The sequence below is a fragment of the Carassius carassius genome, chromosome 2, assembly GCF_963082965.1.
Source record: "Carassius carassius chromosome 2, fCarCar2.1, whole genome shotgun sequence".
Classification (NCBI taxonomy): Eukaryota; Metazoa; Chordata; class Actinopteri; order Cypriniformes; family Cyprinidae; genus Carassius; species Carassius carassius.
In genome coordinates this window covers 45,743,392-45,887,570 of record NC_081756.1, presented here as the reverse complement: position 1 = coordinate 45,887,570, position 144,179 = coordinate 45,743,392, and the positions used below count along the sequence as shown (strand labels likewise).

General features: G+C 37.9%; 4 protein-coding genes across 7 annotated transcripts in view; 3 read left to right on the top strand and 1 right to left on the bottom strand.

Moving 5' to 3' along the window:
• LOC132110745 (AP-1 complex subunit gamma-1-like) overlaps positions 1 to 22,115 on the top strand; it is a 22,482-nt gene extending 367 nt beyond the window's left edge. Inside the window, exons 1-23 of one of the 2 annotated variants that reach the window (XM_059517615.1) lie at positions 1 to 372; positions 7,985 to 8,188; positions 8,302 to 8,426; positions 9,098 to 9,239; positions 9,341 to 9,437; positions 9,969 to 10,045; positions 11,062 to 11,157; positions 12,128 to 12,208; positions 12,296 to 12,394; positions 12,502 to 12,557; positions 12,805 to 12,918; positions 13,005 to 13,145; positions 13,555 to 13,609; positions 14,209 to 14,331; positions 14,809 to 14,898; positions 14,980 to 15,104; positions 15,227 to 15,331; positions 15,445 to 15,586; positions 16,114 to 16,240; positions 16,860 to 16,961; positions 17,041 to 17,201; positions 18,519 to 18,617; positions 19,994 to 22,115. The exon at positions 1 to 372 is cut by the window's left edge and continues 10 nt beyond it. In XM_059517615.1, coding sequence (XP_059373598.1) covers positions 7,988 to 8,188; positions 8,302 to 8,426; positions 9,098 to 9,239; positions 9,341 to 9,437; positions 9,969 to 10,045; positions 11,062 to 11,157; positions 12,128 to 12,208; positions 12,296 to 12,394; positions 12,502 to 12,557; positions 12,805 to 12,918; positions 13,005 to 13,145; positions 13,555 to 13,609; positions 14,209 to 14,331; positions 14,809 to 14,898; positions 14,980 to 15,104; positions 15,227 to 15,331; positions 15,445 to 15,586; positions 16,114 to 16,240; positions 16,860 to 16,961; positions 17,041 to 17,201; positions 18,519 to 18,617; positions 19,994 to 20,095 — 2,460 coding nt within the window. In that variant the 5' untranslated portion in view covers positions 1 to 372; positions 7,985 to 7,987 and the 3' untranslated portion in view covers positions 20,096 to 22,115. The remainder of the gene's footprint in view (positions 373 to 7,984; positions 8,189 to 8,301; positions 8,427 to 9,097; positions 9,240 to 9,340; positions 9,438 to 9,968; positions 10,046 to 11,061; positions 11,158 to 12,127; positions 12,209 to 12,295; positions 12,395 to 12,501; positions 12,558 to 12,804; positions 12,919 to 13,004; positions 13,146 to 13,554; positions 13,610 to 14,208; positions 14,332 to 14,808; positions 14,899 to 14,979; positions 15,105 to 15,226; positions 15,332 to 15,444; positions 15,587 to 16,113; positions 16,241 to 16,859; positions 16,962 to 17,040; positions 17,202 to 18,518; positions 18,618 to 19,993) is intronic. The other variant, XM_059517607.1, reaches the window with a different exon arrangement.
• Positions 22,116 to 24,884: 2,769 nt separating this feature from the next.
• On the top strand, positions 24,885 to 79,993 carry LOC132110722 (PH domain leucine-rich repeat-containing protein phosphatase 2-like). The gene is made up of 19 exons (XM_059517566.1): positions 24,885 to 25,210; positions 28,183 to 28,460; positions 32,621 to 32,754; positions 49,358 to 49,548; positions 51,140 to 51,265; positions 55,332 to 55,486; positions 58,730 to 58,876; positions 60,495 to 60,725; positions 64,725 to 64,927; positions 65,004 to 65,064; positions 68,042 to 68,137; positions 70,068 to 70,223; positions 71,033 to 71,233; positions 71,352 to 71,514; positions 74,168 to 74,298; positions 74,443 to 74,556; positions 76,272 to 76,466; positions 76,834 to 77,065; positions 77,513 to 79,993. The coding sequence occupies exons 1-19, from the start codon at positions 25,025 to 25,027 to the stop codon at positions 78,785 to 78,787; spliced, it is 4,275 nt and encodes a 1,424-aa protein (XP_059373549.1). The 5' UTR covers positions 24,885 to 25,024; the 3' UTR covers positions 78,788 to 79,993.
• A 4,298-nt stretch (positions 79,994 to 84,291) lies between these two features.
• marveld3 (MARVEL domain containing 3) lies at positions 84,292 to 86,461 on the bottom strand. The gene is made up of 4 exons (XM_059504467.1): positions 86,292 to 86,461; positions 85,769 to 85,962; positions 85,556 to 85,656; positions 84,292 to 85,148 (listed from the first exon to the last, which is right to left on the bottom strand). Exons 2-4 carry the CDS (start codon positions 85,957 to 85,959, stop codon positions 84,541 to 84,543), a joined length of 900 nt encoding a protein of 299 aa, XP_059360450.1. The 5' UTR covers positions 85,960 to 85,962; positions 86,292 to 86,461; the 3' UTR covers positions 84,292 to 84,540.
• A 1,717-nt stretch (positions 86,462 to 88,178) lies between these two features.
• On the top strand, positions 88,179 to 136,037 carry LOC132110731 (ubiquitin carboxyl-terminal hydrolase 10-like). 3 transcript variants are annotated; one of them, XM_059517578.1, is made up of 15 exons: positions 88,180 to 88,458; positions 110,967 to 111,035; positions 111,829 to 111,874; positions 112,234 to 112,293; positions 113,151 to 114,338; positions 123,082 to 123,173; positions 123,290 to 123,399; positions 126,216 to 126,274; positions 126,366 to 126,466; positions 128,789 to 128,888; positions 128,990 to 129,164; positions 130,114 to 130,279; positions 130,662 to 130,806; positions 131,624 to 131,689; positions 134,350 to 136,037. In XM_059517578.1, exons 1-15 carry the CDS (start codon positions 88,438 to 88,440, stop codon positions 134,535 to 134,537), a joined length of 2,586 nt encoding a protein of 861 aa, XP_059373561.1. In that variant the 5' UTR covers positions 88,180 to 88,437; the 3' UTR covers positions 134,538 to 136,037. The 3 variants fall into 3 exon arrangements, with proteins under 3 accessions (XP_059373571.1, XP_059373561.1, XP_059373580.1); XM_059517588.1 differs by lacking the exon at positions 112,234 to 112,293 and having other exon boundaries at positions 88,179 to 88,458; XM_059517597.1 differs by lacking the exons at positions 88,180 to 88,458; positions 110,967 to 111,035; positions 111,829 to 111,874 and adding an exon at positions 112,585 to 112,679 and having other exon boundaries at positions 112,252 to 112,293.
• Positions 136,038 to 144,179: the final 8,142 nt, after the last annotated feature.

Sequence of the window (144,179 nt, the reverse complement as noted above, 5' to 3'; positions counted from 1 at the left end):
TAACCGACTGAACGACTATCCAGCTCGGAGCTGTCACGCCGCTCGGGTTTATTTTCTTCGTCTCTTGGGCTGCATGTGAAGTGCCGCGCGCAGGCTAGTGCTAACGGCAGCTCGCACTGGGGCGCTAACGGTCGCCGCTCGCTCAACTATCGCTCATGGTGCACGTCCACGGGCGGAGGACGCTACCGGGCGTGTAATCGCAGTCAGACTGTAGTTTATGTACGTTTCGGGGGGTTTAAAAGAGGAGGTTTGTGTTTAATCCTCCGTTAGATCGACGCTCGATTTGAGGCCTGATCACGTCAGACTCCGGTCTGTTAGCAGCGGACTCACGCGCAGCGCTACATCCACCGACATCACGGAGCAATAACAAAGGTATTTATCGCTATTTAAAGAGCCTAGAAACGAGTATTAATAGAGAAGCGCGAACTTTACCAGAGCGTGATGTTTCGTCATCTCACTGTTTATCAGTTAGCTTAGCATCAGGCGGGTCCACAAACATAGAAACCTTCATCAATTTCTCTTAGCTGTACAGAATAAGCCGTTAGGGTGTTTGTTTTAAGTTAATGTAACGTTAGTGTTGAAGGTGAAGAATGTGAGGTGTGTGATGCCACTCCTTGTGTGTTTTAGACTTGTTTAGTTCCCAGGTAACGTTAGGATCGAGGGAGATGTTCAATCATTCTTATTGTTGTAAGTTACTCCATGTATGAATGCTGTCTTCAATGTTGTCTGTTTTTCCATGTCTGAACGCCCGTTGGCTTGTGGTGGTGGAGTTGGCATCTCTTCCTTGTGATTGTGGAGTAAGGTTACAGTAATAAAGGAAGTGCATGTGTGTAAACGTGTCATCTCAGTCCCTGCTGAAGTTTGCATGATCCCTGTCTTACATTTGCATCCTCTGTCCACTCCAGGAGTGTTTTGTTTTTATTTTTTAATTTTTTTAAAGCTGCATTTTTTTCAATCAACTATTTTTTAAACTCATCTATCCTTAATCCAAATGTCCACGATGATTTTACAGTTCACAGTCACTATTTGGGACTGACAGTATTATTTGCCTACAGGTACCAGTCTTGATATGCTTCGTTCATTCAGTAAATTAAAGTAGCTGCTTGAATATCTGTCTCTGAATGAACGGCTATATAAATATAATGACCGGATCAAAGATGACAGGGTTCAGAAAACCAGGACGTTTTGTCACTATTATTGACAGCATGTTATTAAATAAATTGGGCCAATCAAGGCATAGGTTTATCAGGCAGATATTTTAAATCACAATGTCTTTAAACGCTTTTTAATGCAGAGATTAGTTATGTTAGCTCCAGTAGATCTTCAGACGAACAGTGTTTTTTCTTTCTAATTGTGGTTTATTACTTAATTACTAGTAATTAGTGATGCACTGAAATTTGGGCAAATGAAGATATACAATGCTTTTTTTTTTTTTTTTTGCTAAATGAAAGAAAAAAAATGGTGCATTACTACTAGTAAACATTCATCTTCAATAATACTTATTTTTGTCGGATTCTCCCCATGTTTGCAGTTATATGCGGTGGCAGGAGAAACAGTGCAACAATGCTCTTATTGTCTGGCAATGGGAGGTATGGTCACGTAAAGCTGACCTTGGAGAAACTATTCTTCTCTTGAAGTAAAAAGCTGCCGCACCTAGGGTCACCTTCTGTCACTCTTCTGTCTTGTAAGCAGTGAGCTGTAAGTGGAAGAGCATGTGTTTGGAAAGCAGCCTGAGTTTTGTTGTAGTTGAATGGCATGCTTCCTGCTTTCCTCATTCATTCATTCATTCATCTGTAAAGGTTATGGCAGGACTGATGTCACAATATTGGATGCTGAATCACAAGCCGTCATGAAGCTGATGATCTGCTTCTACATGGCCATGATTCTCAGTGTTTGGATGCCAGCTCGTTTGAGGTTGAAATCCCATCTCGTGTTTCTCTGTCTTACATTTTAAATCCAGGGAGAGTAGCTCAGTGGCAGGACCGTACCGGGAATACGAAGCACTTTCTTGTCTCGCACTTGTTCCCTTGATTGAGCCGTCTAAACAGTCTTATATCCTGAAGTAAGCCAAACTTTAATCTTCTCTGTGCTGTGCAAAGTATGTGCAGGGGAGAGGAGGGCTTGTGGGAGAAAATGCATCCAATTCAATGTAGATCCTCATAGTTCTGCAATGCCAGGCAGACACACATTTTGATAAGAGTCCCACTCTTTAACTTTTGGATGGTTTGTTCCAGTGGTTTTATCTTCGTAGCAGGACACTTTTTTTCTTTTTTACTATCCAAAGCAGCACTAGTTATTGGGGAAGTCCACCAGAAGTGATATGTCCTTATGTGCTGTTAAGCGTACAAAAGCTGTAGGCTTTTCTGAGTAACTATCTAGCTAACTATCGATATTTCTTGCTGCAGTATTAATCTACTACATTGCTTTAAAGTGTTAGTGCACCCAACATTGAAAAATGCAGTCATTTATTTACTCATATAATCCTGTTTGCATTTCGTATGTGAGAAATTGAAGATATTTTGAAGAAGGATTCAAACAGCATTGTGTTGACAGACAATAATTGGAAAAATAAATGTTACCCAAAATATCATCTTATGTGCTCCACGTCTGTACAGGTTTGGAACTACATGAGGGTGAGTACATGAAAGACTTTTTTGTGAGTTATAACTTGAGTAATCATCTTGATTGTGTCAAGTCACTACCTGTGTTATAAAATGGGAAGTCCTGGTTTCTAATTGGTAAATGCAGCTTTCCTTCAGCAGTATAGTATCATCTGCTGCATGTCATACCTAATGACTATTTTAACAGTATAGCTAACCTCTACAATGGACTTTGCACAATTTAATTTCTTATAAAAACATGCCAATTTTAATTATTTTTTAACTTTTCTATGCCTAAGATGTGCCAATAATTTCTCTGCTATTTTAGCTTTCCTTTTTGACTTGATTGTATTGGATTGGATATATAAGAACACTCTTGTTTTCAGCTTAAGTTAAGCCAGAGCTGCTAATTGCCCTAAGCCTTCATGTCACCTGCATGGAGAGGTTTGCTAATGCTAACAAAGTGCCAAGTAAGCTGAAGAGGCACTTAGAAATCAAGCATTCCTTCCTCAAAGAAAGAAGACTTGGCTTTCATCAAACTGGCAGAAGACTAAGAACTGTGTGAAGGCATGTGGCATAATACAAGAGGCTAGTTACTTATTGCTGGAGCTTACTCAAGTGGAAAAAATGTTATGGCAGAGACGCTGGTTTGATTGTGTCTTTTTGTCTGTCGGTCTAAAAAAATGACCTTGCACTATTTTACTAATTTCTGCCTCTTCTGACTGTAATATTTCATTCAAAATGTGGTAAAATTTGAATATCAAATTACATGGACATCTCTTAACTTTATAGTTAATATGTATGCAGCTTTTATGACACCATATTCAATACAATTCAACTTTTATTTGTATAGCGCTTTTTACGATACAAATTGGTGCAAAGCAACTTTACAGAAAAAAAAAGTTTCTACAGTATTTAGTAGTATCTTATCAGTGGCGATTGTCAGTTTATGTTCATATGGCAGAAGTGTATGGAAAAATCTTTTAAAGATGTAATCAAACAGATGATGAACACTACTAACAGCAATTATTAAATGTTGAAATCAAACCTATAGCAAAATTTGGTAGTTCTGTATGTTGATTCAGGGTTAGCATCATCTGAGGTCCTCTGAGGGTTTGGCATCATTTCTTCTCGGGTGTTCTGGATCCAGACTGGAGCTTGTGTAAATCTTAGTTACCACGGGATGGCGCTGCAATTAATGTCTAGAGTGTGTTGAATGGTGCGCTGTGATTAGTTGAGAGGAGATATCGCATTCTGCAAAAAAGGAAGAAAACGTGACCCAATAACTCTGCGAATATCGCATTGTGTAAAATTAAAAATGTACTTTTCGATACCGACCAGGTACAATACTGATTTAGTCAGAAACTCAGTTTGTTTAAAAATGCCGTTTATCGCATTTTGGAACCAAACTCTTCATTTGTACTTTTATAAAATGCATGTTTCACACATAAGGACCATTCAGAATTAACTAGTGAAGACAAAGGTGTTTAAAATGGGCAAAGAGTGTACATATCACAAGACCTAAAGATTCATATCCATTTTAAGCAACATAATTTATGTTAATTTAAAAGTCCTTGGATTATGCCAATTTTTTTTTTTTTTTTTTTTCAAAATGTAGAGGCTGTACAATATATTTTATACAATATCTTAAACCGGTTTTGCTGCTATAATAGCAATAAAGAGTGATATTAATGATGGCAAGAATATAACTTTATCTGACCTTTCTTTTGGTATTTCTCACTCTGCTCAGTATGGCACGGCTCGGTTTGCATTTCCACTGTAGTTTAGTACTACTTTATTCACATGTCATTATAGTTGCGCTGGCCCTACTGCCACAACTCCTGAAAAATGTTTCCATTCTGCGTCGCCCCTTCAAGCTCTCGCTGGATCCTCTCCTCTGCTGTTAACGAGAGGAATGTCTGTACTTCCAAAATACAACGAACCAGCCATTAAAAAAAAAAAAAAAAAGGTGCGTTTGTTGAAAACAGTTGCGTTTGATCCTTCGCTGGCTGTGCTGATTTATACCTAGCGGTTCTATTGTGTCTCTGTGTCATAAGTTCAGTAAGGCAGGTAGTGACTATTCTCTCTGGCCAATCAATCAGTGATCAGCAGAGTTTACACGTCACGTTTTGGTAACGGTGTGGTTCACTTGGAACCTCAGCCGAGGTGATATTAAAAAAAGTACCTGGTGCTGTAACCAGTGGAAAACCCCCCAAAAGTGAACCGTATCATGCAGTGGAAAAGCGCCATTTGAATTTCTCTTTTGAAAGCTGTAATGAAAATTTGTTTTTATCAAAACTGTGAACTTGAGATAAAGGCCACTACATGTTTAATTCCTTGGAATAACACTTTGCTTTTATCACATCATGCTTAGTTGGACAATGACACTGCATAATTGTCATTAAATTCTCTTCTTTGCACTATCCATCCATTTGCAATCCATCCGTGACCTTTGTTATTCTGCAGAGAGCTGTCTTTGTTTAGCAAGTAATTACTGTAGTTCCTTTCTGGTTCGAGCAGCTTAATTAGGTGCTGCATGCTAACAGATTTAAAGTGCGGGGCTCCTCTGTGAAGGAGAGCCAAAAGCAGCTCTCATCTCGGCATTGGAGGAAGGGAGGAATATTAGCTTTTTGTTGCGTCTTAGCTCTGTATGTGTGTGAGATGGATCTCCTGGTGTGATTAATGTGCTTTCTCAGAGCAGTAAACCACTTGTTGTGCTCCCATCTTTCCAGTGTTACCGATTACTTGGTTTTGCAACTTAAATTTAATTACAAGGTGACCTCACACTATCCATGCACTCCATTACTTTGTGTGGGGTGAAAGTACTGTAATGTTTGAACTTGAATGCCATGTCCATTCAACCTCAGTCTGGAGGATGAGTCATTTCCTGTTCAGTCTGTTTATGTACTCCACATTTATATATTTAACTGCCACAAAGCTGTCCCTGCACATCCTACGACACCTTCCTACAGTAATCCAAAGAGGTTGTTTTGATAGATGAGCCCTCTCTTTCTATTAGCAGCCCCGGTTCACTCCTTCCATGCTAATATCCCTCTAATTCTCACGGTTTATGAGCTGAAGATCGGATTTCTCCTCTGTGGAAGGTGTTAGCTTGACCTCTACTTCTGTCCTCTACTTTACCCTTGTATATATTTTCTGCATAGTTATAAGCCTTCATTTGGGATGCTAATATGTTTATTGGGTTTCTCTTTTGATTAGATGTCAGAGATCATTTTTGGAAAGTAAAAGATTAACCAAATTAACTTCAGTATCTTGAAACTTTACCTAATGTCCCTCCTACTGTCAAGTAAAAAAAAAATCTTTCAGGTGTCCTTTTCTGTTTGCTCCAGATGTTTTTGTTAGAGCTGGATTCTTGTTGAATGTTGTAGAAACCCAGTTGGGGATAAATAGGCAGTCATGTAATCTTACCACGTTTTATGTGTTCACTTTTAATTTTTAATCAGCCTCCAGTAGATTGAAACCTGATTCTGTTGAAGGAATGGAATTTCACATGTGATTCCACCTGCTTGTCACATTGGCTGATGGAGCTGATTGTGGACATATTCTGATGTCTGCCTTTTACCAGGCCGACTGTCCCCAGAGAAGAAGATTGCTATGTGTGTTAGTCAATTATGAGATGCTCAGGGTCTTTTGGGATTCATAGACTGATCAAGAGATCGCTCTGGGTTGTTTTGTTTAATTCATCTCGCAGAGCAAGAACGATTTCCCTATTTGCATCATTAACATGGCAATGCTTCATTTAGATTTGACAACCTGTTGCTGTTGTGGACTATCTGTTAATGCTAATTTATTAGTTAGTATAATGAGAAATGCATGCATTATATAAATGGAAATATCATTCAATAAGCCTGATGTCTAAACATGTCAACTTGATAGTGTTTAAAAACAAAGCAGTCGTGGCGATATGGCCCAAAAAAAAGTCTGAGATGCATCTCTACAAAAGTTGGTCTGAAAGAATATGCATGTACAGGATTTAAAGGTGCAACATTTCAGAATGGTGTTTAGTGTGAAACCAAGTAAAGCATTGCAGTAAAATTGACACTTAAAATGGTCTAACAACGATAAAATCTAACCGCCTATCACACAGCAGAAATAAATGCAACAACAGCCAGTCAGTGCATGTCACTATTAAGTCTACATGTTCTGCATATCTCTGTATGAATTGGGCTGAAAAATTAGTCGACAACACAGACAATAAAAATGGTCAAAATTTGTCTTGTTCAATAATCTATAAAACGCATCCACACCAGTAGTGATGGGAAGTTCGGATCATTTTACTGACTCGGATCTTTGAATATCATTCAGCAAACTGAACAAATACTTTTTTAAATAATTGAGTTCATTTCAGCAGAATATAATTAAAGCTATGCAGTGTTTACAGGAAACTGAAATTAGTTCACCTCCCGAGTCTTCGGTTTGGAGTCATTAGTGCACAATTACCGTAATTCCTCAAATAAAAACCGGTAGTCAAATAAACGCCGGGCCTCTTATAGTGGCTGGGGGCGTGGTCAACACGGACAAATAAAGGCTGGGGGAAAATTTGTGCAGCAGAGCCAGATATTAAACGTACACACCCTCTGCCGGAGAGTTTCTCGTTCTCGAGTCAAGAACCGGTTGCATCGGTTTTCGTATCTACAGGACACTGAACCGAGAAATGTTTCGAGAACCGAGGAGCTGATGATACTGCGCATGTGTGATTCAGCGTGAAGCAGACTGACACAGAGCGCGTCTGAACCGAACTGGTTCTTTTGGTGATTGATTCTGAACTGATTCTGTGCTAATGTTATGATCTCTGTCCACTAATTTAAAACGGGTTATTTAAAACAATTACTTATCAAACAGATGGAATTAGAAATAAAGGCCTGCCTCTAATAAAAGCCTGCTTTAAATAAAAGCCTGTTACCTTCTGCAGTTCAGGTAAATAAAGGCCCCGGCTTTTGAGGAATTATGGTAATCGAATGCGATTGTCATGCACATCTTGTCCGTAATGTCAGTTCTGTGACCATTAGTAAATGCCATCACATGCTTTCAGATAGAGCAGCATTTAATACACAGAGCCGTAGTTCAGCGACAAGCTATGCAAAATCACATTCATAATCGCAAACTATTTAATTGCGCAATTATGAAATCAAAGAAATCGTTCTGCGATTTATGAAGCTGTTTGTGTAGCTTGTCGGTGAACTACAGCTCTGTGTAGTAAATGCTGCTCCATCTGAAAGCATGTGAAAATACCACATTTAATAACATGTTTTTACTCCAAACTCACTTCATAATGTCAGTCGAGTGTTTGAAATAAATGATGTGGCTACATATATTAGTGCTGCTGTGACACTCCACTGGCTGACACTGTGCTTTCATTACAGAGGATGCCAGCTCCGATCAGACTGCGGGAGCTGATCCGGACAATCCGGACGGCTCGGACCCAGGCCGAGGAGCGAGAGATGATCCAGAAAGAGTGTGCTGCCATTAGGTCATCCTTTAGAGAGGAGGACAACACATACCGCTGTAGAAATGTGGCTAAGCTGCTTTATATGCACATGTTGGGCTACCCGGCACACTTTGGCCAGGTGAGAAAACAGTATTTCCGAAATAAGTCCGGAGTCTTTAAAAGGGCTACAAGAAGTGCCCACTTAAACATTCAGATTTTTGCAGCATTTCATGTGCAAAATCTCATTTTCAGTTGGAGTGCCTGAAGCTGATTGCATCACAGAAATTCACGGACAAACGGATAGGATACCTGGGAGCCATGCTGCTCCTGGACGAGAGGCAGGATGTCCATCTATTAATGACGAATTGCATCAAGAAGTGAGTGAGCCGGGGATTTCATCTCGTCTCAACACTCTCATGAATCAACATCTGGGGGTTGAATAATTTTGAACAGGAATGTTTAGAGCCAATTAGATTTTTATCATTATTCATCAATGTTACATTCTCGTAATCACTCAAATGTGTATTATGAAACTTTCTCTAATAGTTCACTGATGCCTTTGTTGAATTGTTTTGATAAAACTGTGTTCTCTGCAACAAAATGCCTTGCAGATCAAAGGGGTTGAATAATTGTGATTGCAACTGTATATCGCCAAACCAGTTCCCATGTTGTTGTAATTATCTCAACAGTTTTTCTTGGGCACTCTGATTTTACATCGAACGTCAAGTGGCAACCCAACAGAACTATGACTGAAGATGTAAAATTTTGGTATCTTTGGTTAAATTCAAATCTTTCATGCTCTCAGTGACCAGTACTTCACTGCATAAAACACATTGTGGTCAGAACGTACCATGTTTGGGCAGATGCATTTATCTAAAGCGACTTGCATTGCATTCAGTCTCTGTTTTTATCAGCTTGTGCATTCTCTGGGAATTAAACCCAAGGCTTTGGTGTTGCTACCACCATGTAGCATTCCTGTAGTTCAAAGAGTAGAGCATTTCATTTCCTACTTTTGTTGCATCCTCTACATCTGATGTTCTGTCTGCAGTGACTTGAACCACAGTACACAGTATGTGCAGGGACTGTCCTTGTGCACCCTGGGCTGCATGGGCTCATCTGAAATGTGCCGTGACTTAGCTGGAGAAGTGGAGAAACTCCTCAAAACATCAAACTCCTATCTGAGGAAAAAGGTATTTCACCCTTCTTCCACGGCTGAATGTAGCCTTCATGTCCAGTTGCATGTGGAGCTCTGAATGTGTGAACGGTATTGACATTAGCTCTTCACCTTCAGGCAGCTCTGTGTGCGGTTCACGTCATCCGCAAAGTCCCGGAGCTGATGGAGATGTTCCTGCCAGCAACAAAAAACCTGCTCAGCGAGAAAAATCATGGTGAGAGCTGCACTCTTTAACCTTTCCCATAGGTCTCATTTTATTGTCATTAAAAATGAATTAACAGATGCATCTTTCCTGTAAAGTAGTACATTTCCATCTTATATGTCTTAACAAATTGGGAAAATTAATGCATGTTAAATAATTTTTTTTTTTTTTAAGATTGAAATCGCTTACATTTTTCTTTAATTGCAATATCACAATTAAGTGAATTGGGAAGTTTGATTTAAGGTCTATGCTGCCAACTTCTAAAATGGAGAAAAATATTTTTTTTTTGTAATATAATGTCCTAAGCATTGCATGTTTTCTTGGTGATATTGTTGAAATGTTTAAATGCGAAGTTGACGCTCTCATGTAAAATGTGAGTTCCCGCGATAAGCTTTAGGAAACATTAGCTTTTTTCATGCACATTCAGCAGAAACAGGAGAATATTGCTTTGCTGTTAATTCTCCTAATGTAAACAAACTTGCCCATGAGTTATATAATGAAATCTGATAAGGAAATCAGTGTATTGTTCTGTGTTTTCTACAGGAGTTCTCCACACATCTGTTGTCCTGCTCACTGAAATGTGTGAGCGAAGTCCTGACATGCTTTCTCACTTCAGGAAGGTACGTAGCAAGCATTCAAGCCTTGACCTTCAGCAGTCACCTCTAAAACTGTTTGTGCACCACATCAGCCACTCTGAGACAAAAGCACTCTTATCTGTTGCTGATAGCATTGACATGACTACTGAAATGAGACTGTAGTCCTTACTGAAATCTGGATGCCTGTACTGGATTGAGCTGCTGTTGTGTTAATCTCACTGGGAGATGAATTACAGGTTCTTCCTCTCTGTATATCTGCTTCTACTCTTCCCACCCCCAGCCTGATCTACTGTGCCAGCACGCCCACCTCTCATGCTCATAACCGTAGCATTATGTTAAGCTCTTCTCTGAAAGTGACTCTTTTTTCCAATTCCCCCCTAACATCTACTTCATATTTTTTCTGTCATTTGTCTTTGTTACAATTCCTGCATTGTGTTAGAATGAGAAGGTAAGAGGACATTCTGGTTTCATAGCTGGTGCATGCTTAAAGAAAACAAAAGAAATCTCATCATGATGGTCACTGTAGATGTATTCCAGTTTTTGGTTTTGATGTACTGTTTATTTATTTATTTTTTCAAATTTTTTTTTTGCAGTTGTTGTCATTTAAGTGTTATTTGTTTTGTTTCTGTTTTTCAGGATTACGTAGACATCATATACATTTTCACTTGTCCTGCGTTTACCTTTTAGATTAATTTCTCTTTCATACGGTCACTATTGGGTTGTGGTTTTTCCAATATGTACATTATAATGGGGGCGCATATGAAATGGAGACTTTTGCCAAATTAATAAGGATCATGTTAATACACACAGAAAAAGTACCAAACAATTACAATAAACACTGACATGACCTCCATGTCTAAATGTGTAATGAAACCAATCTATTGGAAGATGATCAACTCAGGGTGCCTATGTGTATTGACACTTACTGACCCTTTTTTATGTGCTGTCCTGTTTTGAAATCTCTACGACCCTGCTGTTATCTTGCTGATAGTCTTTAATTTCTTCTCCCATTGTTTTTTTTTTTGTTTTTTTTTTTCAAGCTGGTTCCACAACTTGTACGAATCCTGAAGAACCTGATCATGTCAGGATACTCCCCTGAGCACGATGTGTCTGGCATCAGTGACCCTTTCCTGCAGGTAAAGACACATCATCTCCTGTCGGTGTTGCTCTAATTAAAAGTGCCCTAAGTGACGTTGCTGTTAAATTAGACGCCCCCTTTTTCTAAAACCAGGACTACAGAGATAAGGTTTAGTCCAGTAGTAGTTTTGCAGTGGTAGCAATATTGCACTCTTCCATGACAAACTCAAAATTTCTCTGCGCTTGACTTAAATGATTCATCTCACCATGCCTTCAACTTCCTGCTTCCCTTATATGGACTGATCTGTGAACATGCAAAATGAGTGACAGGTTTTTGATTGGCTAAACCCCATGTACCACACTGAGGGTTGTCACAGAGACATTATTTTAGGGCACCATTTTCAGTGATATTTCATGTAATAAAGATTCCATAAAATGGTGCCATTTCATAAAATAAACGGAGTGTCTAGTTACACTAAGTACAAATAGCCCACCTTGTTGCCAGAGGCTATTTACACTAAATCTGCCTACCAATGTGTAATTCGACTAGTAAACATTACAGAAGACAGTCGACAGTCCTCAGATGTACTCCTTTTGATGTGATCGACCCAGGTTCGAATCTGCCTTTTGGTGAACTTTATTTTGGTGAGGGCTTTATTGTCCCAATAAGGTGGCATCCATTTAATAATTTACATTTAAAATTTACACTCAGTAAGTTATTGCATACTGTTTTATAATGTAATTGCCACTATTTGCAATTAGTAGTATAAATAGCAGAAAATCCTGCTATTTTAACAGTGTAAATGGTCTCTCTCGCTCTTAGCATTTTTAATGCTGCAGTCGATGTGAATTAAATTCTGTAATGTACCTCATGTCATTTGTTTGGTCAGTTGCAAGTAATTGATTTTTAGAGTGGTCCTTAAGTTGGCCATCCATTGTGCTCATATGAGATGATATACCTGTTCTTTATACCCTAAAGCAATCTGATGAGCTCCTCTGGGGCACACTGTGTCTCTTGGCATTTTTAAGGTGCGGATATTGAGGCTGCTGAGAATTCTGGGAAAGGGTGATGATGATTCTAGTGAAGCTATGAATGACATTCTTGCACAGGTAAGCAGTCTGATTAGATCCACTTTATAACCAAATGACTCTTTCTTTCTACCTTCTAAAGATTTCCCATCAAATTATTTTTAATAGGTTGCAACAAACACAGAGACCAGTAAAAATGTAGGCAATGCTATCCTCTATGAAACAGTTCTTACGATTATGGACATCAAATCAGAGAGTGGACTTAGGGTGAGTGTTATTTAGATTGGCAATCCTGAGTGGTTCAAGTCAATTTTATAACATTTAAAAGTGTCTGCAGAAAGTGGTTGAAAATGCTGTTGTTTATATTATTACAGGTTTTAGCAATTAACATTTTGGGACGTTTTCTTCTCAACAATGACAAAAACATCAGGTATGTGACTTTTGGTCCGAGTGTGATATTCAGGCTTGGTTATAAAGTGACCAGAGAGAAAGAAGTTAAATGCTGTTCAGTGATGAAGACATTGAGTGATCCATCGACTGAGTGTTATAAATGATGATCTCATAGTCTCTGACATCAGCTTTACTGTGGGCTTGAAGGAGCTTAATTCATGTGCTGCCCACACTAGACTTGATTGTCATAATGATAGGGCTTTGACATTATGACTCTCCCTGATCAGATATGTGGCATTGACCTCTCTACTGAAGACCGTGCAGACAGACCACAATGCTGTGCAGAGACATCGAAGCACTATCGTGGACTGCTTGAAAGACCTTGATGTGTCCATTAAAAGGTCATTTATGTGCAGGCTGTATGGCTTTTTTATATCCGTTATGGCATAAGAGGATGAGTGCCACTGATTCCGGTTTCCTTCCACAGGCGTGCGATGGAGCTGAGCTTTGCCCTGGTTAACGGCAACAACATCCGGGGCATGATGAAAGAGCTTCTGTATTTCCTGGACTCCTGTGACCCTGACTTCAAAGCGGACTGCGCATCAGGGATCTTCCTGGCTGCTGAGAAGTAAGGCTGTTTATTTTAAAATTATGCAACTCATGTTGTTAAGAACTCATGTTAGGGGAAGCACCAACGATTTCCATATTGAATAGTCTGTTATTAGAGTTTTAAAATGGTGTAATAGGCTAGTTAAGTGAATTTGATCTAATTTAATAAGCAAGCACTTGAAAAATAAAGAGCTGTTCAAGTGAGTTGTAGAGCAGCTTGTGGCTGTGTGATGATAAAATGAGTGATCCATCGGCAGAAGCTCATTCTGTTGACACTTTTATATCTGACAGCACTGAAAGGGATTTGGTTAGGAGTGTTCGAAGAGATTTACTTGGTTTGATACTTTTTGCCTCGGTGACTTGGTTTTATATTTTGCAAGCTTTAAACTGCTGGTTTGCACACATATCTAACACTTGTTTTGTTGCAGGTATGCGCCCTCCAAAAGATGGCACATAGACACCATTATGAGGGTTTTGACAACGGTAAATGTCTTGCTCTCATTGTTTCTTACTAATAATCTGCTTTACTCCTACCATTAAACTAGGTCATATTCATGATCATTTGAGTTTATCTTTTGATGTCAAAGTACTCTTTGGAATTGACAAATTTTTTTAACTTTTGCTGATGAACTCTTGATATTGAGTGTAGACTGTAGAGAATGATCCTGTTATCTCCGACAGCATTTCTTAATCTTGGTCTTGATGTTTGTTTTGAGTTCTGTATGTCATTTAATGCCCTTGTTCCACCAAAATGGTGTTTTGTTTTTTGGGCCAGGGATCTGCAGAAAACTTGAGCCAAATGATGCCATAACCTGACCACAATTAAGCAAGTCCTTAGGACATTTTAACATACACCATAATTTAATTCCATATAGTTTTGCAGTAGTCTTTCCAGATTGAGTCCCAGTTATTTGTTGCAGACATTATTTTGTCCTCTGGCCTGAGAAGCATTTTAAGAGTTTTTTTAGGCCCAGAGCCATGTTTTTTTTGTTGGAAATGGACAAAATGGCTCATTTTTGGTGGCATGGTGGTTTAAAAAAAAACCTTCTGATGTACCGGTTTTGTTTTATCTGCTCTTGTAGGCAGGGAGTTATGTCCGGGATGACTCTGTGCCCAACCTGATCCAGCTCATCACAAATAGTGTAGAGATGCATGCCTACACTGTACAGAGACTCTACAAAGCCCTCCTGGATGACATCTCTCAGGTTAGAATCATCTTAACACTGTTTTTATTTTATTTTATTTTTTTTTCACTGGGCTTTAATCTTGCAAACCCAAAGTGCAAAACTTGTCATCTGTTAGTTTCATTAAAAAAAAATCAATCAGCAAAAACGTTAATTTCTCATGTTTTTCCAAAACCATGTGACAGATTTGGCTTCCTTCAAATGCAGTGTTCATGCTGCTCTTTTCCATTCAGTGTATGAAAGTAGATAGTGACACATGCTGAGCTCCAATATATAATGACAAAGACTGTTGAAAAACATTCATGCATCTGGTGTGTCTACATTCCTAGTTTTAATGAACTTATAAAATTGCTTTGTGTGAGCTACAGAATGAAATGTATACCATACCCTGACCCTGAATGCATCATACTCCATTCAAGGATTGTTTGGAATGACATTTGGATGACTAAATGTCAACAGAATTATGTCTGTGTGAACTTAGTCTAACTTTTCTTATAGCAACCTCTAGTACAGGTGGCATCCTGGTGCATAGGAGAGTACGGAGACCTTTTGGTATCAGGCCAGTGTGAGGAGGAGGAACCCATTCAGGTAGATGCCCTGTATGCTCTTCAACCACACATATGCTCTTAGTTTGAAGGCAGAACAGTTGTATCTGATTTCATGTCACAGGTTTCTGAAGATGAGGTCCTGGATGTTTTAGAAGGTCTCCTCGTTTCTAACTTGTCCACCCCTGTAACGAGAGCTTATTCCCTGACCGCTATCATGAAGCTGTCCACCCGCTTCAGCAGCGTGAAGTAAGCAATCCTGTTCTGAAGCACTTTTGATACAAGCATGAGGATGTATTTTCTTGAAATGAGCTTGTGTACCCAAGCGGATGAGGTCATGATCTTCCATTTTATTTTCATTTGCTCTGCAGTCGAATCAAAAAAGTGGTGTCGATATACGGCAGCAGCATAGATGTGGAGCTGCAGCAGAGAGCTGTGGAATATAACGCACTTTTCAAAAAATATGATCACATGAGGTAAGAGCTCACCTACTGTTCCAGACTCATGTTTGTCACACTTCATTTTAATTTATAATTTAAATTAAGATTCAGTTTGTTATCCTCACTCTTTCTTCCTCTTTCCCATGAAGACCTGCATTACTAGAACGAATGCCTATTATGGAGAAAACTGCTAGTAACGGCCCAGCAGATATTGTCCAGACCAATGGAGAAACCGATTCAACCATACTGGACACAAAACATCTGCCCAACATCACTCAACCAGCCAATCAGGTGGGTTTCTAGAGCATGGTTTCTCAATCCAAACCTGTGCACATGTTAGGCATCTCAATAATCTGACTGTGCATTCAGCCTCTAAATGTGTGTATTTTCCTCATAAACATTATGCAAAAAAACAGGATGTCAAAAACGCCAGTATACATAACACACCATTACTTTGCTAGAAGTATATTGCATTTATAATGTATGCCTAAAGAGCACACCTCTACTACAGTCGAATTATGGAAAAAAATAAAAATATATATATTATTCTGCAGTATGAAGTGACAGTGTAGTTCATTGAGCGCTCTACTAATGATCTGATGAGTTGAATCAGGTGTACTAGATAAGGGAGACGTCCAAAATGCATGATCTAGCCAAAGTGGAGCATGTAAAAAAAAAAAAAAAAAAAATTGGATTGAGAACCTCTTTGCTAGCGTAATGAAAAAATATCTCCGGTATGGTTGAGCGGATAAAGAGGGATATTTAACTATGGTGAAATATTTACTGTATGCTAATGTTCTGTGTTTCATGTTTTACAGGCGAATGATTTATTAGACCTACTTGGAGGTAATGATGTGGTACCTGTTATCCAAACAACTGTTCCCACAAAGCCTGCGTCAGCTGGAGGAGAACTGCTGGATCTGCTGGGAGACCTTTCTCTGACGGGTCAGCCTGCTGCACACTTCTGCCGCTCCGTAGCAAATTCACATCTGTAGCAAAAACACAATTTTACAGTAGCTAAGTTCACTTGCATTTAACCCATTTATTATAAGATTGATTGCTCAATCAGATTGTAAAGGTGTCGTGTAAACACCTCAATTATTCTGACTGAGCTCGATCTGAATGAAAGCTTGATCGGATGAGAATCTGATCAACAGGAATAAATGAAGCATGTTAATGCTTGAATCAGACTATTTTCTCAGTCAGATTCAAAAATACCTTGTGTATTTACACTGTGTCTTGATGCATTTGTGTATATGTTTTGTCATATGCTTAAGTTTTGTTTGAGATACATGTAATGCACATGCAAACAAACATGTGAATCAGATCGCAATGTTTAGGGTTCAGATTAACAGAATTTTCAGAATCTTAAATCAGATTGGATTCATTCAAATCAGTGCAAGTAAACATATCTACTGTTGTGGAAGAAGTTCTCCCAACAATGAAAATACTGTTATTTACTCGTTCTCATTTCAATCCAGACACCTGAATGACATCCTTTCGTGAGTAATTTTCATTTTTGGGTGAAGCCCTGCTTATACCATTGTACCGTCTCCCTCTTTAGGTGGTCCGACCCCGACCCCTGCTCCCTCTGTGCCCATGTCCCAGCCCTCTTTCCTTTTAGACGGTCTCACTTCACAACCCCTCTTCAATGACATTGCAGCGGGTGAGCTTGCATTAAATTTCATCATTGTGCTTAATTCAAAATAGGACAGTGCAGTTATTATATTTTTTTCTTCTTGCAGTCATTCCGCCAATGACGGCGTACAACAAAAATGGTCTAAAAATTGAGTTCACATTTGAGAGGTCCAACCCCAATCCCAATATTGCAGTTATCACCATCCACGCCACCAACTCCACCGAGGCTGACATGACCGAGTTTGTGTTCCAGGCTGCAGTACCAAAGGTTTGTTCCTTTCCCTCTAGTAGTTCTTGTTACTGAGAACCTTAGTTAGTTAACTTGGCTAATCATTTCAAATGCAAGTTATTTTTTATTTAATTTTTTCCCCTCCTTTTTCTCATCACTTAAATGCACTTTTTTGATGAAGGACTGAATTAGGACTGGTTAACACTTGTTTGCATAATCCACATAGTATTTCTGCATATGTTTAATCAACATACTATAAATAAATTCTCTTCCCACTATTCTCTTTTGGATACACTTGAAATGAACACTGTGGCTTTTTTACACATTTATAGACATGCAGAGAGAAATTCATATTCAGTTACTGTGCATACTGAGAATATTTGCTTAATCTGGTTATGACAATCACAGTTCCCCAAGCATCCTTAAAGCCTTAAGTTCACATTGAAGTCAAAAAGTCTAAATATCTAAAATGGTATAACAAAAGTCTAAATTGTAAAGAGGTCTTAAATTCAAGATAGAAAAAGTCTAAATTCATTATTAAACTTGAAAAGGCTATGATTTCATTAAATAAATGTGAGTACTTAAAGTCAAAATGCGAGTTGAAGAAGGTTATTAGAAAGCATAGTTTTATCTTATCTTTTTGAATGAGCAACTGGAGGCAATAAAGCATAGACGTTTTGAAACAAGTCTCAGAGTCCCAGTGTATTTCAGGCGTGTTTATAATAAAAAATTCCACAGCATGCATAAAATCTTTTCTTTCTGAGTATTACTGGCATTTTGGTTACCAAAAAATTGTATCTGGCATTTAATTCAATGTAAGCTTTTATGGCTTCTTCTCTCTTCTGCCCCGTCACAGGAGGAGAAGGCTTATGACCTTAAAACATTTAGTATATAGATTTTACCAGTCTTTTTAATTGCTTTATTAGAACACATGATTGTATAAGAGAAATCCAATATTGAACAATCTATAATTCATATGTATTGGTATAAAAGTACATTAACTGGTTTTATAATGTAAGCGTATATTGAATAATTCTAGAGTATTTTAAACTTGCAGTTGGATGTGTGCCACAGCCTGTTTAATCAAGACAAGGAATCTGATATATAATTAATTTTAAGATTAATTGTTTGTTCTGTATGGACATACAGTATTGTATTTGTGCAGGTCTTAAAGTCTTTTGATTTTTAAAAACTCTGCAGATACTCTGCAATCAGGTTATTGAAATTATGTAAAGCATACACAATCAGAATATGAACAAATCCCTATTAATTTTGGAATTTTCACATGCATGCAAACATGATTATTGTATAATATCTGCTCCAGTCAAATGCTTAACGGTTTGTTTGTGTTGTTAGACATTCCAGCTGCAGCTTCTGTCCCCCAGCAGTAATGTAGTTCCAGCCCTCAACCAGGGAAGTGTCACGCAGGTCATCAGGGTTCTCAACCCACAGAAGGTAAGCTGTTACTGTGAGCCCGGGCCAAACTCTGCTTCCTATCGCTTTAGATCTTTAGAGATCAGTCCATTCATCCTGAAATGCCTTCAGTAGTCTGGATGAAATCAGAGCAAGGACAGTGGTTTTAGTGCCACGTAAAAAAAAAAAAATCTAAGATTTCTTTATTCTCAAAACATTTTGACTTTATTCTCGTAGTATTATGAATTTATTCTTGTAGTATTTTACGACTTTATTCTCGAAACATTACGACTTTATTCTAATAGTATTACGACTTTATTCTCGAAAAATTTCGACTTTTAGTCTCGAAACATTTCGACTTTATTCTCGAAGCAATACGACTTTTTTCTCGTAGTATTACGACTTTATTCTCGAAACATTTCGACTTTATTCTCGTAGTATTACGACTTTATTCTCGAAACATTTCGACTTTATTCTCGAAACATTTCGACTTTATTCTCGAAACATTACGACTTTATTCTCGAAACATTACGACTTTATTCTCGAAACATTACGACTTTATTCTCGAAACATTACGACTTTATTCTCGTAGTATTACGACTTTATTCTTGTAGTATTTTACAACTTTATTCTCGAAACATTTCGACTTTATTCTAATAGTATTACGACTTTATTCTCGAAAAATTTCGACTTTATTCTCGAAACATTTCGACTTTATTCTCGAAGCAATACGACTTTTTTCTCGTAGTATTACGACTTTATTCTCGAAACATTTCGACTTTATTCTCGTAGTATTACGACTTTATTCTCGTAGTATTACGACTTTATTCTCGAAACATTGCGACTTTATTCTCGAAACATTACGACTTTATTCTCGAAACATTACGACTTTATTCTCGAAACATTACGACTTTATTCTCGAAACATTACGACTTTATTCTCGTAGTATTACGACTTTATTCTCGAAACATTTAGACTTTATTCTCGTAGTATTACGACTTTATTCTCGAAACATTTCGACTTTATTCTCGAAACATTTAGACTTTATTCTCGTAGTATTACGACTTTATTCACGAAACATTTAGACTTTATTCTCGTAGTATTATGACTTTATTCACATAACATTTCGACTTTTTTCATGAAACATTTAGATTTTATTCTCTAAATATTATGACTTTTTTTTTTAACGTGGCACTAAAACACCAAATTTTGCCAAATTGTGCAGCCCTACAACACGCACAGAAAACATTCACGTTTTAAAGCGTGATTTTTATCAGAAAAATCTCAAATTAGGTTTTCCACCCCAAGTTGCGCCGCTCTAGTTTGTCACCAGTAATGATTACATTTAAAGCAATTATGGATAAACCATAATGTCATGTAGTTTTTCAGCATGCGCCTGACTTCCTCTTTTATAACAGCAACAGTTACGAATGCGGATCAAGCTGACATACACTCACAAAGGCTCTCCTGTACAAGACCTGGCCGAGGTCAACAATTTCCCCCCTCAGTCCTGGCAGTGATCTGCTGCTACCCTTCTGAATCTTAAAGACCCCCAGCAAGGGAACTATGGGAAAGATGTCCCCTCCCCATTCCCAAACGATCCCCCGTGACATCACCACAGACGCTGCCCTGGGGTTGAATGGGAAGCAGTGGAATCTTTCTGACACAGTCAAGAGTTGATGGTTTGAAAACTGATGATGATGAAGACAATTACAGCGGCAGAGAAAATCACAAATATCTCAGTACATATCTTTTCATTTGTTTCTTCGCCGGTCTGTCTTTCTCTCTGCTTCGGGGTTGGTGCAAAATGTCCATACTCGCACTTAACGTTGTGCACTTCACTTAATCTGTCTCTGTAGTGCACACTCTCTGACTCACCCTGCCGCCCAGGGCCCTTACATGGGGAAACATCACTTGTGGCCACTATACGAAAGAGCTGTTTGTTTGATTTGTCTGTCTTGTTTGATTTTTTTTCATGTTTTTAATGGGTTTGGTGTATTTTAAGAAAAATAAAAAAAACATACTGAGTTAATTGCAAAAGTCTGAACATTTGCACCTTAACCATTTCAGAATCAAGAGGAAAATGGGTTGTTATGGCGCCTTAAATCATCGTTGTACATGGCATTTCTTAATTTTCGTGTAAGGTTGATCTAATGTCCTGTAATAAAGTATATCAGATGAATTCTCAGATACAAGCGATGTTGTGGCTGCACTGTATTTCACATGAAAGCGTTGCAGCTCATTGTCTGTCAGCAGTAATATACACACTGTCAGATCTGTCAAGAAGTGCTTGACTTGCATCACATGAATTGGCAAGTTCATACAGCTCATACCTTGATTTCTTATTTCTAAGCAGGGCATTGACAATGAAACTGGAGGATACTGAGAGAGAGGCTGTTGCTTGTTACTGTATGCACAGTTTACATCAACCAGTGGTTTTGCATCATCAAAGCTGTACACTTTTCCCCAAAAACCCTTAATTTGGCATATAGTTATTTTGTTTGCCTCTACTTATCACAGATGGTGTGTTCTTGTATTGTATCTTCAAATACATTTATATAGATTGAAAATAGCCTACACTAAAGAAGTGAGATTTTTAGATTGAGATCTATTAAAAATGTAAAGTAGTCGAAGAACTTGATCTTAAAATTCAAATTGATTTCTCACTAAATTAACAAAACTAGATACATACGTTATGCTCAGCGTAGATGCTGTAAATATAGACTATGAATATAAGGCCTTCATGAATGTAGTTATATGCACTGAATGGACTGTTTTTCTTTTGTTTGACTCTCTGCAGTGATTTGAAGTACAGAAATATTGCCCGATTTAAAGCAATGTGCCTTTGTCATAACCGGTTGAAAGGAAAACCCAGGAAGAGCAAGAACATGACGTCTGGAGAGTAGAGGACCTTTTTGTTTTGCTGTCGTTTCACTCGAGTTCTTGTTCAGAGGGCGTCTTAAGTCGAGTGTCGGCGTGTTTTCGTGTCTCTTCCAAAGGCAGTTAGCAACATTAACCTGAATATACCTCACATTGTCTTCGTGTTTTGTCATTGTCGAGTCGGAAGAGCACTATGACGGTTTCATCAAGTCACGTCATCTCTCGCTGCTCTACGTTTTCTTTGCGTAATTACATTCGCTATGCCACACTAAAGTCTGGTGACCAAATCAAGAGATGTTCTTTGGGCTTGGGAAATATTTTTAGTGATGGTATGTATCTTATCTTACGTATCGTATGTAAGACTTTTCATTTTATTAGCCTCTTTGTGTTTTGTTGCGATTCTTTCGATTTCTTGGCTCTTTGTGTACATACTGAGGGCTTTTAAGATGCATCAGTGGTTTCTTTTCATCCCTTGTTAAGATCCCGTTTTCTAAGACCTTCTTCAAGTGTGTATAATGTTTGAAGCTGTCCCTCAGAAGGTAGTCTAATTTATCAACTTATGTTTATTGGAAAGAAAATGTACTATGTGCTGCCTGTTTATTGTATATAATTGTAAAACGCATCAAAAAGATCAAATCAAATAAAAACTCCATTTGAAGACCTGTGACGTTCAGTTAGGGGTGTAATGTGCACATGATCTCGAGTTTGCTTTGTTTTATCTAGATGTGCGGTGGATCGCAGTCATGTACTACTGAAAGAATTAAATGCTGCGTATGGATGTAATTTCTCTTTTCAATATGGTGGCCTGCAGCTGATTTCTCTCTCTCTCTCTCTCTCTCATGTACTCAGTTATAAATAATAATGCAATTTAAAGGGATGGCTCACCAAACAAAAAATCTGTCATTTAAACTCTCCCTCATGACTTTATTCTGTAGAACACAAAAGAAGTTATTTTGAAGAATGTGTCAGGAGTTTTTGTCCAAATCAAGACTAGACTCCATTGATTTTCATTTATATAGAAACAATTTTAAATTTTAACATCTTTTGTGCTACAGGTTTGGAATAACCTGAACCGTTCTCTTTATAGAAACATTGCTATGTTGAGGAAAGCTTAAAAAGCAAAGTTTAAAGCTACGGTTTTCCCACAAACCACCTGAATGCAGTTTAAGATCATGCATATTCCCAGTTTTTTTTTTGGAAGCACATCCTGTTTCAAAATCGGACTTTCTGAATCGGCTGCTTAAGATGTTTGCGTATTGAAGAGGGCGAAACAGCCATCTGTGAACTTGCCACATCATCTCTTAGCAAGTTTTCTCACACCAAAATGTTTTTTTTTTTCAGCTGCATGTGAAATAAGCAATGCAAAAATTATTATTTCTACTCTTTATGTAAACTTCCTAAAGTAATGCAAGCTAAGTTCGAATTCTCAAGTCACCACTGTTCACACTATATCTTGCGATACATGCACAGACCTTTGTACATTTGGAAATATAATGTTGATTCTCCAACTAATCTTCATTTAAGAAGTAGATTTTCTTTCGCTCAGTCAGGGGGAATTGAGCATCATTTGTTTGGGTGTAATTGCTTGACCAGCTGGACTTTGTATCACTTGCTTGGATGATTGCCTTCTCCATCAGAATCCCTTTGTAATCTGTAAAGATATCGGTTGTTTTTGAAGTGTATCTATACATGTGCCCCATGCATCTCAGATATTTTACACTTGCTATTCAACACATCTGAACTTGTGCAGGAGGGGAGGACGACCCCAGCGAGTCTGACATGCTGAACTGAATCACAGTCCCATGTCCTCGAGGAACGAGTGCTGGACTGAATTCATGACGATGGATGAAAATAACATGGGATATTTTAGACTTATGCTGTGTATTATTGTCTTTGGGTTGGAGAAAATGATCAAATGAAATAATAATAAAACAGTCAAACTTGATCTTTGTTGTTTTGTTTTTGTAAACAAGTGGTTTTCTTTAGTTGCAACTGAACAGAGTCTGTGGAAAACCATAATGAATGCTCTAGTTTGAGCTTTATTTAATCTGCTGTCACCCTCTTGTGTTAAACTTTGAAACTGCAAATTGTTTCCCCTTCAAATTCTTTTAAAATGTCCTCCAGACAGAATCAAAAAAAAAAAAAAGCTTTCAAAGGAAAAGTTACAATGAAAATTTACTTTTTCCCAGGCGATCCAAGATTAGGATGAGATTGTTTCTTCGTCAGATTTGGAGAAATGTAGCATTGCATCACTTGCTCAGCAATGGATCCTCTGCAGTGAATGGGTGCCGTCAGAATGAGAGTCCAAACAGCTGATAAAAACATCACAATCCACTCCAGCTCATCAATTAATGTCTTCTGAAGTGAAAAACTTTAAAAATCCAACATTTAAGAAGTTTTTTTTTCCATTTAAACCATGATGACCCTAATGATGATGATAGTTAAATGCATTTATTCATGTTTCATTTCATAGGTCTGATCACTGATGGCAAAATTTTATATTGCAGCTATGATGTGATCACATGCCTGTCTCCATCTCAGCATTTCTACTGAAGTTGCATTACACTTTGAAAGGTTTTCAGATAAATTCTTCCACCAGCAACGTCCAACATGGACCTCTATATTACACCTTGATTGGAAACCAAAGCAAAGACAGCTATCATAAATCATAATTACCTATTTGTATTTTAGATGAGATAAGATTAAAAGTCTGGGTCTAGGGTAAAACAAGATTTATACAGTCTATATAGTTGCCAAGAATGTTTTAATGTCACAAAAATAAAATTTGTTAGTAATAGATGTCAATCCTGGGAACATAAATGATTTAAACCCATTTTAATTAATTTATTATCAAACGCCTAATTTCTTCCTCGTCTTCTTTCTTACTCAACCTTGTTATGTTTACCATCACAGATATTATGCATTATATTTTTCTGAAACGTCAGACTTATCTCAGTATGACTTGATTTATAGCGTGCTGCTAAATGTATGTTCAGTTTAAAGTTTAACTGCTTCAAAACACATTGCACAAGAAGAGCGAGTCATTCCAGTTTAGGAGCCAGAGGTCAGAGATTCTTGATAAGAGACTGTCTCACTAGATTTACAGACCTGATGTTCTTTCAACAGTGCTGACTGCTGATGGAGGAAGTGCCATTTTTATTTTTATCAGAAACCCTTTCGGTTACCTAAAGGAAGTGGTCGATTTTTTTATTTTTTTTCTGGAGAGCTGAATCACAGTAAATATTCAGCCAGTGTTGAATTCTGAATGAAATGGGATTGATAAAAATTAGCGACCCCTGTCAAACCACCAGTTTTAGATTAAGTATGCTTATGAATAATTCAGCTACGGAGGTGTAGGAAACGGGCGGTGTTCTATGAATAATAATTAGCTCCGCCCCGTCATGTTTATTAATTGAGTTTATTTGACAGCCGTGCGCTTCAGTCCCACTATGGCGTCTCATCAAATCAGAATGGGATTTTTCTACCGCCTTCTGTACCGGAATTTATCTTTCGCCAATTGTTATCTTACATCTGGATTTCTGTGCTGAAAGACGTCAAATGTAGGCTAAATGAAGGACGAGGAAAGCAAAGCGCGGTCGCTCCAGAGCACCGATACGGAGCGGGGAAGTGCAGCCGGTGTGGAGGATGTCCGGGCGGGCAGCGGAGCGCCGCTGATCCCGGTGCTGCATGGAGCAGGATCGGACCGAGCCCCCGCACCGACAGCCCGAGCAGGAACGGGAATACGCGTTTTAAAGGTACCAGATCCAGCTGCTTTTAGGTCGCAGCGTTGCGGTTAAGCAGCAGGGCCAAAGTAGCTACGTGTGGATCTGTGAACTGCATCAGCAGTTATCTGTTTAACACTTCCACGCGCCGCCGTGTTACTTAACCTAGCAGGCTCCAGGACAGCACACTTGTGAGCTGATATGATGCCCGATGCTGCTGTCCGTGTAGGCGGTTCATTCGGTGTTGTGACACAGCCTGTGATAGTAGATGGACCATGAAGACATCTAATTGTATTCACTTCATGTCGCTTCTCTCTATCAGTTTGTGTGCTGTATTAGAACAGTTCCAGTGTAACGCCTGTTAGTTGGCGTTCTGGCTATTTTGTAATTGCTATTTTTGTCTCTGTATACACCGGGGTCAGATGGTCATTGCGTCTCGTCTCCCTTTTCTTTCAGCCACTCGCTCCCTGAGCACTGTTGACATTACATGTCAGCTGAAAAAGTTGTCTAGTTTTAAAAACGCGTCTTGAGTATGGCAAGCCGCTTTAACATATATTCCTTAAAACTGAAGGCCTACATTCAATACTGCTGTGATTCTGTCAGAGTCATTCAAATCGCAAACTGGTGCGTTTCTAATTTTCAAACTGTACTTGCAGATAATATAATATTAATGAAATAAAAGTCTACATAGGCTATGTGTACTTAGAGCACAAATTTATGAGTTTGTTTCTTAACACATGTAAGCACACTTAAAGGGATACTCCATCCCAAAATGAAAATTTTGCAGTGAATCACTTATCCCCATGTCGTTCCAAACCCGTAAAAGCTTTGTTCGTCTTCAGAACACAATATAAGATATTTAGGATGAAAACCGGGAGGCTTGTGACTGTCCCATACGCTGTCAAGTAAATTACACTGTCAAGGTCCAGAAAAGTATGAAAAGCAGACTTTAAAGAACATTTTACATCATTGTTTTAATACTTTATCATTCTTTACAGAAGAATATTTATTTTGATGTGTTGATATCTAGCATACTAAAACACATGCAAAGTACCGTTATGAGATATTACATTTAAAGTAAATATTTTAAATGGACAAAATTTTTCACTACAAATGTGTAATTACAAATATATTTAAAAATACATGACATACAAGTTTCAATGGGAATGACATTAAAGTATATTTTAGTTCACCATAAATGCTACTTGGTACATTGGAAAGTACACTTTAACCATATTTCAAAGACTAGAAGTAATTATGAATGATATGGTACTGTTTAACGCTGCCTTTGCCCCCCTGAAGGGGTGCTGGCATAATAATTATGTTTTTATTCTATTTTTATTATTATTAACTTGTTTACTTTACATAATAGTATGTCTTATAGTTTAAAAGAATGACAATATGGATTATTTTGATTTACATTTATTTTGTAATTAAATAAAATACATTTATTTATAAACCTTACTTAAAATTGTGTGTGTGTGTGTGTGTGTGTGTGTGTATATATATATACACACATATATAGATAGATGGATAGATAGATGGATGGATATTAATAATAAATTGATAATTAAAAATTTTATATATATATATATATATATATAATATATATAATAAAATTATATATATTAAATGTATACAAACTGTAAAAATATATGACCAAATAAAAAAAAAAGACAATATAAAATACAAAAAGACAAAATAACTTTTTTTTTTTTTTAGGTAGTTTTTTATTTGGCTAAATTGAGACTTTGCACTTTGCGCAAAAAAATAATAATAATCAAATGGATGAAAACTGAAATTGAAAAAGATATTTGTTAACATTGGATTACTTAATAAATACTAAAAACACATTAAAATAGTTCTTATAAAATTAAATAGACATTAAAACAGCTTGCCATATATTGAAACACTGTATCTAGATGTTAATGAACGCAGGAATGCCTTGTGTGTGAACTGAAAATGCCACGGCTATTATCTTCACAAAACACCTCACATAATACGCCTACAGGAAATATTCCTATCATTATGTTCAGCCATTGTAATAGATAATCAGAACAAAATTAGATGTCAGTTGCTTCCTCCTGCTTGTGAATGAATAAGCAGTTACCTTGCTGAACTAACAATGCTCCCCCATATTATTAGATCACTGTGCTCTTATAGTCATGCATCTTATCTAGTTACTCATATCTATTTGAAAAAATTCATTTTCATTATTCACAGCTTTAGGATCTAATGCAGTGTTCTCATTTATCAATATTAATAAATGTCAGATATGTCATTATTATATTAATATTTATATCATATGTACAGTTTTATTTTATTTTAAGTAATTCATTAATGAATTGATTTATTTTTATTTGGGGAAAAATCAAGTTTTAAACAACAACTATTATTATTATCATTTTTATTTATTTATTATATTTTTGTATTATTATTTTTTTTATTAATGAACTGGTTGTTCCAAACCAAGATGACATACATGCATGCATACATAAATAAATAAACATATTAATATCATATTTATTATTGAACACGTTGTTCTAAACCTGTATGACTGACTTTCTTTATTCTGTGGAACCCAAAAGAAGGTCAAAATTATTTATTTATTTTTTGGTCCTTACAACAAAAGGTCCAGTGTTATTTTAGACACCAGAGCTGCTGATGCCATTGGTCAGTGCATCACCAGAAAATCATTTCACCAGCTGGACTAATGACATATCGTCTCCGAAGTGGTCTCGACTCACACATCTCTGCAGGGCATTTGTGCCCTGGTAAATATTTGCACCGGCGTAGTTTTCTGCAAGCAAAAACAAACCCTGGTGTCTCTCAGACAGACTCTGTGTTGCAGGGTGGAGTCCCAACAGCCACCGGCTTGTGGTTACCAAAGCATGATTTCCTACGACTGATTTGGACTGGAAAACACTTTATTTGGCCTTATTTCTAGAAGGCCATAATTTCTCTAAAGAACCCAAGCAGCATCTAATCTAGACTCTTCTCCGCAGCGTAACATGAAGAGGAACGGCAGTCGAGGCTGTGTGACGAGGAAGACGCGCTTCGGCTCTCGAGAGCGAGACTGGCTGAAGGGCGACGCTCAGCGAGGCTGTGTGTGTCTCTACGGGGCCTCGGAGCCTCAACCTCCAGCCTCGGGCCCCCAGACCTCCACCAGCACCCAGCCGGACCTGAAGCTGGTGCTCTGCTCCACCAACACCACCGCCGAGGAGCTGTGCGCTCAGAGAGACGTGCAGGGTCTCTATCTGCAGCTGCACGGAGACCTAATCAGGTAACACAGACACAGAGATAGATGCTCGGTCACCCAGCTGTAATTTTCTGGCTAGACGAGGTCTTGTCTCAAATTATCCTCATCTGACTTGCACTGTGGACACACACACACACACACACACACGGGTCAGGGTGTTTATCTGAAAGGACAAGGTGAATATCAGACCCTTATTATTTACTAATGCCTGCTTACTTGAATTGTAGGGTTAGTCCTTCATTTGCACCTCTTTATATTTTAAATGGTAATGATCCTTCATAAACTTGTTCATCTTAACTCATGGTTTGACCGTAAGGATAGCCTGATGGCTCGATGGGTGTGGGAGAGTTTACACTTGTTAAAAAGAAGTGCACTTAATTCTATTGAACATGCATTTGCAGTGTACTTCGAATCGAAGTATATTTTTATCAAACTTCATTTGCGATTAATGAAGTATTTATGGCATAAAAGGGCCCTTGAGTGTACTTAAACACACTTTAATGACTTAAGTGTTGCTTAAGACTCTTAAGTGCACTTTTAAAATGTTAAAATTTTTTATTAAGTATTGTGTTTTTGTTTTTGTTTTTTTAATCGTTTTAATAAACTTAATGTCATGGACTACACTTATTTTGATAGCTAACATACTAAAGCACATGTAAAGAATGCAAAATTTTAACTATGGCATGTTGTTCAATATTATATTTAAAGTTAATAGAAGTTTCAATAGAAATGACATTAAAATATATTTTAGTATAATTACCATAAATGATTGATTGTCAGTGCATTTAGAAGTACACTATAACCAAAATAAGTAATTATGAAATGGCATATAAAGTGTGTGTTAAAAACACTCTAAACCGAACTAGCTAACTACAATTTAATTTAATTGCAGTTATTATGCAAAGAAGCATCCAAAATTTTATTCAATTTACACTTAAGTATATTCTTTTAAAGTGTATTAAAATTGTATTTAAAATCCTGATTTCCAAAAAAAAAAAATATATAAAAAAAACAGTATGCACATTAGTAATAGTGTCTTAGCATCTGCTAACGATAAGTGCACAAGAGCAAAACACCAGAATATGCAGGCGTTTGCAACACTCCCTGTGCTCTCGAGGAGGGCTTGTGCTTTCCTCTGTGTGTGTGTGTGTGTGTGTGTGTCTAGTGTCCGCCGTCTGCAGTGTCTGTGGTGGTTTTGAAGGTGTGTTTGACAAAAGAGAGAGAAGCAAGTCATGCTTTCCCCTCTCTCTGCCCTTCTGGGACTGACTGTGCTGTGGCTGAGATGGCTGAAGTCACATTATTTTGCAGGAAGCAGTCCAGCTCTGAGCCGAGGTAAAGCCAGGAGGCTAAGCTGAATTAGCTGTGAGGAGGCTGCACATTAGAGCAGCTCACAGGTACATCTGCTGGTGTGTGTCTAAAATGCCTAAAGTGTCCGTGTCAGCTGCACTCTGCCTCTCAAAGCAAAGAGCAAAGCCGGGCGACCGCAGAGTCAGGCTGCATGATTAATTACGGTATGACTTAATGCCATTTATCTGTTGAAAAGGCTGTGATTTAATGAAATAAACAGATGCACTGCGTGTTTCAGAGTGAAGCATGGCACTGTGTTCGTTTAGAGGTGAGCAGCTCAGGTTTTCAGCGTCTCAGAGTAGCTTGATTGTTTCACAAAACAAACCTCATCTCTGGATCTGCTCTGAGTTTGGGATCTCTGTGCATTTGGACACGTGACATGCACTAACCATCTTTCCATATCTTTTGTTGATAAGCACTTCTCATTAAAAGTAAGCAAAATAAGAGAAGTGGTTAAACATTTGAAATTGAAGAAATTAAGACATCCAAAAGTATTTTAATATTTATAGTTGCAATGTGAAATAAAATTATCATTGTTAATGTTTTCTTAAATACTCATTTCTATTTTACAGCGTCATTTATAACAGTATTTCTTATTCTTATATAAAATAAATATTATTATTATTATTACATTATTTTTTGTGTAGTTTGTGTATTTTACAGAGAAATTAAACGTATTTCTCATTTTCTTTCTATTTATTAAACTGTTATTTTTATTTAATAATTTATTACTACTACTAACATAAATAATAATTGTTGTTTTATCTTTAACATGAATCTTTATTATACAGTAAAATATATTTAATAAATTTTTTGTATTATTAATCAGATAATAATTTATTATTATTATAATAGTATTTTTTTATTTTAAAGCAAATTTACATCCATCACAATAATTACAATACAATTATTATTTATTTATTTATTTAATAATAATAATAATAATAATAATAACAATACTTATTATTATTATTATTATATTAATATAATATTATTGTTATTATTATATTATATTAATATAATATTATTATTATATTATTATTATATTATTATTATTATATTATATTAAATGCAGATTTTTTTCAGCATAATTATAATGAATTAATTTTTTTATTATTTGATTTAATTGAATATGAATATTTATAATAATTAGGTGCAGCTCTTCAGTAATAATGGTGCAGTAAATCTCCGTCTGCTGAATTGGGCTTCTGCTGAAGGTGCAGTGCTTCAACACGAGGACACCTGACCGGTCTACACTCATGCAGTGCCAGGCTGTGGGTCACAGATTGCAGCGTTCGCTGGCCTGTCTGCATCAGAGCGCCACGAGGATCTCTTAACAGGATTAGAGCGGTGGAATGAGATGACGATTTAATCAGGGAGAGAAAGACTGCGGCGCTGCGCGAGGTGGACGATTATGAGGCCAGAAAGAGAATACTGTCAGACATCACGAGCTCAGGGTTCTTCTGCTTCAGCTCTTTAATTAATGTTGAGATCTCGAGTTGGACGAGACCTGATCCCTCTGAAACACCTGTTACAGAGTCTGATCTTAAATCGAAACACCTGTGTGTTGTCATACTTGTTCAGAGCTGGGATAGGAGCACAGGGTCCTGTGGAGGCCCACGTGTCACACTGACACTGTTCAGTGCTTGATTACTGAATATTGCACTGCATCGTGCTGCCCATGAAACCGTTTTCCATAATGTGTACCAGTCTGTCCATAACTCATCGAAAATGGGGTTTTATGGCTTAAGTGTGTCTGAATGCAAATCTGGGAAATTGAAAAAAAATATTGATGACTCATTGGTTATGTACAAATATTGTAAAAAAATAATTATTATTGGCTAAGACTAAATAATTTGGGGAAACCTGTAAATATGATTTAAAGAGTGTGTGTGTGTGTGTGTGTGTGTGTGTGTGTGTGCGTGTGTGTGTGTGTGTTTTAAATCTCCAGGCTGGCTATACGTGTTTATAATGCCGAACAATCAAGAGGTGTGTGTGTGTGTGTGTGGTTGTATGTATGCAACAAGTAAGATATTTAGAAATTTCTTAAAGGAATAGTTACACATAAATTAAAATTTGGTGAAAATGTACTCATCCTCGAGCCATCAAAAAGATGTAGATGAGTTTTTCTTCATCAGAAATGTAGCCTTGCATCACTTGCTCACAGTTGAATGCTCTGGGGTGAATGGGTGCCGTCAGAATGAGAGTCCAAACAGCTGATAAAACCATCACAATAATCCACAGCACAGACAGTTAATGTCTTGTGAAGTGAAAAGCCCCATGTTTGTAAGAAACAAATCCATAATTAAGATTTTTTTTACATCAGACCGTTGCTTCTGGCTTAAATGTGAGTCCATAATAACGCTTCCTCCAGCGAAAAAAATTAATCCACTGTAGTCTCTCCCTTCAAAATTCACCATTGTATTTGTTTCGTTCGTTATCCGTCCATATTTCTCTCCCAATCCAAACAGGACAACTTTTCCACTGGAGAAAGAATACAATAGATAGAGGATTCATATTTTAGCTAGAATACTTAAACACGTCTTGTGGATTATTGTGATGTTTTTATCAGCTGTTTGGACTCTCGTTCTGACGGCACCCATTCACTGCAGAGCATCCATTGGTGAGCAAGTGATGCAATGCTACATTTCTGATGAAGAAACTAACTCCTCTGCATCTTGGATGACCTGCAGTCAAAAAGGGAGAGCAAATGTCATTTTTGCGTGAGCTATTCCTTTAGAATGCTTTGTGAATCTGACCCCTGGTTATGTATGTATTGTCATTTGTTTGTGTTTCAGTTTGTGCTCAGCTCTGACTCTGGTCTCTTGTGTCTGTAGGAGGCTGGACCCCTCCGATAGTCCTCTTCAGATGGTGTATGACTACCTGACTGCTATGGGCTATGAAGACCCGCTCCGTGTCCAGCAGGAAGCCGCCAACTCAGACCTCAGCTGCATGATCCGCTTCTTCAGTGGTGAGTTGTGGGCCGTGGGAGGCTGGCGCAGGCCCCTGTCATCCGCTTTCAGTCTGAATGCTGCCGCTGCCAGCTCTATTGACCGAGCCGAAATCCCAGAGCTCTACGAACAGTTTGCTGGCTTTACAGAGCAAACTCTTTGAGTCCTCCAGAGCTGTTGTGTTGTTCAGTATCCACTCGAGAGGGAAGCTTGTGCATCCTTTCTACCTGTCGTTCTCAGTGCGACTGGGTGTAGTCGAACTCTACTGCACGACACGAATCAGTGTTTTCGTATACAATCCTTTTTCCCTCTTCTCTCTTTGGCCTGACAGCTGTGGAATGAATAATGGGCTTTTTCTCGAGGCATTAGTGTGTGTCAACATCAGTTTTGAGGGGATTGTGTCTGATTCTAGCTCTTTCTCTTCAGTCACACAAAGGATGCCAATTATGCTTTTGTTCCAGCGTGCATCATGTACAAACCTCTTCATGATTATGTGATTGGCTGTTTGAGATTTCAGAGCCAGGTTGAGAAAAAAAGCATCAGAAAAATGTGTTTTTCCTCCTTCCAACAAAAATATTGTGGCAGTACCACAATGCATTTGTATCAATGTAATAATAAATAATACCATGGCATGTCCACAAACAAGGTATTATTGTAGTATCATATCCAGATATCATTTTGGTAACATAGGAGGAGGGTGAACCAACTCAAGGGGAAGGCTAAAAGTAGCCAAACAAATCATAAACCCTTCTTTTTCGGCAACAACCAGACATGGGTGTCATGTATGCCAATAAAATATGTTTAATGGGACTGAATTTGTATTTAACATAATTACAATTTAATAAAAACATAAAAAATTGGTCATTAGGCTATATAACATTTCCTTGACACGGTTATTCGAACAGCGAATAAATTATATATAGAAAGTGACATTATCACTAACTTTGATATATTATGAGTTTGAGCACTCTCAAGAAAAAAAAACTATCGTTATAATCACTGAAGCTGTTTACACTGTGAAATGAATCGCTTACTTTAAATTGTTCGTGCACCTGCGCTTTGTTTCGCGAAACATTCGCTGAATTCAGTCAGAGAACGAGCGTGCACTCAAAACTAATGAGTTTCAGCGATGACTCATCTGAACACCTCTGATTGGCTGTTGCATTCATAAGCTCAACAGAATCGTGTGTGATTGGTTAAAATGCGCAGCACTGTAAAAACATCTAAAATGAAATATGGGGCAGATCTTAATTTGATGCCACAATCGACACTGTCTATTCATTTACACTTTGTTAGCAACAGACATAATTGATTTAATTCGTTTGTGCAGGTGCATTTTTGTCCAATTTAGTGGCATTTTTGCACCAGGTCCCCATGACCACGGGAATGCTCCGCCTATGCATGGTAATAATACATCATACTTTTAACTTTCATGAGAGAAAGTCTGAATAATGAATCTATACACTTAACCACTGTCTCAAAGTTATTTTGTCTATAATAACACACAAACACACACACACACACACAAACACACACACACACACACACACACACAAACACACACACACACACACACACACACACACACAAACACACACACACACACACACACACACACACACACACACACACACACACACACACACACACACACACACCATAACATACATACATATGGGTCAATAATGAATAAAAGGAATGATTATAAAACCAAAGACAATATAGATACCAAGAAGTTTATTTTTACTATGAATGGGAGAAAGTGCAACTTAAAATGCTGTCTAAAAATGGAATGTTATATAAAAAGTTTATAAAAATAATTTAGGTTGAAGTACTAAAACTGAAATAAAGTATATTAAAGCCAAGTAGAAATATATACCTATGTGTACCCCTCTCTCTCTCTCTCTCTCTCTATATATATATACACACACACACACACACACACACACACACAAATGACACACTATATTTATATACATATATATATTTACGTAAATAAATATAGTGTTTTTAAATATATGAGAAAAAATTGTTAAAATGTTTAATAATAATATTTAACGGATAAAATAGAACAACGTTTATTTGAAATCGAAATCTAAAATACTAAAATAACACCATTTCAGATCCCAAAACTTAAGCACGAGCAACAATAATGCATTATTACATAATGGGAAGCATTCATGAACCACACTGAAAATTCCCTGCATATGGAAGCGTCCTCCACCCTGTCCTTCCGGAGTGTATTTAAGCAGTGGCTCCCCTTGGTCCGGGGCAATGAGTAAATGCCCATCTGTCAGGGCCGCAGGGGAACGGAGACGTACCATTCCTCATCCTCAGGTCCTGTATACAGTCCCACACGTCCGCCTGATAAATGGCCACCAAGTCTGAACGGATGACCTGAATCCTCCTCATTTGTCCACTGTGACTCCCGACATCTCAGAGCTGAGGAAGACAATCAGTGTAGTATAGTGTGGTAATGATACTTTACCACAATGTTGCATTGATCTACTGACTCCAACTATTGATATTCACTTGTTTTTATGTTACTTCACAAGGCTTTATAGTTTCTGGGTGTAATGATAAAACCTTCATATTCATCCGGAAGAAGGAGGCGGGAACCGGCGGACAATCAAATCACATTTTAATTACAAAATAAACACAAAACAGCGCACCAGCCCCTCACGGACGACTTGTGCGCTCAAATAAAAATCAAAACACAACTAAAAGCCCAGGCCTGGTCCTCTCTCGTCCTTCACTGTCGTCACTCCAGTTTTATATCCTTCCATCTCCTCCGTGGGCCTCGAGACCGGCAGTGGGTCGCAGGTGTCACTGATTTCCCAATCATTGCCGGCCTCACTCCTTGTTCCCACGTCCCTCGGCCCCGCCCCACTCGCCACATACCCCCATCGCCCCTCGCAGGCCGGGGGGTACCCACGAGACTGCGCTCTACTCCCCCCACCCCCCCCTCCCTCCGGGGGGGACCGCTCACGGGAACCTGCGGGAACCTGGGGGTAAGACAGACGAGGCGAGAGAAAAGGAGATGGAAGGAGGAGCGACAGAGACGAGAGAGGGGAGAGAGAAAAAAAAAAAATTCCGGTTCCCAGACGCACTGCTGCTCGGCCCTCCACCGGCTGGGCGATCTCCTCCGCGGTGCCTGGCGGTGGCACTGGACGGCCCTCGGCGGACGGCATGACACCCCTCCGCCGCCCGGTGGACGCCGACGGCTCCTCCGGTTTTGGGCAGCCGGCAGGAGTCCCCCGTTCCCTGCTCCACCGGATACCTTCACGGAGGCAGCAGGCTCCGGCTCTCTGGCGAATGGTGCCGACTCCTCCGCTCCCTCACGGAGGCAGCCGCCCCTGCCTATCGTGGGCGGTCGGCAGCGAGCTCGCCCGTCCACGGCAACTCACTCCAGCCCACCGCCTCGAGCGTCCATGGCGGCACACTCCTCGCCTGCTCGATGGCACCGCGGATTCACCACAGCGGCGAGGGATCTTCAGCAGCGCGTCCCTCCTTCTCCCGGGCTTCGGCACCACTGTCATGATAAAACCTTCATATTCATCCGGAAGAAGGAGGCGGGAACCGGCAGACAATCAAATCACATTTTAATTACAAAATAAATACAAAACAGCGCACCAGCCCCTCACGGACGACTGGTGCGCTCAAATAAAAATCAAAACACAACTAAAAGCCCAGGCCTGGTCCTCTCTCGTCCTTCACTGTCGTCGCTCCAGTTTTATATCCTTCCATCTCCTCCGTGGGACTCGAGACCGGCAGTGGGTCGCAGGTGTCACTGATTTCCCAATCATTGCCGGCCTCCCTCTTTGTTCCTACGTCCCTCGGCCCCGCCCCACTCGCCACACTGGGGTATCGCAAAACACACTGCTTTTGAAATAGGGCAGATGATGCAGTGGATGAGAATAAATCTAACTCTATTTGTGATAATAATAACATCAGTACACCTGCAGGTGCTGTATGCTTTACTCACACATTTGTGTCTCCTTCATTAGTGTTATTATTTAATAATAATATTTACGGCCCCGTAATTTCTATATTTTAGGTCCAGATTAAATTTATAAATGCATTTTTTCTCATCTGATTTGGTTGAAAATCTGTGTTAAGTATATCACATGTAAAAACGTGTTTAATTGTGTTAAATGTGCCCTTGTAGTATACATAAAATCTTAAAAGTGTGTGTGTGTGTGTGTGTGTGTGTATAGTTTATTTATTTTTAAACTGCACTTGTAGATAATATTAATAAAATAAAAGACCACTTAAGTGTACTTGGAGAGTACACATTCATGTTTCTAAACTAATTTAAGTATAATTATATATGAAATAAATTGCAAATTAAGTGCACTTTTAAAAAGTGTTATTCAATATTACTTTTAGTATGTTTTAAAATGAACTCATTACAATTTCATCTTTATAAATGTGTAATAAAACATTTTAATTGATGACACACAAGTTTCAAAAGACATTAAGTATGTTTTGTTTTTACCATAAATGATTTTCCGTATATTCAGTATATAAGCAGTACTTAAACCATGTTTCAAATGCAATAGAATTATGAAATTACATATAAAGATGTAAGTCCTATTTCGATTAACATGCACTTAAAAGGATGGTTCACCATTGACTTCCATAGTACGAAAATACTGGATGAATAAAAAATGTTATGGAAGTCAATAGGGACCAGCAACTGTTTGGTTACCATCAGTCTTCAAAATATCTTCTTTTGTGTTCAAGAAAAAAAAATTAAGTTCATACAGGTTTGGAAAATTTTTTGATTTACAACAAATTTACATCCAATTGACACTTAAGTATATTCATTTAAAGTATATTATTTCCATATTAAAAGTATGCTCAAGTGTATATTTTCACAAGGGATATATACTTTGTCACAAGGACATGTACCTCTGAAAGAGTGCAATTACACAGCAAATACTTCTACTGTAAAGTAGCCATTGTGTTTAATTTGATTTGCATCATGTTTTGTACCAGAATAAATAGTGAGTGTAAAGAAAACAGATTTGCAGCCTGGGGAAAGCTGCTTTTGTGCCTTCTGATTTGTTTGTATGCCTTTTGAATCTCATCTTGTAGATGATAGACAGTTTATAGATAGATAGTTTCAGAAAAGGGTCATAAATGTTCATTTGTTTAGCCAACAACAAAATAAACGTATGTTGTATGTTGCTGTTAACAGCAAATGAGTGTGTATGTTTGCGTTGTGTTCATCTCCTGTCCTGTGTCGTGATGAACGTGGTGTTTTTATCTTTTGTAAGGTGTGTTGTTTTGTAATTGTTCCCAGCAGACGGCTCAAGGTACAGTGCAGCTGCAAAAAAATGGAAAGCTCCAGTTTCAGTGATTCTTTTAAAATGATATTATAGTGATGTGTTATATATATGCATTCATATTGTGTGAGTTAATTGGGAGGGTGAGTGTGTGCATGTGCTCGTAAACACATTCACATCTTTGTTGAACCAATGTGAGAATGCCAGAAGAAGAAGAGAAATGAGAGTTAATAGCAATATAATCCTGATCACGTCGCATCCTATCGATGATGTTGTAAAATGTCTTACTGTAGATGATTTCATAAAAATTTAAAGCTATGCCTCGGTATCTAGGAAATATGCGATTTCAGGAATGGTGTTTGATGACTAATTAAAGGAAACAACAGTCGAGTGGCTGCTGGATTCTGTGCACTTTTTGAATCGATTTTGCCAGGATAGATAAAGGAAGAGAGAAAGAGAGAGATTGCTGTCCTCCCATTGAGTTCAGGCCAGTGGCTTAGTTGCTGGCCAGACCCTGTGAGATTTGGCTGCTCGTTTTTTTAACTTGTGGGGAAAAACTACAGAAAAACTAGCTCAGAGTTTGTGAAAAGCTATGGACAAACACTCAGTTAGTGGACTTCAGAGTAAAAGATGCCGTGTCTTTGATAATGTGGACAAAAGTTGCACAAAGCAAAGGTTCCAAAAGGGTTTTTCACAGCAATCCTATAGAAAAACCATTTTTGGATCCACAAAGAATCTTTCAGTGATCAGTTCTTAAAAGAACCACCAAAAGAACAATTTGATTACTTTGAAGACACCATTAAACATAACCATCAGTGGGGCGTAAGCAGATCAGTTGGAAATTACCTAGCAAGATCTCACAAGTTCATGCGAATTAGCCACCAATTCGCCAAAATAATTACGAATTGTCATTACTTGGTGTGTTGAAATATCGATCTCCTTGTTTTAATCAATCTTCATTTTAACCAACCAATGTTGATCTTTTAGTCTGTGTGTTTTAGTTGAAAAAGTCACTAAACATTATTTGTAATGCGCATCCTGTTCAATAATCGCAGTAAGCTTTGTGCTGCAACTTTCAATAAGAAACGGTGTCAGATTTCAAATAATGTGAGTTTTTATCACAAACATCAATCAATACATGTGGTTTTGTTGCTTTTTAATGTGGCTTGACAGCTCACTGTAGCAACCTCAGTTCAAACGGCACACGAACTGATCATTTCTCCCTGTTTACTACTAGTTATAGTACAACATAAAGCTGAATGAATGAGTATGTGTGTTGAAAGGTAAACTTTAACTTACTGAACATGCTACTTGAGTTGTTTTTGGCGGTCTGTTTTAGTCTAGTCTTTGTGTGAAGCTGTCATTTTAGTTTTTATTAGTTTTAGTCACATTTATCCATGACTATGTTCAACGAAAACATAGTTTTTATTTTATAAACCAGATTTAGTCTCGTTTTTATTCGTCAACAATATTGCATTATTGCGTTGCGTCTTGTCTCATTTTAGTCACATGGTGTTGGTTTTTAGTCACAAGGTTCGTTGACGATGATATTTCGTCATAATTTTCATTGACGAAAGCAACATTACATGTTTCAAGTTAATTACACATAAAAAGTTTAGGGCAGCAACAGAACTTACATTTTGAAGTTCGGTTGACATAGGTGGAATTTTTATTTTACAGAGATTAGCAGTTGAATTTAATAGCTTAGGCTGTGAATTTTAACCTTTAATATTATGGTAATGCACCAACGGACAGGGTTCCTTCTGTAGTTTACAGCATTATTTTAGTTTAGTTTTTTCAAACAACAAAAAAATGTAATATTTCAGAGTGAATCAGTATCAAATCGAAACAAACTGAGAGCTTTTGAATCAAAATCAAATCATAAAATCTGTTCTAATACCCAGCCCTTGTTCATCAAATACTAGTATTTGCACTCCTTCATTCTTATAACTTCATTATGACTGGAGTTTTTGATATATCATATATTAACTCTCACGTCAGAAAGTCTAGAACGTTTTTTTTTACTGCTGCTTGGTATCTTGTTTTTCTTTTCTTTTTTTACTGTTCAAAAAGTTACTTGACATCAAACTCAAAGTTTAAATAAAACTCAAATGATATTGTTCACCTTGAAAATGCTGTATTCTTGTGCACAGATGTGCTTTATTCTTCTGAGGAGCTTATTTATAGTGTTTGACTGCAGCATATTTTTCCTCAAACACATTAGCCAGTTTCCTCCGTTTTCTCTCGCATTTAAGAAATCGTGCTGTGGTCATGGAACAGTCTGAGGGAGTGAACATCACTACATGCTGACTCAAGAGACACTGAAGGCAAAAACAGGCCCTGAGGTCAGGTCTGGTCCTGCATGCTCGGGTGTTTCTGTGTAGTCAGTACTCCCTTTTTTTGCTCAAAAGTCCCTCCCGGAATCAAATCCACTGGTTGAGGTGATATTAAATGCATATTTTGAGTAAACTAAAGCATTTTTTGACCTTGCATGCATGTAAACCTATTGCAGGAGACTCCCAAAACAATATCAGGAACCTAAAAAATGGCAGAATAGGGGCACTTTTTTAAAAAAGAGCTTCTTTTTATGAGTTTAGTTTTCTTTTTAATTTTAGCTTAATGTTATGTGCATTGCCCTTTTTGTTAGTTTTTGCTTAAAAGAAAGTTGTTTAGCTTTTATTCACTTTCAGCTTTAGTAAATTTCATATGTAGCTTTATTTTAATAAAGTTTTAGTACTTCGAAATTTATTTCAATGCAACATTTCAATATAATTTAAGTCTCATTTTATTAAGTTTACATTTTTCGTCTTATTTATATTTTATTTTAGCTTTATTTCAGTTAACAAAAACATTATTATAATTAATATAATAATTGTTAATTTAGTTTGATGTTAGTTTGATTGATCGAAACATTTGATGTCTTTCCTTAAAAAGTTATTGAAATTGTTTAACTGTTATGCTACTTACTGTACCAAAAATATTTTTTTATGTCATAATTGCTGTTTTATTACTATATTCCATGGTATTTACATAATGTCCAAAAACTTGTGATTGTACATTATGGCACTTTATTTGGTTGAATCTGTGGTCTGATGAGTGCTAATCAGAGAGGGCATATAACCCATTTGGCAAGAAATGTGCTTGTTAATAATGTAGTGAATGTATCCGTTCTCTCTTTGTTATTGAGATCAGCCTTTTGCGGTGAATAAATGAATGCCATGAAATTGGAATTGATGCATTTGCAGGAAATAGGAAGTAACAGCAACACCTGCTAGTGTTAACGCGTGTATTTTTAACTTGTGACATTAATGTGTATAGTAATGGCTGTTGGTATTTGTCAGGTTTCCGTTGCATGCATTGCGTCAGGCATAAAAAAGCTGGACGACTCATAAAAAGGGGAATAAAGTGGATGTGTCTCATTATTCATAACTAGAGCGGTCATGGAGGTTTGAGTCCCTCAGGAAAGCAGTTGTACAGTCTTTATCCTTGACATTTTTATTATTAGTTTGAGTCTTCATGTTCAAGCCCACTGTGCTTTTCTGCTTAAACAGGGTCAGTATTCCCTTCTGTCCTGATAAAAATACCTAAAAAAGTCTGTCACTTGTGTTAAATGTTTATTATGTTTCCTTAGTAAACCTGTACTTCCGCCCTTACTGGTGCCCCCAGTGTTATATGGGTTAAATAAGCGCACCCATTCATCTCTATACGGGCGATGTTATTTCTGAACACTCCGGGAGTCTGATCATTTCAAGACTTTGTTCTTTGATGGAGGCCAAACTCTTTGAAGCCAATCCAAGCAGAACCTCAATGAAGTTTGAGAAAGTGTGTTAAAGGTTGACACAAAAAACACAAATGCATTGTTTTTAAGGTGATGTGTTTTTGCACATAATGGAAGACAATAATCGAATAGAAATAATGCTTGTTATTTTTCATTTTAAGAGGTATGTGATACATATTCTTAGTTTTAGACTGATTGTGGGTTGGAATCATCAAGTGACTGTGATGTAGAAGTGTCACAACACATTATTTATGAGACCAGTGCTTATACAGCCAATCAGAAGTATTGGTTGCTAATAATAAATTGCATGGTTTGAAAGCAGGAGTTGCATTTGTGCCCTGGTATGGTGTTTGCAGATTTATGGAGAAGTGAACATGTAAACAGATCAGACCACTCGTATGTGAATCTGTAATATAATATACTAAAATATCAACTGTACGTGTATGGGCATTGTATTGTACTAACAAACTGTGCACATTTATGATTTAGGACCACATTAGTCATTATCTGATTGTTGGTGGCATAATTCTGTTTACATATGTGACCCTGTAGCACAAAACCAGTCTTAAGTCCCTGGGGTATATTTGTAGCAATAGCCAAAAATACATTGTATGGGTCAAAATGATATAGATTTGTATTTTATGCCAAAAATCATTAGAATATTAAACGCACAGTATGGAATTTTTGGCCACCAGGGGTCATCAATCAAAATAATAACATAAGACGTACTTTGATGACGTCGGGAAAGAGCGTAGGCTCATGGGAGTTGCTGTTCATTGGAACACGCGCTATGTCGCTCATTTTAACGGAGGCCGGCGACACACTGGATGCGTGGCGCAAGCGTCTCAGCTGCGTGGCGTGTCAGTTTTTAATTCGGCTCCCATGTTAATAGGTTAGAGCTTGCAGACTGCCTGTGTGAGTTCAAGCCGCGCGGAAAACGCATGCTTGCTAGAAATAGAACCGACGCCTATTTTTCACGCGACACGCACGCGTGTTGGAAGCGTTTCCAGGCAAAATATAATAGGAAAATATGTTTATATGTAATTTTGTACACAAATACATATTAATTCATGACATTTTGATGTTTGAAGTCTATAGGTTGACATAAATTCAGATATAAATGTAATTTAAAAAATAAATAAATAATTATCGATTTTCAAATATTGCACCTGTCAAACATCGTCTATTTTGCCGTCAATACTGTTGACGGTGTCCTTTATCAGTAGGCTTTATATTTATGTTCAACATGAAGTATAGATATTGTTGTCATGAAGACAAGAGCCTGGTCTGTCAGCGGTCTCCCTTCACCTACAGCAGCAGCAGCCTAGTATTTTGACAATCACGTCTTTTCGAACGGAGAGATATATGAATTATCAGACCCCTATCAAATCAATAATCCATCTAGCTAGTAGTAATATATGTATAAAACACAATATATGTTAAAAAAGCTACTTTATCCAGCTAGATATAGAACACATGTAGATTTACATTATACTCTACATGAGAGCTAGTCCGTCTGCGTTTTACACAAGACATCATCGTTTCACAAAATATACGGATAGATACAGTTAGCTGAATGGATGCATACCTGTTTATTAGAATGCAAACATCTCTCTGTAGTTTCAGCTTGTCATGAAGCTCTCTCTATCTTGGAAATGCAACTCCAATATTTACCCGTGTCTTGTTTGTTCTCTTGTCCCAAAACTTTCTCAGGTCATTTATTTCACCCGTACGTTTGCGCTTCACAGAACGTGCAGGCAAAGCATAATCATGATCCATAACTAAGTTATTGATTTAAGTATAAATACGAATATAAACAATATAAATATAAAATATAATAGTCTCGATCAAGACTAGCTACTACTTTTTCTTCTTCGTCTCGTCTTTGCTTCTGTTCACCTTTGTATTTGGCGTTCCGCCCATGTCTATGGTTCCGCCAGGTTCCGCTGGAAGTTAGATAAACTAGAGGGGTCAAAGTTTATATGACGCCATAGACGGGCGACAAAACGTCTTCTAATTAAACTATAATTTTCTCCGGATTTTAAAGTTTGTGGAAACTGTCGGGATAATGTAAGTACACAACTAAAAAATATATATAACATAGATATAGTCATATCTGCTATTTTTAAAGCAGAAAAATTACATATTGTGCCTTTAAGAAAAGATCATGTTCCATGAAGATTTTTTTTTTTTTAATTTCCTACCGTAAGTATATTAAAACTTAATTTTTGATTAGTAATATGCATTGCTAAGGACTTCATTTGGACAACTTCAAAGGTAATTTTCTCAGTATTTAGATTTTTTTTTTTTTTTGCACCTTCAGATTCCAGATCTTCAAATAGTTGTATCTCTGCCAAATAACAAACCATACATCAATGGAAAGCTTATTTATTCAGCTTTCAAATGATGTAGAAGTCTCAATTTAGAAAAAATTTACACTTAAGACTGGTTTTGTGCTCCAGGGTCACATGTATGTGAGCTATATATAAATCTGATGTGCCACTTTCGTCATATATGCAAATATAACTTCCTTAATAATGTTGGTGACAGGCAGTGAGATTGTGTGGCTCTCAAAGTGGCTAAAACAAGTTTAACAGCTGTTTTTTTTTTTTTTTTTTTTTTTGTAAGTGAAACAAAGAGGATTGGTTTGCTTTCTACTTCAAAATGTCAGATTTAATGGCTACTTGTGGTTTCTTTGTAATTATTCGTGAAGTTCACTAGTAATTTTTGAGTGAAAAGTTTCAACTTCATTTTTGTTGTTGTTGTGTATGTGCCACATTACTCCCTGGACTCAAATAGTTGTCCATTTGGGAGGACTAAAGTTTGCAAATGTGGCCTGAACATTCAGATGCGTTTACACTTGGTGGAGCGTCTCAAACCTCCTCCTCTCAAAACGTGTGGAAACTGAAACTAAGGGTTTCACTGCTCTCGTCACTCTTTCTCTCATGGCAGGACTAGTAACACATCATCAAGTGTTATATCTACTGGAGGCATAAAGGCCATGGACTAAGATGAATGGGTTTACCGTGGCCTTTTCTAGTGTAGGCCAGCCACATCTTTGCTGTCTGGCAGTCTTCACAGTGTAAAGATTCACTTGGAGGACATTTAGGCATCCTCCATCACTGAAGGCTTTCATCTGCTCTCAGACAGGCTCTTCTCCTGCAATTACGGAGGATTCCTGCATGTAATTGAGCTCTGGATTGTTTACCACATTGAAAGCGTATCGCGTTGGCCTCTAATGCATCTCAGTGCATTATCACTCAGTCACAGTGTTGTTCTATTAGCGGAGATTCAAGAGGAAAGTGTATTTTATTTCTGTGCTCTTGTGGCTTGTACAGTTTCAGTCTCTCTCCATCCGTGTTTTTCCAGATCGCTCGCTATGATGTCAGACAGCGGAGTTCACTGTGATTTAGGGTAGACTCCTCTTCATACAGTCACTTGTATGTCACGGGTCGTGTGGTTTCTAGGAATGCAATCATTAGGTGTTACAGGTGAAATATGTCCATTCAATTTTTGTTGTTCTGTTGGATAATAGAAGTAAATGCATCCTCCGTTTGAAGCTGTACAGAAGCCTATTGTTGAATGAATCCATTGTGAGTTGTCTTCTCCCACGGGCCGGGCTGGGCTGGCGGTTATTGGTTGGTTCGTGTGGTGCGTTTAGTTTGGCGTCAGCACTTTGGCATTGGTGTGTGATGAGCTCTCGTGTCTCTAAAACACATGACTCATTGACGTGGTCTTCCAGCAGAAACATGCGGTCAGATCTCTGCTGACTAGACAGGCTTTTACTTTTCTTAGATGCTGGATGGAAATGGTTTGGTGACGTAGTGCTCATTTAGTGCCATCGCACACGTGTGTATGTGTTGGTGCATCTGAGGACAGGATGTTGTGGGTTATATGTGGGTTATATATATATAAATATATGGAAAATTGACTTATCTATTTCTGAGATTATTACTAATAACATGCAACGTAATGAGGTCATGTGACCAATATTATTCTATGAAACGTTAAATCGGTTTGAAAGCAGCACAGTGTCACTGCGTTTAAACTCTTCAGGAGGTCAACCTGCGCATGCTTTATTACAACAGCTCTCTGAATATTAGGCTTGAATATTTGAACATCCAGAATATTGCATACTTCACCATTAGATCCAAAGTTTGGTCATGTTTCCACTCAATTTAAGATATTGTATGATAATATATAACTATTGCAACTGTTGTGAATGAAAGATTCTCCTGATCTACAATAATTAGCTATATTGGTTAATGATTGAGCCACATTTGATGTAGTATGACATTACTTTCTGTTTCTACTCCATAATTGCTGCTGCTCATGGAGGGGTGGGTGTGTGTGTGTGTGTGTGTGTGGATCACTATGAGCTGACCAATACATGTGACATGGTTTACTGGCAGCCCAATTCATCCGTTTTCATCCGTTTTCACACTTATCAGCTCAAACTTCACACTACATTAGGACTTCATTAGCACATCAATCTCTCTCTCTCTCTCTGTGTGTGTGTGTGTGTGTGTGTGTGTGGATCGTTTTTGCACCTTTTCGATAACAAAAAAAGTTCTAAGCAAAGCCACAGCAGAACATTTGCGCATCTGCGAGCAACACATAACAGTCTTTCTCTACTAAATGATTAATTTTTAAACAAGTCAATGATTCAGTGAGCCATTTATAAAAACGTTTATTTCATTTAATGAATGAATCAGCCGTTTGAACGGATTGGTTGAATCAATGATTCACTCATTAAGACAATGACTTGTCAACACCTACTAGTGATTTAATTTCATATTTAAAAGTATCATTGCATTTTTCCAACATTTCAAATTGTGAATAAAAGCAGAATGCAATGATGTGGAATTTTCAAATTTCAATATTTTATTCAGAATACAACATAGATGACATATCAAATGTTTAAACTGTGAAAATGTATCATTTTAAGGGAAAAATAAGTTGATTTTAAATTTCATGGCATCAACATATCTCAAAAAAGTTTGGACAAGGCCATGTTTACCACTGTGTGGCATCCCCTCTTCTTTTTATAACAGTCTGCAAACGTCTGGGGACTGAGGAGACAAGTTGCTCAAGTTTAGGAATAGGAATGTTGTCCCATTCTTGTCTAATACAGGCTTCTAGTTGCTCAACTGTCTTAGGTCTTCCCTGAAAAAGACAACGTCTGGATGGGAGCATATGTTGTTTTAGAACTTGGATATACCTTTCAGCATTGATGGTGCCTTTCCAGATGTGTAACCTGCTCATGCCACACACACTCATGCAACCTCATACCATCAGAGATGCAGGCTTCTGAACTGAGTGCTGATAACAGCTTGGGTTGTCCTTGTCCTCTTTAGTCCAGATGACATGGTATCCCAGTTTTCCAAAAAGAACTTCAAATTTTGATCCGTATGACCACCGAAAAGTTTTCCACTTTGCCACGTCCATTTTAAATTAGCCTTGTCCCAGAGAAAACACCTGCACTTCTGGATCATGTTAAGATATGGCTTCTTTCTTTTTTGACCTAAAGAGTTTTAGCCGGCAACGGTGAATGGCACGGTGGATTGTGTTTACTGACAATGTTTTCTGGAAGTATTTCTGAGCCCATGTTGTGATTTCCATTACAGTAGCATTCCTGTATGTGGTGCAGTGCCGTCTAAGGGCCGAAGATCACAGGCATCCAGTATGGTTTTCCGGCCTTGACCCTTACGCACAGAGATTGTTCCAGATTCTCTGAATCTTTGGATGATATTATGCACTGTAGATGATGATAACTTCAAACTCTTTGCAATTTTTCTCTGAGAAACTCCTTTCTGATATTACTCCACTATTCTGCGCTGCAGCATTGGGGGAATTGGTGATCCTCTGCCCATCTTGACTTCTGAGAGACACTGCCACTCTGAGAGGCTCCTTTTATACCCAATCATGTTGCCAATTGACCTAATAAGTTGCAAATTGGTCCTTCAGCTGTTCCTTATATGTACATTTAACTTTTCCAGCCTCGTATTGCTACCTTTCCCAACTTTTTTGGAATGTGTAGCTCTCATGAAATCCAACATGAGCCAATATTTGGCATGACATTTCAAAATGTCTCACTTTCAACATTTGAGATATTATCTATATTCTATTGTGAATAAAATATTTTAAAAAGTTTGAGATTTGTAAATTATTCCATTTCAATTTTTTACAAACAATTTGTACAGTGTCCCAACTTTTTTGGAATCGGGTTTGTGTATATATATAATATAAAAATCTATATTTACAATCTAACGCATTTTAAATGTTAAAATATACCATTTACTCAATTTTCTACTAAATGAACGATTGATTATTTATTTCTACTTTGATCAATGACAACGCACTTTTATTTGAAAATATTAATTTATTAAATAAAATAAAAAATGCAATTACAGCTTCACTTCACTTCAATTCACCTCTTCTAGGTTGAGTATGTTTTGCATGATTTGAATTGAAACCCATTTTCATATTTTTTTGGGAGGCATAAAGTCAAGAACATCAGTGTGATGCATCCGAGCTGATATCATAATGAAGAAAAAACCTGAAAACAAACCCTGAATACTTAAAAAGAAAATGTAGGTTTGCATAAAAAATTTTTTTTTTAATCATAGTTTTGCTGCCTATTAATATTTGAAAAACTATTGTCAGGAGAATCAATGTGGTGCAACCAACATGGCAAAAAAAATCTCTTAAAATATTATAATTTTGACCTTTTTTTTTACTGTAGATTTAGCTAAGGGTTAGTTTAGGTCATCAAATATAATGTTGTGTGACTCCAAAACATAATAATGGATCAAATCAATAATACTTTGAATCATTTTTTAAGTATTTTGGTAACACTTACAATTAGGACACATTAGATAACATTAGCTATTGCATTAACTAACATTAAATATCAATGAACAATACATTTGTTACAGTTTTTTTATTAATGTTTTTACTATTCATTAACTGTTCATCGTTAATATTAACTCACTTCCTTTAAATAATATTCGCAGATACAACTTGATTTTATTAATGCGTAAATGTTAAAATTAACTAAGCTTAATAAATGCTTTAGAAGTATTTTTCATTGTTAGTTCATGTTAACTAGTGCAACCTTACTGTAAAGTGTTAACAGTATTTTAATATTTTAAGCTTCCTTTTAAAACTTTGAAAAAGCATTTGAAAAAAGTTATTTAATTATGTGTTATTTATTTAGTTAGTTATTTATGTGACGGTCATTAAATAAAAAATGTTCAAAACTATACACAATCTAACATGAATACAAAGAGTACATTGCTAAAAAACTTGCCACATGTTTCAAGCTTCAATGTTTCAAGGACACTTTTGACCCATTGACCTTTACATCATTCACCCAAGATAACAAATGCACAGATAGAAACGCGCTGAGAGAACACCTTTGCATTGTGAGATCGTTTTTTGCGTGGGAAATGTATATCGGTTTAGTTTGATCAATTATATCTGTACTCTAATATTAATACATGGCAGTTGGTTGACTGTGGTGTGTGTGTGTGTGTGTGTGTGTTTGCACAGAGAAACCAGTGAACGCAGACCAGCAGGAGCGGACTCTTCTGAAGGGTGTGTTCAGCGTCAGGAAGGGAAAGACGCAGCTCCATAAATGGGCCGAGCGGCAGGTCATCCTGTGCGGGACGAGTCTGATCGTGGCCTCTGTCAAGGACAGCCTGACCGGCAAGATGCACATCCTACCCCTGGTCGGGGGGAAGGTAGGGCTCCACACACACACACACACACACACACACACACACACCGGACTCTGAGAACAGATAACAGAGAGCAGATGCATCAACACAGCTGTGAGTGAATGAGGATGAGGAGGGAAGCGAGGGAGACCTTTCTCCACAGCGTGTTTTAAAGAATCATTCTGGGTTGTTTTCAACCAAATGTCTGTGGACAGAATGTGTGGCATGCTGTCGATTACCACACACAATACTTTCAGCTCCGAATCGTTTCAGTTTCAATTTACAGTAATACACTTCAAGTGGACGTCTAGCAGCCCAGGGGGTTTAAAGGCAGAAATGTGTTTTTGTTTTGTTCTTGTTGAAGCACTTGCATGAATTCTTCAGTGTAAAACCTGTTTTGAATTTTTAAATCCTCAGAGGTGGTGGAGAAACTACTAGAAGTAGTGTGCTTAATTGTAGCTTAAATATAATTGAGTGTACTTAGAACTCAAATTATTTTATGTTTTTTTTTTTTTTACATTTTATATATATTTGTGTGTGTGTGCTCTTGTTTTTGTGTCATATCAGGACACAACTCTGTATAATGACATGGGTATGACACAGGTATTACAAGGAGAGGGTGACTTATGAGAACATAACCCATGTCCCCATTTTTCAAAACGCTTATAAATCATAGTTTTTTTGTAAAAATGCAGAAAGTTTCCTGTGAGGGTTAGTGTTAGGTGTAGGGTTGGTGTATAGGGCCATAGAATAAACAGTTTGTACAGTATAAAAACCATTACACCTATGGGATGTCCCCACTTTTCACAAAAACAAACGTGTGTGTGTGTTTATACAATTTCAAAGGCAGCAAAAGTAATTATGAAATTACATGCAAAAATGTACTTAAGTCCAACTTAAGTGGGTCAAAAAAAGCACTATAAGAATCGCAATTAACATGAAAGTAAGTTTCCATTAGCATTGCATCACTTGCTCACCAGTGGATCCTCTGCAGTGAATGGGTGCCGTCAAAACATTAAATAAAATGTCACAGTAATCCACAATTAATCCACACCACTCCAGTCCATCAGTTAATGTCTTGTGAAGTGAAAAGCTGGGTGTTTGTAAGAAACAAATCCTTCAATAAGACGTCTTTAACCTCAAATCGTTGCTTCCGGCTAAAACACCACAAAAAGTCCTCAATCCATAATATTACCTTCTCCAGTGAAGAAGTCGTCTCGTTTGAATCAGGAGAGAAATCTGCACAGATTATCCACCGTTTATGAGCGGAAACAGTCCAAAACGGACAGCTCTAAACAAATAAATGTGTTGATTTGGATTTGAGAGGACATCAGAACTGGATTATAGACTCATATTTCGATTAGAATTCATTGTTTGAAGATAAAACTGCTTAATGATGGATTTGTTTCTCACAAACATGCACCTTCGTGCTTCTCAAGACATTAATTGATGGATTGGAGTGTTTTTTTTAAAGCATATGATTTCCATAATACCGGAGCCAATGAATGTTTAGGTTAATACAATGAGTGCTTCTGAAGAAGAACCTTTTGCCATGTTTCATGGCATGGAGGTGTTTTATCAAAGCATGTAGTGACATCCATCTTTCTGGTGTCAGGTGGAGGAGGTGAAGCGGAGGCAGCACTGTCTGATGTTCAGCTCCGCCGGACCGCAGGCTCAGACTTACTACGTTAACTTTGACACACTGGCCGACTACCAGCGCTGGCTTCGGCAGGCTTCGAAAGTGAGTGAACGTGCTGCATCTAATCTAGATTTCATTTGTGATTCAGTAGCCCATCAGCGTTTTCTCTTCTTTTTGATTGTTCAATAAAAAATCCCTGTATTTTCCGCCCTACCCACTGCCTGCAGGGAACAGCTCTACTGAAACAGCTGTCTGTGTTTTCATTTGGGTTCTGAAAACACACATGTATTGTCCTGAACTTGTATGTTTGCTTTTTTGTGCTCGGTTGGTCCTCATTTTTCTTAATCGTGTAATTAATTGGCTTTCCAAACTCTGGAGTCTAAAGAGGTCTGATCATCTCTGAATAGTGTGAGGGTGATCCAGAGGTAAAGGGCTGTTTGAGGTGGCATGATAGATGAGAAGGAGTTGTGTGTGTGTGTGTGTGTGTGTGAGATCTGATTGACTCCGAACTAAAAGAGCCCTTCAATTCAATCCAAGCTGTTGACTAAAACTAAAACTGAAACAATTAAAATTTTTATTTTTTTGTCAATTGAAATAAAGCTAAAAAAAATACTATATGAACTAACTGAACTAAATATGTTTGAGGTACTTGACCGTACTTGAAGTACTAAAACAAAAACTCAAATGTAATATATTTGTTAAAGAAATGTCATAAACGCATAACAAAATTAGTCAAATGGAAACCAAAATGAAAAGACAAAATATATCAAATAAAAAGGCTAATTCAAAGTTGTAATAAATATTTTAATAGTATATAAATAATTTTATTTATTTGGGAATGTGATTTTTTTTTTTTTTTTTTGGAAAAATTATTATTAGTAGTAGTAGTATTATATATATTTTTTTCAATATTGTAAAAGATCCATGTGGAGAGCTCATAAAAAACATCAAAGGCTTTGATTTGATAACTGAAAATGTAGTGGTGTGACTATCAAGTAAAAGATTAATAACAGCTTGAATACATTCAAATAAAGTAACAATTATTTCTCACAAATCAGGATTATAATGAAAGAAGAAGAAGCTGAAACAAATTTACCACATGAAGACAGAAGTAGTTTGGTATTATCATTTTTTAATTTATTATTATTATTATTATTTGTGTTATTATTAGTTATATATTGAAGTAAATATACTTTATTACTTAACCACCACCCCCCCCCCCCCGTTTTTTTTTTTCATAATAGTAAAAATAATAAAAGATAATGCCAAACTACTTCACATGCTGCTGTCTTTTACAGCTTCTTATTAAGAATTTAATTCATTTTAATTTAAGTTCATCACAGAAGAGCTATGTCTGTATGAATACATTTTTAAGTAATTGATCCATTTCGACACAAATATGTGAGCCTGGAGCTCAAAACCAGTCTTAAGTCTCTGGGGTATATTTGTAGCAATAGCCAAAAATACATTGTATGGGTCAAAATTATTAATTTTTCTTTTATGCCAAAAATCATTAGGATATTAAGTAACGATCATGTTCCATGAAGATAGTTTGTACATTTTCTACTTTAAATATCTTCAAACTTAATTTTGGATTAGTAATATGCATTGCTAAGGACAACTTTAAAGATGTTTTTTCTCAGTATTTTGATTTTTTTTTTTTTTATTCCAGATTATCAAATAATTTTATCTCAGTCAAATATTGTCAGATCCTAACAAACCACACATCAATGGAAAGCTTTTTCAGCTTTCAGATGATACATACATCTCAATTTCGAAAAATTGACCCTTGCTTGGTTTTGTGGTCCAGGGTCTCATATGATGTCTCGAGCAACACCTTTTGCATCTTAAAAGATCTGATTGGATGAGACACATTTGAATGCAGCTGTTAAATAAACTGTATTTGTGGGTGGACAAATGATTGTTAATCTTATCATTAAAACCCTGTATAACATGACTTGAAATAACAGTCAAGAAAAAGAGTTCATTCAAATCAATCAATCAATCAACCTTTATTTATACAGCCCTTTACAACACTCAAAGTGAACCAAAGTGCTTTTCAGGAGATATAAAATAAAAATAATAACAAAATATATAATGACACAAAACAGAGTATTAAAAAAAAAAAAAAAATTGTCTGCCACAAAGAAAACACAAAATGCCACAACAACTGCTATAAATTAAAAGCCAGTCTAAATAAATAAGTCTTGAGCTTAGCCTTAAAGAGGCCCAAGTCAGTGATTGTACGTAAATCAGCAGGTAGCTTGTTCCAAAGGCTTGGCCCCGCTACAGAAAAAGCCCGGTCACCCCAGAGTCTGTACCTTGTCCTTGGGACTTCCAGCAAAAGTTGATTTGTTGATCTAAGAGCCCTGTTTGATTGACGCAAAGTTAACATCTCAGTTATGTACGGTGGTGCGAGGCCATTGAGAGCTTTAAAAACAAACAATAAAATCTTAAAATCAACTCCAAAATAAACTGGAAGCCAGTGGAGCGAAGAAAGAATTGGAGTAATATGCTCACGTTTGCGTGTGTTCCAGCTGAAGGCGCCTGAGTGATGACTGTGAGACTCCGACATAAAGCGCATTACAGTAATCTAGTCTTGAACTAATAAAAGCATGAATAACTTTCTCAAGGTCCGAACAATTTAAAAATGGTTTGACCTTGGCCAATAGACGTAGCTGAAAAAAACTAGCTTTCACCACACTGTCAATTTGTTTATCGAATTTCAGGCTACTATCAAAAGTCACACCAAGATTTCTGATAGTCGGTTTAAGCTTCGAAATTAGCATATTAGGGTCAGTGATTGCAGATTCACCAAATAAAATATATTCAGTCTTATCTTCATTCAAATTGAGGAAATTTTGCTCTAACCATAATTTAATGTCATCAATGCAACCAATTAGCGACCCAAGTGCATCAGTGTTTGTTGGACTCATAGGCAAATAAATTTGCAAATCATCAGCATAGCAGTGATAAGCTATGTTATGCCTGGCTATGATGGACCCAAGAGGCAGCATGTAGAGCGAAAATAAAACCGGTCCGAGAATAGAGCCTTGTGGCACCCCACAAGAGAGAGAAGTAGTAGAGAAGGATGAGTTTTCAATCACTACAGAAAAGGTTCTGTCAGTCAAATATGACGAGAACCACTGAAACGCAGTACCCTTAATGCCAACATAATGATTAAGGCGAGACAGAAGGATTGCATGGTCCACTGTATCAAAGGCAGCCGTGAGATCGAGGAGCACTAAAATAACAGGACTCTTGACATCAACAAACCGGGCAATATCATTGTGCACCTTTAACAGTGCAGACTCAGTACTATGTTGCGATCTAAATCCTGATTGAAATTTCTCAAACAAAGAGTTATTTTCTAAAAAAGATTGTAATTGTATAAAGACAACTTTTTCTAACACTTTTGAGGGAAAAGGCAGATGAGAAACTGGTCTGAAATTAGACAAAACTGAAGGATCCAAGTTTGGTTTTTTAAGAAAAGGCCTAACCACAGCGTGTTTGAACACAGCAGGGACAGATCCTGAGCTAAGATATTTATTAATAAAAACCAACAGGAAAGGCCCAACTGTGGTAAAAACTTCTTTTAACAATTTAGTTGGAACAAAGTCCAAGGGGCAGTTTGTAATTTTCATCTTTTGCACTACTTCATTAAAAAATGATAGTGAGACTGGTTCAAACTGTTCAAACACAGCGGAATGGGCTGCAGCGGCAACTGAATCAGTTTCAGAACTATTTGTCGTGAGTTGTCTGACAGACTGCACTTTATTAATAAAAAAGTGAAGAAAATTCTCGCAAGTGGAGACTGAGGCATCTGTCGGAGAAAAAGTATGTGGGTTTATGACAGAATTAATTGTATTAAACATCACCCTTGGACAATGCCCACTATTAGTGATGATATTTGACAAATATTTAGATTTTGCCTCCTTTACAGCCCTTTGATAATCAAAAAGTGAAGTCAGATTGGGAATTCATTGAACTGATAGACATGTTTGCATAACATTGGTTATCTATAACCATCATTTCATTCAAGCAATAAACATTCAAGCCAATGCCTTGCAGTGCTCTGATGTGATATTACACTGATGATTGTTATTAGCCGTGTAGCAGCAAAAGGGTGTGTAAAGAGCGGGACGTTGATGAGCTGTGTGTGTCCTAGGTGGTGTCTCAGACCATCAGTCTGGTGGATTTGTCCTGCTACAGTCTGGAGGACGTGCCCGAGTATCTCTTCTACTGCCAGGACGTCACGCACCTCAACCTACGACACAACTTCATGAGTCTGGACGGCCCTGGAGGACTCGCCAACTTCAACAGGTGAATTCAGCTTTAGATTGGAGCGTCTCACTGTTCAGTGAGGTTTGTCTGCTGTATTTAGATTGTGGACAGAATAGCAGGAGAACAGGGCAATCATTTCTGTTTTCCTGCTACATTAGGGATGCTTTATAAAAACCTTTGAATGCTCTACATAATCACACACTTGTGTGCATATATTCAGGGTGGGATGGGATGTGGTCTCTCGCTGTGCTGCCATGCACACAGACTCTATCATATAGAGCTATTTATTCTGTGCATGCACTTATAACATGGACAGCCGCTTCTGTGCAAACACATGCAATAAGAGCATCATTAAATGGGAGCTTACAGAAGGGTGATGCTCTCACACGTTAATGATCAACTGTGATGAATGGTATTTAAATCGGTGCGGTTATTGTTATATGAGGACACGGAAGTGTTTTTCTCTATGCAAAAGAAATGTCCAGGTCCTGAAATCAATGTAGAAGAAGCCTAAATTGTCCCTTATAAAAAAAAAAGTAATAAAAAAGTGTCCTGTTTGAACACTTTAAGAAAAAACTGCTTCTTGATCCAGAACTTGTGACTTGAAAACAAATGTTCACTGAAATGCTAAATAAAATAAACTTGGTTTCTTTTTTTTTGTTTATCTTGAAGTACTAAAGTGACTAAAACGAACAAATAAAACATATTTTGTATGTGTACATGTGTGAATATATATTTTACCCTATATTTTACAGCGATCAACATTATCATATTATGAAATTGAAAAGATGTGAAATCTAGAAATGTTGCCTTAGCTGCTAACTTAAAGTACTAAAACATAATAAAAAGTAATAAATGTACAGCTGAAATACAAATAAAACAGAAAGAATATAAACTGAAAATTAAAGAGAGAACTGAATATACAAAAAAAAAAGCTAACCAAAAGTATTACAAATATAATACCATACAATTATTAACATACATTTTGCAAATAGGATTTAAAAACAAAGGTATATCTTTTTTTCTTTACTTTTCAGATTTGCAAACATTAATTTTGTTAGTGCAAAGGAAAAAAATTCCATTTACAGATATGCCATTATGTCCAGATTTAGCATCGTATTTGATTTGTGTTGGTTTTTGGGTGAAATATAACTCATACTTTTTGATCCCTTGAAAGAAGCTTCTCTCTCATGTTACAACTTGAAAAAAGCGTTCAGAAAGCTTTACTCATCTCCTTTCTGGTCTTCTCTCACTCTCTCTCTCTCTCTCTCTCTCTGTTCATCTCAGCTGTGTCATATATTTAGCAAGTGTGTGTGGTGGGCGTTTCAGGATGCGTGGGCTGGTGGTGTATGTGTGCGCGTGCATGCGTGTGTGTGTGTGTGCATAAGTTAAATATATCATATATATATATATATATATATATATATATATATATATATATATATATATATATATATCATAAATGTATATATATATCATAAATATATCATATATTTTTAGTGACAAGTACACATTCCCATTGCCAACACTTAGTGTCAGATACCTTAAAGGGATAGTTCACCCAAAAATGAAAATTCTATCATCGTTTACTCACCCTCAAGTTGTTCCAAACCTGTATGAGTTTCTTTGTTCTGCTAAACACAAAGGAAGATATTTGGAAGAATGACAGAATCAAACAGATCTCGGTCCCCATTGACTTCCATAGTAGGACAAAATATATACTATGGTAGTCAATGGGGACCGAGATCTGTTTGGTTACAAACATTCTTCCAAATATCTTCCTTTGTGGTCAACAGAACAAATAAAAAACATACAGGTTTGGAACAACTTGAGGGTGAGTAAACGATGATAGAATTTTCATTTTTGGGTGAACTATCCCTTTAAAGACATTGCTATTGCTACATTGCTATGCCATTGCTACACTTTCTATGCTATGAGATGGACACACACACACACACACACTCAAACTCACAAACTTACTGACACACTCAAACACAGGCTCACACACTCAAACATTCAAAAAGACTCGCACTCACACTCTCACACACACACACACACACACACAGACTCAGACACACACAGGTTCACACAAACACCAAACTGGACCTGGAGGTGGACACACACAGACTCTGACACACACAAACAAACCTGGAGATTGAGGTGGACAAAAACCAACACACACCAACCTGAACCTGGAGATAATAATAATATAATGTCTAGTCTGGTGGCGGTGATTATATATAAACCTACCAACGTCCGTTGCCATGATTTTTGGAAGGACTGATCGCGAGAGGAAAAAAATGACGTTTTAGTCGCATAACATTGGTTAATGGAAACGCTGTCATTTCGCAATAGTTGTTTATCGATATTTTGAAAAAAAAAACACAAAAGTTTTGCGCAAATCTGTAATGGAAACGCGACAGCGCTTAACATAGACTAACTTCTCAGAGTTATGTTGAGCAACAGTGTTCATTACTAACCATTCAACTCCGGATTGATTCTGGAATCTTCGCTGGGGGATTAAGCATTAAGCACCGGTGATCCGTCCTCTAACTAACGCATGCTCATGTTTTGATTCAGATCGTGGCTAGTCGTGCGTGCCTCCGTTGTCAGTTTGTGAGAGGGAGGGAGCAAGCAGCGCGCAGCTCTACAATAAAATACAATTGTACCCATATTAAATAGAGCCGAGAGCCGAGAGCTCAGCATATGTTCTGAGTCGGGCTGCCACCTTCACGGCTGTGAAAAAAAGACAATTAAGACATTTATAATGTTGCAAAAGATTTCCAATTCAAATGAATGCACAAATTATCCTATATATTTATATATGATTGTAATTCACTGAAAGAAACTCTCCCCATGGGATAATAAAGATGAGTACTGCATTAGTCTCCCAGCAGAGATATTGTCTACATTTTGATTAAAAATCTCCATCGAACACATCTGTGTTTATTCTCTTCAGAAATGTACCACAGTTTTATGCTAAAATTCTACATTTATTGCAATAAAATGGTTCTGTTTAAAACAATAAAAGCAGTACTAATTTAAGTATTACCGATTGAGATCCTGTATGTGTGGTGGCCGTATGGTGATTTTTCCCAATTGCTGGTCTTATATAATATATGTAGAGAAAGCATTTGTCAGGCTTCTTCTGCGAAACGTTTGCTTGCCTTGTAAATGCATTTGCTGTAAATCCATTATGCACAAGTGTTTCTCGTGTCTCATGATGGTGTAATATCATCAGGAAGTAAGCGTGTCCATTAAGAGCACTGGATATCTCCGCAGATTTGGCCAGCTGAGGAGCTTGAATCTTTCTCACAATGGGCTGGGCGTCTTCCCGGAGTCTCTGTGTGAGATCCAGACTCTGATGGAGCTGTATCTGTCCTGCAACGGCCTCACTTCTGTCCCGGCCCGCCTCCAAAACCTCCAGAGGTCAGCAGCACACATCACACCACACCCTCTCTTCGGCCAGACTTTAACTGGTTAATAATAAACTGTTGTTTGTTTGTTGCTGATCTAAAACTGAAAATATATGCTCATATTTCAAGTCACTGCTCAGTTTTGTTCCTGCCAAAATGACCGCACACAAAATAATGAGAGCGATTATGGGTTATGATCTGAATAATCCTTTGATTTGCATGATTGTGTTTAAAATATTCATTGGTTTGTAGCACCGCTGATCCCGCAATTACATTCAGCTATATTCAAGTGTGCCACTAAAGAGCCTGTCGAACTAACTTCTCTTTCCCCCTAAATGAAGCAGTGAAATGCATGAAGTTCAGCTGTGCAGATTACGCTAGCAGATTAAATCAAGCATAAAAATCAGCCTAGTTTCGCTGCTTTCAGCTCTGCTTGTGTGAGGTGCTCTGAACATGACGGAGGCCTGCAGTGTCTTACTGAAGGAACATCCCTCTCAATACTACTGTCCTGAAAACAATCAAGCTTATTTTATTTTATTTTATTTTATTTTATTTTATTTTATTTTATTTTATTTTATTTTATTTTATTTTATTTTATTTTATTTTATTTTATTTTATCTATTGCATGATCTCTTTTATAATGTTGCTTTAATAAATTAACCAATATAATATAATATAATATAATATAATATAATATAATATAATATAATATAATATAATATAATATAATATAATATAATATAATATAATATAATATAATACATAATGCATGACTTCTCAAATTCGAAATTAAATATAATTGGTTAATACATTAACCATTATACTAAAATGTTATATTATAATAGAATGCTTGATCATAAAATGTTGCTTTAATAAATTAACCATTATAATATAATAACTCTCAAATTAAAAAGAAAATAAATTTTTTATAAAATAAATTAAATATTATATCATATTATATTATATTTTAGAATGCATGACTTCTCAAATTATAAATTAAATATAATTGGTTTAAGAAATTACCATTATACTAAAATATATATGATATTAAATGATAGATATGATATTATAATAGAATTCTTGATATCATAAAATGTTGCTTTAATAAGTAAACCATTATAATATATAATATAGCATGTTTATAATAATATAATATATAAACTCTCAAACTAATAAACTATAAATTAAATATTTATAAAATATATTATATTATATTATATTATATTATATTATATTATATTATATTATATTATATTATATTATATTATATTATATTATATTATATTATATTATATTATATTATATTATATTATATTATATTATATTATATTATATTATATTATATTCCTTACATATAATATGAGGATGAATTTATTAAAGCAACATTCTGTGAGGACGTGGAGAGTTATGACAAAAAAAGTCACCAGTGTTCAATAAATAATTACACTTAAAAAAATACTAATATTATTGATTATAATATTTATGAATTTGGTAGTCAATAAAAATGGTTCATATCAGAAATCGTGTTCTCCAGCATAACCGTAACTGTAACACTGTAGATATGCTATATGGCCAGATGTAATTTTCTGCCGTAATTAAACTGCGGGTCTGTCTGGCTGTGATCTGCTCAGCTTACAGACGCTGTGTTTGGACGGGAATCTCCTGGAGTCTCTTCCGGAGGAGCTGGGAAACCTGACGCAGCTCTGCAGCTTGGGTCTCTCCTTCAATGACTTCCCTCTCGTCCCCGGCGTGGTGGAGCGCCTCGGGGCCCTGGACAAGCTGGCGATGGCGGGGAACAGGGTGGAGACTCTGGATCTGTTCAGCCTGCTCCGAATGACTCACATTAAGAGTATTGATTTAAGGTGAGCCTTGTCTATCTGTCTGCTTTACCTGCCTCCGTCTCCTTCTGTTCCTCCTCTCTCTTCTGTCTGTCACCCGTCTGTATGTTATTACTCTCAGCTCAGACTTCATGCACAATGCAGGATCAATATGCAATAGTAATCAGATCAACTATCAGTAAATCACAGCACAACTGCAGAACTGAAATCTGGAGGTTTTTTTGCACAATATTCTGGCCATAAATGCTTTCAGACATGTATAGCATCCAGCCACAGTTTGCTGTTTTCTGTAGTATATATGCCGTAAAATACAATAGATCATACTACAAGAATAGACTGATGTACAAACTATTTAAAAGAAATATGACTCCACTTCTATCTCCACTTACTTTGTACACAAAATAGCAGAAAACGATCATAAATACTGATCGTTCACAGACATAACTCAGAAAACAAAGACGAACGTACAGTTTGGATGAGAGACTTGTAGTTTTCCTGCTAGTTTTTATTATTATTAGTAGTAGTAGTAGTATTTTATTTGAAGAAATTAATACTTTTTTTCAGCAAGGATGCACTGAAGTGACCAAAAGTGACAGTAAAAACAATAAGATTGTTACAAAATTATTTCAAATTGAATTAAATATTTCAAATAAATGCTGTTTTTATAACTTTGTATTCATCAAAGAATCCAGTCCTGAATATCTGTGTGTGTGTGTGTGTGTGTGTGTCTATGTTTTCAACATTGATAATAACATTGAGCAGCAATGCTCTTTTTTTAAAGATCATGTGACACTGCAGACTGGAGTAATGATGTTAAAAATTCAGCTTTGATCACAGAAATGAATTATATTTTACAATATATTCAGATAGAAAACCGCTATTTTCATTTGAAATAATAATTCACATTATTAGTATTTCTATTGTATTTTTAATCCAATAAAAGAAGCATTGGTGAGCATAAGAGTATATATATATATATATATATGTATATATTAGTCTTACACTACTGTTCAAAAGGTTTTATATATATATATATATATATATATATATATATATGTATATATATATATATATATATATATATATATATATAAAAGGATTATCCCAGGGCTCCACACACACTCACTCATCTCACGGGAAAACAACAGATGATGGGGGGCTTCAGTTAAACTAGAAGGTTTAATGCCCCTATCGTTTGGCCCTAATCGTCTTTAGCCAACTGTGACGTCTCTCATAACGGGAAGCTGCTCTGTTAGTGGAGATGCAGGGGAACACAGATGAACCATCGCTGGTTCTCTCAGGCCTGACCTCCACAAAATATCAGCTAAACATCAAATAAATATACTTTTATATATGTGACCCTGGACCACAAAACCACTGGGGTATATTTGTAGCAATAGCCAACAATAAATTGTATGGGACACAATGACAGATTTTTCTTGTATGTCAAAATCATTAGGGCTGCACGATGTGTCGTTTAAGCATCGATATCGCGATGTACGAATCCACGATAGTCACATCGCAGGATGTGCGATGTAGGCTGTCGTAGTTGATCTGTTATTCATTAACTGTACGGGCCAACTGCTCCCCGGCCCTTGACGAATGTGACTCGCGGATTAATTGCACAGCTTAACCATCATAGAGTGAAAGTTTTTTCATTGACAGGACTGAAAAACACATGCAAGTTTAACAGGGCAGAGAGAGAGAGAGCGCGTGAGAGAGACAGAGAGGGAGCGCGCGCGAGAGAGACAGAGAGAGAGAGCGCGCGAGAGAGACAGAGAGAGAGAGCGCGCGAGAGAGACAGAGAGAGAGAGCGCGCGCGAGAGAGACAGAGAGAGAGAGAGCGCGCGAGAGAGACAGAGAGAGAGAGCGCGCGAGAGAGACAGAGAGAGAGAGCGCGCGAGAGAGACAGAGAGAGAGAGCGCGCGAGAGAGACCGAGAGAGAGCGCGCGAGAGAGACAGAGCGCGCGAGAGAGACCGAGAGAGAGCGCGCGAGAGAGACAGAGAGAGAGAGCGCGCGAGAGAGACAGAGAGAGAGAGCGCGCGAGAGAGACAGAGAGAGAGAGCGCGCGAGAGAGACAGAGAGAGAGAGCGCGCGAGAGAGACAGAGAGAGAGAGCGCGCGAGAGAGACAGAGAGAGAGAGAGCGCGAGAGAGACAGAGAGGGAGCGCGCGCGAGAGAGACAGAGAGGGAGCGCGCGCGAGAGAGACAGAGAGGGAGCGCGCGCGAGAGAGACAGAGAGGGAGTGCGCGCGAGAGAGACAGAGAGGGAGCGCGCGCGAGAGAGACAGAGAGAGCGCGCGCGAGAGAGACAGAGAGAGAGAGCGCGCGAGAGAGACAGAGAGAGAGAGAGCGCGCGAGAGAGACAGAGAGAGAGAGAGCGCGCGAGAGAGAGCGCGCGAGAGAGACACAGAGAGAGAGAGCGCGAGAGAGACACAGAGAGAGAGAGAGCGCGCGAGAGAGACAGAGAGAGAGCGCGCGCGAGAGAGACAGAGAGGGAGCGCGCGCGAGAGAGACAGAGAGAGAGAGAGCGCGCGAGAGAGACACAGAGAGAGAGAGCGCGAGAGAGACACAGAGAGAGAGAGCGCGCGAGAGAGACACAGAGAGAGAGAGCGCGAGAGAGACACAGAGAGAGAGAGCGCGCGAGAGAGACAGAGAGGGAGCGCGCGCGAGAGAGACAGAGAGAGAGAGCGCGCGAGAGAGACACAGAGAGAGAGAGCGCGAGAGAGACACAGAGAGAGAGAGCGCGCGAGAGAGACACAGAGAGAGAGAGCGCGAGAGAGACACAGAGAGAGAGAGCGCGCGAGAGAGACAGAGAGAGAGCGCGCGCGAGAGAGACAGAGAGGGAGCGCGCGCGAGAGAGACAGAGAGAGCGCGCGCGAGAGAGACAGAGAGAGAGAGCGCGCGCGAGAGAGACAGAGAGAGACAGAGAGAGAGCGAGCCGTCTTCAAACAACAGGAGCGCTGTCTTGCTCTCTCTCCCTCCCGCATATTAATCAATTGACGCGATGGTGTCGATGTTTAAATCATTTAAAATGAGAATGTAAGTGTGCTCACCCCATTTTTGTTTGTAAGAAAAAATATCGCAATATATATCGCAGAAAAATAAAATATCGCAATGTCATTTTTTCCCAATATCGTGCAGCCCTAATATTAAGTAAAGATCATGTTCCATGAAGATATTTAGTAAATTTCCTACCATAAATATATATAAACTTAATTTTGGATTTGTAATATGCATTGCTAAGGACTTCATTTGGACAACTTTAAAGATGTTTTTCTCAGTATTCAGATTTTTTTGCACCCTCAGATTCGAGATTTTCAAATAGTCGTATCTCAGTCAAATATTTTCGTCCTAACAAACCACACATCGATGGAAAGCTTATTATTATTTATTCAGCTTCCAGATGATGCATAAATCTCAATTTTGAAAAATTGACACTTAAGACTGGTTTTGTGGTCCAAGGTCACATATGTAATATCTGGAAGTAGATTCAGTGCATTTGCGGTTTCTAAAAATAGATTGGGGTCAGTCTTTTTTTTTTAAAGTCTCTTATGTTCATTAACGCTGCATTTATTTGATTGAAATAGAGTTAAAACAGTACTACTGTGAAGTATTTTAGCAATTTAAAATGACTGTTTTCTATATTCATATATTTAAAAATGTTATTTACTCCTGTGATGAGCAGCTGTATTTCCAGCATAATTTCTCCAGTCTTCAGTGTCACATGATCCTTCAGAAATCATTCTCATATACTGATTTGGTTCTCAAGAAACATATTATTATTGTTTTTAATGTTGAAGACAGTTGCACTGCTTAATTTTTTTTATTATTATTTGCTTCACATTTTTATATATATTCGTAATTGCTATTAGTAATATAAGTAAGATTTGCAAAAATGCTCTCATTCGCTGTTTGCTGTTAGTGCTGTTCATTCAACATTATTTTTGCCATTTGGATTCTTCGCTTGGGTTGATCTTCAGTATATCTGCAGCTGACATTAGGCCTGTGTTTTTGTGTGCAGATTAAATGGCCTCCGCTGTGTTAAAAGTGAAACTCTGGAGCCGGTCAAACATCTCACCCAGCTGGACCTGAGAGACAACCAGCTGACGTCTCTGGACCTGAGCTCGGCCTGCAGTCTGGAGAGCCTGCAGTGTCAGAGGAACCAGCTGAGAGCCCTGACGCTCAGCGGCTTCACCCTGCGCTCACTCCACGCCAGAGACAACCGTGAGTACAGACCTCCACAGCATTGTGTCTGAACCAGAGCAGTCACCCTGTGTAATCACTGTATGATGTTTCATAGGTCTGACCACGGTGAACATCTACCCTGTTCCCAGCCAGCTCACAGATATGGACCTTTCAAGGTAACTCACATTTATTCGGTGCAGATCACTGGTGAAACAAACATTTCTAGCAGCAAATAATTTTTTCTGTCCAAACTAAAAGTGAAAATGCTGCACAAAGCACTTAAATCAAAGTCAGTCGAAGCATATATGGAGTTTAATGCACAAGTTTTGACCAGTGTCCGACCATTTTATAAGAGACCGAAAAAATTATTTTTGCTTGTTGTGGTTGCAACTAGTTAATAAATGTTAATTGCAACTAAATGCAGAACAATAATCACAATTACAAATTGCAACTCTATTACCGTTAACTAAAACAAACCTTTTTAACACGCTTTTTTTATTATCATTTATCAGCTTAATATTAAGTTTTTGTTAATTAAAATCAATAAAAAACTTAACCTTAACAGAGAAAAATGCTTAAAAAACGCATAAAAATAAAATAACTAAACTCATAAACTTAAATTACTAAAGCTTAAATAAAAAAACAACAAAAAAATTACAAATGCACAACAAATCTCAAAAAATATAAAAATGAGCACCTGCATTAGAAATAATAATGAGCAATCATAAATATCTACACTATAAAAATGAGTTGCGTATTATTAATTAACATGTTGTTTAGTAGTACGTCTCTGTACTAGTGTTGTTGCCTTTAACTAAACAAAATATTTGTATTAGTATTTTTCGTAACTAATGCTAATTATTATCTAATAATAACTAAATAAACTTTGTTAAATTCAGCTGAAATAAAGCAAAATATAAATATTAGGTTTAAAAACTAAAGGTAAAATAAAGTTAAATTAAAAAATGACAGTAGTGCATAACTAAATGACTAATACTTATGAAAACAAAATATAAATATAAAAGCTAATTCAAAATATTAATTAATACTAGGGGTGTAACGGTATGCAAAAATCATGGTTCGGTACGTACCTCAGTTTTAAAGTCACGGTTCGGTTCATTTTCGGTACAGTAAGGGAAAGAAATGCAAACATTAAACTGCAGGTTGTTTATTACTATACACTTTTAAAAAAAATACTTTTTTAATAAAATATATATAAAATAAAAAAGAATAAGAAATAAAATACTGCTGCAAAGTTCTCCACTAAATAAAATACTCTGTCTAAAACCAATATCATATAATAAAATATAATGCAAAATATAAATAAATAACTATGATTACAGTGCAGCATTACCAATCCCAGCTTGTAGGCCTGCTCATATTTAAAAAATATATATAACTTTTCCAAAGTGTAAAGTGCAGCGTCAACAGTTTCAGTTTTTAGACCTGCTCAGATTTCGTTATTGCGTTGGAGCGATCGGAATTAAGAGCAAAGGTCTGTTTAAATGCCGACGGGAGCTGCATTTAAATTACAATCCTTTTTTTCCTAGTTGTAGTGATGTTCACACTCGCGTGATGCCTTTTGAAAACCTTAGGCCGGTGACACACTGGCATATTGCACCTGTCAAACATAGTCTATTTTGCCGTCAATACTGTTGACGGTGTCCTTTATCAGTAGGCTTTATATTTATGCTCAACATGAAGTATAGACATTGTTGTCGTGAAGATAAGATCCTGGTCTGTCGGCGGCCTCCTTCTATGTCACCTACAGTAGCAGCAGCGCGCCAGCGCCGCGTCAGGCACGATTCTGGTGTGTAAAGACACAGAAAACGCGAAGCAGCCGTCATGTAACTGCCACGCAGCAGAAACGCCACGCTCACGCCACGCAGCCAGTGTGTCACCGGCCTTAGAATCAGCTGCAGGGCGGGATTTGCGCTGAACACGGAGACTTCCGCCACTTAATATGTTCGTTAGGAAACACGAAAATTTACCTATGTTCCGCACACAAAATATTGCATTCGGTCATTCGGTACACACATGCACCGTACCGAAAGCCCTGTACCGAAACGGTCCGGTACGAATACACGTACCGTTACACCCCTAATAAATACTGTAAATGGATATAAATAATACTAAAATAACACTGCTTTGTACTTAGTAGGGCTGTCGAAATGGTTGAAAAACTAAATTCGAATTCTGTACTTAAATATTATCAAAATCCTAATTATATTTGAATTTAAAATGCAGAATTAGAGATTTTGATTTTGGCTTCTCTCCTGAGGCCACAAGAGGGCGCTTCAAGCTAAATATTACTAATGCACGTTTATTCAAAGCATAAGATAACATGACTATCAGAGGAAAAAAGTGCATAATGTTTAAAATAATGTTTATAAACCAATTAAAATTAAGTTGCTTGAACAACTATAAACAAAACAGCATCATATATGCATGCACGGTTAAATACAAAGGGCCACAAGCCAATCACAGGGTACATTTTCCAGTCAAAAACACGAGTTGCATTGAGATGGAGAAGAAAACCTGCTATAAAGTCTCAATATATTTTTTTTTCAAAGTTAAACTTGCATTAATTTTACCTGGCTTTCTAAACATGCAACGCTTTTGTGCGAGACGCGAGTGCTGCGGTGATAGAAGATGTCTCTCTAGAAAATGCGTGAAATGTGCAGCGTTCTGAATGAACGGCTTGGTTTCAGTTTTAATGTAAACAAGATCTTCTCCGCAGCAATGTTCTCTTTTTCCGCAATGTTTTTTAATGTACAAAGCAGTAGCGCTGCATCTAGTGGCCTCAACTGAATAGACTAACAAAAACATTATAATGCAACGACACTTATATCGACATCGCATCTCGTGCGCCACTGACAAGGCTGCCTCCTGACGTACACCTAAAATTCTGATGCAACGTTTTTGCATTCGAATGTGGATTTATTTTTTTATTTTTTTGACAAATATTCAAATTTTCAAAAACATTTTTGACAGCCCTGGTAGTTAGCAGTGTACTTGCACTATAACATGCACATTGTAATGCAAATGTGACCAAATGTTGACCGGCTCATTTACAAGAGGCTTGGCTCACTCCTGTACGATGCTAATGCTCTGATGTAAGTAGCCTGGAGTTAATTCCCATCCCTCCTGCAGGAATCTCCTGGAATACCTGCCAGACTGGGTCTGTGACAGCAGGAAGATTGAGGTGCTGGACGTCTCCCATAATCTGCTGTCTGAGCTCCCGGCCAGGTGCGTGCACGTGTGTGTGTGTGTGTGTGTGTGTGTTTAGACTGCTTTTGCATCTTCCTCAGTTTCTAAACTGAGACGGTGAATCTGAATAGAAACGGGCCGGCGTTCATCAGCAGACTTGATGAGGCCACTCTGCTGTCTCAAAGCAAAGTGATGTAAACGCCAAGCAGATGAAAGCACCATTTCTAGCTAATTTCACATTAACACTCAAGTCATTTGCATCTGAAAAAGCTAAAAGCTGTGCACAAATGAGATAATAAGCGGCTTGAAGTTTGTGTCCCGTTTGAGACTGTGAGTGCTGCACTCTTTGACTCACGTGAAAAATGTAATGGTTCCCAAAAAAGTGAATTCTGTCTGCCTTTTAGTCAACCTCATGTCGTTCCAAACCCATAATGCTGTTATATTTTCCATGAGAAGAGAATGTTTTGAAGAGTCTTCATGCAGCTCTCAAATGCCATTCTTCACAGCAGAGTCAATATTGTGTGCTTGCTTTTTGCTTAAACAAATATAAGAACCGAAGTGTAATGCTATTTTTTCATAAGTCCAGTGTAAATATTTTAATTATATTAAATCATATTTTATATATAAATCATATTTTATGACCCTGGACCACAAAAAAAAAAGTCTTAAGTGTAAATTTTTAGAAATTAAGATTTATACATCATCTGAAAGATTAATAAATAAGCTTTCCTTTGATATATGGTTTGTTATTTGGCAGAGATACAACTATTTGAAAATCTGGAATCTGAGGGTGCAAAAAAATCTAAATATTGAGAAAATCACCTTTAAAGTTGTCCAAATTAATTCTTAGCAATGCATATTACTAACTAAAAAACTAAGTTTGATATATTTACTGTATGAAATTTACAAAATATCTTCATGGAACATGATCTTTACTTAATATCCTAATGATTTTGGCGTAAAAGAAAAATCTATAGTTTTGACCAATACAATGCATTTTTGGCCATTGCTACAAATATACCCCAGAGACTTAAGACTGGTTTTGAGCTCCAGGGTCACATATGAATAAAAAGGTGTAAATAATATTTTAAATAATATTTTAGTGAAATGCCACTTAAATTTGTGTTTTTTCCTAACATAAAACTATTGTTTGGCTTCAGAAGACTAGAAATAGGGTTGTGTGTATATTAGGGCTGCATGATTAATCAAAATAAACCTGAAATTGTGATATGGCTTAGTGTGATTTAATTAAATAAATATATGCATCGCTTGTTTCAATGTGAGATAATTCTATAATTAAATATTTTTTTCTTAAATACTCATTTTTATTGAGCATTAAATGAAAACTTATTTACTGAAGAAAAAATAAATAAAAATAATCAGTTGCAGCCATAAATAGTAATATTGTAATTTTACATCTGTGCTGTAAAATAAATTTTTTATTATTTCTCTTCAATGCTCTTTATTTTACAGTAAAAAAATGTACATAATTATTATTTACTTAAAAATCCTGTTGCAGCTTAAATTTTGTTTGATATTTTAATTTAGTAATAATAATTATTATTATTTGCAGTTAAATGTATATTATTATATTTAAAATGTATTATTATTTACAGTATTATTTACGTTACTATTATTTATTTATTTATTTTTAATAGTCATATATAAAATCATATTTTTGCAATTTTACAATTGCGATTTTTATCAGATCCCCATACCCCCCCCCCCCTCAAATATTATTTTTAAAATAATAATAATTTAATAATAGTAAATGGGTTTTGATAGACATGAGGATGAGTAAATAATACTAGGATTTTCATTATTTGATAATTTATCCCTGTAAAGGCGTCTAGGCATTGATGGGTTCTTTGCTTTTGAGTGTCTTTCCTCATTTAAAACTTTTAAACTGTTTTAAGCATGAAACCAAGTCTTTGAAGTCTGTTTCTTTCTCTGTCCCTCCTTCTTTCAGATTTCTCAGCAGTCTGAGTCTGCGTAAACTGTTGGCTGGTAACAACCGGCTGGAGAGACTGGCTGACCTGCTCGACCACATCCCACTGGAAACACTCGACCTGCAGCACAACAAGCTTCGCCAACTTCCAGAGAGCTTCTTCTACAAAGCCTTGAAGTAGGTCACTCCCTCCTTCTGTCCTCTCTCTCTGTTCATCTTACTCTGTGGCTCTGCTTTCGGTTTTCTCTTTCTCTCTCCATCTTCCTTGTGTTTTTCCTCTCCGTTTCCTGTGATTTATTTATTTATTTCTGCCGGATCTCTCTCTGGTCCGGACCTTTAGTCCTGCAGCTTGAGTTCTTCCTGGGCTTTTACAGGAACTCCGCAAACTGCTGTTTGGAAATAATAATTGCTAAGATACAGATACACACTCAGAGCTACTTTGGAGCTGTAGCTACTCAAGATTTTAATTTAGTTAAACTAAAGTCAAGCTACTAACTGTAGTGTCCAACTACATTTAAGTTATTAAATTGAGCAAAGCCTTTTTAATTAGATCTCAGATTATTTAGTTTATCATTTAATCAGGGTAGACAAAAAATGAAATAGATGAATCTTGACAACTGAACAACTGTCAGGCTATTGGGAAATTTGAACTAACTTACGGTAGTTTAGTTAGTTACTCCATGACAGTGGATGTTCAGCAGCACAGAGGAAGTGACATGCATCTCCAGAGCATCTCATGGATGTGTACAGGAGGATATGGCTCAGTGAAGCACAGTAATATAAGCCCGAACAGCCCGCAGCTCTTACATTTCCTGTGGCTTAATTTACTTGTCATCCATTGAGCATCTCTAATGCTGAAAGATGTGCTGCAGCTCTGAGGCTTTGGTTGTATCAGCGCAATAATTTTTGCTTTATTTTCTCATTTAAAAAAAAACATGATTGTACTGGTTGTAAACTTGTCTTCCCTTGTTCTTCTCATCTACCAGTTTAAAGTATTTGAATGTGTCTGCCAATGCGCTGGAGACGATCCCGCCGAGCAGCCAATCAGAGGAGAGCCTCAGCACCCTGCAGGAGCTCTATCTCACAGGAAACAACCTGAATGAGAGCTGCGCTGCTCTACTGGTGGGGCATCAGAACCTGCGGGTCTTGCATATGGCTTATAACCAACTGCAGTCCTTCCCTGCTAGGTAGCTTATTAATCAAATTAGATACTAAAAATGTGGACCCTCAGATGGCCCTGTGTGATGATATCGGTGTAAATGACCATGAATTCTGCTAATGTTCCTTTCTCTGTTATGTTTTCAGCAAGCTCAGTAAGCTGGAGGTCCTGGAGGAACTGAATCTGAGTGGGAACAAGCTGAAAATGATCCCCTCCACCGTGTCCAGCTGCAAGAGACTGCACACACTCATCGTCCACTCCAACCATATCAGCGTGTTCCCAGAAGTCCTCAGCCTCCCCGAGATCAAGGTCTGTGACTTATGATGACAGGACATATGAAAGCCCCTAAATATCGTAAGGATTAGTGGTCGACCGATATATCGCTAAGGCCGATATATCGGCCGATATTTGGAATTTTTCATATATGCTCGCACTCTCTCTCTTGTTTACTGTTGTTGTTAACAGTTCCGTCTAATATGGATCGAAGTCTGGCTAATAATAATAATCAGATAGAATGATTAAAGGAATTAATGTATACAAAAAGTATTTTGTTAATTGAATGCTTTAAACTTGTGATTTCAAATTATGCTGTGCTTTTTGCATTTGCCCACTGTCATATTCCTATCATTTTCACTGTGTGCTGTATGTAAAATGAGTGTTACCCTGGCTTTATTTGAAAAATATTATTCCCAATGCACACAAACTTTCCAGAATACTGAGTGCCCTGTTGGTTACAGTGTTTACTTTCTTTTTAATTGGTATTTTTATTAAATATTTCTTTATTTGTGAAAAATGCTTTGTCATCTAAAGTATAAGTATGTTTATGTTACACATTTATTTTTTAATCCATTTCCAAATAATTTCAAGTTTCTTAAATATTAATCAAACAAAATATAGATTTTATCGGCTATCGGCCCTGCTGCTTTCCAAGATATCGGCAGCAGCTGTCAAAAAAAAAAACGTATCGGTCGACCACTAGTAAGAATCTTAAAAGTCAACCAAAGAGTCATCAGGTGGCAGTAATGAATGAATATCTAAAAATGTAATATTGTAATCTATGCATAGCTATTGCAGTAATTACAGTTACAAGAGAAAAGGTTTAGTAGCTATCATCAATGTTCATGGATATGGTTTATATTTTAATGAATGTTTAAATTCTAATTATAATCAACATATTAGAATTTTTTCTGAAGGACTGTAGTGAGCAATGGCTGCTAAAAAAAATTGTTTTTAATCTTTTAAATTGTAAAAATATTTCACTTTTTTTTTTACTGTATTTTTAATCAAATAAGTGCAGCCATGGCGAGCATGAGAGACGTCTTTAAAAATATATATATACAGTACAGACCAAAAGTTTGGAAACAATACTATTTTTAATGTTTTTGAAAGAAGTTTCTTCTGCTCATCAAGCCTGCATTTATTTGATCAAAAATACAGAAAAAATGTAATATTGTGATATATTATTACAATTTAAAATAATTGTTTTTAAATTTATTATACTTTAAATTATCATTTATTTCTGTGATGCAAAGCTGAATTTTTAGGATCATTATCACATGATCCTTTAGAAATCATTCTAATATGATGATTCATTATCAAAGTTGGAAACAGTTCTGCTGCTTAATATTTTTTCGGAACATGTGATACTTTTTTAGGATACTTTGATGAATAAAAAGTAAAACATTTGTAATAACAATATACACTACTGGTCAGTAATTTGGGGTCAGTAATTTTTTTTCCTTTTTGTTTTTTTAATAAAATCAATACTTTTATTCAGCAAGGATGTGTTAAATTGATAAAAAGTGATAGTAAAGAAAATATATTATTAGAATATATATTATTAGATTTTTTTTTTTTTTTTTTTTATAAATGCAGTTCTTTTTAACCTTTTATTCATCAAATATATTAGACAGCAGAACTGTTTCCAACACTCATAATAAATCAGAATATTAGAATGATTTCTAAATGATCATGTGATAGACTGGATATTACATGTGACACTGAAGGCTGGAGTAATGATGCTGAAAATTCAGCTTTGCATCACAGGAATAAATTATTTTTTTAAAGTATATTCAAATAGAAAACTATTATTTTAAGTTGTAATAATATTTCACAATATTACTGTTTTTTCTGTATTTTTGATCAAATAAATGCAGGCTGGATGAGCAGAAGAAACTTCTTTCAAAAACATAAAAATAGTAATGTTTCCAAACTTTTGGTCTGTACTGTATGTATGTATGTATGTTATATAAATAATTCCAAACTTTTGACTGGTAGTGTTTAGATTTTAATGCTAGAAATTGTGAGATCATGCAAATTAATGACTCTTCACGGAAATTCCAAACCCACATTTCTCTAAATTGCATATTTAAATCTGATTTAAGATCCAGCATTTATATTCGTTTAAACACTTTTTTTTACTTTGATTTATTATTGTGTATATATTATAATATTAATATTTATAATATAATTGTGAAAACTTCTTTTTTTCATTGATTTAAAAAAAAGGGGCTTATTTAGTTAAGTCTGATAAAACAGAATAATTTTTGTCCCCAAATCCCCAAAATTTGGGCTGTTGTTTGTTACACATTTTATTTTATTTCACATTTATTTCACCATTATTTAACATTGTTTTATAAAGCATCTTTATTTTTGTTTTACTTTCATTTGTTTTACATTATTTTATATTTCACAAGTTCATTTAGTATTTAGTTAAGTCTGTCAAAACTGAATCATTTTGTCCCCAAAATTCAACAAAAATTGGCAGTTGTTTGTTAAACACTTTTATTTTACGTTTTATTTCACAGTATATTTTATTCTTTAACATTTTTTTTTTTTACTTTATTTATTTAGCGTTATTTTTGTCATGTTCATCCCCTGATCCAACAAAATAGGGCTGTTGTTTGTAACACCCCATTCAGTGTTTCACATGAAGAATGTATTTTGTCTGCTCTTTGTGCAGCTAGTAGATGTGAGCTGTAATGAGCAGACCGAAATCCTTTTGCCGGACTCTCTGCCTTCAACCCTACAAGAGCTGGATCTGACCGGCAACAGCAGCCTCATGTTAGAGCACAAAACACTCAACCTCTTCAGGTGAGATGCTACAAACAGCAGTCCTCCGTGTGGGACACATTGCACATTATGCAGCTGATGAATATTAATTTGTTCTGATCCACTCAAAGAGGTTAATTGCTTTTGTGTTTTTTGTCTTTATCTCTGTGTCCTCCTCTCTTCCAGTCACATCAGTACTTTGAAGCTGGACCAGAAGCCAGCCGTGACCGCAGGAGACGCACAGGGCACGTCCACCCTGTGGGATCATGGTTACGCTGAGATGTGTGGGCAAAGGAACAAGTGAGCAAAATCTGGAGACATTTGGAAATGGTTAAGGAAGCCTAAATCTAAAAAAAGAAGCTGTTCACCAGAATACCATCCTGAACCGCTAATTCTCTATTATATTTTTAATTTATGAAAGTCAAATGCTAACATAAATGACTAGTTCCAATTTGAAGGCCGAATAAATATTTTTTTCAGTGCAATATCTGATTAATCCATCCCTAAAAAAACCAGATCAAATCAGTTTTTTTTTTTTTTTTATGCCGATCAGAGGGACCATTTTCTTGGTCTCTCTAATCTAAATATTTGGAAGAATAAAAATATTCTTAACTGCCATTTTCTTAAGAAATAAATATTTTTGTAATCTAAATTTGAATCAGTTTTATTCCCAAAAATACTTTTTATTCTTCTTATGTTTGTTCTTAAGACAAACCTTAAGAATTCAAATTCTTCAAAATAATCTTCTGAAAAATCATTGTATGTAAGTTAGGCTAACCTCCAACTTGATGTTCAACAAGTTGTTTATTGAATTTATTGGCCCATTTTAAATATTAAGTATTGCAACATAACGCTTGCTGGGTCACATTTGTTGGCGATATACAACGTATAGGTTTTCTCATTTCAGAAAAGTAACAATTTTCAAATTGACTATTTGATAATGGCCTAATTACTATGATTTCTTCGAAATTCAGAAGAAGCCAGTCTCAATAGTGTGTGTGCTTATTATAATATTACGTAATCAGCAGGCAGCTAAAAATACAGTTTTTCATTTCATTGGATCAGAAAGTCTTCTGCAGTAGCTGCTAATCATATGGAAAGTGAAAGTGAAGTGACATTCAGCCAAGTATGGTATACTCAGAATTCGTGCTCTGCATTTAACCCATCCAAAGTTCACACACACACACGGTGAACACACACACACACACACATACACTGTGAACACACACTGTGAACACACACCCGGAGCAGTGGGCAGCCATTTATGTTGCGCCCTGGGAGCAGTTGGGGGTTCGATGCCTTGCTCAAGGGCACCTCAGTCGTGGTACTGTTTTGCCGGCCCGAGATTCAAACCCACAACCCTAGGGTAAGGAGTCAAACTCTTTAACCACTAGACCACAACTTCCCCAAACACATATAACACTAACGATATTGTCTTCTTAGAAATAAGAGGTTCTTATGAAAACTTCAAAACTTCCAGAGTATTTTTCAAGGATTGCACTTAAGAAAAATTTGTGTGTAGGAATTTTCCTTAAAAAGACAAACTTTTTGTGAATCCAGATGTTTTGCCAGTCTGGCCCTGAGACAACTAATTATTCAACCAATAAATACTTGGATGGCATAAAAACAGTTGGCATTCTCAGAATAACTGTAGCGTTGGGTTTCACAGTAGATTTGGCAGAAACCAAGGGAAAGACACAGCTGGAACGTCTTGTTTCTACATGTTTAATGTGACCTCAGTGTTGCTTGGCTCCCCCTGCGAAGGGCATTACCTCCACAGTTTCAAAGCAGTCCATCTCAAATATCTCATCCTCTCTCTGTACTCTTCATCCACTGAGGGAGGCCACTTTTGTGTGTTTTGTCAGAGTGTGTATGTACCTATAGAGGTGTATCTCTTACCATTCATTGAAATGTCTTTGTAATGTGATATTGTACACATTGTAACATTTGGGTTGAGTGTTGGTTTCATGAAGCGCATTTGTTCCATTGAAATCTGCTGTTTTATCTGGGTGCAGGTTGTGTGTGTCTGTGCTGGCTGTGGATCACTTTGGGGACAGTCCGGATGCTGCTTATGGGATTTTTGATGGCGACCGTAATGAGGAAGTTTCCAGGTTACTGCAGTGCACCATGGGAGATGTATTGGCAGAGGAGATACAGCACTCCAGTGTGGACGGTGTATACATGTGCAACACTTTCCTTACCTCTCATAGGTGTGTTTTGCATACTCACACACACACCTTAAGTGTGTTTTGCCTTTTGTTTTTTTGGATTTTTAAATTCATGAAGGTTCTGTAAACCTAAAGATATTATATATTCTGTCATAGTTGTACAGTACTATCATAGTTTGTATGTTTGTGCTAGTTTGAGTGCAAAACAAAAACATTATTGCATTCGCCATATTTTGCCACCGATGCCTTTCTGGAATCAAAGAACACCCACATGTAATTATGACTTGCCATTCAACTTGTAACAATATGACTTGAACCCACCATAGTTCATACAGCGCTTTTGATTTAGATTCTTAGCTATATAAATAATAAATGCATTTCTCATATTGCTGTCGTGCATTTTTTGCAGGAAACTTGGCATGGCAGGCCAGAAGCTCGGTGCCTCTGCTCTGCTCTGTTACATCCATCACGAGTCCTCCGAACCTGGCCGCTACTTCAGCCTCACTGTGGCCAACGTAGGCACCTGCCAGGCTGTACTGTGTCGTGATGGACAACCTCTTGCCCTGTCAAAGGTTTTCAGCCTAGAACAAAGTGCTGAGGAGATGGAGCGCATCAAACTGGCAAAAGCTATTATCACTGAGGTATTATCTCGTTCTAAGTTCATCCCATAGACCTTAGGGAGACCTAAGGTTAGATGCCATATGAAATTGGACGCAGCTGAAAACCAGGCGGTGAGGGATAGACTTAATCGTAATAATGGCACACGCTGTATGAAGTTCCTAGATCATGTAATTCTGAAAACTTTTAAAACTGTTTTATGGAGTTTTCTCTCCTGAATTGGATGGAAAGACCTTTTGTCAGCTGAAGAATCAGTATGAATAATCATTGCAATCCACTGAACGCACTTTACTACTATCCCTCACCTTTAAGCCTTGTGTCCATTCCTGTCGAAAATTAAATATGGCTCTACCCGGACTAATGCCTTTAAGCCAACTGGCTGATGCCTCATGCTGTTTATTGTAAATATAGCCATGAATGAGAAGTAGCAGCTTATTTGTGACTCTAATCATTTGACTCTTGTGCTGTAGGATAACAAGGTGAGTGGGGTGACATGCTGCTCACGGTTACTTGGCTGTTCCTACCTGTTTCCTTGGGTGCTTCCCAAACCCTGGGTGCACACAGAGCCTCTGTGTTCTCAGGATGAATTCCTGATCCTAGGAAACAAAGCACTTTTCCAGAAGGTTTCCTACCGGGAGGCAGTGAGCACTGTGCTGGCTGTCAGAGACCCCCGCGCTGCTGCCAAAAAGCTCTGCACGCTGGCACAGAGCTATGGGTGCCGGGATAATGTCGGAGCAGTAGTGGTAGCTTTGCATATCGGAGAAGACAGCTGTACGTGCGAGCCTCCTCTCTCGAACACAGAAGCCCGAGGACCACCTGCCCAGACACTGTTACCGATACCTGTGTCTCCTGGTGACCTTGCAGCGCTGTCATCTAGCAGTGGCATCGCCTCGGAGTTTAACAGCGAGATGTCTGCTTCGGAAGTGGGCAGCGAGGCTGGGTCCACAGCTTCAGACGAGCACCCCTCTTCAGGACCAACGGCTCGTCCGGAGCGTCGCTGTAGTTTGCATCCGACTGCTACCTTGTGTAACACCGGGCCGCTGGCGAGCCTGGGGCCAGGGGCGCACCCGGCGCTATTCCAGCGGCAGCCTTCCAGCGCCAATTTCTCAAGCAACCAATCAGACAATGGACTGGACAGCGATGACGAGACTCCATTAGAAGGCGTCATCTCAAACGGGAGTAAGCTTGAGGTGGAAGTGGACATCCACTGCTGCGCTTTTCAGCTGCGCTCTGGACCACCGGAAAGTCCCAAGGACCTGGACGGCCGGCATGATTCGAGGGGCTCGGATTATCCCAACAGCAAAATGCGGCGGCAAAACAGCGTGGTGGTTTCTGCCACCAACGGCTGCCTGCTGGCCGTATGCGGCCGAGAGATCTCGGATCTGAAGAAGTCTCCTTCAACCTCCAGCCTCTTTGGGAAGAAGCTCTCTAATGGCTCCGTAGTGGCTCTCGAGGATAGCCACAATATCATTGAAGTAGCACTCGAGGCCCCAAAAAAGAAATCTGGATATTTTGCCGCACCAGCCCAGCAAGACCCGGAAGACCAGTTAATTATACCACCTAGTCTGGAGCAGGATGTGCGGGAGCAGCTGAGAGGCCAGAGCCCTGTGGTTCCCGGGCCGCCGCCGGCTCCTTCAACGCCGCCCTCAGCAAGAGACCCCAACTGGGACCATACTCAGTCCACCATCGCTGGTCTGCACCCCACCACCGTCCTGCAACAGGACGTCTACGACACCGCTCTATAGCTGGTGCAAGAGGACCACACCATTGGAGCATCTCTGCATCATAGTGCCACATCAAAGAGGCTAGCACGCTCTTCCTGCCTTTGAGATAATCCAGTTCTTATTTAGCATCATCACTTGTGGGTTCCTGCATCTGCATTCTTGGGCTGATCTGCGGTGGCCACATCTAAGTCAAGGATGGAAATGGGTGAAAAGTAAGGACCGATGACATCTTGAAGATTGAGGTCTCAGATTGTGGAAAAACATGGGCTATTTCTGACCAAAAACCACAGCATGGAGCTGGAGTACCTCATTATCACCATGCCGTGAGTTCATTTCTACATTCGCCCTTTATATCAAAGGTCACAGGCTTAAGTAGGCTTCAATGATCACATTTGCCTTCTGGTGGAAAGATACTATCAAGCTAATCTGAGACCAAAAGATGAGAAAAGTGCCTCTTAAAGATGGTTGAGGTTCAGAGCCTTTACTGTTCTGGTGTACGTGCAGTGTTGTTCTCCTTCCTTCCCATAGTGGCAAATAGTCGGTAATCAGCACTTTTGAAGTCCGTGAGGAAAATTTTCAGTTGGATATCTTCCCAATTTGACCTGCTGGAAACATCCCGCTCCATTTCATGGAAAAGAGAGGTCATTGTGGAAAGAAGTATTTGTTGAAAAAGACAAGAGCGTTCTCCACCGTTCCTGATCCCCTCTCTTGTATGCATAATAACACAATACATAAATAATAACACAATAATGCACAATAGAAGAGTATGATGAACCCAACGTAACATTCAAACCCTAGAGAGGGAATCGGTCAAGTGATGGAGGTCAAAGTGAGATGGAGACAAATACTTCATCCAGTGCTCAGAGGAAGCATCGCCACACCTTTAAGGTCATTTTGGGGAGCAGAAAGACCTCACAATTTTGTCTGAGCTCATATCTTGAGCTGTTTCGGGTTGTCTAGAGTTCTTGAAGTTTCGAGCGTGCCATGACTACATGACAGAGCCCCTGCTATGCAGCCCTTGGGCTGAAAATATGTCATTGGGTCTTTGTAGTAGTGCAGTTTTACTGTTGATCTCAGTGAAGCTGGGATATTTTCTCCTCATCTCATAATCAAGGAAAAAATGAACAGCTGACATTTAGGTTTTATTATATGAGAAATACCAGGCATATGATATCATCTATTGTGCGTGTGGGTATGTGTGCTCTATTTTAGCCATGCATGGTACATACAAGAGTTTTTTTTTGTTTTCTTTTTTGAATCAGAGGACCTGAGGAAGGAGACTATATTGGTCATTTGAGTTTGTCATTGCCACAATCACAGTAACAGGGAATTCTGTGCAGTAAAACACTGTGCTCATGGTTTGAGGAGACATCTAGTGGTGTTTATTTTATTTTTATATATATATAATTAAAGAACAGGAGATTTAAAGTTAGGGACAGTCGAGTGCAAAGCCCATTGTGAATTGGTAATTTACTTATGTTATTTAAAGCCCTTTTTATTATTTTGTCAATTGTAGGGCATCAGTTGTATTACATTATGTTTAATTTATTGGGTGTACTCTTATAATTCATTATTTCATTCATAATCTTTACATAGGAAGCAAGTTCCCATTGACACTGACGCACTTCAATTACAGAAATTCAATCTCAGCATCGGCATGTTTACAACAACAACAAAAAATCTTTAGTTTGTTTGTATGCTCAGATATTACGTTTAAGAAATTTCATCTCAAGATTCAGATCTTTTTTTAATTACTGTTCTCCATGGTCAGATGGCAATGCTCTTTGTGCCAAACTTACATACAGATTTGTGTTCGTTATGAGAAAAAGCCGCCATGTAACTAATCTGGATCCCAGTATTTAACTACGAGGAAGGTTTTGAATTTTAACTTTTACTGCAATTAACCTGTCTTCAAGCATTAGAAAGATTTTCGAGGGGTTCATTATAATTGCCTACAGACCTGAAACTGTAGCTCTAGTGCCAAAAGATGTGTAGTAGTGGTGCCTGAAGGGAAGGTAGGTTATTTTGAGTATTTCGGCCATCCCTTGTGTGCTACTCAAGCCTGTATTGTGGACGCAGCAGCATCATGGCCTTAAAATAGGTTTTCCTCAATCTTTACTTTAGTGTTTCTATTCCAATTCCCTTTTTTGCACTCAAAAATGACATTTTCTAGAAATATATCCTTAGATTCCCTAAATCATTTAGAGCTGTATGCTTAAGTGCATTAAGTACTATTAAACAATCTTATAAAGTAAAATAGTTTTACACTGTATACGCACTTTGTACATAGCTCAATATATACATAGACCTACTTAAGAATTGGATTTTACCTATTGTCGAAATGCAATCATCATTAGGCTTTGATTTGTGGCCTCTTTTATGTCTTTAATAACCCCTGAAAATGTCATTTGTTATGTTTGGTTGAAAGGCGAGATGTGGTTATTGAGGCACAACATGCTGATTCATACTGTGCTAAGAGTCAGAGTACAAGCATTTGATGGCGTGCTTTGTTTGCAGGATCTAGTCCAAGTCTGTTAATAGCTATAGGAGCCTTTCATCCCTCGCAGTGCTTTAACATTGAAAGGAAACAACATCACTGATACAGCCACTTTATTACCACTTCGAGAGCACCTTCTATAGACCTACAACATGGTGCATATCTGCATCATGCTTAAAAATGACATATGCAACAATTATACGTGTCTAATAAGATTGAGAAATTTTAATCAGAATATTGAAGAATAGGACTGGGAAACATCCATAAATGTGTGTATGTTTGTTTGTGTCAAGTGCAGTGTACTGTTGTGGAGATAGTGTCTATTGTTTTTCCAGGCAATTATACTAGTTGCTTTTGCCACGTGGACAAATGTTGTATTTTAGATCCCTTAAACATTTGTGCTCTGTGCTCTCCTGGCCAAAACATGACGAGGTGAACCTCAAGTTGCTGAAAATGTTGGCCTAATACAGTTTTCCTTGACGTTATATGCAAATAGCCATCAGGTTTACTTTCATTTGTTAATGGTACAGCAGAGGTGATTCTTAAAGGAACAGCTGAACCAAAAAAATCAATATTCTCATTATGTCACTGTTTTAGTTACCATTGACTTCTAAAAAAAAAATCTCAAAATATCTTCTGATTTCAGAAAGTGAAATCACATGAGAGTAAGTAACAGACGTGAATTTTTTGGGTGAACTATCCCTTTAATTATAAGAACACAAAGCACAGTTCTACAAATATTCCCACTCACATTATAAAGTACCGTAGATTTTTTTTTAAACAATAGTTTATAGTTAAAGGACATTATTCTATCATGAAGCATTTTTATTTATTTAATGTTATTAGGATGATTTGTTTGCCAGTAACTTTCTCTGATTTTATTTTAACTGGATTTGCAACTCGTGTGTGAACACTTACGCAAAAAAGAGGGAAATAAGTTAAAGGTTAACTTGAGAAGGTTTTTTTTTTTTAGTTAACACACTTCCTCCTCTCCCACATCAAGCAAGCTATTCATGGATACATTCCTGTAAAAAGTGCAAACATTCTAGATTTATCAGTACATTGTTTTGCTTAACAATGCAACCAGTTTCAACCAATGGCGCAAGCTTAGGGGTGGGGCTAACTGTTTGTCTGACCAATGACAGCTGAGAGAAGAGTTCCAGAAACTTCACTTAAAACTGATCATTTTCGCACTTCCATTTAGTAGTGCTAATGCGCAGAAATGACACACATCGCCTTTAAAGACTGGTCTGACTCCACCACTCATGTTCTATACGGTGAGGTTATCAGAAACATGCTTCATCCTTTTCTTAATCTGACGAAATTATTCATTTTTTGAACAAGGGTGTGAAAGTGCAGTGTGAGCGTGTAATTGTGGTTTTACCCTGGCAGAGTTAAAACTTGCTTTTGAAAGCAAAAACACATCTTTATCTGGCGTATTCATTGGCATTTTTGCACACAATCCCGGTTCGTTCTGGACAGACATGGACTGAGATAAGGTTCCCGTTGTTGACATGTGACCAAAGCTTGATCTTCTCATCATTTATGTACATTTAGTTTTTAAGAGATGCTTTAATATTTCCTCTCAATGCCAAGAAGCTGAGGTTTATTTTTGTACTTCATATTTTCATGCAGATTTATAGGTCCTCCAGAGCAGAATCTAGGATTTAAGGGTTCGAAGGGAAACTGTCACCCATTAAGATACAATCTTTAAAGATACTAATTATTCATGTATTTAATGTGAGAAGCATGCCCTATATAAATAAATAAATAAATATATATATATATATATATATATATATATATATGAGAAGAATATATTATCATGTGATTATTTGTATAAAATATCATCTTTTCTGTTTATTAGAAATTGTTTTATTATCCGAAGCATAATGTATATTATATTTTTAAGTTTCTAATTTAGCATGCAGTAAACTGCTGAATATTTTCATTGTGTTAAATTATTGAATCGTTTTTAGTTTAGGAGATCATTGGAGTCGTTTTACTGATTTAGTAAAAGGACTAAATGCGAGCACTTTTGCTGTGTGTCAGCTAGGACTGGACTTTTTACTGTGAGTTCTGGCTCAGTGTTTCATTTCAGATGCTGCTATGCTTAGTTTTGAGCAGAAAGCTGTATTTTTAATTAACTTTTCAGCCAAGTAGCAATAAACATTTTTACTGTGAAACACGTGTCTTTGATGTCTCTGACGTTCTATATGAGATGTGTGTGTGCATAACTGATGCGTGTGTGCATAACTGATGCACATGTCTCAAAATACTTGAGTACCTATTTAGTAGATGCACAAGAGAAGAAAATTATTTAGCTTAATATGTTAAATTACAAACTGTGAGCTATAGTCTCATTGGCATAAAAGACAATACAAACATAATAATTAGATGATGAATATGTAGTAAATAACATATAAAAGTTTCCTGCAGGTTTTATAATGGTTTCATGATTTAAGAACAAACAGAAAACTGCAATCGAAGGGATCAGAATATTTCTCTGTTTTTTTTAATGTAAAGGTCTAGGGAGAACGCAATGAGTCGTATTAGCAAGCAATACTTAAAGTTTGAAAGCACAACTTCCAACTGATCTCCTTTACTTTTTAATTCATTTAAAAAACAGCTTATGGCCTGAATAACCCAAAGACTAGACTATGGAAATACATTTTACTGAACTTTCTGATCACATTGCAAAAAAAAAAAGTGTTCATCCTCAGTATTTTTGATTTGTTTTTTCTTTTGCAAATGTCTAAAGGTTCTTAAATCAAGATACATTTTTTGAGATGCAAAATGACTGAAATTATGGTTTAATTTACCATATGGTAGAATTTACTTCTGGCTCAGAAAAATCCACTTAATTCAAAGGGAAAACAAGTTTTCATACCAAGTTGAGACCTTCTGCTCTTGATTGAAGAACTTTTTAAGGCCCTGAATTGTGGACGTGAATTAAGACTTTAAAAAAAAAAATTTAAGACCTGCAGAAACACTAGTTAACTTTGTGTAAATCAACTCATTCTCAATATATTGTGTTTCTTTTTAATTGATGAATGAAATCTGATGCATGTTTGAGAAGAATATATGAAAAAAGAATTTAAAAAATGTTGCAAAAGTCCATAACTCTTAAGAGAAAGCAAAGGTGTAAAAAAAAAAAAAAAAAATAGAAAAATATATATCCTTCTGATACTGTAAAAATACCAACCAAAGCATTTACACTACTGTAGGACCTTCTGTGCTTTCCACATTTGAATCTCTTCATGAACTGGCATAACCCTCACAGGTTGTCGTCTTCTGTCGGCCTCTGTTTCATCTTCCTCACTCTTATGAAGGCTCTGATGGCAAACACGGCGCTTATGAGGAATATAATAACCCCCAGAACCCCAAACAAGCCTCCAGCTATGTCAGCCCCGTTGAGATTGCACTCGAACCCTCTGTGACCTTTGCTGCTGTACATGGCTTCCCTCTCTTTACAGATGGGGTTGTTGTAGATCTCCTCTAGCTTTATGAAGTAGAAAGCGAGGGCAGGAATGAAACCGAGACCTATGAGCACATCCAGCAGGGCTTCAGCCAGCAGCAGAGGAGGGAAGCGGTAGGGCATGCGAAACACGCCGAGGGCCAGCATGGCACAAGCGTAAAGCATCAGTGCCCCGCCGCACGCCATGCTGTAGACGTAAGGGGGCAGTTTGAGCTGGTAGAACTGGTCATCGAGCTGCTGGACCTTCTGCGCCTCTGCTCCAGTGAATGCATTCGCTCCTCCGTAATAGTACTGGTACAAACCGCCCAAGCTGGCGATATCCTGATACCGACCCGAGTTACTGTAGTTCACTCCAGCACAGATGACGATCAACAAGCTTAAGAAGAAAACCATGACCTGACAGATGCCTACAGGACAACATATGCACTTTAAAATAGATTTCAGAAATATACAAACTATGCAACTTCAATTGGTTTATTGTGAAATAACTCAAATAAAACATGCATGTTTTTTCTGTCCTCTGATAAGCATTGCTCTGGGCTGCTGTTCCCAAAAGCATCAATGGTTTCTTTTGATACTTTGGAAAGCGCAGCCCTGTTTGAATGCACTGTCAGAAGTGAGTGAATGCTCTCTGTAAATGATTGGTTCTGTGGATTAAAGCTGTATTAAACTTTTATTGAAAACTCCTTCTCGTCTTATATCTCCACCTAGTTTTCTACCACGCTTCTTGATATTTTGACTGCTTCTCTAGGTAAGCAAGAGACTGTTTCGAAGTAGCCTCTCCAGAACAAACAAAATTTCAAAGTGAGTTTACCTCTGCTTGTTATGATGTATTTTAGGTTGTAGAGGGCCCTTTTATGATGGTAGGGTTGACTGTCATCATAGTATGAAGATGATGTCTCTGTGTAACTGGGCCTGTAGAAAATATTACAACAAGCAGGGCAGAAAGTCACAGCATGCTTGCATACTTCTGCTAAGAACATACACATTCTGTAGGGGGGAAAGAGACATCAAAATCCCTCCTTACACTCCCTGACTGTGATATCGGCTGTCCTCGTACACTTGGGGGTCCCTTTGTGTGTCAGTGTATCTTTGCTTCTCTCGGTGGCTTCGTGATCTGTCATCTCTATATCTCCGGTCCTCTCGGTCCTCATCTCTCCTGTCTCGACTAGAGTAGTCTTTGTCCCTTGTGTGATGATGCTGGCTTGATTCTGGCATTGCCTGAGAAACAAGGAGATGTCACTGATGTCATGAGTTTAAAACCTGATGCACGTCCAGATGAATGTAAAGTCCCCGGATACTAGTGAAACCAACATGACACATTGTTAGTTAACTGATGTGGGTGGTTGTTGTTGTTTTATATATTTAAACAGTCTAGAAATATTATCAGTTTAATCATAGTACTTTTCTAAAAAGTGCTTTTTTAACGTAAACGTTTTATCGAACTTAGTCGAAAGATTGTCAATCAAATCACCACAATAAACTAGGTCACGAAGATCTTACACGTAGCCTAACTCTGTAAAGACCCAGTTAATTAACCCCGATCCTACCTTTTGCTGAAATTACCGAAGTCAGCAGTGATTTGTCTGAGTTTCGTCCAGGTTTCTCGTGTTGTTGTGGACGTACACACCTGTGTGAAACCTGTCTGACTCTGACTCTGACTCCGCCTCACAGTCGCGTCACGACGCCACGCCACTTTACGAGCGATACTGTTCCAATGTTGCCAGGTGCGTGGATTTCCCGCGCAATTGGGCTTTTGCCGCGGGTTGAAGGAACACCAAATAACGTTACATTTATCCCCTGGAATGCGGGATTTTTTAATAAACTGGCAACCGTGGTCTGTTCGTCTAAGTTTCTAAATAAACACGAACCATTTAGCTTACGAGGAGCGTTCGTGTAGCCCAGTCTCCAACATAAATCATGTTAGGCCTAACTGATTAATGGTGTAATCTACGAAAAGCAGCACGTGCTTGAAATACGCTACGTGTCTTTTTGTGAGAAAAGTTATTTTGTACAAGGAAATCAAGCATTTTTTGGGCCAAATCGTGTATTAATTATTTTAATAAATTTGTAAGGGTTATAAAGAGAAAGTGTTCTATCCAGCAGATCGTTTCAATCACCAAAAAAAACAAAAAACAAAACAAAACACGATTTACCCGTTTGTTTGCGTCATCACGCTAGCCTACGAAATGTAAATATTTGATGTCTGTTTATTAACATTAATTAAAAGGACATCCTAATTTTGTTCCCCTTAAAGATAAATTTCCTTCGAGTTAGTTTCGAAGCCACTGTGTTATTTAAAACGGGAAGTTGTTAAGAAGTTGCATAAGAACTACACTGTTGTCCGATTCCTCAAGCAGGTAAGCTTTCATCCTTGTGGTAGTTGTAGTTCTTATTCAGAAAGTCGTTAGCAACATATTAACCACAGACCTTTAATCATGAGTCAAAAACAACCCATGGGACATTTCTAAATAAATTCATGGCTCAAAATGAAAATTATATGGCAGGTTTTAAGACCACAACAAATTAAACTCCATTCATTCATTAATTTTTGTCATCTTACTGAGTGAAACCAGCAAGGACATTGACAGTAGAGACTCTTAAAAAAAGCCATTAAGACTTTAAACATTTGTCAACTTTACAATGTATTTATTATTATCCTGGGATATCAAATGTTTGGAGGTTTGATCAGAAACACTCCCTGTCCTTGGTGTTTAAAAATGGGTGATATTGACAGAATGATCAAACTTAACACTCTTAGGGAAATATGAAAATATTTCGTAATTATTTAAATAAAAAAATATATGTTTTATTCACAATTTAACTTTGACTAATATAGTTTTACTGAGAAAATATTAATGTTTCCATATGCTGTAGGCTACCACAGTGTAGTTGTAATGTAATGTATTTCCCCCTTGGGATTTATTTGAGATAGTAGCATCAATAATATGATTGCAGTTATTTGTGTATTTGAAGTTATTATTTAGTATAGTTGTATTTATGTATAAACAAAAGTTTCTTCTTTTCAGAAAATGAATACATCAAAATTTTCCGGAAAGGCCAATAGGAGGAGTGCTGAGTTAGGTCTTCCATGTGATAATACTTCAGTGAAGGTTAAACGATAGCGATCTACTTATTTTCGGTTTGCATAAGTTCCGTATATATAAATCTATCAATTTATAAAAGAAATGTGCATTTAAATAGAAAAAAAACGAACTAATTTATCATTATAAAATCAATAATTTTATAGAAAACTACCCCCCTCCCCCTATGATTGAAGCTATTTCAGGTAATTCTAAAAAAAAAAAAAATATATATATATATATATATATATATGGTTAGGACATAATACATACCATAGAGGGTTAAAAAATATGAATAAAAATGTTTAGAGTAACCCAACACAAGTTTGAATTTGCACGTCATTTTGGCGCGCCCACCCTCGAAGCACGCACACGAGCTCGTTGAGAAGGGCGCGCGCGCGCGCGTGTGATAAAGATGGCTGCGACGGTGGGGGAAACGGCGTGATATGCAGGAGTAGCGGCACTAAACCCGAGTAAAACCACCGTATGACAGACCATAGCAAAATGGAAACAATGTCACAGTAGGTGTTTACCGGTAATACCAAGTACTACAAACTCACCTCACCCCGAGAGGGTATTCATCCTGTGATTGTGGAGAAATCTCACCGCGAGCATGGCTTCGCACAGTAACCAGGTAGGAAAACGCATCTGCCTCTTTTTACATCACGTTTTAGCTCATAATGTCGTCCGGAGTGCACTTCGTGGGCGATATTCATCTGTCAGGGTGCCGTGTGTGTGTCTTTGCTCGGAGCGTGTGTTTGTCGGCCACGAGTTTGTGCGTTTCTGCGGCAGCGGCCTGGCCACGCGGGCGCGCTCATGTAATAACGGTCATCAGCAGGCGAACGGTTCCCCTCAACGCGCGTCTGGCGACGTTTCTACCGGATCTACCGCGCTCCGCTGAGTACAGTAAGAAATCACGAAGCGTTTCTGCGAGGCGTCTTTAGTTCAAGCCAGTTGAAATAAGTCGTATCTCGTGCGGCTAATGTAATGAGAGAGGCCTGTTGATTGGGGGCGGTATCGCTTCCTGTCTTCAAACTCTTTCGTTGGGAGTTGTTCGTTTGTTTATTGCGCGCATGACATTCATCACATCTCCAATGACAGTCCGTCACTATCAGAGTCTATTAGACCTGCTTTAAAGGCTGCTTGCTTTGAACGAGGCACAAGTGTAACGTTAGTAACGTTACTAGCAGATGCTACATCATTGTAGCTCTGTTAGCTGCATGCTAAACTATAACCTCTCAATAGTGCTTTCCTAAAAGTCCTGAATAGATTAATTGTTTAATATTATATATAGAGAATATCATTTGTGTAGAAATCATCTGCTGTCTTCAAGTTTGTCACTTCCATAAACTTAAACCCAACCATGTTTTGGGTTGTCATTTGTTTGAAATAGGGACAGTTTCTTAAATATGTGAAAGTTTGAGTATTTCTTGTCACTGGGAGATGCTTGACTGTTGTTAAGTGCTGTAATAAGCAATTTGGATCCTTTGGACATTGAATCCTGTCAAAGTGTTAGTAAGCCTGGCTGCTTGTCAGAAGAATGTGGTTATTACTCTTAATTTTGGCATGTTTGAGACGTTTTTGTTTCACCTGGTTTAATTTTAAAAGTAGCTTTATATAATTCTTCTAGGTTTATCCTTTCTCTGCCATGTTCATAGCAAAGCTCTCTTAAGATGTGAATGTGAATTGACTGATATATATATATATATACCCAATATCATTCTATCAACCTATATTCAGCTTTTTTTTTTATTAAAAAAACACTTGTTTTCGCATCAGATGCACTAAAGATCATGTTATTCACTTCACTATCTTTGTTTACCAGTTCTTAATTATAAGACCGACTTAAAGCCAATTGCGTATACATGTAAAAGTGTTGAAGTGTTTGACTTTCTTTTATTGGTAATAGAAAGGTAAACATTGTAGTAGTTACACTGTTAACATTCAGCAAATGCATATTAATATTATTTAAAGAAGTCTTTGAATATCAAATAAATATTTAAATATTCCTTGCAAACTTTAGTAAAGCCTCCGATTAGATCGTGTGAAGTCTGCATGATGGTCCGTCTGTGCTATTTAGATAGGAACAGGAGAGTTTGTCATTCTTTTCACATTCACTATTTGCTATATATAAAATTAGTCTAACCTGTTTTTTTTTTCTCAAGAAAATATTTATTCCCTTTTTTTTTCAAAACTAATTTGTGCGAAGACAGTTTCTTTAATGGTGAAAAAATTCTATAACAGGACTACAGAATTAAAACTTGGGGTAAAAAAAAAACCTTGTTGTCCGGCCATTTTAAACCAGGAACACCACAAGTGTGACAAATGTGGGCAAAAAAATAAATTTAAAAAATCTCAAAATAGAAATATTATACAAAACTTTTGGTAAGTTGTTTTCCCAGTGTGACCAAAGTTAATAAGTTGTAGTACATTGTGATAACATGAACTTGCATTTTCAAGGGAAAAGTTTCATTGCTCATATATTAATCAAACTCATTTTTTTTCATAGTAACTCATTTTTAAACGATCCTTTAGTAAATATATGAAATGACTTAATTGCAACTTATTTTTAAATTAAATAGTATGTTAAATCAGCTTCATGGAGGCCATCGGCCACCCTGCTCTGAGATATTGGCATCGGTCTTCAAAAAAAGCCATATCTGTTGAACACTAATGCACTGCTGCAGTATTTTTAGTCCGACTGGTTTACGTTGACTAACTGTAACGGCTATGACTGCATACACAAACGTCAAACAGAAGTTGAGTTAAGTATGATTTAGAATAAATTCACAGCCTTGTTGAAATCCCACTTTGCGTAAACAATAGTTTCCGACTTACTCAAGTGCATGCTTGACATGCATGCTGCTTTTTACACTTCGATTCACTTGGCATCGGTCACACTTTCAACCCATTACAAAGCTTTGTGAACTGATGTGTCTATTACTGGTGTGTGACAGTCTTCGCAAAACAATGTTTGCCAGGATTAGGCAGCATTGGATTGAATATGTGAGATGAAGTCTTGTAATGAAAGAAGTGCCATCAGTTGAATCAGTACTTGGTTGTATATCTGATTTGATTTGTGTGACTCTTGACCTGCAAAAACAAATAACATCTCCAGCTGCTTTGAGATTCACTTAATTGGCATTTTACTGTTTCATTTGAAAAAACTACCATCAGATCACACAGCAGCTGCAAGTTCCTCAAGGCAACCCGTCAAAATAAAAGTCATGTTATAGTTTAACATTTAAGAAATGTCAAATTATTACTATATAGCAGTCTTAAGACTTAATTCTACTACTGCTAATACATATTAATAAATCTTTATTTACTTAAAGGAATAATCATATTGTAATAACATTAAAACTCTGTGCGGCGCTTTAATTTTCATTTGATTAGTATAAATTTTATGTTTTATGCCTTCATCTGATTACTAGAAAAGAAAATCTGATTACGATGAAAACGAGATTCATTGTGCAGTGTTGAGAACTTTGTTGATAAAAGTAAAACTTTGTTACAGGTGAGGGACCGCTTTTAATGATTTAAAGGAATATCTCTCCTTCAGTTGCTAGTAGGGTTGGGCCGATAGACTGATTGCTGATAGACATCACGATGTTGAGTCGACATCAGGGAGCCGCTATTATGCCTGGCATCGAAACTGCTTTTGAATGCGCAATAACTTTTTAGTTTCACTTTTGAGATTCGCGATCGTGCATACTTTTTATACTATGGAGCGGCAGTCCTTACAACACATTTTACAAGATTATGTTTGTCAGTGGTGCTCAGGCTCTTCAATAGGGATGTTGCGGTGACAGATTTTTTCCACCGGTTAATCGACGTGTAAAAAAACCGGTAATCCCGGTGTCACCGGGGTTGCGTGTCGGGGATTTCGGGAGGCCGAAAATGCGGTCGTGCAGACGTGCACACGTCTCAATTTACTTTCACTTTAATTAGCGGCAATTCAGTAGCATTTGTTTGAATCATGGGTTAATTTATTTTATTCTTAATAAAAATACACAAAACAATAAGACACTCGCTTGTGTTACACACATCTTTATTGCAAAATGAATAATAACTTAACACACCATGCAAAAACTAAACGAAAGCACTTATGAAACACCTTTAAAGTGCATTTATTAACAAAACGAACCACTGCACACATCGTGCAAGTATCAAACAAGACTCGTTAAATAATTATAAATATTCGTTAAATAAAGTGCCTGCCTTTTTCAGCAAAAAAAAAAAACACCGCACAACCATCGAATATGAAACGAACGAACATCTAAAACTTCGTTAAATAAGGTAGCCTACCCGAATAATCACTGGACACTTAAGTGCAAAAAAAAAACTAATATAAAAATTAAACTCACGTTAAGCTGTTAAAAAAAAGAGGTAGGCCTATTAACTGCATACACTGTACAAAAAAAATTATTAATAGGCTAAATGAGAAACAATAAACGAAAAACCTTCATTTTGTAATTGCAACAGTTTGCTTTGAAACCAGATCTTCTGCCATCCTTTGCCAGTTAGCTCGTCTCACTCGCCTCAAATGATAAATGAAATCGGACACCTGCTGCTTTACTGCGGCGCTCGTTCCGCTTACGCTAAATTACGAAGGCACGTAGTCACTAACTGAATTAAGTGCTTTATCGCTATAGGCTAAAACTTCAACACGATGGGGACGGTGCCGGTTGTCAAGTGCTATGACCGGTAGGTGGGTTAAACACCATGTATCACCGGTAACACCGACTATCGCAACAAGCCTACTCTTCAAATCATTCGCCATTGTCCTCAGTCATCTCTCCTTACTCTGTTTATATGGTAAGTGAAATTTGATGTACTGTGACGTAACGGGAAACCATTAGCAATCGTTTTCTGAATACGAATTCACAGTTCGGGCACACCCCCTAACCTCACTAACCCATCCCGATGTCATATTCCACCTCATCCGATGCCAGTTTTGTAGACATCGTCTAACCCTAGTTGCTAGTCCCCACTGACTTCCAAAATATGGAAAAACAAAACAAAAAAAACGTATGCATGTCAAAGGGGACCAGCAACTAAAGGTGAACTATCCCTTTAAATTTGCAAATGTGATAATGATTTAATACAACAGTTCAATAAACAAGTAGGCTAAATATTAAGTGACCTACGTTGCCGGTCTACAACACTAAATACTTTAAGAATAAATATTTCTTCCTTTTTATTCTTGCCAATTTTAAGGAATAACCAATAAAATAGCTAAAATGAAAGGAGTCCCTTCAAATAAAGATTGTTGATTACATTACTCCAGTATAGGGATGGGCGTTTTCCACAAATATCACATTCGAATATTTGAGCTCACAAAAAACGAATATTCGAATATTCGTTTATTTAAATTAAGTTGAATGAGTCAGACGTTATTTTTCACCAACATTTGTTTTCGTCATTTTGAACAAGCTTACAATAAGCTTGAACATTACACATCGTGTTTTGTAGCTGAAAACCTTTAACAATGCGTGCAAACAAACAAAAGTACAGATTAAAAGCAAAAAAAAAAAAAGTGAACAAAGAAAAAACGTAAAGCAGCCTGCAGCAATTAGGCTATTGTACAGAATGTAGCTTACACTTAACTTTTAAACCGTCAGCAAATCTTTTTTGCTTTTTTTTCTATTGTTTCAAATGTTCTTGTTAAGAAATACGGGCTTGTAAACATGATTGGGGGAAAGTCGGCTCCTTAGTCTGTTAACAATAAGGCCAGCCGCGGAGAAAACACGCTCTGACGACACAGACGTTGGCGGGACTCACAAATAACGGTGTGCTAAGCGAATACGTTTTGTGAAGCGCTTCGTGTTTTCGTTTCACCACTGAATGGGATCCTCATCTGGTGGAATACATGGCTCCAGCAAGAACTGTTCCCGCTCGTCTCGGCTGGACTCTCTGTAATCATCGCTGGAGAACTGGCTCAGCATTTTCGGACGAGTGGGCATTGCTGCATCTTCATCGTGGCGACTGCATCCGCACCACTCACATCAAGGAAAATGTTCTGATAATGTTCAAAAAAGTTTTTTTTTCTTACTTCTCTCATGTTTTCATCGAGAAACCTGAGATGTTTGTGCCGAGGGTCTAGGGCAGACGCGAGAAGAGGAGTTTTCACTGCATTCTCCAAGTTAGCTGTGTTTATTCGTTGCTTGAGAGATGCTGCAACAATGTTCTTGGATCACTTTCTGTGATTCTCCACGGCATATTTGAAGTACTAGAAGACCGCAGTTCTTTTAGGGGACGTTCACATATCGCGTCTTTTGCATGCTCAAGTTCGTTATTTCCAATGTAGGCGCGCGGTATGTGCGCTCATAATGGAAGCGACGCGGTCGCGATGCGCACGCGGTGCGACGCGGTCCCGTTTTTTCCAGGCGCGTCCGAACAGCATCGACTTAAAAACATCTCAACTTTCAGAATGCAGCAAGCGCACCGCAGGTCATGTGACAAGAACTAAACATTCAGCTTCATCCTTTCCTGTAACAACGTTGAAAGCTCAGCCAAGATGAAGGAACAGCTGATCATAGCTGTATATGGATTGCCATTTTGAAATTTAGTAGCAGAGCTACTGAAAGCGATTTTTTTTTTTTTTTTGTGCTGCAAATCCATTTATCCTTTGCTGAAATTTCCGCGTCTTCATGGAGAGAACGCGTCGCCTCAGGAGCGCTTCTGCCCGAGCGCTTTGGAAAGAAGGAGAAAGCGGAGCGCATAGCCTTTTCCACGCCTTATTAGGCGCGATATGTGAATGGCCCCTTAATCATTCATTAATTATTTTTTGCTTGCATACACCTTCAAATATGCCGTGGAGAATCACAGAAAGTGACCAAATTAGGTTTTATTGTGAACTTTTTTTTTTTTTTTTTTTGCGAAATTCGAATATCATTTTTATTTATCGAATAATTAGAGCAGAACGAATATTCGAATTTTCGACTATCCGTGCACATCCCTACTCCAGTAGGTGGCAAAAACGACTTATTTTTTTTTTCTTCATTTAATGAACAATTCAAGAAGACTCGATTCATAAAAAAAAAAAAAACTGAATCATCCATTAAGCAGGATTTTATGAATAAACTGAATTAATTTTAAGCTTGTTTTAATTAATGATTCATATGAGTTTTTTTTTTTTTTGATAGTGTAACAAGTTATTTTGTGTAGTTGTCTGATATATGTAATCGTGATCTCCATTTTAAACAAAACAAAAACTATTTTAAAACAAACAGATTCTCAGTTTATTATGAATTTGGGGCCGTTCACATCGCGTCTAAAAATGCTTTCTCCTTTTCACAAGTGCTTGCGCTCCCGTGGTGTCTATCGTTGCTACGCAACCATGAACTGCGCTCTCCACAATGACGTGGAAATATCGGCTATGATCAGCTGTTCAGCTGAGCTTTCGATGTTGTCATGTTTTTTTATCTCGCCACGGCACAAACATGCGCGTCGCAACCGCGTCTTTTAAGAGCACGCGTCCAAACCACAGCCAGGTGGTCGCTGAATAAAACTCCTACCTACAAATACCAGGGAATCACGGAACAACGTCGGCCACTCTGCATTATTTAATCCTATGACCAGTGTTCGTAACAGCTGCCGTATGCATACGGATAGCCTATAACTTAGCTATTTGCAGCTCCTAAATACAATGGCGAGCTGTTTTATAGACGAGGCATTCGCGTTTTCCATTTTGACCCACAGACTTTCTTAGCTATAGTTGCACGCACATATAGAGCAACGTGTTTTCCACTTTCAAAGTGTATGGCAATATTTCAGCTGAGTCAAACAGTTAAACGATGCTTTCAAAACTTACCAGAGCAGGCTTGCAGCACTCTGCTAGTGGGGGAGGGGCAGTGTGAACTGCTGTGTCTCCAGCAACACAGAGCTGCCTGTGCACGCCTGTCTGAACGCAGCAGCCACGTATCGGCCGTCCGATATATCGGTCGATCCCTATTTAAAACATTAATCTCAAATTAAATGTATGAATTTAATTGCACTCATTCTACCTCTGAGGCTCTGTAAACATCTGAAAATATACCTACAAGCCATTTTTGTGTTGTTCTGTTCAACCTCTGTAGTACAAATTAATTTTAATACGGAATGAATTTGGTAACTTATTCTTGTTCTGGTCTACTTGTTCTTATTTTGTTTTGGTTAGAAATTTTGAAAGCCTATTAAAATATAGAATTTTAATTTTTGGCGTGAGATGACATGTTTTTACTAAATTTATATAAAAGGTAGGGATGCACCGAAATGAAAATTCTTGGCCGAAACCGAAAACCGAAAAAGAGAAAACCAAGGCCGAAAACCGAAACCGAAACACCGAAAGAAATTATCCCAATTATTAGTACCATTGCATTTATTGCTATGACCGTGTACTAACTTTACTAAAATTAAAACATTGCAATTGCATAAATTAATATTAAAGTTTCAAAGATAATTACAATTACATAAATTATAAAAAAACATAAAAATGCATAATTACAAATTATGCAAATATTTATTAAGCACATTGCAACAATGCACAGTATAAAATAAAATTCAAACTAAAATTTAATCCCACTCATCTGTATATTAAATAATAATGTACAGGCCTACTGGCCTGCAGAAAGGTTTTAAAATTAACTGTTCTCTCATAAAAAGTGCATTTAGGTGAAGAGCATTTGAAATTTTTCTCTGTAGTACTAGAAAGTGCATTACTTCTCCAGTAGGCAAGACTGTTATCACTTCTGGGGATGGGGACTTCAGACAGATAACCATCTAGCTGTTGAGCAGTTGAGCTTGTCATCTGCCTGACATTTGAGAAATATTTGAGAGAGTGTATTTAAATAGGGCCAGGGCATAAATAAACATTTTTATCAAATTAAAGCAGAAATCTAGCAAAAAATCTAGCAGAAATATGGCTACAATCTGATATTATGCATGTATATATATATGTGTGTGTATTATATATGCAGAGACGAGTCTCTTTTTTTTTTGCGCTCTGATCTCAGTCTTCTGCGCTTGGCGCTTCTCCGTCTCCACGCGGGTTCTCCGCATCCAGCGCGGCCTGGAGCATTTCTCGTGTGCTCTGCCATATTTCCGCGTCCAAGTAATGGTCTTTATAACGCGGATCAAGCACATTCGCGATGAAGTGCGGAGGATCCGAAAAGATCTCAGTGAGACGTGTGCTAACAGACTCTATAAGACTGTACTTTTCTTTGTTTTCACTTCGTGGTCCGTCTCAATCTCTTTGTTAGGAGACGCTTTAGTACTGCGAATAAAGGAATAAGAATAGAGAGAATGTTCTCTATTAAGACCCACTGGTGTGAAGTGAATGACGCGGGGAGCTCGTGGTCTGCGCTATGCAGGTGCACGTGCAGGTCGCGGTTTCTGTTTGCGTCATCATAACATTTCGGCCGTGTTGTTTCGGTAATAAAAGTGTTTCGGCCGAAAACCGAAAATGCACTTTTTGGCCATTTTCGGCCGAAAATTTTCGGTGGCCGAATATTCGGTGCATCCCTAATAAAAGGCATTTCAAAGGTAAAAAACAATGGCAATTTTAATCACTTTAAGTAGTGAGATATCATCTCATATTGGGAAAGCTAGTAAGTGCAGAGCCCTGCCTGAGCAATGTAACTGTCTTACCATAGCATGCTAGGAAAGCTTTTTCTGAAAGCTTTTGGATCCGTCAATGGTCGTTTACGGTGACGGAAGAACTTGTTATGCAGCTTTTCTTTCTTTCTTTTTTTTTTTAATGAAATGCCTGAAACCAGAAAATCCAGTGACTCCTCTGGTTTGTCCTTATCTGTAGGGAGATTGACACATTTTACATGAAACCACATTCACTGTAGCTCTTGCTTTGTCTTCATAAATGTGGTTTAGTAGTTTAAAGTACTGGAATATAATCACATTTAAAGTTTTCAAAACTACTTAAATTAACGTGTTGCATATTAATGCATCATGTTAAAGTCAGCATGGAACAGAGGTCAGACGTGATCACATTTTCCTCCCTATTGTGAGATATATCTGAATGAAACTGCTTTTCAAACAAGCAAGTAATGTAGGCCTGGACTTCATTTTGTCTGTCCATTATTGATTGGATTGTTCTCGTTTGCTAATTGCTGCGATCTCATGTGAGTGACAGGTTGCTGGAATAGTGGGATTTTTGTCCTGCCCTCGAACCGGTGCAAACGTCATCAGGGAAGATTTGCTGTTTGGTGAGGCAAAGTGGAAGAAATGCTTATGATTAAAGGTTATGAGGGCATGTGAATTAATCATTTATTATCTTTGCAGTATTCCATAAACTAATAATAGTCGATTTTGATTTCATGGTGACTAACACCTTTGTTGCGTGAGTGTCACCCATGGCTCTTTCTGATTCACAGAAGTGAGTGTCAGTGTGCTATCACCAGAGCATGTTGAAATAATGCAGATGGCTAATTTGTGGTAATCCCCAGTCCAAATGAACAGCGATGGGGAGCTTAGTGTGGTACGTGCGGCACGCCTGTGGAAACGGGCAAAGAGACATTCTTTCTGTTGTGATTGTACTCGCCATCCAGAGGCCATTGGATTACGGCTTGCTGTTTGTCCCTTGTGGTGCCAGTTCAGCAGTGTACGTCGGTGATTTGAAAAGTTGCATGTGCTTGAACTGCAGTTTCTTTTTTTTTCTTGCTCTGCCTTTTCATGCAGCTAGTTGTGAATGTGAAGGTCTATTATGTGCATGCTTGCAGAGCCTGTTGAGTTTTTCATCTCTGACACTTTCAGTTCCCCTAAAGACTAGCATGAACATGAAGTTACTAAAATGTGAGCTTTTTAAAACCATTGTATAGTTGCTTAATGGTCAGTGTAGTGATTAGTCTTAACTAAGTGCAAGAGTCTTTCAGTTACGCTGTTAGTGCTTGTAGGATTAAGGTTATTATACCCTTCACAGAGGAAGCGGGTTATCTACAGTGTGGTCTGACCATTATAGGACCAGATGCCATGTGTTAAGACAAGTACTCACGAGACCGCTGTAGGCCTGCAACCAGTTACCAGCCTTGCTTAAAAAAACCTTTAGTAATAAGTTACTTCAAAGGGCTTTCTTAACTGAACTCTAGGGCTGCAACTAACATTTTGATTATCATGTAATAGGGATGGTCTTATTGACGGATTAAGTTAACCGAAAGTAAGAATTTTGATTTAATACTACTTAAACAGTTTAAAAGGTTTCAAATTTGTTTTAAGTTTGCTACATTTTAAAGAAAAATATTCTAAACCTATTTGTCAACTAGAGCTGTAGCTATCGAATATTTTAGTAATTGAGCATTCTACCAAAAATTCCATCGATTAATCGAGTAATCGGATAAAATGTGTTTTTGTTTAAAGTGCAATATTAATTTTGCAAGAGAAAATAAGACTCCTGGGCCTTGTGACGGTCACGGAGGGACCGCACGTTCAACATGGACGTTAATACGCACAAGCACACACCGAGACTGTTTGGTGATACAAGAGTTTATTGTAATTATTGATCAGAGAGTGAATGAAATACCTGTAAACTATGTGTATTGTTCCCATGTAGCGTTTGTCCTGTGATTTTAAGAGTCCTGGTAAGAAACGATGGCAGGAATTATTGGTTCCGCTTAGGGTGGGAATCTACCGTGTATTAATTGAGCGTGGGGGTTTCAGGGGCAACGTGGCCGAGTTGCTGCTGTTATTTCCTGTTTAATGGGAACGAATTAATAACAAAGTAGCTTTATTAAGTAGAACATCATGCCAATATGTTTCTTTCAGACTCCGTATATTTAAGGGAACATGTGTAAAGTGTTTTCTGTGAGTTTGTCCCTCCACATGTGGTAATGGTGCTGGCCAACCGTATTAATGTGAATGTCTTTGTAATGGAAGGTAGTCTGTGTTTGTTTCTGAAGTGGAGAGTGTGGCCTGAGGGTTGCAGGTATTTTATTCACTCTCTGATCAATTTTTTATTTATTTATTTTTATTTTATTTGTTTAACCAGGAAGGTCCTATTGAGATACAATATCTCTTCTACCAGGGAGTCCTGAGACTTAATTACAATAAACTCTTGTATCACCAAACAGTCTCGGTGTGTGTTTGTGCGTATTAACGTCCATGTGACCGTCACAGGTCTCTTAAAATGAACTAAGTTTCCTTAGTTTTTATTTTTCCCGAGTTTTTATTTTTTAAATTCATAGAATGCAATGCATACATCAAAAATAAACATTTAATTATTACCCATTGTTTCTCTGTCTGTACTTATACTGTGAAAAATGACAAGAAAGTTGACAGATGAATTAAGTGCCATTCGGTTGGGGTTTTAAATAAAGCATTTTCTGAGATGCACATTAAACAAATAAAAAAATTAATTTAATTTATCTTTTAATTATTGAAAATTAACTTAACTTTTTGGTAAACAAAGGGGATTTACTATTAAAAATAAAACATGGAAGAAATGTGTGATTAAACCTTAAAAAAAAAAGTTTTTTTTTTTTAGTAGTAGGCTATGTACATTCTGCTGAACAATAGTCTTTAACCGGACTTTTATTTTGACGGTTGACGTACCTTTACAGTTCTGTGTATGTGATGTGATGCTAGTTTTACTCAAATCAAACGGTCAGATGCTCATGAAGTGACTGTCAGAGAGCAGTTCTGGAGATGTTGTTCATGTGTATACGTCCTTATTTAGCGAGACAGCAGACGTTGTGATTTGAATGAAGACGCGCTTCTGCTCCATTCATTAACACAGACACGCAGAACATACAGGATTCATATTTAAATAGACTGTTCCGGCTTAATATTTACAGATATTAGTCCATATCGTGATTTGATGTAAGTGCAATGACCTATTTTTGATTAATTCATTCAAAATTTAGCAAATTCCGTGCCATTCCGTGTTAAACGGTAAATTCCGTTTTCATGACTGGATTCCGCGATTCCCTCCGCGTTGTCTGCATCATGGAAATCATAGGGCCCCTTGTTGTGGTATGCCAGCACTATTTTGCAATGGACACACGCCACGACGTTCTCTTTACGTTTGCACGCGCTCTCAAATCAAAACACTGCTGACTCCTTGCAGTTTGCGATTTCGGACGCAGGCACGCAGCGCTTGTGTCTCCTTCCGCTTTGTGGGTGAGGTAAACGCGTTGTCACATTAAAAGAATCATTGCGAAAGAACCTGACATGAGATTTAAAATGAATTTAAAAGAGGCTTCGACGCAGAGGAATTTGCCTCAATCATTTTTTGTAATCGAGTTACTCGAGGAATCATTTCAGCCCTATTGTCAACTCATGGTGGCGTGTCTATATGTGCAACCACAAATGCCTACAGACATGTTCCATTGCACAAGCACCTGCTCCACTTTCGCTTAACTGAAATAGTAGGCAACACAATGGCAAAAGGCAATATTGTATAATTGGTTATCAGAGAGTGAATCTGTGAGTGAATGTTTTCAAATTCTGAATGGGTTCTAGCCTAGAAAGCATGCAGAGAGTGCTCCCGCTTATAATCTTTAAAAACCTTCACTCATCTCAGTTCTTCGTTATCTCACGAAGTTCTGTTATATTCAGTGAAGCTCTGCACTACTGCACTGTTAATCTCTTATTTACATTGTGTACGTTTTGTTTGTTCTAATGAGAGGATTTGTGAGTATGCACAACTCAGAAACACACTGAACAAAACACTGGCCATTGCATTCATGAAATCAACAGATATGTGAATTACTTCAAGGCTCAACACTGCAGAAAGGTTGTATTTTTTTTTTTTTGGTGGGGGGGTGGGGGGTGAGTGTTGTGCTCCAGACTATGCTCTACAGGACATAGACATTAATTTTTAAAAATATGAACAAGACAAGTTGTGCACTGAGGGTAGGCCTGCTATTTATTGTTTGCCTTATGAAAAAACATTTGGTTCTTAAAAGCGCATGGGGTTCAGTGTGCGTGTTCATTTTGTCATCTTAATTTAAGTGAAAAATTTCTTGTAGGCCTTTTTTCTTTGTTTTCAGTGCTACAGGTGCGTGATATGTGACTATGAATCCCTATCATGTAATAAGCCTTAATTATGCTGAACTTGAAAGGGTTAGTTCACCCAAAAATGTTAATTAGGCCATAAATTACTCACCCTCAAGTAGGGATGAGCCGATAAAAGACACACACACACCTGCTATCCACCGCATCCCAGTTCTGTGTTCGGAAAGGAAATAAAGAGTACTACGGAAACCCTAAACCCTTTTACTTTCACTTTTGAGATTTGTGATCACAAGACATACGTCAGAGCTGTTTGATCGGTTTATAACAGAATGCTGTGCAGAATTCCAACGCTTTTCATTGGATCTTTCATTGCTGTGTAACAGTGTCATGAGATCAATACTGGTTTATGAATAAAGCTGTTCTGAGCTTGGACCAGTTTGCTTACACTGTGTTAAATTATTGGTCCGAGCTGATAAACATAGCGTGCAGCTCAAACAAATTGCATGGTTATTATTGCAGCGGTGGTCACGCCAGTGCGCGAGTGTTCACAAAATTTAGTCGGATTGGCAGAAAATGTTGCAGTCTGGAGCCCTGCCTTAAAGACATTAGTTTATTTGTACTGTAGTGGTAGTAAGGGCTGCACGGTATTGGAAAAAAAAAACTTGCATTGTGATATTCTGAGATGTATTGCGAGATGAAAAAAAGTTTTTAACTCTATTTGGAAAAAAATGATCAATGATTGGGTGATTTTAGCGGAGTAAATCAGCATTAGGGATGTCAACGATTAATCGATCGATTAATTGTCAAAGAGATGCAGTCAATTAAAGTTATAGATGGTCGAGTAACTAATTTTAATTTTGGCTTCTTGCGGCTCGTGCGCAAAACACGTGCAAGTGGCTTTCAGTGACTGTACATAAATGCATCATTATTCATTCATAATGTACAAAATAAGCTTTTAATGTGATTTAAACTTTAAAAGTACATTTAAAATAGAAACAACTAGAGGTCGACTGATATCCGTGTTTAGTAGTGCCGATTTAAAGTCAGGCACGTCGGCGGGCAGCCCCGTGTTATTGTTGCAGTGGAAAGTGCTGCTGCGCATGTGAAGGACCCCAAGCCAAAACATTTGGAAGATTCAACAACAGTCCTGGGAGATAAAGGTAGTCAGAGAATATCACTCTGTAAATGGGGTGGAGAAGTTGGCAGCCCTTACAAACACAGCAGCGTGATTGAGGGCTCCGTTACTCCGCCCCGCTCACAGACAGCAGCGTGCTCGGAGAGACAGCTGTCCTGGAGCTGCCACGAACGGTGAATGACATTTGTTCGGAAGCATGGTTTGATGCAGACAATAACCAGTATTCCATCCAACTCATTTGCATTTAGGGATATCAATATTCGATCATTTCCATGATCGATCGACGTTTAAATTAACGATCAATTAATAACCTTAATACTGCAAAATGCGTATGCATTGGTATTATTATTTGCAAAGCCACTTGGAAAAAAAGCTTTCTCAACCGAATTAAAGGGGTTTTAGTCTGAAAAAAATGCTAGTAGCAGGACTGTAAAATGAATAGATGTGATTATGATCATTTGATAAAATGAAGAGAGTGCGCCATATGTTTTAGATCATGTTACTTTGTTGACTGTTTCTCGTCAAGGAGACCGCTGAATGTGCCTCTTTAAATGGTTTTTCTTTAAAATGGTGCCTCTTTAAACCTGCCTAATTAGAGGGTTAGACGGTGAGGATTTGGGAAGAGAAACTGCCTAAATATTATTGAATATTTGGAGATTCATGAACAACCGACAAACCAGAACAAAGCTACATAAATGACTCGAAAGACATCCAAAAGCATGGTCACTAGTGTTGTAACTGTAACAAAATTTCAGTATTCAGTACCGATACCAGTGAAAATCCACTGTTCTCTGTACCAAAGCAAAACACGAAAATATTCTAATAAAAAAACACACTTTTTATTACTAAAATAAAACCAATGCCATTCTTTATACTTATTTACAAAAGTTTTTCTACAAGTAATATAATTATGAAAAACAGTTTTCACCCAAAAAAAAAAAAAAGTTTCACCCAAATTTTATTTGTCAATGAAATTTAAAAGCATTTTATTTTGTGGTAAATAAAGGGGATTTGCTATTAAAATTAAAACATGAAAGAAATATTGTGATTTATTTCTTTTAAAAATAGTTTTATTAAGTTTTTTTCAACAGTAGTAGCAGTATCACATACACGGGTTACCGTGAATACCTTTAAATTGACACTGGTTTTACTCGAATGAAATGGTAAAATGCGTGTGAAGTGACTCAGAACAGTTCTGGTGATGTTGTTTATGTATTTACGTCCTCGTTGAGACAACAGATGCTGAAATTACTGCAAGTGTCACGCGCTTCAGTCTATGTAGTAAACAAACCCACACTGCCATTCATTCATTCACACAGAGATGCGCAGAACATGCAGGATTCATATTTCAACCAACTTTTGCGGCTTAACATTTACAGATACTGGTCCATATGGTGATTTGATTTTATTAATTTGTGCTAACTTTGACAAATTCCGTGACTGTCCATATTAAAATGTAAGTTTCATTTTCATGACTGCATTTTGAGATTCCGTCCGCGTTTTCTGCTTTGTGGAAATCATAGCGCTGTCTGCGTCAAGAACCGGGTTGACCGGGTCCTCTGTACCACTGGTAGGCCTGTCCCAATATTTATAAAAAAAATGTAACCTGTCATGATGTGGGATTATTCTGGAGCGCAGCCTGTGGAGAGCCCGCGGTAGAAAACACCCTCTCCGATGGCACAAATGTCCCGGGAATAAAGAGAACGTCTCGCTAGAGTGACCAGTTTTGGGAAGCGCCTTTCATTTGCTTGTGAATGTTTGTCGCAAGTGATATTGCATTGTACTTGCTCTTCTGCTTTATTTTAATACCGTGTAGCATATTTTGCAAGTAAATGCATTGCCCTTTGTCAGTGTGGGCCTACTTTTCGTTCAGTGGTCTCCGTGACTGGAAACAGTTGATCTGTGATCTGTACGGCATGCGAATACCAAACTGAATCCTCTTCTGAATTCTTTGAACAGACACACATACACATAAAATTATGACAAAATGCCCATCTCGACAATCATTCAGGTAAACACAGTCAGTTATGTCTCAAGTGAATAAAAACAACTGAGAAATGAAATGTGATGTGTATCATATCAGATCCGTGCATCAGGTCTTAAAGGGACAACAGCCTATACATACTGCTGCTGTCATTAATGATCATCAAACACAAAACAGCTGTGATAAATATCTATATTTGATTTATTCAGTAAACATTATGCAGTGTTTTCCCTAATTAGTACATTTCTGTATTTGAATACTACCAACCTTTAACCTGTTGTATTTATCTCTGCTTGTAATTTGTGTATTTGTTCTTATTTTTACTTGCTGTTCTCTTGTCTCTTTAATCATGTTTGAACTTTCTTAGTTCATCTAGTAGTATTTGCTGTGGTTCCAAAGAAGTACTTTGCTTTCAGTAATAAATGGAAAGCATTTCTAAAAAGCAAATATTTTTTATTTTCTTGCTGATCTGAAAAAGGATCTTATCCGTGGGTCAAAAACTGTAATGTGATTACAAGTATAATATACACAAAGAATATCAGCCAATATATCGATGTAGACCGTGTGTGTGTGTGTATATAATGTATGTTTGTGTGTGTTTTTACTCCCTAATATCGGTATCACCCCAAACAAAACCATATCGGTCAGGCTTTACTGAAACCCATGCACGTCATGCACACTTGAGTATGTGAGCAGTAGACAAAACTGTGTGTCTGTCCAATTCATTCACACAGAGACATGCAGAACATACAGGATTCATGAGCATTGCTTTAAAACATTGTCAGGTTAAAGTTAAATTTCAAATACATCTGAGACCCCTACATTTCGATCAGTTCTGTTTTGCTGTCCAGCTACTGCCCAGCTGCTTTTATGTGAACATACAGTTAGAAACATGTGGTTGGCCTAATCTTGCTTCAGGTACACTAATCAAGTAGTCATTCATTTTTTAATTTTTTTTAAAATAAGTTTTTGCACATTGCAAGTTTTCCTGTTCTTCCGCTTCAAATGTGTCATCCATCTTTTGAGATAAAATGGTCTAATATCCCATGAGATAAAAACTTTGTTCACTTGGAGCATTACATTTTTCACATCAGGAGAGAAGACTTGTTATTGTGGAAAACTAGCATGACTAATATGCAATTTAAGCATATTAGGGATTTGGAGGTCAGAAGACTGGCAGTAATCAGTGTTGATTACAGATAGCATCTTGACCCATGGGTAGCATGGGAAAATATATTGACGTGGTAAAAGATCCACATATTCCAACGGTTTTCACTTTCTATTGTGCATTCAGTGTACATTACACAGTTAATGAAAAGGCACACATTCGATGCATTGTTAATCATTAAACCTCTGACTTGTTCTGTTGTAAGCTACATTTTCAATTAATCTGGAGTGTTTGTTTAGTCTGAGGAATTAAATTAAAGTCAGATCACAGGTTGTGGCATGTTAGCACACTAAAAAGTGTTGATGTAAAAAATCTTCAATATATTCAGTAATATTTAAATGTCTATGCTCAAACAGTGTTACACATTGGCCAAACTGAGTGCTTGAAGGGTCTCTCTCTGCTATTGCTTTGTCCTGTAAAGTGGGACACAAGGGAGCCATATTGTCATGCTGCATGACTCATCAGTTTCCAACTTGCTCTTTTACTTCCACCCAACCTGATGTTGCAATCATGCAGTAATGATAGCTGCCACGTCCTCACATACCCTTAAACACAGTGCTTTGTGTTTTAATAAATACAGTGGGTATAGAAATGAATCGGCCCCTTTAAAATCTAATTTGTTTGGCTTTGCAGCCTGAAATTAAGACAAACACAGTTTTGGTTTATTCATCTGTAACTTATAACATCCCAGTGAAAGAGAACACCAACATGTCAGAAAATAATTTTATAATGGATGCACAATATTATCAGAACATTATCAGAATCGGCAATAATGGCTTAAAATGCAAATATCGGCATTGGCCCGATATGAAAAATTGTGCCGATATGCCTTGACGTTAAGACGAATAATTTGCATGTGCTCACGATGTGACAGCGATAAGATTACATCAGCAGTGTGGTCCATCTTGAAGCAAACTTTTGTACAGAATAACGTGTCCAGTGTGCGATAGTAAACAGTCTCTAGCGTGTGCAGTAGCAGCAACACAAATAACATTTAAGATTGTGTTTCTTAGTAATTGATGTCATAAAATCACAAGATTTAAAGGTCAGAAGTTATAGCTTAAACGAATAAAAGTTAAACAATGACACTTCTAAATTAATTTTATACTGATTTATTCGTTATTATTATTATTATTATTTATTTATTTATTTTTTTTCAAATTATGAAAATCGAACACAAGGAGCTGTATTTTTTTATAAATCTAACTATTTTGCTTTAGACCATCAACAAATGTTAAATCTTCAAATAAAATTAAGGTTAACACTGCATCTATCTGAATAAAAAATAAATGTGCAAAATTAAAAATTATTTGTTGGAAACATCTGTGCAGGAGAGACTTGTTGTTTCTGAACAAAAGGAAATGTATTTGAATCGGCATCAGCTATTGGCCAAAATGAGTAAAAAATATCAGCAAATTGGATATCAGCTAAATTTCCATATTGTGCATCCCTACAATAAACTATGGGTGGCAAGGCACGGTCAAAAGATCTCTGGGATAAAGTTGTGGACAGGCACAAGTCAGGAGATGGATACAAAAACAAAAACTGGTCAGCAAGGCGACCAAAATGCAGACAGCAACTCTGAAGCAGTTGCAAGAATTTATGGCAAAGAAGCAGTCATTGTGTGCATGTGACAACAATATCACATTCTCCACAAATGTGGCTTTGTGAAAAAAAAAAAAAAACTCCTCAAACCACTCCACGAGAGGCCACATGCAGTCACAAAGTCACATGCAGTTTTGGTTTTACCAATACGCACCTTGAAGATTGTGAGGCAGATAAAAGAAAAATTTACTTATTTTACGGCTGCAACAACTACCGTATTTTCTGGACTATAAGTCACACTTTTTTTCATAGTTTGGCAGGTCCTGCGACTTATAGTCTGGTGCGACTTATTAGTCAAAATTAATTTGACATGAACCAAGAGAAAACATTACCGTCTACAGCTGCGAGAGATCGCTCTAGGCTGCTCAGTGCTCCTGTAGCCTACCACTGAAAATTCAGGGATTCAGTAAAGTGGAATAAGATCGCGGGAGCTTGGTGAACTTGCTTAATGTTACCAGTAACTGTTGGACTCACTGGCTTATGTTAATTTTAGCCTATTCAGCCTCCCGGGTATGTTCTATATGCTATTGTGTAGCTAACTGTTAATGTGTTAACATACCGGGCACCTATTCAGCCTGTTGTTCTGTGTACTATTGTGTACCATAAGATGAAAAACCTGCCTTTCCAGATTACCAATATCTGTTCTTGGTCTTGGATTTTGTTAAATAAAGTTAATATTTCAGTTAACAGTTTTCAGTTGTTTTCAGTGGTATGCTACAGGAGCACTGAGCAGCATAGAGCGCCCTCTCACAGCTGTAGACGGTAATGTTTTCTCTTGGTTCTAAATAAATGCGACTTATAGTCCAGTGCGGCTTATGTTTTTTTCCTCGTCATGACGTATTTTTGGACTGATGCAACTAAGTCCGAAAAATACGGTAATCAAAGTCATTAATGAAAATAATCAACAACAAATGTCATATTTGTTAGGTCGCGTCTGTTCACCGCACGCATAAAACCTCCGCCAGTCACGTCAAATCACAGCAGTGAATAACGCATTTCTGTGGATTAAATGCACCTATAAATAGTGGATGAAACTGAGTGAGCTGCTGAGTGCGAGAAAGATGCGTGATCCAAGCTGCCCGCAACCTGGGAATACTTTATTTTAAACTTCAAGCTAACGCATTCGCATAACGTTTAACACTGCTTGTCCTGTAAGGCACTTTGACAGATAATTAATTTTATAATTTTAGAGAAGTTTACGTGAATTTGTATTTAACATCTTAAATATTCATCTGTACTTTACATTGAACTATGGAACAGTCTCAGAACACTTGAAATATAGTGCACAAATAATTTATGGTGCTTTTTAATGTTTTTGTGCCTTTCGTGGGGCCTAATAATAATACAGTATAGTATATGCTGAATATTGGATTTGGATCGGTCTCATCTGACCGGTACCCGGTCTGGCAGAAAATGGGAATATCGGAGTAATACCGATACTGAGTATCGCTTCCCTAAAGTTAGTAGACTTGGAAAAATTCAAGCACAGTTTATTGGTTGTATTTTTGATTTATTGTATTTGTCAGTTTGTTTTAATTTGTTTCTTTTTTCTTACAGTATCTTATTTTGTGTATATAAAAAATGCATGCACTGGTGCATTTACAAAAAAAACGTTCTATATTCATTTCCTATTATTTTACATTTCAGAATATAAAGCAATGTAAATTAAGATTTTTCATTTATATATATATCTATATACTTAAATTAGGGGCTATGTGATGAAAGTTGAGTCAAAGTCGACTTGTCACTGATGACATCATTGACATAAGCCTGGAGCTTTAAAAAACATTTTGTGCACAGCTATGACATATGACACAGAGCTGACCACATGGTTATTTGCTCCTATAACTAATTTTTATCAGTTCTTTTGTCTGTGGGTTATTTCTCTCAGCTTTCTGCTCGTTCTAAAATAAAATAACGTTACAGATAAAGTAGCACAGTAAAGATTACATTCATATAAACGCATTAGTGAGCGATTGCATGTGAATTAATTCTACCTGGCAGCGTCTCTCTACTAGTAGTGAAGCTGTGGGATTTAGTTAAAAAAATAAATCATAGAACTTTTCAGTTTCTAAGCTATTTTATTGAGATCACAGAACAGTGTTGACAATACACTTCCGCACTGAATTATTCTGTGTGGGAGCTGTCTGTGTGTGATGTACGAGCAACTGTCTGTAGCCTATGTGTGTGCGTTACTTGACTGTACAATAAGCTGTTTGTAACGTGCGTTCTCCCGTTCAATTTCAAATATACAGTAATATAATCACACCTGTCTCGTGGAGCTTTCCAGTTTGGAAACAGAGCGTCAATGTCAAGCTTAAAGTGTCATGGCAGAGCACTGAAGTGGACTAATCGATTAGTTGGTGCAACCCCTAATAAACAATATATATATATATATATATATATATATATATATATATATATATATATATATATATATATATATATATATATATATGCATACACAAAAGTACTGATAGGAATTCCGTTAAAGTACTGGATCCATAAGCAGTATCGGTAAGAGAAGTAATAACGTTAAAACCTTAACTATATCCATCCCTAGGCAAAATACCGTCAAATTCTTGAGGCAAATCTGATGCCCTCTGCCAGAAAGTTGTCAGTTTGGGGAAAAAGGTTTACCTTCCAACACGACCAATGAACCAAAGCACACAGCAAAACTTAGCACACAGTGGTTGAAGGAGAAAAAGGTGAATGCTCTTGCATGGCCAAGTCAGAGCCCAGACTTAAACTCTACTGAAAATCTGTGGAATGACTTGAAGACTACAGTCCACAAACGCTCACCGTCAAATTGAACTGAGCTTAATCAGTTGTGCAAAGAGGAGTGGGCAAATATTGCAAAGTAGAAACAAATGCCAACAGACTAAAGGCTGGAATTAAAGCAAAAGGTGGTTCATCAAAGTGCAGACGCAAGAGGGTGATCCTTTTTCTAACTCAGTGATTCTTGTTTAATTATTTTCTGACATGTTGGTGCTATATTTTTCACTTGGATGTTATAAGTTGCACTGGGTTAATACAGCTGGATAAAACAAAAACTATGTCAGTCTTCATTTCAGCCTGCAAATCAACAAAACGTGATTATTTTAAAGCCCACTGTAAATGGGCTGAATTTAATAATGCACTAATTGTGGTTCTGACTCTGATGCCAAAATGACCACCTCAGTATTACAGCATGGCATAATATTAGTAAAGGATTGTGTTTGCAATTATCAATGTTAAAAGCAATTCTAATCATGGTCAGATAACATTATGTACTTCTGTTTGATTTTTTTTTTTTTTTTTTCACAGTACATCTTTGGGGAGTTCAGCCCAGATGAGTTCAATCAGTTCTTTGTGACTCCCCGCTGTTACGTCGAGGTAAAATATTCACACACTTGAATGCATCTTGAAGGCACTTGAAATGTTATGCTGTCCAAAGCAGTCTTTAACCTTTAGAAAAGTAATTACTTTTACTTTATTTTTGTTTGCAATTACCATTATTCTAAATGTAATCTAATTCTCTATTACCATTAACGATATTGTGTTGAGGTGGAGCTTGTTTTTGTGAGTTTAATATATGTAAAATAACATTTGTATTTTCCACTTTTCCCTACACGTGCAGCAGTTTAGCACAAAAATGAAAACAGTCTACCCTCGTCAGTGTTTAATTTATACATTTGTTTCATTGCAAATTGAAATGGCAAATTTCTATGTAAAATTAAATGTGCAAATGTTGCATCATCTGAAACTGAATTTGACACTGCACTTTTAATGTATCGGTTAATAATAATGGTACAAATAAAGTTACTTTTAAATCTTGCTCCAATTTATTACACAAGGTATGGGGAATGTTACTTCAAATATAGATACATTGCCGTCTTGCATGTTACATTGCCAATGTTATGCTACCATACTCTACATCCACCTTTTTCCCTCTTTTTCTTCTGTAGAAAAAACTGCACACGTCATTGTTATTTAGCACACTACATCCTCTGTCTGTTTTAATTGCAAATTAAACTCTGGCCTTCCACTCCAAATAACATGTTATAAAAATTGTACTTGTGTTTAGTTTAGATAACATGCATTTAAATTTGTAGGTTAGAAAGGTTTGTTTGTGTACATCTACTTTTATTGACTTCATTTGATTAATCTCGTTCAAATTTCTTATCAGCTTCCCCCATTCAATGATAAAGTCTCCTGCGTCAGCCATTCCTCAGGTAAGATCAAAGCCTCACTTGAATGTTGCTACAAGTATTGATTCAGAAATAAAGATACGTGCTATAAGTTACTAAATTCTTAAGTTACTCCGACATGAGCACATACAATGGTTTTCATGTATTATGCATTGACCATATCTTACATCCTCACACATAGAAAACAAAATTTGTAATATTAATTTTACCTATTCACATCCTAATCCTTAATTGGTAGAATGGTCCTCATTCATAAGAGTTGAATATAAACCTCCTTAGGCTACATGCCAATATCTGTACTTCTAATAATCTCTCCCGAGACCGTATCATATTGCCCTCTCAGGTAGTTGTGACCTTCACCCTCATCTGTATCAATTATTTAGGAGGTTACTGCACTCCTGCTGTGCCTTACATAATGGAATCATTGAGACGGCAGGTTTGCGGTGAGTTTTCGGTCCACTACACAGTGCCTTACTCTTCTGATTATGTTGCAGAACTCAACACTCAGGTCTTAAACACTGACAGCTTTCTAAACCTTCCCCTTTTTCAACCTTAAACCCTTACTTCTCATTTTTGCCTGTCCATTTAATCTTTGGAGCTTTGCATGCCTAGGTGCCGGCGTCTCTCTGGCGCATATGTGCATCTACCTGCAGTGCTTGGAGTTGGCGGGACACTTTTGACATTTTTATTTGTATTTTCTGGAAATTCTCTTTCTAAATCCATCACATCTCCAGAGTGGACTAAGAATGTGACTTCATCGACCGTCTTTCAGGATCTCTAACTTCACCTGAAAACGTGGCAGTCTTGACAGTCCACAACCTGCTTATGAGTTCGTTCTTCATGTTTTTTCCTAAAATAAAACCTCTAAAATGAATACTAACAGAGGATATGGTCTTATCTATTCATTTATCCACTGCTTGGGAACTTCTTCCCATGATGACTTCTGGGTGTTTTGATTTCGCTGATCACTGGCTACTTTTAAGACTCAAAGTCTTATAGTAATTGTGACTTGCATTCACTAACGCTGTTTCATTCACTTCAATCTATCCTTCACTGCTTAGTCTGTACAGTTTAGTACCACAGCCACTTTTGTATCCTATCAGATTTGTTGTATTTAATAACTACATGATTTGTTATGCATACAACTTTGTTAATATTTTTAGCCTTTAGAATAGCTTATTGAATAATCAAGTTAAGATTTGTAACTGGAAACTTGTCTAATTTAAAATCGAAAACTTCCCTGTGGAAATTCCAGTTTTGCTGTGCCTTTTTAATCTAACTGACATGTTTTGATCTACAGGAGATGACTACCAGCATATCGAGTTTGGCGTGGATGAGGTAATGAATGCAGAGTCTGTGGCAGTGAAAGACTCGCTGTACAAAGTCTCCAGCACTCTTAATCCTCAGGCCCCTGAGTTCATCTTAGGCTGCCAACCACCTCAGAAGGCCCTTCCCACAGCCACGGCAGTCGCTGATATCCCAGATGGCACCGACTTCGACTCCCTATGTTGCAGTAACTCCGAGACCTCAGTCCTGGGCAGCCACCAGGCCTGCTCTGACATGGATGGGGTCTCGGGCGGCTTGGGGCAACGGAAGAAAAAGAAAAAGCGGCCGCCAGGATACTACAATTATCTGGAGGGTTCTGACAGCACTGGTTTGGCCACAGATGAAGTGGAGGCCTCAGGCCTGGTTAACGGACATACTCCAAATGCTCCACTCCTGGGTTCGGAGGACATGGTAGGGGAAGTGCTAGCTGGGGCTGAGCTCATCCCCCGAAATTCTATAACATCCAGCACATCTACACCCCAAGCCGACCTTTTTTCCCATCAGAGGACTTGTGAAAGCCCTGACAATTTGACATTGGACTTGACTAGTGGAGCTGCCTCTTTGTCAGACAGAAATGGGGCAGCTTCTTCGTCTACTTCTTCGTCCTCTCAGAGCAGCGGGGTGGCACAGAGTGCCAGGACTGCAGAGCAAAATGCAGAACCCCCTGCTCTAGAGAATCCAGTACTCCTGGGTAACGGAGGGCACAGCTCCTCTCCTCCATCTCCTCTTCCCCCTGATGCTGCTGTGGCCACCCTCACAACCACAATTCCTGCTACTACTGATGAGAGGGAGGCTGAGGGCTCGGGGGAGGCTAACGGGCTGCCAGAGACTGCCTCGGCTGCTGGAGCCGCAGACCTGGCTGAAATGGGTGAGGGGCAGTCAGCTTCCTCTGTAACTCCTCTCTCCTTAGACTCTGAAGTTCAGCCGGTAGTCTCGCCAGTTCCCACTGCAGCACCTGTGGCCAACCCCCCGAAATCCTGGGCCAGCCTCTTCCACAACTCCAAGCCTTTGCCTGGAGGTCCTCAGGCTTACGTTGAGGTAAAGAGTATGCCTGCTGTCGTCACTTTCACTCCGGCTGCCTCAGAGTTACCTGAAAAGGCCAATGAGGTGCACGATGGCCCTATCCCTGTGTCTGAAGACCCTATGGCTCCAAAATTGGCAGGTAAAATGTGACAAGAATGTTAATGGTTTGAAGTCCAGACCTCAAAGAATGTTGCATTGCACATAACGAGTCTATCAAATTAGTAGACTAAGCAAATTAGTGTTGGGCGTTATGCTCCATAGTCATATCGTCCTGTCGTCAGCCTGTAAAAAAAAAAAAAAAAAAATTCAGCAATTAGGGCTGGCCGATACAGCTAAAATATTTATCAACGATACATTTAATATATTTCGGTATTGAAACACGCTCCTCCAAACATTAGATTGCTATGAGTGAGTGCAAACATTAAACACTTTCAGATGGAAATACGTCACTACACTGAACTAAAGTCGGCATCAACTTCGGGTTGACGCAGACATTAAGGAAACTTTTGTCTTGTCTCCCGAGGCCACAGGAAGGCACAATGAGCTATATAATGCAGCGCATTTAAATTGTCAACGCAAGGAAGTAACACTATAAAAACGTGCATTACATCTAAATTAATTCTTTAAAATCAAATATAATTTCATAAACAATTATGAACAAAACAGCATCTTGTATTTATGCATTGCTTAATCCAAAGAGCCATTCACACATTCTGTGTGAATGGCTTGGTTTTGGTTTTAATCTTTATCAAGATCCTTCTCCACATTGAGCTTCTATATTTTTAATATTTAGAATTGAACAACGCAGCAGCGGAGCGTAAAAAAATTAAAATGCAACTATCTTTTACATCATCACCGCATCTCGCACGCCACTAATGACGCTCCCTGATGGACAACTAACATTCAGATGCAAGTGTTTATCTAAATTCGACTAATTGTAATTCTTTATTCACAATCTCCTCATCACAGACAGGACCAGCACTCAATTCAGCATGTGTTTGTGAGTGCTGTCTGCGTCACTCATAGAACGTGCCTATATCGTACGCTATATCAAACATTTTTTTTCTATCGTTATCGAAGTACTGCCGATAAATATCGATACCCAGGCCTATCGCCAATACATTTTAGTTTTAATTTTGTTTCATTGCTGGAGAGTGAATCAATTCCAGAGTGAAGGTCTTTGCACACTGAGTCCGAAATTTTCACATACTTTTTTTCTTTTATTTGTATTCACCATCCTTTCCTATCAAAATGCATGCTACAGATATGAAAACGCAGAAAATTGAACCTGAATCCAAAATTAAGATGCAGTGTGTAAACATTGACACAATGTGAAGTCGTATTTATTATTCAATGTGTGAAAGTCTCTGTGTGCAATGGCCTTAAGGCTAAAAGCTAATATCCATATGTTAGTCAAGTAGCATATGGATGTCATAAAAAATTTTTCATATGACTGAATTTGTATTTAACATAATTTAATAAAAATATTGTAAGTTACTAATAATTATAATGCTTACATTTCCTCAGTTATTCAAAAATCAGCTACAGAAAACAAGCAAAGAACATTTACATTTCAAACAACATCACTGACATCAATTAGATACGAGTTTATGGACTCCTTTTATAATCAGTGATGCTATCTACACTGCATGATTCATAAATCACTTCTACTTACATCGTACATGCATCTGCACTTTGTTTATGATGAGAGAATTTGAAAGAACTCTTCTGAATGCCTTTGGCCATTGCATTCATAAGTTCAACGGAGTTGTGTGATTGGTTATAACGCAAAACACTTAAAGCTTGTATAACGAAATATTAGGGCTTATTTGTTTCATTATATTAATCAGATATAAAAATACTAGCATGATGATGATGATTTTAATAATACCGTATTTTCCGGACTAAGTCGCACATTCTTTTCATAGTTTGGCTGGTCCTGCGACTTACAGTTAGGTGCAACTTATTTATCAAAATTAATTTGACATGAACCGAGAGAAATGAACCAAGAGAAAACATTACCATCTACAGCTGCGAGAGGGCGCTCTATGCTGCTCAATGCTCCTATAGCAGGGTTCCCGCGGGGTCTTAAAAAGCCTTAAAAGCATTGAATTTATTAATTTGGAAATAATACCTTAAAAAGACTTTAAAAAGTCTTGAATTTTGATGTCTGGGTCTTAAAAATTGTGCTGTATGTAACTTCTATGTATTGTAATTTTCCTCAAAAGTTTCATTTGTCAACCACGCTTATTTTGATTAAATGACATATCCTAAATACAGAGTGACGGAACCAATAATTGAGAACGCAACGCAGCCCCGGGTCACAGTACAAAATACTGCGAACATGTGATGCCTTCAGTAAATGAAGATCACGTGCTACAGCACCACAACCATAGACTGCAACAAAACACACAACACAGACCTCGAGCAACAAGCAAAGGAGAAGCGCGAAAAAACAAAGAAAATCTCAGCATTCCACAGGAAAGGTTGACTGACGCCGTTATATTTTTAATGTTTGTTTTTACGTTAGCTAGCTAACGTTAGCAATTTCATTCTGAGGTTACGGGGAAATGTAAATTTAATGAAGCGTGGCTGGATAAAACTATTTTCGTCATTGGTTAAAACCAGTGGACAGCAACGTTTTTGAGGCTTTTTGCACCATATGCAAAAAAAAAAAGGATTCAGTAAGGTACAAAGGGGAATGAAGGCATTAGAGTCTCATGCCAAGTCATCCAAGCACATGAATGCTCTCAATGGACAAAAACAAACTCCTTCCATCGCCTGCGTGTTTCAACCAACTAGTGTTGGGGACCGTTCACATATCGCGTCTTTTGCGCGCTCAAGTTCATTATTTCCAATGTAGGCGCGCGGTATGCACGCTCATAATGGAAGCGACGCAGTCGCGACGCGCCCGTTTTTCCAGGCGCGTCCGCACCGCATCGAGTTAAAAACATTTCAACTTTTCAGAGAGCCGCAAGCGCACCGTGGGTCATGTGACAAGAACTAAACATTCAGCTTCATCCTTTCCCGTAACAACTTTGAAAGCTCAGCCAAGATGAAGGAACAGCTGATCATAGCTGTATATGGATTGCTATTTTGAAATAAATTTAGTAGCAGAGCTACTGCGAGCGATTTTTAGTGCTGCAAATCCATTTATCCTTTGCTGAAATTTTCGCGTCTTCATGGAGAGAGCAGGTCATGGTTGCGTAGCGACAGCAGACGCCTCTGGAGCGCAACTGCCCGAGCGCTTTGGAAAGAAGGAGAAAGTGGCGCGTCTAGCGTTTTCCACGCATTTTTAGGCGCGATATGTGAACGACGTGCGCGTCATACTGCGTGCGCGTCGCGACTGCGTCGCTTCCATTATTAGCGCGCATACCGCGTGCCTACATTGAAAATAACGAACTTGAGCAGGCAAAAGACGCGATTTGTGACCTTAGCCAGCTTGCTGCTAGCGCTGCAGACCCTTCAGCTATGACCGCAACTAGAGTGGATCTGCACAAAGCTTTTGGGTCCACGCCAACAATGAAAGCCGAGGTGTTGTGGACTCTTAACACAATCGCTAAACACCAGTCCTACAATGGAAATGAGGGTATCTCAGAGCTTTTCAAATGCATGTTCCCTGGCTCCGACATCGCTAAAACATTTACTTGCGGTCACGATAAAGGAGAAGTTGATGGAACTGGCTGTCCCTGATAAAGAGATTGCTGCCCTGAGTGAAGAACTAAGACTGTGTTTCTTAATTTAATGTAATGTTGAGTTCTAATTTTCGATTTATTGTTCAGTGGTCTCTCAGTTCCCCATATTTCCAGCATGGAATAAGTAGCTAGCTAATGTTAAAAAACAACTTAACATTGTTCGGCAAACTGTCTTGTGGCCTACTGAAATGTTTTTATTTTTCACACCTGCTTGGCTTATCTTTTACCCATTCCACATTTGAAAAATAAATGAAAACAAGTTCAAGGATTTTGTTTTTCTTTGCTGGTAGGGACGTGAAATAGGTATTAATTTGTTATATAAATGGCCTTAAAAAGGTCTTAAAAAGACTTGAATTTAACTTGAAGAAACCTGTAGGAACCCTGCCTGTAGTCTACCACTGAGCAGCATAGAGCGCCCTCTCGCGGCTGTAGATGGTAATGTTTTCTCTTGGTGCTTGGTTCTAAATAAATGCACTTATAGTCCAGTGCGACTTATGTTTTTTTCCTCGTCATGACGTGTTTTTGGACTGATGCGACTTACTCAGGTGCGATTTATAGTCCGAAAAATATGGTAATAATCTTGATATCATCCAAGTCATCAGCCACAGGCTTTGACCATCACTGATGAACGATAATATTCTCTATCAGCACAACCCTAAAGGAAATGTTTGCTTACTCATTTACTTGGGAGATTGTTCTCCCAAAAATGAAACTGTCATAATTTACTTGCCCTCTTATTTTTCTAAATCTGACACTTTCGTTCATCTTCAAAACAAAAATGAATATATTTCTAATATATTCTGAGAGGTTTTTGTCTGTTTATTGAAAGTCTATTCCACTTAAACTTTAATGCTTTAAAAAGTGTGTAAAGGCATACTAAAAATAATCTGTATGATGAACAGAATTAATTTAGGCTTTCATTCTTAGTCTGATAAATGTAAATAAAATATTGTAAACCAATGCTCAACAATACTTACTGTGAGGTTTATTCTCTTGTCATACAAGCACGTTTGAGCCTAGTTAATGTTTATGTATGTGCTTTGAGCAATAATCATTTATATTGATCTAAATTATTTTCCTTATATAAAGCGATCATGTCTTCAGAAGACTTTGATTAAACCGCTTTATTCATATGGATTACATTAATTGTGGCTTGATTAACGATTGGACGTGTCAAAAGTTTTGAGTGAGCAGACTTTCTATAAAGGGATAAAGATCTTTTAGATTTAGTTAAATATCCTTATTTCTGTTTTGAAGATAAGGATTCTTATGGATTTGGATTAAAATGAGAGCGAATAATTTGACAGTTTAAATTCTTGGGATGAAAGGTTCCATTATTCGTATATTTTTTTTTTAATTTAATTTATTCCATCTCTGTATTTAATTTATGATGTTTGACATTATCAAGGCATCAGCATTTGTTTAAATGACGTGGTTTAGGTAAGAATTTCCTAGTGAAAGTGGGGAAAAAAAAGGAAAAATTGTGAGGTTGAAATGACAAGATGGTTAATAATGACAAGCTAATTTGTTGAAACTATTCCTTTTGATTCTGTGATTCATGTTTCTGTCCATAAGATGGCAGCAGCATAATGCATTGCTGATTTGTGGACAGCACCCATAAAACCACCTCTGTAGCTCCTAAACACTCCAGACATGTTATAAGGACCTTTTTGCTTGGTTCTTTTAAAAACCACATTTCCTCTTCCTGATGCTCAAATTAATCATGACATGTCTCAGGTAAAGGCCAACCTAGGTGCTGTTTACTCATCATATTGCTAACATTAATGCTCAGAATGAGAATTCAAGGGAATCCCAGTCCGTCTCCACCTGAAGTACAAAAGCGGTGGATTTCCATCCAGAACCTGACTGCTGATTTGCTACAATGGCTACTGCTTATTAGAGATCGACCGATATGGGTTTTTCTATAGCTGATGTTTAGAGGTCAGGGTCAGCCGATGGCCGATATGTTCTGCTGATTTTTAGGACCGATATCTTTAAGTTTTCCCCTTCATTTGCATGGTAAAATATCACACTATTAGGCAATCATCACACAATTAGTCAATCATTTACATAAATATTTTAGAGCATTTATCAAGTAGAATTTTTCAAGTTTGTTGGAACATAAATGTAAACTTAAATATACATTTAAATACAATTTTAGAAATAAAAATCAATTAAACTGAAAAATATAAAAAATGTAATGTATAAAAAATAAATAACAGTAGTGCTGCAAACACACTAGCAACCAGCAACATTTGTGTGTGGTATAAATGACACAGAACATCTAAAGTGCATTCTAATTTCAAACTTGCTATCGCAGTCTGTTCATTATTAAAATAAAGTACAGTCAACCAAACATTTAAAAGGTTACACTGGTCAGTTTAAATAGACCACTCTGCTGTTATGCACATTTTTGCTCATGTGAAGAGGATGATCTTTTCCATCTAGTTTACATAAAATAAAAATATTATAGTTTAACATTCAGATACATGGCGAATATGGAAACATTTGGATATGTGCAGAACGAGACGTGAGCAATAACCTCCAAATACATCTAGTCAAACCCGCGCTCGCTCGTCCTCGTATGGATCGGATCATTTTTCGGATCAGCGAAAAAAAAGAAAAAAAAAAGGCCAAGACAAATAAACATACGTTTTGTCTTTTTTTTTATTAACATTAAATTAAAATATATGAAATCAACTTAAAGTGCACGTGGCATAATATCATCTTTTTAACATAATAGACGGACTTCTCATCTCCCAGTCTGCTGTGATCGTTATCACAGCAGTTATCGTCACATAGCTCTCCGTCCCCCTGGACGTCCACCCTTTTGTCGTGAGCGCAACAGAGGATGCTCGGGATAGTTCATCCACAACTTTTTTCTTCTCCTGTTCATAAAGATCTGGCACAATCTTTTCGCTGAAGTGGGTGCATGCCAGGATGTCGTAACGTGGCTCTACGCACCGTCACGGTTTTACACTCTAACCTCTTTCCTTCATCATTATATCTGACAGGGAAGCCAAAATGCGCGGGGCGTTCAAGCTCATCCGTTCCTCCGCTCGCCATGACCACTAAGTGTGGACTGAACGTGCGCAACTTTTTTTTTTTTTTTTTCATAAATCAATCCACGGGTCACGTGTGTGCCGAACCGAAGATATTGATCCGAACGGATCACGGATCAATGATGATCCGTTGCACCACTACTATAGTGTCATTTGAAAACATTGCAGTTGCGTTTTAAAATACAACAACGAGCACCACTAAACCATTTAAAGAGGCGCATTCAGCGGTCTCCTTGACGAGAAAGTCAACCAAGTAAAATTATCTCCAACGTATGGCGCGCTCTATTTTTATCAAATGATCATCATATCTATTCATTTTACAGTCCTGCTACTAGCATTTTATTCAGACTAAAACCCCTTTCATTCGGGTGAGAAAGCTTTTTTTTCCAAGTGGCTTTTGCACATAATAATAATACCGCTGCAGAAGCATTTTGCAGCATTAAGGTTATTAATTGATCGTTAATTTAAACGACGATCGATCATTGAAATTATCGAATATTGATATCCCTAAATACAAATGAGTTGGATGGAATACTGGTTATTGTCTGCATCAAACCATGCTTCCGAACAAATGTCATTCACCATTCTTGGCAGCTCCAGGACAGCTGTCTCTCCGAGCACGCTGCTGTCTGTGAGCGGGGCGGAGTAACGGAGCCCTCAATCACGCTGCCGTGTTTGTAAGAGCTGCCAACTTTTCCACCCCATTTACAGAGTGAAATTCTCTGACTACCTTTATCTCCCAAGACTGTTGTTGAATCTTCCAAAAGTTTTAGCTTGGGGTGCTTCACATGCGCCAGCAGCACTTTCCACTGCAACAAAAAACACAGGGCTGCCCGCCGACGTGCCTGACTTTAAATCGGCGCTTCTAAACACGGATATCGATGCCGATGCCGATATATTAAAAAATGACAAATATCGGCCTGATATATCAGCCGAGCGATATATCGGTCGACCTCTACTGCTTATTTTAAAACGGTGTCCTGATTTCGTGACCTTGGAACCAATCTCCGGGACTCTCCACTTTTTTTGGGTTTCCCCTGCTGTTTCTCAAATATGAGAAATTTTGCGCAAGTAAACCATTTTATTATTGGACACATTCTATTGATCTCAGCATTGGCTTATGTGCCACTCAAACATTGAGTTTGACTCTTCTCCTGGGTAAATGCATGCTCTGTTGCATAACAGGAAGAGCGTCTGCTTGCTTGATGGCATTTTTGTGACTTTCAGATGTGTTTTTCTTCAAGGCTGCTAATGGAGATGTGATTTATATGGCATTGTGAATCTGTTTTTTATTATACATATATACTTGAGCTAGAAAAGGTGGTTGTGAAACGAGTGTCTTTCCATTAGCATTCCTTTTGTCACTCGCTAATCTCTTTTGATGTAATACACTTGGACAGGCACTAAGTGGAGAGGAGTCTCAGCTCTTGTCCTGACCATTGGCTGACCTCATATGTTTTCAGAGTAAATCTACAGAGAGCCATTATGCAGTTTGTTTGGCTTGCAGATTGCATTTCTACTCCGTCTGCTCGTTTGAGTTTAGGCTATTGGCCAAAGTTAAACATCAGGGAAATAGCTACTATACTTTAAACCATCCAATCGATTCCCAATTGATTTTTCATTTTCAGTAAAAAGTTAAATGGGTTGTATTTTCAGCATCCCCTTCAACTTGACGCCGTAACATTAAAATTTTTACTGCCCAGGGGAAGATGGTGATTTGACATGCATAACAAAACTGAAAAATACACTTAACTCCATTCAAATGTTGATAAATTCAGATTACCACGCACCATTATTTCAGCCTTCCTAGGCGTGGTACAAAATTCTCCTAATTTTTGCCACAATTAGCTTCATTGTGCATCAGTCACATGATGCAAGGTTAGAGTGATTGACATAGCATTATTTTCCACTCCACTGACAAGTAATGGCTAATGATGATTTACTAATTTGTCCAGACTTGTTTTTAGACTGTATATCTAGTTAAATTGTTTTTTCTGTTCAAAAACAATCTTGTGTAAATGCTTCCCAAAGCAACACCCCTCTAATACTCCATCTTGAGAATGAGGTTTGCACATCCCCAGTATTTCATCCATGAACATGATACATTTTTCTATTCATCCATCAGAATTAATCGAGAATGTGAAGTTGATACACAAACCAGTGTCTTTGCAACCAAGAGGACTGATTAACAAGGGAAACTGGTGCTACATCAATGCTGTATCCTTTTTCCGCACCACAGTTCTTCCAGTCTTAATGATCTTGTTTAAACCCAACAATACTGAATTGATCAAGCCTGTCTTGTTTATCTATCCTTCCTTGACACTGAGCTTAAGACCTTGCAGGCCCTGATTGCATGTCCCCCCATGTATCATCTGATGAAGTCTATTCCCCTTTTCACTGAGACTCAGAGACCCTGCACATCCACACCCATGATGGATAACTTGTAAGTTTCAGGCTACTTCGCTGCCCTAATTAATCATTATTTCTGCTATTCTAAAATGTGGATCTGGAATAAGTTATAACTTGATATCCATTCTATGCATTTACCAGATTAAAATGCCTGAACTACAATCAAAATTAGTGATTGATTTTAAACTTAGGTCCGATCTATAATGCAAGATTGTCATAGGCCACCACAGAATTTTTTTTTAGACCAGAACTACCAAACATCCAAAGCATACATTAGTTTTGAACTTCATATAACTGGAAATTCTCCATTGAGAAGTGAGTCTTGATTTTAACTGGAGTGAAATATGAAGGGAAGCATCTGTTTGTACACTGATACCAGATGTCTTATCTAGGGCTGTGCAAAAAATCGAATGCGATTTTCATGCACATCTCGTCAGTAAAGACGCTCCTGTAATTAGAAGTATATCGGGCGGCAGTGGCTCAGTGGTTCATGTAGGTTGTCTACAAACCGGAAGGTTGGTGGTTCGATCCCCGGCTCCGCCTGACCAAGTGTCGAGGTGTCCTTGAGCAAGACACCTAACCCCAGCTGCTCCCGATGAGCTGGATGGCGCCTTGAATGGCTGACACCGCAGTCGGTGTGTGAATGGGTGAATGTAAGGCAAAAATTGTAAAGCGCTTTGGATGGCCATGTGGTCTGTTGAAAGCGCTATATAAATTTTGGGGAAGTCGTGGCCTAATGGTTAGAGAGTCGGACTCCCAATCGAAAGGTTGTGAGTTCGAGTCCCGGGCCGGCAGGAATTGTGGGTGGGGGGAGTGCATGTACAGTTCTCTCTCCACCTTCAATACCACGACTTAGGTGCCCTTGAGCAAGGCATCGAACCCCCAACTGCTCCCCGGGCGCCGCAGCATAAATGGCTGCCCACTGCTCCGGGTGTGTGCTCACAGTGTGTGTGTGTGTGTTCACTGCTCTGTGTGTGTGCATTTCGGATGGGTTAAATGCAGAGCACAAATTCTGAGTATGGGTCACCATACTTGGCTGAATGTCACTTCAAAATCAAAATCAAAAAAAAATCTCCAGCACGTGCGTTCAGATCAGGGTTGCCAGGTTTTCACAAATCCTGCCCAGTTGCTTCTCAAAACTAGTCCAAAACTAGCCCAATCGCGCTTCCAGAAGGTTCCCCGATAAAAAAAATTGCTTCCCGGGGTTACAATATAGGTTTTTTAGCAGGGTTGCCTTGGTAAAATTCGCATTTTAGGGGCTAAATATCACGGTATTTTTATTGGGATCGCTTTGGCCCGTGGACATAAAAAAACAACCACAGACTTGGCAACACCGGTTGGCATTTACTACACCGAGCCGTAATTCACTGACAATCTACACAAAATCGATGTTAAAATCACAGGCGATTCTTAGTCGATTTTGAAAACTATTTTGTGTTAATTGTGGCTCTGTGTAGTAACTGCCGCTCCACCTGAACCAGTGTTGCCAAGTCTGCTAATGTTTTTCCATGTCCGCGGTTTGAAGCAACCCCAATACCAATAACGTGATATTTAGCCCCTAAAATGCGAATTTTACCAGGGCAACCCTTCCAAAAAATGTATATTTTAACCCCGGGAAGCAATTTTTATCGGGGATCCTCCCGGAAACGCGATTGGGCTTGTTTTGGACTAGTTTTAAGAAGCAACTGGGCAGGATTTGTTGTGAAAACCTGGCAACCCTGATCTGAAGTGAAGTGTGACATTCGGCCAAGTATGGTGACCCATACTCAGAATTTTTGCTCTGCATTTAACCCATCCAAAGTGCACACACACAGAGCAGTGAACACACACACACACTGTGGACACACACCCAGAGCAGTGGGCAGCCATTTATGCTGCGGCGCCCGGGGAGCAGTTGGGGGTTCGATGCCTTGCTCAAGGGCACCTAAGTCGTGGTATTGAGGGTGGAGAGAGAACTGTACATGCACTCCCCCCACCCACAATTCCTGCCGGCCCGGGACTCGAACTCACAACCTTTCGATTGGGAGTCCGATTCTCTAACCACCAGGCCACGACTTCCCCTGAACGCACGTGCTGGAGATATACTTCTAATCACAGGAGCATCTTTACTGATGAGATGCGCATGAAAATCGCATTCGATTTTTTGCACAGCCCTAGTCTTATCTTTTAGTTTGCTTCCAATTTTCGAATTTAGATGGAAATGTTAAATATGAAATATGTGGACCTGACTGTAGCTGAAGTACTCTAATTGACTTCAATTAATCAACAAGTTTGTGCAAATCACAGCAAATTCCTGTCCTAAAATAAAAACCACCAAATCCACTTTTTAGTGCTGTCAGCCTACCACGTACTATAAAATTAATATTAACAGATTGGTTTACTGCTGTTAAAGGGATAGTTCGCCCAGTTTGCAAAATTGTCATTAATAACTCACCCTCATGTCGTTCCAAACCCGTAAGACCTCCGTTTATTTTTGGAACACAGTTTAAGATATTTTAGATTTAGTCCTAGAGCTTTCTGTCCCTCCAATGAAACCGATGATGTTTTTCTTACCTTTCTGGACATGGACAGTATACCGTACACACAGCTTCAATGGAGGGACTGAGAGCTCTCGGACTAAATCTAAAATATCTTAAACTGTGTTCCAAAAATAAACTGAGGTCTTACTGGTTTGGAACGACATGAGGGTGAGTCATTAATGACATAATTTAAATTTTTGGGTGAACTATCACTTTAAAGAAGAGAATAATTAGCCTGTCTGCTGTTTCGTGCCATTTACTGCATGCAGTGAAATGAGAGGATGGTCTTTTTATTAATTTAATAAATTTACCGTAATCTTGTGTCTTGTAGTGTTCGTTTTGTGAATGAGTTCAGCAATATGCCTGTCCCTTCCAAGGCTAAACAGCAAGGTAAAGGCTTTTCAGGGTTGATTAAAAAAAAAAAAAAAAAAAAACCCACTTCTGTATTTATAGTTTACATTTATCCTTTTCTCTTTTGTAGCTGCTGGAGAGAAGATAATGAAAGACCTTAGACTGGGTGCTCCTTTTGAACCCACATATATCTATAAACTCACCCTCGTCAAATCAAGCCTTTCTGAGAAGGTAAGCATATGGGTTTTGCTTAGGTCCTGTTCTTTGAGGGTGTCCAGTGGACACATTTTGAATGTCTCCCTTTATCTTAAGAAAAATGCAACTACTATAAATCTATAGTTCATGTAATTTTTGGTAGTAATTACCACCAACAATTTACTAGTTGGTCAACTTTCTCAATAATTATAGACATTTGTGCTTTGCACATCCAAGGACAAGACCTTCCTGTTCTGTATCTTTTTTTTTTTTTTTTATCTGTCTGCACATTCACTAACATTGAGGAATGCGTGTCCTCAAATGAACAGGCTCAATGCTGTAAGATAAAGACCTCAGTTAATGAGCTGAATCTTTGGATGCACAGTCTTCCGGTTGTGGAAGAACAAGAGTGTACCTGAGAAATACTACCTTTGAGGACAGTATAGAGAGAATGGATGGCATCGGGGCATGTCGAATATAAATATATATATATATATATATATATATATATGACCATCTTGTGCTCCTACACCTAAAAATGAAAATTAGCCCATAAATTACTCACCCTGAAGTCATCTTGTGTGTACATGACTTTCTTCTTTCAGACGAATCCAGTCAGAGTTGTATAAAAAATGTGTTTTGATCTTTCAAATTGTTTAATGGCACTCAGCAGGTGTTGCAGTGTTTCAGTCCAAAAGAAGTGAAACAAAAAGCTCCTATCCTTAATAAAAAGTCTCTCACAAAGCTCTTGGGGGTGAACAAAGTCCTCCTGTAGCCTATTGATGCATTTTTGTAAGAAAAATAACTATTAAAAAGGTAATAATCAATTTAATCTAGCTTAATGCTCACTGTTGTACACGGAAGCAACTCTGGACGGATGACGTATGGGGTCGGGTTTGCGCTCAGAAGTGACAAAAGTGGAAACCCAGGGGAAAGATCAAAACAAAACAGCAGTCACTAATTAGAAGTACAAAAAGCGGATTTGCAAAGAATAATGTCAGAGGATTTCGATGTAAGCCAAGAAGGAGACTGGTTTTCCTTTGCTAAAGTAAGGAAACTTTGCTTTCCTTTGCTCCCATTTACAAATGTTGGTTTTCATGAGACTCACCGGCGCATGCGCAAAGCCAACCTCCATACGTCATGTTCCCGGAAGTGCTTCCGTGTACAACTGTTGGCGTAAGCTACGTTAAAGTGATTTAGGTTTTGAATATTAATATTTTTCTTACAAAAATGCATCAAATTGCTACAGGAGGACTTTGTTTACACCCAGGAGCCGTGTGAGAGACTTTTATTATTAAGGATAGGTGCTTTTTATTTTAGTTCTTTTTAGGGCTGTCCCTGGCTAAAGATCTTTCTTGGTGTCTAGTAGTCTTTCATTTGAAGCATTAGTCTACTAATCACACATTTATTAATATATATTTTAGATTTAGTCCGAGAGCTTTCTGTCCCTCCATTGAAAACGTATGTACGGTATACTGTCCATGTCCAGAAAGGTAAGAAAAACATCATCAAAGTAGTCCATGTGACATCAGAGGGTCAGTTAGAATTTGTTGAAGCATCAAAAATACATTTTGGTCCAAAAATAACAGAAATGAAGACTTTATCCAGCATTGTCTTCTCTTCTGGGTCTGTTGTGAGCACGTTCACGGCGCTGTTGACGTATGATGCTGCTGACATGTTTTCTGGCCCGCCCAATAACAAAGATAACACGTCAGCAGCGTCGTTCGTCTGCCTTGGTTTTTTTTTTTTTTTTTACATTTCTGCACATGGAGAGTAGACCGTACATACAAATCTAAAATATCTTAAACTGTGTTCTGAAGATGAATGGAGGTCTTACGTGTTTGGAACGACATGAGGGTGAGTCATTAATGACATAATTTTCATTTTTGGGAGAACTAACCCTTTAAGTTTGTGAATTTCCACTGTACATATGCACAAAAATGAAATTAAAGATATGGGTATGCTAATTAGATTAACTAGCTAGCCAGCTGGCTAACATCTACAAACGAATACAAAAAAAACCTCAAATCTCGCTTGGGGCACCAACAGAGCCTGGGCCGGTCCTGATAATCAGGTACGCCATTTGGCTGTTGATTTGAAAGAACTTTATTAAAATTATTGAAATTTATTATTTTTCCAGTTTTTCTGAGAAATAAGCATTGCAGTAATTGGATTAAAATGATAATTTGGCTCTCATTCGTCATTAGGCTTTATGGTGCCTTGGAAGCCACTCATTTCTGAAAGTAGTACCTTCATTCAAAAGCTTAGTCATTGTCTGATTGGTAACTGGTTTTGTTTGGAACAAAGTCAAAGAATGTGGCACTGTTAGCATGTTAATGATTTCTGTCTTTCTCTCAGGGGCGCCAGGAGGATGCGGAGGAGTACCTTGGTTTCATTTTAAATGGACTGCATGAGGAAATGCTGGCACTGAAAAAGCTTATCTCTCCACAGGAAGAGAGTACGTTCCTTTCTGAATTCTGCATTATTTGCTGGAGAAATCAGGCTCTTGACTGCTGTCCTGCCCACTCTAAATGTATTGTTTTTTCCATCTCTGAACAGAAGCCCTCACACCAAATGGGCCCGAGTCTCAGCCTGGAGTGGAAGAAGACCCTGCTGAGAAGGAAGGCAGTGATGATGAATGGGAACAGGTCGGGCCCAGAAACAAAATCTCCATCACCCGGCAGGCAGATTTTATCCGCACTCCCATCACTGTCATATTTGGTGGTCACATCAGGTAGGCTTTGAGCACATTTCCGAGTCAGCTATTGTCAAGCTGGTACTCCATGCTAACCATAGTTGTAAAAGCACCTATATGCTATTCTACACCACCTCAAAAGCTCTGTCTGGTCTTAAAACAAGGCTTGAGAACCAATGCTGTAGAGTTGTAATCCTCATAACAGTGGCTTTGAAGCACTTGACCTTTTTGACACATTAGACCTCAGAGGTAGACCGATATGCAGCACTTCTGCAAGGAAAATAAACTTGCGGAAAAGAAAAGCCATGGCACCAGGAATGGGTTTGGTCTTTCCATTGGCACACACAGAGTGTGGTATGACACAAGAGCTCAGAGAGTGTGGTGCCATCTTCAGCCCATCCTGCTGTCCTGAAGCTCCGCAGACATTATAAACAGTTCACTGTTGAAAAACAAGCCCTGTGGCTCACCACCACCTCCCAGCTAATTTAGGTGGCTGCAGAAATGCAGGCGCCTGAACATGTGGGGGCGGCAAGGCTTAAATTTAGCATTTTCTCTATGCGTTTAGGGCTACGGTTTGGCTATGGAGTATTTGGTTGACTGTTGGAGAAATTAATTGCGTAACTAAGCCCTTCTTTTGTTTTCCTGTAAGAAACTTAGTTTATGGTTTTCAGATTTATAATAGCATATAATTTGATGGACTGTGATGGTTTTAAGCTTTCTAGGGCTTATTACTTATAGTTATGATATGGTTTAGTTTTTTTTCTCAATTGTTTCTCACCATGAATATAGCCTTGGTAGCTGTCATGTTACTTCATTATGAACAAACTTAGTTGCCAACTTTATTCATTTCACGAGACAATATGATTAATTTCTTTTAATATGGTTTAGTTTGACCTTTTGTCTTGTTCTTGTAACAGGGAGAAGTGGTTTACTACTTTATTAGATGTAAATTAGTCTCATTTTTTTTTCTTTTAAATCTTAATTTTAGATCTGTGGTATACCAGCATAGCTTAAAGGAGTCAGCCACCTTGCAGCCCTTCTTCACGCTGCAGCTGGACATCCAATCAGAGAAGATCCGTACAGTCCAAGAGGCCCTGGAGGTACTGGTGGCGCGGGAGTCCGTTCAGGGCTACACCACTAAGAGCAAGCAGGAGGTGTGAATCATTATCAGTAAAAATCATCTACCCAAAAATGTGTCTTAGTTTTTCTGTGAGCTGTTGACATGAAACATCTTTACTGCGGCATTGATGTTTCCCCTTGAAATCGGAGATGGATTTGAATGCCATTACTGCTAAATTTGTAGCTGTCTACTTGTGTTAGAATTGTGTTTTATAAATGTATTAAATGATGTGAAACTTGTCCCTCATTTGTGATGTGCAGTTGCTCAAATATTTGCTCATGGTGCCAGAGCTCAGGAAATCAGCTTACAAATGGCTAATCAACTCGTCATATTTAGATGGGATAGGAGAGCGTTTTTGTCGATTCTGATTAAGTTGAAACCTGTAGCTGATTTCCTATCTTCTTTTTCTGCTTTAGATTGAAATCAGCCGGCGAGTGACTCTTGAAGAGCTTCCTCCAGTGCTGGTGCTTCACCTCAAGAGATTTGTTTTCGAGAAGACCGGCGGATGTCAGAAACTGGTCAAGAATATTGATTACCCTGTCGATCTGGAGATCAGTAAAGGTGATTTTCATTTTTATTTCTTCACTGAAACTATTTTGCTGAGATCACATTGATTTTAGCAGGTTTCATCAACTACTCAGTTAGATGCATGATTTCAGTTGTGCTTGTTCTTTACTAGGTGACAGCAAGAGAGAAAATATTTTCCGCCAACTGCATCCCACTGTAATTGCATGTCATTTTATTTTGATAGTAACCTCTAACTACTAACTATATTTGGAATAATGCAAAAGTAAAACTTGTAAAGAACGTTATAAGCTAACTGTGCCATTCACATTGGAGATGGTCGTATTACTTCTAGTCTCTATCTTCCACACACATTTTCTTCATTCTGTGCGCATGCACTGTGCACGTCCAGTCTTCACTCAGTTTTACTTGAGAAATCTCTATTTTAATGGATTGCTCCAAGATGATAAACCTTTACTTTGAATATCTGGTGAGTGTGGTTGTGTTGAGGAAAACTGTAGTTATGTTCTCATTAACCTGGGCCCATATTCTTAAAGTTTCTAAGGCTCCTCTCAGAGAGCTACTAATTTAGCTTGAGAGTGATTCAGAACCAATCTGAGAGCGAGGAAAAGACAAAAACTTTTATCTTAGTGAGGAGGCGGGGCTGACCCCATTGCTACGTATGACATTCTTTTGAAGATTGTGATTGGTTGCAACTCTACATGAATACGTGCCCAGGTTCCCCACTAAATATGAACTTGACAAAAATAAAGGAGCACTAATGAGGGAGCAGCATAAAGACTTCTCTAATAGTTCAAGTTGGCCAGCTGTAATACTGCTGCTGTATATTAAAATGATTCATCATGATTTTCAGATCTCTTGTCACCGGGTGTGCGGGGCAAAACTCTGAAAGGCCAAAGAACCTACAGGCTCTTTGCAGGTATGTTTGTTTTTTTAATTCTGTTGTTATGCTGCAACTACACATTTAAGTCTACTCTTTACAGTGCGGTTGTGCATTGAGCCCTAAATTATAAACGGTTTCTGTCAGTAACAACTAAAACTCAGTAAGAGCTGTGTTTTGGTTCGTTCTGTAAAGCACTGAGAGATGTTACTGGTACAGTGTGACAACAGCATCTCTGGTGCTTTATTAATCTGGATGTTAACTTGGATATCAATGACCCCAAGAAACCTTTCGCTATCTGTTTTCAGATCTGTGATAGCATTTTTATTTATTTTAAACTCTTAGCTGTCACATGCATAAATACATTTACGGAAACGGGGTAAAGACCACCAGGCTGGTTTGTTTGCTTCTTGTTGCTGACTAGTTAGTAGGGGTGCTCCGATCACGATCGGCCGATCGTTATGCGCATCTCGTCAGTAAAGCCGGTTCTCTAATCAGCGGTTAATTCCATCAGGTGCGTGATTTCACATAGAGCACCTGTTACTACACAGAGCCATTGTTAACTAAGAAGATGTGCAAATCCACGTTCATTTTCAGCGTTTATTGGCGCATCTTCTCAGTTAACAACAGCTCTGTGTAGTAACAGCTGCTCTATGTGAAATCACGCACCTGATGGAATTAACCGCTGATTAGAGAACCGACTTTACTGACAGGATGCGCATTAACAATCGGCCGATTGTGATCGGAGCACCCCTACTAGTTAGGCCTTGTCTTTATCTTCTCTCCCCCCACACACGACTCCTTGACCTTTTTAAACACACCTGGCCTTCCCTTACGGGAGATGTTCACCACCTTCCCCACCTCCAGGAGTGAATTGTAGTTTATCTTTCTTTCTGAGGGGAAATAATTGCTCCCCACTTGTCGGGTAGCCTGTCCAGCAACCACTAGCAATTCCTCTACTATTCGATTTCCCTGAAACCTCTTTTCTGACCGTTGTCCCATGTTTGAACATCTGGTAAGTTCGGAAAATACAGAATTGTCTCAATTTTTCATTTAATCACCTGTGATCTAGTACACACGATATTTCACCTTTCCTTTCTGTGAATGTTACTAATCCCTACCAGCAGAGAGCACCATTGAGTCACATGCAAACCGCTGACCTAAAATCACCCGATTTGAAGCAAATCCGTCAAATAGCGTTAGTTTTTTATGCTAGGTGTATGTAAATTAATGTTTACTTCAGATGTTATCTGTGTGTTTACGGTGTTTTGTGGCAGTAGAAGCGATAAATTTAAACTGTTTACTGTAGGGTAACAATCCAACACAAAATATAGAGTATTTCTTTATTAACATAATTATTCAGGAGTTATTAAACATAAACGCATTAGTATCAGAAATGGATTTGAATATATTACAATGAATAATACTATATAAATGAAAAGCTTAACTCACTATCTTGGAAATAAAGCTTCATTTCTTTAAATCTGTTCTGAATATAGTCAGTTATTTAAATTAGATGTGGCTCAATCAAGACAGTAAAAAAATACACATCATATTTCATACTCTCCAAGATCACACAGATATGTTCACTAGCATTACAGTTTCCATGTTAAATATTGTAAGCTAAATTAATAATTAATTTAACGAAATGTTAACGAAATCAGTTAGCTACTGTACGAATAAAAACACTAACTAAATTATATAAACAATGAATAACTGTACAAGGTAAACAAAGCATAAATCTTTCTTCAGATTTCAAAATGAACTCTTTATTGTTTATGCTTCATATATGAGGCTGAGGTCATGTCCGTCTGATGTTTATCATGTTCATGATGTTCACTACTGTAATGAACGTAGTTTTTTAATAAGTAGGGGAAATTCCTGACATTTAAAAAAAATATCAGTTTACCTGCCTAGGGTGTTTGCATTTTAATAATGTACAGGGATACTTTAGAATTATAAACGCGGACTTGTTAGGTGATGTTTTCTCATTTAAATCATACAATTTCCTATTAATTCAATAGAATGTAGTTGTAGTTTAACCTCTCGGAGAAGAGGTTTATAAAGAGTCTAAAGGTTGTTTAAAGTATTGTGGCCTGTGAAGCATGTAAAGATTTTTATATGTTTTTAGGAAAGCATCAAATAGCCTGATAATGTGCAGGGGCTGTGCAAGAAATGGTAATTTCATGTCAATGTTTTGATTATGGAATGATGATTCGAGAGTTGCTGGTATAACCAGTGTATCACTGTACTTCAATTATTTTTGCTATGATTACAAGTGTTTTTTTATTATAATTTTTTTAAATAAATCTTTCTCTATTTTGGACTCAGTCGATGAAAAACAGATGATTCATAAGTCTTGCATAATGTGAAGCTGTTTTGCATTGATGCTAGTTAAAAACAAGTCAAACACAAGGGGGGAAAAGGTCAGAAATGTGACTAATCCAGTCTGAATTAATTATAAAAAGGCATCATATGCACCGCACGAGTTGAATTGTGTAATGCTCGAGCTACTTTAGCTACTGTAAACTCCAAAAACTTCTGCCGCCTTATGGTTTGTTTTGGAACGATATGGCACTTTATTTTTACATAGCTGCACAAAAATATCTACCGCGATATAGGAGTGGCAGCAAAATCTATTGGTTGATATGATTTGCTGGAAATGAAAGTAGAACTTAATTGTTTGTTTTTTCCCTCAGTCGTCTATCACCATGGGAACAGTGCCACAGGTGGCCACTACACTACAGATGTCTTCCACATCGGTCTGAACGGCTGGCTGCGTATTGATGACCAGGCAGTGAAGATCATCAATCAGCATCAGGTGGTGAAGCAAACTGCAGAGCGCACTGCCTACCTGCTGTACTACCGTCGTGTGGACCTGCTGTAGAAACCATACTCATACACACAAACACGCACACACAGATGTACATTCAAACACACGTTTACATGCAGACACTTACACGATCTCACACACACACAACCACGTGTCTCAACAGGAACACTGCCCTACTTCACGATTGTCCTTTTTCCCCTCAACCCTGCTATTCCAGAGAGCCAGCTTTTCCAACTTGTATCTTTTTTTTTTTGAAGACTTTTCTGTAGTAGTGTGTTCCCCCTCTGCACAAGGCCTTGCGTGGGTCTGGAGAAGCTGTGGGGAGATATGTTAGCACTGCAGAACGCTCCAGTTCGGAGAGACAGACCTGAATCACTGCAAACGTCCACCGCCTCATGTTGACTGGCCAGAGAGGATCCCAGCTGAATGAACTCAAACCAGTTGAGGCAGATGGACTGCTGGAGAAAATAATTATTTTTCCTTTTTTTTTTTTTTTCTTTTTTAAATGGCATAGGAAAAAATTAGTGTTTTGCCTTTTAGCAAGAGATGTCGGTCTAATTTGCAGCAGTTAAGTGGAGCCTGTTAATTTTTTGACTACAGCATCAAAGTGGCCCAACACCAGCAAGCTACCAAACTTTGTATAGATCTCAACGTAGGGGTTTGTTGAGTCCACAAGCAAGACACTTCAACTCCACCAACAACACCACAACCTCTTCTCTCTCCCCCATTTCTCTCGCAATCCTGATGCTTTATATTACACTTGAGTCATGGGAAAAATAGAGCGGGTGGGAGAAAGGGTGCTGCAGTGTGCTGAAATGGTAAAAAGCAAAACAAGAAAAGAAAAAGAAAAAAAACTAAAATTGGCTTGAGAGAGCTTCAGTGTGATTTTTGGGTGTAGGATTAGAATGACTATCTTACAATTTTAATGCGCTTTAGGATATAAAGGATTAAAAAAGCTTTGTGCACGTAATAAAAAAAAAAAAAAAAAACGGTTGATTTAAAAAAAGGCAGATGTGCGTCGTTTGCGCATTTCTTGCAGATATTTAGGTTTTAAAAGTATTAAATGCAAAAATCTGAATCTTAGCGGCCGTCACGTTAATCCGCTCCCTGGGGGGGTTATGCTTGTTCTTTAGGCTTTTTGTGTACTTTAATGCAGTCATGCTGGCGAGATACCAGAGATGTCCAAGACTCCATCATGAACATTGACTCGCCTTTATTTGTATTTTTTTTCTCCTCTCGCCATCTTTCATTAGTTCTGTTTGGTCTTTTCCTGTATCATATCAGTAAAAAGTATCTGCTGAGCCACTCCTGCCAAGGAGCTGTGTTGAGATACATCTGGTCTGCATCTCATTCTGTATGTTAACCCGCTCTGAGCAGTCAGCCTGTGATGTACATGTTGAGGCTCCGTGTGCAGCTCTGAGGATGATATCTCAGAATGGATGGCAAGAAATGTCTCTTACTGCAGTCAATTTGCTGTGTCGCACGAGATGAGATCAGCTTTGCCTGATTAAGTCTTAAGTGTAACCGCAGATGCGCACAAACAGCAAAGTATGTTTTTTTTCCTGTTTTTTTTTTTGAGACATTGCATCAATATTATACCTGGCTGTGTTTTGATTTTTTTTTTTTGTCCAGTTTTTCTTCGTTCCCCATTCACATAGTTTCTGTTCCATTAAAATTTATCTTTTGAAAGGAAATGACCCAAGGTTAAAGCACAACCGTGAATAAAATTATAAGTACTATGCTTGACCTTATTTCATTTTTTTTTTTCACAAAAAAAGTATCACTGACATGAAGAAAATTTATTTTGATTTAATAACTAACACCGTAACGTTGCTCTACTTTCCTAGGCCCAGAAAGGATAGACAGACTTTTTGCTTTTTCTGCACTCACTTTGGTGGAAAATTGTTAAACACAGCTGAAATTACTAAAAACTGTTGGTAGCTGAAATAATCATCAAATGACCTAAATAAAAGTGGTTTGAGTGATGAGTGTTTGAAAATTCTGCACACATTCTTGTTCATAACCCTATTACTGAATATCCCTCTAATAAAAAATAATTTTGGGGAATGTTTCAGGCTTAACACTTGGTATATCCAATCTTTACGCAAGTGGTATGTGCATTTTAGCCCCTCACAAATGCAAACTATTTTTGTTGTTGACAATTGTAGAAAGTGAACCTGTTGCTTCCAGGAGCAGATCCTTTGAGCGGAGCTCTTCACACGCTCCTGTGTTAGGCTGGTGTGAACTCATCTTTCCACTCTAGAAATGCAGAGCATGAATTTCACATCCATCTGAATGAGCTTATTTTATCCCAGCAGCACAGTCGGAATCTTCCTTCGAATCCATGTTATCCCAGTTTCTTGTCATTTGAGATGTCAGATTTCATTGTGTATATATTGTCAGTTTTTCCTTTCAATTGCTTGATTACGGTTGCCACGTCATGTTTAACCGTCTGACCATTTGAACATCTTGAATTTGGTTTATTTGAATCTACAAAAGGACACAAGGAACGCATCCTCGTGTGAAACCAAAGGATACAGAGCTTCTATATAAACAGACGCTGGTGCCTCTTATGATTGCTAGAAGATCAAATGTACAAATTAAGTACCCCCCCCCCCCCCCCAACCTCCCAAACTTTGGTGTCTCCATATGCACCGTTCAAGAACTTGACCTGATTTCAGCTGACATGCTGACTCGTCACCAGAAGAAGCGTTTGGAAAAATCACCACTCTTCCTGACTGTCGGTTTTAATGTGTTGACGCCTACTTGGTCACATCTGATGTGCTCGTCTTGTCTTGTTTGTTTCTCTTGCTGTCTCATTCTTGGCTTTCAGCCTTCTACTTTTGTCAACTGTTCAAATAAAAAATTAATTGTGGCAAGATTTATTTCAATAGCAGATTCAAGTCTGGAGCCTTTCAAATGAGGCTGTGAGAACAGTGTAGTCTTTTCCACCACATGTTGCCCCCTCTCTCGAGGAATGTGCAGCGTAACCATGAGAAAACATGAAATAAAGAGAAACCGATCCTTGCAATTCCTCTTTAGCATGTATTCTAAACTAACCCAAGTAGGTTGAATTTCAAAATAGTTTTTCTTTGTCCTATTCCACATTTTTGCCATAGTTCTTATGCTCTCTGTCTGACTGTTCTGCATGCACTTGTGGCTCAGTTGGCTGCCTGTTCGTCCAGTGTGCACTTTCTGGTTTGTCTGGTAAAGGCTGTCTCATCACTCAAAAGAGATTCGTGCTTCTCCACGCAGGTTTGGTCCTTGCTTTCAAACATGCAATCAAATGTGGAATTTTCTTTGTTAATATCAAAATACAGTTTAAGATCTGATACAGGGGATGCAATCCAATCTAGGGTTGGAGCGGATGATCATAGCCAGAATATATATGGATATACTTGGTGCGTATCTTGGCACTGATCTTTTGTTGGTAGAGGTTAGATTTGTGACCCAAGAGCACAAAACCAGTCTTAACCAGTGTCCATTTTTGAAACGCTGAACAAATAAGCTTTCCATTGATATGGTTTGTTAGGATCTGACAATATTTGGCCGAGATACAACTATTTGAAAATCTGGAATCTGAGGATGCAAAAAAAAATCACCTTTAAAGTTGTCCACATGAATTCTTAGCAATGCATATAAAAAAATTAAGTTTTTAGATATTTACGGTAGGAAATGTACAAAATATCTTCATGGAACATGTTCTTTAATTAATTTCCTAATGATTTTTATAATAAAAGATAAATCTATACTTTTGACCAATACAATGTTTTTTTTTTTTTGTTTTTTTTTTTTTTTGGCTATTGATACAAATTAACCCCAGCGACTTAAGACTGTTTTTTTGCTCCATGGTCACATATGTGTTTAAAGTAAATTACACAATGTGTAGGAAATGTATCTGTACACTATATGAAATTCACTGCATTAGATTTTACAAATGTCACATACAATTAAAGCTTAAGTGTGTGTATGTATGTGTATATGTATATATATACACACACACACACATTTATGTATAATGGCACCCCTTTTTTTTAAGTCAGTGTAAGATTGTTTTTCAAAGAAGTGTTATGCTATTTGATCAAAACAGTCAAAACCATAATATGGTGAAATATCACTTGCAAAAATAATGTTTCTTTATGGGAATATATTTTATGATGTAATTTATAAAATGGTAAAGCTGAATTAACTGCATCATTAATCTAGTCTTCAGTGTCACATGTTCTTTCAGAAATCAGTGTAATATGCTGATTTGGAACACAAGAAATGTACTTATTAATGTTGAAATTGCTAATAAGTTTTGGTGAAATGTGATACTTTTTTAGGTCTCTATGAGGAATAAAAATAGGATGTTTAAAATAACATTTATTTGAAAGAAATCAATTTTGCTGCAAATGTATTCATTGTTGCAATTGACCAGTTTAATATCCTTGCAACATGTCTTCATAAGCATAATTCATCTGAGGAAAATGTATATATTCCTTACCCCAAACATACATGCACATATGTGTAGGCCTATATGTTTTTCTATCCAGGTGGGGACTTAAACCTGAATACACCAACTCATGTGGACTAATATGTATGTGTGTGTTTGTGTATATATATATATATATATATAGGAAATATCTTAAAGGAAACACAAAGTTGGCTTTTTCTCATCTGACCATTTATTTAATTTTATTACCATTACCCAACGCCTCAGGTGTGTTATAATTTCCTACTGCTGTTGTTTTGATCGATCAAGGCAAAAGTGATATTATAGGGAGCAACATTTGGATATGAATGGTTAAAAATAAATATATATTAGCTCAGATCTAACACATGTAAACTAAATGCCTCATAACTTTGTCTTTGATTTTATTGGGGGCCTTCAAAACATTGCTTTGTAACTTGAAGACCCACCATCACGGTTGGGTTCTTATTGTCTTATATAGTATTACTTTATGATTATCTTGGCTGCGTGAACGGACCTTAAAAATATATGTTTAGGAATGAAGAAAGATCTTTTACAAGTTCTTACAACAATAAATTGTCTTGGTGCAGCTGACCATCCTGTAATTAACATGGACCAGTTCCTCTCTCCCCGTCCAGGGTTGGCACTAAATTGTACTCAAACAAACTGCTGTAGGCATCGAGTCTGGAGTGTGCAGGAATCCTAAACATGCGCCTAAGCCCAAGGAGAACCACTTATTCAAAACAGACTAATTGTTTCTAATGCCCATGTTACAGTGTGGATCCTGGCACAGGTGTTAGGACGTCCGGTTGAAATTAACATGGTGTTTAATGTACGGTTTCACTGAAAACACCAAATTCGAAGTGGTTTCTTCTCTTTTCATGGTCAAGTAGCTATTAGTGTTGAGCTATTAAAATTGTTTAACATTGATTTTCTTTTTTTACACCTTACAGTAATTCAATCATTCATATACATATTTACGTTTAAATGCAATAAACATAAGCAACGTATTATTTAATGCGTTTTACTTTTAGATTTATATGTTACTTCGCTCAAGCAAGTAGCTAAACCATGAGCGTTGGCACCATTGTATGTGGGTGGGACAGGAGTAGAGTTGAAACGGTATGAAAATTTCGTATAGTGACCAAAACTAACACTGTTATTAGTAGTAGGCTATCATGTCATTGTTAAAATGTGCTGGAAATGTTCAACAAGTGTACTGACATATAAATCGTTTCACCAACTGTTATATTTAAAATCAACAAACCAAACACATTAAAATGACTTTTTGTTTGCATAAACTAAAACAATAACATTACCACTGATGTCTGGATTTTAGCGGTGTTTGACAGAGAGGAGGAGGCTTTCCCGTGAGTGGGCGTGGTTTCAGCTCCGGCAGCGGACATGCCCCTGCGTTTGAGAGCAGAGAATACCGATTTTTTTTCTTTCAAGATTTTGATACATTTTATTTCCATTCCACTTTTAGTAATTTAGTACTTGCACTTAGTTGCCAAGGCAACATTTCTAATATTCAGAGTTTAAGTTTTTCATTGAATAATTTTCATTTCAGATTGAATTCAAGTAATGCAAACAATTTTTAATAGTTCTAGTTAACAATAAGAAAGAAAGAAAAAATTCTGGGTGACTATGTCAAAAGGCAGCAAGTATGTAAAAAAAAAAAGAAAATAAAAGGCAATCAAATATTCTATAGTGTTAGTCCACCCAGAAATATGAATTCTGGCATTGTTTACTTACCCCCATGTCATTCCAAACCTGTATGCAATTTTTCTTCTGCTAAACACATAAGATATTTTGAAGAATGTTGATAACCAAACAGTTTCGGTTCCCTTTGACTTCTGTTGTATTTCAGTGCAAGTCAATGGTAACTGAAACGGTTTAGTTACCAATATTTTTGGTTTTCCCTCGCCCCCTTTTTTATGTGCCCTTAAAAAGAATCAAGCAGTGAAAAAACATCCGCTTAAATAGAAGAAATAAAAATATTTGCTACTCATTTCTTAATTTCAAGTTATTTCTAAAGAATTCATGGCTGATTTGGAATGCAGAAAAGATTGATGAATCCAAGATGGCGCCGCACATGGCTGCTTCAGTGCTTGGCTCTCCAGTGTTTGTACTGTTTTTGTTCGTTTTTCCTGGGTTTTTTGTTTAACAAACACGATCAGTTTCACCAGGGATGAGCTGCTGAACATTCGGCAGAACACACCACAGGATATTTTTTCGGATTTCTATTATACAGACGTTTTACTGAACATTGTTATTGGAGGAGCAGCGGCGCTTCAGGACGCGCAGACGGGGAAAGCGAGCAGGAGCGTTCGTCAGACTCAGGAAGCGCGGATTTCGAACGCCGTTGCCTAGCATCCATCTCGCAAATCTCCGCTCTCTACACAACAAAACAGACGAACTCCTTCTGCTCTCTCGGACAAATAAGGATTTTTCTCACTCTGTGCTGCGCTGTGTTTCACGGACACCTGGCTGAATGACGCCATACCGGAGAGCGCGCTCCATCTGCCGGGCTTTCAGCTGTTTAGAGCGGATCGCAAAGCAGAATCAACGGGGAAAACGCACGGTGACGGGACATGCTTTTACATCAATGAACGGTGGTGTACAGATGTAACTGTGTTAAAGAAGATGTGCTATCCTGATCTAGAAATGCAGTTTGTCAACTGCAAACCATTCTATTCGCTGCGGGAGTTTCACTCCTTCATTCTGGTGAGTGTTTACATTCCTCCACAAGCGCATGTGAGCTCAGCTTTACAGAAACTCGCTGATCAGATCACAGACACAGAACAACAACACCCGGACTCTGTTTTAATCATTCTTGGGGACTTTAATAAAGCCAATCTCTCCCGTGAACTGCCAAAATACAGACAGCATGTTACATGTCCCACCAGAGACAGTAATATACAGGTCCTTCTAAAAAAATTAGCATATTGTGATAAAGTTCATTATTTTCCATAATGTAATGATAAAAATTAAACTTTCATATATTTTAGATTCATTGCACACCAACTGAAATATTTCAGGTCTTTTATTGTTTTAATACTGAGGATTTTTGCAGAAATTACTGCTTCAATGCGGCGTGGCATGGAGGCAATCAGCCTGTGGCACTGCTGAGGAGTTATGGAGGCCCAGGATGCTTCGATAGCGGCCTTAAGCTCATCCAGAGTGTTGGGTCTTGCGTCTCTCAACTTTCTCTTCACAATATCCCACAGATTCTCCCTGTTCGTTCAGAAATTTATTTCTGTGTCTTACCCTCTCGCTTGAGGGTGTCAATGATGGCCTTCTGGACAGCAGTCAGGTCGGCAGTCTTACCCATGATTGCGGTTTTGAGTAATGAACCAGGCTGGGAGTTTTAAAAAGCCTCAGGAATCTTTTGCAGGTGTTTAGAGTTAATTAGTTGATTCAGATGATTAGGTTAATAGCTCGCTTAGAGAACCTTTTCATGATATGCTAATTTTTTGAGACAGGAATTTTGGGTTTTCATGAGCTGTATGCCAAAATCATCAGTATTAAAACAATAAAAGACCTGAAATATTTCAGTTGGTGTGCAATGAATCTAAAATATATGAAAGTTTAATTTTTATCATTACATTATGGAAAATAATGAACTTTTTCACAATATGCTAATTTTTTGAGAAGGACCTGTACTGGATCACTGTTACACCACAATAAAGGATGCATATCACTCTGTTCCACGAGCAGCTTTGGGACATTCTGATCACTGTCTGGTTCATCTTATACCGACCTACTAGCAGAAACTTAATTCTGCTAAACCCGTAGTAAAGACTGTGAAGAGATGGACCAGCGAAACAGAGCAGGATTTACAATCTTGTTTTGACCTCACTGATTGGAGTGTTTTTGAAGCTGCTACCACCGATCTGGACGAACTCACAGAGACTGTAACATCCTATATTAGTTTCTGTGAGGATATATGCATTCCTACCAGGACTTAATTAACATTCAACAATGATAAGCCATGGTTTACAGTCAAACTCAGACATCTTCGTCAGGCCAAAGAGGATGCCTACAGAAATGGGGACAGGGTCTTATACAATCAAGCCAGGAACACACTGAACAAAGAGATTAGAGCGGCTAAAAAGACCTACGCTAAAAAGTTGGAAGACCAGTTTACTTCCAACGACTCAACTTCAGTTTGGAGAGGACTGAGAGCCATCACTAACTACAAGACACCATCCCCTTGCACTGAGGCTAATCAACGACTTGCTAACGACCTGAATGAGTTTTATTGTAGATTTGAAACCCCCAACACCCATTCTGACCATCTCCCTACACATCCATTAACACCTCCTGCAATCCCCCTCTCGATACCTCCTGCTCTTCAAATCTGTTAAGATGATGTGCGCCAGGTCTTCAAGAAGAACAAAAGAAGAAAAGCACCAGGCCCAGATGGCCTTACACCAGCCTGTCTGAAAATCTGTGCTGACCAGCTGGCCCCCATCTTTTCAAAGATCTTCAACAGATCCCTGGAGTGTGAAGTGCCTTCCTGCTTCAAACGCTCCACCATAATCCCCATTCCAAAGAAACCCAAGATAACAGGACTTAACGACTACAGACCTGTGGCTCTAACGTCTGTCGTCATGAAGTCGTTTGAAAAACTGGTTCTGGCTTATCTGAAGGACATCACTGGACCCTTACTGGACCCCCTGCAGTTTGCGTACCGAGCAAACAGGTCCGTGGATGATGCAATCAACATGGGATTGCACTTCATCCTGCAACATCTGGACAAAACAGGGACTTATGTGAGGATCCTATTTGTGGACTTTAGTTCGGCTTTCAACACCATCATCCCAACAGCCCTTCAGACCAAACTGACCCAGCTCTCTGTTCCTAGCTCTATCTGTCAGTGGATCGCCAGCTTTCTGACAGATAGGCAACAGTTAGTGAGACTGCGGAAATTCATGTCAAACAGCTGCTCCAAAAAACACTGGTGCCCCTCAGGGATTTGTTCTCTCCCCACTGCTCTTCTCACTGTACACCAACGACTGCACGTCTAAAGACCCTTCTGTCAAGCTCCTGAAGGTTGCAGACGACACTACAGTCATCGACCTCATCCAGGACAGTGATGAGTCTGCTTACAGACAAGAGGTTGAGCAGTTGGCTGTCTGGTGCAGTCTTATCAACCTGGAGCTGAACACGCTCAAAACAGTGGAGATGATCGTGGACTTTAGGAGAAACCCCCCTGCACTTCCCCCACTCACCATCAT

Excerpts from the sequence above, each read along its gene's own strand:
- marveld3 (XM_059504467.1), bottom strand. The coding sequence starts at position 85,959 with ATGCCAGAATCAAGCCAGCATCATCACACAAGGGACAAAGACTACTCT. Across the intron at positions 85,657-85,768 it reads CGATATCACAGTCAGGGAGT|GCCCAGTTACACAGAGACAT; the intron begins GTAAGGAGGGAT and ends TATTTTCTACAG. Across the intron at positions 85,149-85,555 it reads ATACATCATAACAAGCAGAG|GCATCTGTCAGGTCATGGTT; the intron begins GTAAACTCACTT and ends GTTGTCCTGTAG.
- LOC132110731 (XM_059517578.1), top strand. The coding sequence starts at position 88,438 with ATGGCTTCGCACAGTAACCAG. Across the intron at positions 88,459-110,966 it reads TGGCTTCGCACAGTAACCAG|TACATCTTTGGGGAGTTCAG; the intron begins GTAGGAAAACGC and ends TTTTTTTCACAG. Across the intron at positions 131,690-134,349 it reads AACCTACAGGCTCTTTGCAG|TCGTCTATCACCATGGGAAC; the intron begins GTATGTTTGTTT and ends TTTTTCCCTCAG.
- LOC132110722 (XM_059517566.1), top strand. The coding sequence starts at position 25,025 with ATGAAGGACGAGGAAAGCAAAGCGCGGTCGCTCCAGAGCACCGATACG. Across the intron at positions 51,266-55,331 it reads GGCTTCGGCAGGCTTCGAAA|GTGGTGTCTCAGACCATCAG; the intron begins GTGAGTGAACGT and ends TGTGTGTCCTAG. Across the intron at positions 65,065-68,041 it reads ACAGATATGGACCTTTCAAG|GAATCTCCTGGAATACCTGC; the intron begins GTAACTCACATT and ends TCCCTCCTGCAG.